We start from the raw sequence: 144,179 nt of genomic DNA, 5'->3' as shown, positions 1-144,179 counted from the left end.
GGCTTCGTAGCAAATCTTTCTTAGCGACTTCCTTTATTTAATATTACAGCTTAACATTCTATCTCATGCTATTTATATCGTTTTAATGTGGACACAGTTTGCATCAATAACATGAAAGAGGATGTTAACGTGCAATGTGCAGAATAAATCGAATGAAAAAATTAATTCGAAGTCTCGAAAAGCATTTCAAATACGGCCCTAAATATCTTGGACCCAGGTCAGGAAGGATGATGGAGGTTGCCCAACTCCCAGAACTTTAAACCTATTGTAGATAATTGTTTTAATGACTCTGCAGCTGACAGGCAAAAATCTATTTTAACTAACTTATATCTCATAACTTCACATCGACGGGCATAATGAAGATGGCTGCATGATGTGTAATGACTACTATCTGCACTGACATATTTTCAGTAATTATACATTATTGAACATGCTTGGGGTTTCATTTACTCGGGACTTATCTTGGAAAGATCATATTACATCTCTTGTAAAATCTGCTTCTAAGAGACTGGGTGTGCTAAGCCGACTCCATTCCTTCTTTACCCCTGCACAATCGTTGACTCTATACAGGGGTTTTATCCGCCCCTGCGTGGAGTACAACTCTCATGTGTGGGGAAACTCCCCACATACAGCTCTTCTCAATAGGGTGGGGTCAAAGGCTTTTCGCCTCATTAATTCTCCTCCTCTTACTGACTCCCTTCAACCTCCGTCTCTTCGCCGCACTGTTGCATCTTTATCTCTTTTCTATCGCTACTTCAATGGTCACTGCTCCTCTGAACTGTCTGCATGCATTCCTCCACCTGTACGATGGGCGCGTAGCACCCGTCTAGCAGCAAACTCTCATCCCTTTTCTGTCCAACTCTCTAATGCAAGAGTTAACCGTTACTCCCAGTCCTTCATTTATGCAACAGGTCAACTCCGGAACTGTCTCCCTCTGTCTGTATTTCCTGCTTCCTATGATCTCCAGTCTTTCAAACGCAGTGTGTCCAGGCATCTCGAAATGATCGAATCTTGAATTTGGCTGTCTCTTGCATTTTGTTTTTCTCTTGGAAGGAACAGTTTTGCGGGCTCGTTGCCTTTGGTTCCTTCTTCCTCGCATTAAAAAAAAAAAAAAATCCACAACGGTTTTATTCTTAACGAGTTTGGTCACAAGTGTTAATTCGTCATTTTTAGTGATGCTTAACTCAGTCGCCTAACTACAGTATATAACACTGCCAACCATCCTGACGATTAAGAAGCCCTAAGCATGACTCGCGCCCGTCGTTCAAGAGGAAGATCCGTTAATTCATCAATATTTACACAAACGCTATAGCACTGACACATTTTGCCACGACGTACAGCAACGTGTGCATAGACTTCCTGAGGCAACTGAATATGTACATTCGTTCATTCGTTCAAAGATTCCCTGCAACTATAATGCAGGCCGGGCCATACATTAGCCAGGTCAGTGGGGTATGGGCTGGTTAAAACACAGTAAGGGGGGAGGACAGGACCTGGGGATTGCCCAGCACACACGTCCTGTCTCCTGGCTGGCTCTGTGGTGTGTGTGAATATGTACAATCGGCTTCTCTCATAAGTACTACAGAGGGTGGTGTGGTATAGGTGACACCAGTGTATTTGTTTACGTCTCACGCCTATTATGGTCTGGCTACTATAACGAGGTTGCTCTAACATGGCAGACCTAAGATATAAATAAATAAATACGCCATGTCACATTATGGCCAACACGCCACCCCCTGCAGTACTTATAAATGGAAGGGACTGCAGAGTATATATGGCTATGTAATAATTGCTGCATATATATATATATATATATATATATATATATATATATATATATCCATCATCCAATCCTATGTCGCCCCATGAGGAGCGTATGAGCCCGGGGCTAGGCAGTTGGTCCCGACATTTAAGATGAAAGTGACCAGCCTCACTCATCCCTGAGTGGCATTACGTGAGCAATCAACCCCAACCATCCCTTGGATATAAACCTTCACCGGCTCAATCCGACTGGAGCGCAATAATTACCCACTAAACCACCAGACGCCAAAATTTGGTTGTATGGTTACCACCCAGCGTAGTAAATGGTTTCCTGGTGTTCAGGAAACCATTTGGCTTGTCACTCAGTGTAGTCACCCACAGGCAGAAGGAAGAGGAAAGAATGAAGGAAAGAAAGACAGAGGAGGGAGTGTAAAGTCACCCGTAGGCAGAAGGACAAGGAAAGAATGAAGGAAAGAAAGACAGAAGAGGATGGAAGGAAAGAAGGATGGAGGAGAGGAAAGGGCAGACACCCAACAGCAGCACTACATCGAGTGAGTGGATGGTGAGCGCCCCCACCCACCACTAATATATATATATATATATATATATATATATATATATATATATATATATATATATATATATATATATATATATATATATATATATGTGTGTGTGTGTGTGTGTGTGTGTGTGTGTGTGTGTGTGTGTGTGTATACACGAGTATATACCGAGAGGACTGATGGTGCTCCGAGGGAACACAGGAAGAAAGATACGGATGCAGACTGATACGTTACCTGGGAATACTGACAGACTGGGACGGAGCAGCTGTTGTGGGCTGACAGGTGTTTGCTTTTAGTAGAGACGATTTACATGAACTGAAAATAAAATGAAGAAAAGAAAGCTATAAATACTTTATGTTACTTGGACTGAAAGGCTCATTGTATCGTCATTATATTATGACGATGTCTTGCATACCATATTTCTGCTATGGACAGATTCTTATTTTTAGCTTTGGGGTCACCATCTTAAAATGGTTGAAATGACCTGCCGCAGTCCGTCAATCAGTTCCAACATCATATTCGTCCCATGCCATAATCTACATGCTGGAAAGTAGTCTAAAATAATAATAATAATAATAACAGTCGACCTCTAGTAGCCTCACAGTTCAGTCTCTTATCCCTGAGGTCACACTCTATGGCCTCGTCCCAAATCTTTTTCGGTCTACGTCTCGCTACTCTACCCTCAACCACAGCCTGACTAAACTGCTCGGGCCTAACCCTCAACGTTCACGTTTCACCCTGCGCACAGTTGTCATTCTCCATCCTCTCCACCTGCCCAGACCATCTTAATATACTTCGCTTCATCACAACATTAATACACTTAAGTCCCATCCTTCTTCTCAATTTTTCCCTCGCAATCCTAGCCCTCCCAGGACTATCATTATCTTTTTAAGCTTATATAACCAACTTACCTGCCTTCAGTCCGGTAACATACGTGTTTGATTTTTACTACTTTCATATGATCTTATTTAGGTTAAAAGGGACTCCTCAAACTCGAGGGGAGAGATACAGTAATTCTGTTCCTATGTTACCTTTACATATGAATTATACGATCTTGACAGTATCACTTAGTAACGATGTAATATTACAATCGAAAATATATATATATATATATATATATATATATATATATATATATATATATATATATATATATATATATATATACCATCCAGCCATTTTTTCCTATCTGGAGATGGAGCAAGGTAGGCTCCAGAAAGGAAGGACAAAAAATATAATAGTGGGAGACCTACAGAAATCATATGCATGCCCAATAAAATGGGCTACACACTCATCCATTCACTATTCAAGCCCCCACAGTCCTAGCTGCACCTCATGGGTTCACCTTTCTACTTAATCTTCATAACAGCCTATTAGACAAATTCAACTCGACGACTATCAAGTTGAAAAAAAGGATGGCAAACCCCTGATCTTGACTCCTCTGTACAAAATCCGTCCAACTAGTTTGACCCCTTGTCGGTTCCATTGTCTCGTTAGCCTCATATTTCTCCTACTCATATATTCATTTACCATAATATCCGCCTTCTTCATGGGCTGTCACACCTTCCCCCACCTTCAAACTTACTAACACATCCTTTTCACCACTCTATTTGCATCCATTCTCTCCCAATGATCATACTGTCCATACACTATCTCTTCAACTCTGTTTTCCACAGACTCCCTTACTCTACATCTGTCACAAATCACATGATTTCGTTCCTATGCACTCTCCGTGTGCAGGTCCACTTAGGCCTTACCTTTCTCTGACGACGCATACACTATTACACTTTTGGTGGAATTGTGTCCACGTCAAATTGGCTAAGAAAGGTTAGATTACAGTTTTGGGCATCATGTGCAATCGCATTTCGTCATTCTGCGTACACATTAAGGCTATGGAGATATCATAATAACACTTCCTTCATGATTTACTCTGCACGTTATCCCTCAATATCTTCTTTTATGTTACTGAAGCAAACTACGTCGATATTAAAATGATGTATAGTATAACACAGAAAAGATTCCGGATGTGTAGTATGTAATATAAACATCTAAGGAAGGGGTGCTACGAAGTCTCCTTTATGACTCAGAATACGAGCCTTAGTATGTTAAGACATGAACTTCATAATTTCACCGGATTTCCCACCCATAGGAGATACGTTGCTCTATCCACTTGGTATCAACTAAGCGTGAAACTAACCTTGACCGTGGCAGTGGTTCGCTGTGATGAAAGTAATCCATCCCTCGTATCTTGCATCACACCATCACCCCCACCCCCCGTGTTAGATACTCTGATACCTTTCATGGCCGATTTAATTGTACACCCAAAGACCAGCAACCGCACTGATTCACCGCCATACAAGATTAAACAAAGGACGAGGAATTCTCATAATCATTTACTGGTAATCTTGTTCTCCTTGCAAGATACTGCATGCAATATCGACTACACCTTTTCTTGCTCCGTAATGCATTTTATACCTATACTATTTCAATGATACGTATATTTAAGCTAATGTAATGTACGGAAACAGAGAAGATGAATGCATTCCTATTTTGTATAAAGATATTTGCGTCTTACCTTCTTATGTTTATGTCTAAATGTTTTATAATTAGAACTGCCAAACGGCCGCGCAGCTTCATATACTAACACCGTAACTGTGAAGTGTGATAATGGATGCCCGTGTCAATTGATTTTTGCAAGATTTGGTCTTACCAAAGCCCATGTAACGGGGTGACCTTTGCCGAGTCTCAAAGGAAGTGCTCAAAACGGTTCCATGTGCCCTATGCCTCGAAGAATGGTTTAGCTCTATAGCATGTGGAGAGGCCGATGAGTTATGTTTCGCCCATGTCTTTGGAACAACCTCATGGCATTAATACACATAGAGAACAACATACGTTTAGTTATATTCCTTATTATATTAATTAATCTCCATATACGATTTATTAAGCATTTAATATTCGTTACATAAATGTATCAAACAAAATTCACTGTCATGCATGCATAAAGGCTCATATTTCCAGGTTAGGTTGAGATGTAATGCTATAAACAGAAGAGCTGACATAATACAGTAAACCAAGCTCCGTCTCCCAGTCACACTTGCCATTTCTACCGAGACAACAGCAGGAATGGTTACTGAACTGTAGTCCATCGGCCCTAGGGAGGTTTACTTATTTATTGATTTATTTATTGTCAGGTGTACAGTCGGTAGCAAAAGTTCCGTTACCTCTCCTCTCGCTATGGACTTAGATCATTTGCCTCATGAATCCTCAGCAACAGAACTAATTACTCTTTGGGGATGTCATCTGTGTCATCTAGTTCGAGTTCACCACACTCAAAATCCATGGAGGAAAAACAAGAGAGGTGAAGGGATTTTCTATTGCCGAAAGTACAATTAACAGATTAGCATAGATGAAGGGGTAAAAAAAAAAAGTCAAGTTATATCGGACAAAAAAATAACCATTGCTTGACAACGTCAACTCACGTGGCAGTGGAGATGAGACCGTGTGTGTGTGTGTGTGTGTGTGTGTGTGTGTGTGTGTGTGTGTGTGTGTGTGTGTGTGTGTGTGTGTGTGTGTGTGTGTGTGTGTGTGTGTGTGTGTGTGTGTGTGTGTGTGTGTGTGTGTGTGTGTGTGTGTGTGTCATTCCTACTCCATAACTAAGCCCCATCAAATTATATGCAACATGTAAATAGGCCATCTTATAAACAACTTCTGACCAAGAAACTACTGAAGAGCCAGGTCACTCTTTCGGTTCTACACTTGTATTCTATGTGGCACTGTAGGCTTCTCAGCACCTTTTCCTGTGCGATTTATTATGCTTATTACACCTTTACATTCTCTTATATTTTTATTCATGCCTTATAAATACCGACACAATTTGCATCGATAATATACAAGAGGACGCTGAGGTGTAAAGTGCAGAATAAATCGCTAAGGAAGAGGTATTGAGAGCTCTCCAAAGCCACTAGAATACGGCTTTAGGTACGAACAGGCAGGAAAATGAATGACAGACAAAGTAACAATCAAAGCTTACCCACCCTTACGCGATAAGAGTACACTAACAGAACAATCGCTGAACGCGATAACAGAACAATAACTGAACCACAGTTACATAACATCTCGGTCAAATCTGTTACTGTTGCGTACGTGGCTTTGAAAATATTGTAACAACTCTCCTTTAGCGATTTATTCTGCAACTACACTTCGCTAACCGTTAGTTTGTTACTGAAGGAAATTATGACGCTATTCAAACGATGTAATATACAGGAGAATGTTAGAGTGTCACATGCTTAGGAAGAGGTGCTAAGAAGCCGTTTATGCCTAGTCAGCACAAGGAGACTTAACCACTTCACTTCTATGACGTATTTCTCTCTCTCTCTGCCCTCTGACGATTTTATTCGGCTCAGGATAGACTTTTCAGACAAGGAGAGAGAGATACATCCTTAATTGTGTCCAATCATATCTTTCTCCAGGTGAATTAAATTGTCTGGAGTTAGCAAGAATATATTATAGAAAAAAGTCACCGTACTGAACGGATTAGAGACTGCTATATTTATTTCTCCCTCACCCCCGTTCGAAAAATTTACTCTCTACCTCCCCCAAAAAAATTACATGACAATATTGGAAGGACACCTATACTCCTTTTCCCTTAACTTGGCCTTGATTTTCGTCCTTTATTTACATCACATATCGCAACAGACGACAGAGATAATAATATGGCTCTCCATCTTGTCCATAGCACTTCTTCCTGACCAGCACCATCATCTAGTGTTGATCTACTATCACAACTCAGCATTCAGGATGGCGGGATATCAATCTGAGGCCAAGATAGAGTGAAAAGAGTATAGGGTAGTTGTGAACGGGATCTATAAAATGAAAAATAAATCTATCCTATGCTGAATACTACCTGGAGACAGATAAAATAAAATATAAAATGCGTCATCGGATTAAATTGGTTACGAGATGGATGGAATTTTATCGTGTGTGTGTGTGTGTATGTGTGAATACGAGCACTGGAATTATTTGTTGGGAGTCCATATTTAGTCATCAGGTCATTGTAATTCTTTCCACCTCTTCCTCCCATGCAGTCACTACCGCCTCCTCCCTTTAACTTGTTCCCCTCCTTGCCTCCCAGTTTCTCTCCACTCTCTCCCTCCCTCCCACCTTCCTTCCCTACCTCTCTCCCTCCAACCTTCCTTCTCTCACTCTCTCCTATCCGTCTCTTCGGGTTCTTCTTTCCTTCTTCTCTCTTCCTCTCTCCACCCAGTCTCCCTTTAATTGATTCCCTCTCTTGCCTCCTATAGTTTCTCTCCATTCTCTCCTTCTCTCCCCTTCCCTCCTCTTCGTCTGCTTCATTCTGTTTCTTCTCTTTCTTTCCCACCTTATTGTCTTTCCTTTTTCCTCTTCCTCTCCCACTCTGTTCTCTCTTCCTCCACGGTTCTCTCTGCTCTTTCTTTCCCTCCCTTCCTCTCTCCTTCCTCTGTGTTTTGTTCCTCCCTTCCTTTTCCTCCCCCAGTCTACTCCCTCTCCCTCCATCTCTTCCCCTTCACTCCTCCTATAGTATCTCTCCCCTCTCTCCTCCTCTCCCTCTCACAGTTTCGCGCCGCTCTCTCCTTCCCTCCCTCCCATATTATTCTTCTCTCTTTTCATCCACCCCTTCCTTCCTCCCTATTCATCGACCGCTTCACTCCTCCCTACACGTAAGCAGTAAAAACGTAAAAAATAACTACTATAAAAAATATTCAGCATGATAATGTAAACCACGAACACGAAATACAACACTGTAAAATAAACTCAGACAACATCGGCCTCGTCTTGTATAACTATTTAGCACGTCCACACTTAGAGAAATTTGTCCAGTTATACTCGCATAATTAAACATGAAGAAAAAGAAAAGAGGCAAAACTTAAGAGTACTGCGAAGTGACAGAAACATCTACTGTAGCAGGTCAAATAAACTTATGAGGAACGCTTAGAACTGAATCTGTTTACCTTACCTGAGCGCAGACCACGAGGGTACTTAATCCATGTATACCCATCCTTTGAGAGGCTGCTTGACTTCTCTAGCTCGAAAAGTTACTCTAAAGATGAATATAACGGTGTGATGATAGCAAGAATAAAATGAAAAATACAGGCTGACCAGTATACATAACATTTCACCTTTCCACTCCGCCGCGCGATATCTCATGTGTTGTGGGTACGGCTGTAATTAGTATCTACCCTGCCGAATGAGCCGTTCCCGCAACACATACGATACTGCCATGATAGAGGGGCATTATTTACGGGTCCCACTGTATATTATAGGACTGAAGGAGTTAAAATTTGACTCACAGAAAGGACAGGTGTAGAGAATCTAAAATAAACAGCCTGGAAATGACACGTAAATATATTGCTGTTTGTCTTTCTCTTTTAAGTTACTCTCCTTCCCTCATCCTTTATTTTCATTCTCCCTTCTTCCGCTTCAGTCTACCTCCTCTCCTCTTCCTCATCACTGGCCCTTCCTCTACCACCCTTTCCTTCAATCAGTTTTCCTCAATTTTCCACGTCACCCTCCCTCCCTTTCCCACGACACTGTCTCCCTACTCCTTCCCTTTCCCACGTCACCCTCCTTCCTCCTTCCTCTCCCACGTCACTCCTCCTCCCTCCTCCATCACTCTCCCTCTCCCACATCACTTTTCCTTCCATTTATATCACTCTCCTTCCCTCTCCTTCGTTACTCTTCCTCCCTCTCCCACGTCACTCTGCCTCCTTTCCCCACGTCACTTTCCCTTCCTTTTTCAACACTCACCCTCCCCGCCGCACACCACTCTCCTTCCCTCTTCCATCACTCTCCCAGGTCATCCTGCCTTCCTCTTCATCTCACTCCCTTCTACATCACTCTCCTCTCCCCTCCCACGTCACTTTCCCTCTCTCCTCATCTCCCTCCCTCTCCTACGCTGCCGATTAAATGTCACTGGTTAATTAGACAGCAGACAGCGCCAAAATCACTTATCGTCTAGTTATTAAGTTCAAATGTGCTTCTCCCGCTTCTCTCTGGTCCCCTACCTCTCCCTCTCTTCGCCTCCCTCTCGCCTCTCTCCCCTTTCCTTCCTTCCTCTGCTTTTTTCCTCCTTGCTTCCCTTCCGTCTACAGAAATTCTGGATTCGGTAGTAACAGTATTTATAATTACTTTACAGCTCATGTTACTAATTCATTATTCCTGTGAGTATGTGTGGTCCTGATTCCTAAACATTTTGTAAAAACCTTTGCAGCTTCATTATTACCTTTGTACTCAAAGAATCATCTCTCATCGGGTAAGAAAGGTTCCCTGACACCTCCTCCTTAACGATTTATTTTCCAAACTACTCATTAATATCCCCTGATTTGCTTCTTACGTCTTTTCAATATCGACTTAGACTGCATGAATAACACACAAGAATATAGTAACGGAGCAGAATCGGAAATAAACTGGTAAAGATGGGGTGTAAAGTCAGCTTCCTAATCGTACTAGAATACCGCCATGAAACCAAATCACTTGACCTGTCTCATAACTCCCTGACCTCCTGGGAATTTTACTGTGACTAATTTATACAGTATATTAGGATAGGTTAAGTTAGGTTAGGTTAGGTTAGAGGATACGAAAACCATATCCTGGGACCTAGTATGACGAAATAAACATTGTGGACAATAGTACTCTTCCACAAAGAGTGTCCTTCATCAAAACAGCACTGCAAAGGCCCGAGCAACGCACAATATGGCAGGATGTGAAAGATATAATTTACCCAACAAAGTCTCTCTCTCTCTCTCTCTCTCTCTGATAACATTACCCTCTTAATTTGGACCATCCCCAATCTATTTATGGTTTGTTTATGTATCAAATTTTCTCACACACATCAACTGTTCTTTCCAGTATAATGATGTATCTCTAGCAGATACAACTCCAGACATGGGCAGAAATATGTAGAACCTCTTGTCTCTATGCACACTACTACGCAATGCCATCCTGGCACCCTTCATCGCCTGTCTCTTGTCTCGTTAACAGTCTTTCCATTGTATGCGTCCTATGATGGCAGTGATGACTCACAAAATATATCGGTATTAGCAAAATAATACTGACAGCACGATTCACACACGAGATCCGTTACAGTTACTACGTTTGAACATAACAGTAATGGTGCTGCATGTCTATCGAAGCTGTTATCTAGCCAGCCATACAAACTGACCAGAAGTAGGTACGGCAACAGGACCAAAAGGATCCGCCAGGTTTCATTTTACAGTGGGCATAGAGGATGATACTTGTGTTCGTTCTTGTCCAGTACCTAAAACAAGTATCTGTGCGGGAGGGAACTGATGTCCGAAATTTTCCGCGTGGCGTGAGATGTCACGGGAGGGTTGACGCGCATGGTCTCACTCGCCACCAATTAGTTTGCATCACAGGGGGTGTTGCCAAAGGAGATATTAGTTGTACAGCATACGTGAAACCCTTTGACAGTATGAGACATATTACTATTCCTATTACATGGGTTACATAGTAATGTAGCACACAAGGGCTTTGGATGGTGTGCATATAAATCGCTTTACACTTAACGCTTGTAATAATCGAGTACGAGACACGAGTTCGTTGTTCATGTGCATAGTTCAGGAAAATTCTCACTGCTGGTTATCAACCGTATCAGAACCAAAGTGTGGCGATTTAATGTTTCTCATGCCATTCGTCACGGAAACTAACACAGGATATCCGGGGAGCCATAGTTACTCTTTACATTGAGCGATATAGTATTTTGTGAAATTCCCCGGCAGGTTGGTGTTCACTGCAATACAGTTTCAGTATCAATTAGGCAAAAGTGCGAGGGTGGCACTACAATACGGCATGGTAATCGGTTGTTTGAAAATATGGGCCACTACCAAAAAGGAAACCCAAAGTTTCATAGGTTCTGTACAACAATAAACTTAGTATGCATACATTTGTTATTTAATTACAACCATAAAATATAACTGTGAATTATTGCATAATGCTATTTACAGTATTACTAACATGATTAATGAGTATAACAGAAATAATCGTTCGCTAATCAGTGCATGGCATCGGAATCCTACAGGGCTACCAACCTACAGCCTAATCAGTCCTCATACCCAAAAACTAATCTCATGTTCTCGTTGTACTTCCCTAGTAGTATGAGCGGATATTTGTTTGAGCTACTGTACTCTCTCTCTCTCTCTCTCTCTCTCTCTCTTTCTCTCTCTATCCCATTGGATCCCAGGGGTGCTGGGCGAGACATTGCACTGGGAGGGTACTAAGCATACCGCCCTCCGCTTATCGGCTCATAGTCGCGAAGCTCATAGGTCCCTACCCGGGGATTCCCTACTTTATAAAGACTTGCAAAATCTCCAATACTCGGGACACACACACACACACACACACACACACACACACACACACACACACACACACACACACACACATAAATATATATATATATGAATGTATAAAATGAAAGTGCACATATATGTATGTACAGTCAACCAAAAAAGTCGTGTCTTCGTTCCGAACCCCGTGAATATTCGAAGATAACTGGAAGCAGCAGGGACAGCTTCACAACTCTGGCAACTGTGTCAGAGCAGACGATGATGGGGGTGAGTGATTTTGAGATGGAGGTGGGGTAGTGGAGGTGTGTGCTCTAATTATTGCTGGCAGTTTAGCCTAGCAATACACAGCAGAGAAAAGATGCTAAATGTGATATTATACCTGATTTAATACCTTCCTTCTTCCTCTTCTTCCTTCGCTGTTTGTTTTTCCTTCTTTTTTTCTTGCTCAATGGCCTTCCTTTCTTCCTTCTTTCGGTTTGTTCACTACTCTCCTATTCCACCTACCCTTCTTCCTCTTTCTACTTTTCCTTCCTGTACAATCCTTCCTTCTTATTTTTCCCTTTCTGCTTCCGTCATTTTACTTTCCGTTATTTCCTTTCCTGCTTGTTCCCCCTTTTTGCTTCTCCAGCCCTTCCTTCCTTGCTTCATCTCCTAATCGCTCCCGTTTCCCTTCCTCTGTCTGTCTGTCTGTCTGTCTCTCTCTCTCTCTCTCCTAGATCCGTCCTTCCTCCTTTCCTTTTCTTTTCTCTCCTTCCTTCCTTCCACCCCTTCTCGTTCTTCCCTCTCTCTTTCTTGCTCTTCTTCCTTCTTTGCCCTACCCCGCCTTCTCCTCCTCCTTCTCCCACCCCTTCCTTTCTTCCCTCGCCCCTTATTTTTCTTTACTTCACTCCCGCTCCTTCTTTCCTTTCTTCCTCTTAGACCTTCCTCTCCTTCCTTCCGTATTATTTCTTCTTTTATTCTGTTCTCCCTCCTTTCTTCGTATCTCACTAAGCTTCCCCTTCTTCCTCTTCCTCTCCTTCTTCTTTTTCTTTAGCTTCTAGTTCCTCCTCCTCCTCTCTTTCTTTTTCATTTTGTTTTTCTAGCCAACTCCCCTTCGTGGCATTGCATAACTGAAAAATCTGCACTCACTTCATGGAAATTAAACCTACACAAGCCCGTTATTGTGACTAAGGTGGCCTAACTACTGTACCATCATCATCACCATCACCACCAACAACAGCCCAATGCAGGAAAAAGGCCTCTTCCAACATTATTCCACAGATTCACTGACATCCTATTCTATTCAGTCCCAGTGGATCTCCGAATCATCTCACCACCTTGTTCTCTGTCTGCCTCCTTCTCTCACTCATCTCTGGGTTCCGCTCCATTATCCTGGCTGTCAATCTGTTAACCGTTCTAAGAGGGACGTAACCTGCCCACATCCATTTATACTTCTGGAATGCAGTGACTATATCCCCTACCTGCGTCTGTTTTCTTTCTTTTTATCTCTCCATGTGATCCGTAACATAATTCTTTCCATTTCTCTTTGAACACTCCAAAGTTATGTTCCAAAGAATTTCTTATTATTATTATTATTTTTTTTTTAGACTTCGCGTTTCCGATCCATACGTTAAAATAGGAAGGACGCACATATTATATTTATCACTTACGTTTCATGTAGTTGCTTATACTCTGTTCACTTTACTTGGATATCGTGAAAGTGGAGCAGCAGTAAGAGATTAACACTAGAGTATGGTGGGAGTCAGTCACGAAGAAGTGCTGTGAAGGGTATGCAGGCCTGTAGTATTGTCTTATTCTGGCAATGAACTACGGGAATTAGGCTGCAAAAAAGGAGAAAATCTCCGCCATGTTAAAATGAATGGACTACAGTTTACCAAGAGTCGTCTAGCCCAATTTTATTACCTACGCCGACGAAGTTGGAGGAGGTTATAAATTCAACTAAGTTTATTTGTTTGTTTGTTTGTTTGTCCACACGATATCTCCAAAAGTTCTCTATGAATTTTCATGAAATTTTGTGGAAAGGTGGGCCATGGGCCAAGAAAGAATTGATTAAATTTGGGGGTGGATCCGGATCCAATGTATCCCGCACCAAATCTCCAAGTTCTCAATGAATTTCAATAAAATTTTGTGGGAGAATGGGCCATGGGTCAAGAATCATTTAAATTTGGGGACGGATCCAGATCCTATGTATTCCACACAATATCTCCACGGATCTGGATCCTTTTTAATGGCAAAGGCATTGGTGGAGGTATGCGTTCTCCGAGTGCTTTCTAGTTCTGTGTTTGATTTCACTGTTATGGGCTCAATATCCTTGAACTGGGTATATAAATATTTCCGTAACATATTCTAGTTTCCATCTCCTGTGTTTATTACAAGGGTCTAAAAATATATATCTATTAGCATGACCACTAGACAGCCGGACGTCAGAGAGAGAGAGAGAGAGAGAGAGAGAATGGGGGGGGGGGCGGTGGAAGTGGGGAAGATAAGAGACAAACGGCAGAAACTTTGAACAATAACCCAACAGATCTTGAAAGAAAATTTCTGAAAACTTTTAGATAACAAATTGAAAGGACACACTCTATAGCGATCGAACGATTTTAATTTCACTCCTTCAATCCGATGACATATATTTTGTTCTGTTCTTGTCTCTATACGATTTTCTTCATAGGTTTCCTTGTGTGTGTGTGTGTGTGTGTGTGTGTGTGTGTGTGTGTGTGTGTGTGTGTGTGTGTGTGTGTGTGTGTGTGTGTGTGTGTGTGTACAAAGAGAATCTGCTAGTAAATTTATTATAATGTGATTATTATGATCTGATATAGATTCCTATACCTTTTCAGCTCAGCTGACGGCCAGGTGCAGTCAGATTGGAGGGATTTGGCTGGTGGCAAAGGAGACTCATTCCTACACCATAATTGGGACTCATTCCTCTCTCATAACTGAGATTCCCACCCCATAACTGAGACCCATTCCTACACCATAACTGAGACTCAGTTCTATCTTATAACTGAGACTCATTCCTAACCCATAACTGAGACTCATTCCTACCCCATAACAGAGACACACTCCTATCGCACAACTGAGACTTATTCCTAGTCCATTACTGAAACTCATTAACAGTGTTCTAAATGGCGGGGGGTCTGAGGAGATTTGACCAACAAAATATACTTAAAACCCACTGAAACAGAACCCACCGAGGGTTCTAATAAGTTCCCTCATATAAAATGTGTTTATTTTTACTACAAAGGAAATATTTACAATGTGATCATTCTGAAAATAAATTAAAATATTTCTGTTTTTCAGTTAAACGATAATTACTCGGGAGACATCACAGTTCACTTGTAACTTATTAACGATGTGCATCACATTGTGAAGAAGAATTTTACGTTGCCAAATTTGTAATATTTTCCAAAATTTCTCACATGCTGATTTTTAGCCACCCTGGCGTCGTTCTTTGATGTGGTTTTAGCGTTATTGAAACCCCTGAAATATGGTGATTTTACTGATTATTTTTTTATTTACGAGAACTTAGATAATATGCTTTCCTATAACTCACTACTCAATGGGAACCTTGAAGGTGACACATTCTTGCTGTCAATATGTTACATGTAACGTGTTGATTATCTGTAAATATTAGGTGTTACAGATCCACTTCATCTTAAGGGTGGTTCCCAACTGCAGAGAAGGTTTTAGCAGATTACATTCTTGACAATTATATACAGCTTGAGGAATACAGAACTTGGCCAGGACGACGCAAGGGGACAGCCTGCCCCACTGGAAGTCTGTGGAGTCTGCCCTGGTGAACGGCGCGTGGGAACGGTGGGAACAGGTTGGACTTCCAACGCTGACGTTAGTAAAATTAGTAACCAAGTAATGTTAGTATAAAGGGGTTGCCTCGTATGATTAAACAATGTATGAACAGTTAATAAATGTACTGATGATTAAAAATGTATAATGTTTAAGCATGAATATTTATATGATAAATGGTATTTACATAGTGGGACCAGTATATTCTTATCATACATGCTTACTTTTAAAAAATAAATAAACAGAAGTCTTTGATATTAGGAAGACTCCATCCTGAAAGCAGGACATGCTCCTATATCTGTTAATATGTTCGTGGCCTAAAAGGGGGTCAGATTTAACACACTTTTCCTCCCGATGGCTACAACACCCAGTTACTTAGGCTCCCTCACGTCGCTTCCCTTCCCCCCACCCCCTCCCTCCAACGGACAAAGGGAGTCAGTGTTGAGTGTCATGCCCCTCCCTCCCGAATTACCTGTTTCAAATCACTAGATACAATGACCTATTTCAAACCACCTGACAGAGTGACCTATTTCAAACGACCAGATAGTGACCTATTTCAAACGAACATATACAGTGAAATATAGTTCGAACACTGCTCATCAGATATTATGCCACTACGATCAGGATGTGGGAGTGGCGCAGTTCCGACAGATGAAAACATATTACCTATAATGATAATGGACCCAAGGACAACAACAGTGTGTAGCGGAGGTATGGTACTTGGTTCACCTGGCAAACACGACGTATACAATTGTTTAATAGTAGTAGTATTAATAGCAGTAGTAGTTGTAGTAGTAATAGTGGGAGTGGTAGTAGTAGTAGTAGTAAGAGTAGTGGGAGTGATAGTTGTAGTAGTGGCAGTGGTAGCACTAATGATAGTAGTAGCAGCAGCAGCAGCAGTAGTAGTAGTAGTAGTAGTAGTAGTAGTAGTAGTAGTAGTAGTAGTAGTAGCAGTAGTAGTAGTAGTAGTAGTAGTAGCTGCAGTAGTAGTACGCCACCACTGCGATTATGTGGCTTATACATCACACTACTGTAGCTTCTTTTATGACGCTGCTCAATCTCTGAATAGGGAGGATGTCAGAGATCGGGCGGCGTGGAGAACCGCCATTAAGTAACCAAGGCCGACGCATGAAAGCATGATGAAGCCTTTATAAACGAAACGGTACAATAGGATATGAAGTCTATTATCTCTCTCTCTCTCTCTCTCTCTCTCTCTCTCTCTCTCTCACACACACACACACACACACACACACACACACACACACACAGAACAGACAGAGACAGAGAGACAGACAGACAGAGAGGTGGGGGGGGGGGAGCTGACGCAGGCAAGCGTGATGGAGCCTTAATAAACACTGTAGTGGTTGCAGGCTAGCATCGAGTATCTGGGCAATTTAGGGTCATATTACAAAAACAATATGATGGTTTGGTCAGGTTCCCTAATTTTTACGGCTATTTGTGGTAGGCCTATTTTTACAACACTGAATCAGCCTGCATCCCACCATACACAGTGCAGTTAATGACACTATAGGGAAGTCAGGCACGTTATGTCCTCGGCACGCAATCTCTGGTTTAACCCCTTCAGTTTGATGACATTTCTATTTTATTCATGCTACTCCCGGACGATTTTACTTGGTTTTGCACTGCAGAGATTTTTCGGGCTGAAAGGGTAAAATTTAGCCGTAGTAAACCCCGACAGTACGACAGACCAGTCTTAAGCTGAATAAAATTGTCATGGGGCAGTAAGAAAAAAAAAAGGGGGGGGGGGACGCGAGGCTGAAGGACTTTCATACTTTCTTAATACACAGGAATTAGTAGTTGGAGAGTTCACCCCCCCCCCTTTATTTACTATGCATCTGACACGACAAAGACAGATAAGGCCTCTCTAATTTAGCCAGTGTCAAACAAGACAAGAATATCACTGACAGCCGCAATAGCCGCTTTCACCTCAACTGTATCCACCACCACATCACATCTCAAAAGATGTCGTTTGTCTTTTAGACACACCCTTCTGAGACATCTCAGATGCATCCCAATTCCCAGCCACACCCCAGCCACACACACACACACACACACACACACACACCAATACCCTCCCCTCCACTCCTCAACATACACCGCATAAGCGTGACGATCAAAAAACTCCACAGCTGCAACTTCCCCAATTTTCATCCTTCAAAGACACAGTGAGTGAGTGATACAGGGACACACTGAATTTGGATGCCTCAGTGGGTGCGACCAAAAAATAAAATAAAAATTATATAGAAACTGAGGAGCGTCACAGTCTGAACATAAAATAATACCGTGCATTAAAACTGAGTATTATATGAACCTATTTCATTACTCACCACTTCCTCCCCTGCACATGTTTCACATTTAGTGTTGTCAGGTGTAACTGCGGACAGTAATATCCCTACACACCTGAACATAAAAAACAGGAAACTTACAAAGTACAGAGTGGTTCATTTATAACACTCCCATTCCTCTCCATCGGGAGAATGATTTTTCGTGTGTTGCAGGGACAGTTCAGTGTTGTCTATCCTGCGCCATTTTCTCCTACTCCCATTGCCACACTTACGCCCACACCAACAGGCTGAGCCGTCCACGCAACACATAAGATACCGCCAGTTGAGTTGCTGGTGGAATGCTATTTATGGAGCAACTTGTATTTTGAAAAATCTGGTAGGTTCCAAAATTTGCATCACTGGGTTTCAAAATCTGCATCACTGGGTTTCAAGAGTCACTGTTTCACAATATATCGTAATGAGATGAATCAGTATTTATGTTCGCAACTTTAAAGGATCAGTATTCATATCCGCAACTTTAAAGGATCAGTTTTCATGTCTACAATTTTAATGGATCAGTAGTTCAGTACTTATATCCCCAACTTTTAAGGGTCCGTTTTTATGTCGGCAACTTTAAAGGGAAATTACTCTTAGAAAATACCGATCCCACACAGTAATGGAAGGCAGTGGTTGAGAGTCATTGTTCACTGCCTCATTGTTTATCGCATAGCGAAGTGAACTGGTATTTATGTCCAAAACTCTACGGGGAAACTACACTTTTTCTAGCCATGGAATGTCTTTTCCGTGATGTTTTTCCCTTCTCCTCATCTTTTTTTTAAGCTCAGAATATACTTTTCGAGCTGGAAAGGTTAAATATAGGCTTTTAAAAAATCCGAATATGATAGGCCCTTCCACGTTGAATAGCATCGTCTGATTGCAACAAGAGTAAGCCAAAAAGTACGTTACCCGGAGTTAGAAGGTTAAGAATATAATAGTCCCACCCAATAATGAAAAAGAAAAGCTGAATTAAAAAAAAGAAAATGAAAATGAAGGTCGGGACACTGGGCAGTAAATTCAAAACTGAAAGTACAAACGTGTAAGAAACTCGCTAATTTTTTATGCTCATTTGAAGAATTACCTTAATTGTTAGATATAATCAGACTACCTATCTCTCTATCTGTCTATCTGCTAATCTATCTATCTATCCAGCTATATCTAACTACCCATCCCTCCAAGTATAACTATCAATCTATCTAAGGCCCGATGCCTTGATCCCGTAAGGGGTGGCCACAAAGTCTTCGTGTCGCCATGTCCTCTATCACTTGGCTGCTCTCCCTCTACATCCCCCACTTTCATGTCTCTCTATTCCATCCCTCTATCTAATCCTTGGTTTCCCCCTCCCCCTATCACCCTCCACCTCACTCACATACATTTTTCTAGTCAGTCTCTACCCGACATTACAAGCTTTATAGTCTGTTTGATTGACCTATGCAACTGAGATGTATGGGGTAAGTAGGGTGTGTTTGATTGATTCGCGACTGCTGATTGGCCGCCGATGATGTCACTGAAGTAAATGGAGGCATGTATTGTAGTGCAACAAGCGGACGTAGGTGCTCACCGTGGGTGAAGAGTATAGTGCAACATGCGGACGTCGGTGTACACCGTGGATGGATGCCGTGCAACATGCAGACGTGACTGTGCACCGAGGGTGGATAATTTACTTCACACGCCACTCATCGTTGTATAAAATTTATAATCAACTTTAATTTTCTTTAATAACAGAAAATATTTTAAGGTAATTCTGACCTCGTTAGCTTCGGAAATTATTCCATACTCCAACTGGCTGCTTATAATGCAGGCAATTTAAAAATATAAATATATATTTGTTAAAATAAGAAGGGCTGTAGATTTACATCACTGGCAGCCAATCAGCGGCCGCGAAACAAACACACCCTACTCACCTCACACATCTCAGCTGCACAGGTCAATCAAATACAGTGTTAGTCATCATCACATAGTTCAGAAACTATTGTCATATTTTGAGGGCTTGTCCGGACTTTCCCGTTTTCAATTTTAACTTAGGGATAGTCGTCTACAGATTTCAGTAAATTTTAAGTTGCAACCCATAACCAGGTACGATGTTTATTAATAATTTATTTATTATTTTTATTTATTTATTTCATTTATTTACTTATTTTCTTTTACACTGCTTGACCGGACTGCCTGACTGAATTCGGGCGCAAACACTCTGAAACATAAAACTGAAAAGAAAAAAATGCATACTTAAAATCTGACACGGAGAAACCTCCAAGAACAAAATAAATAGGCCTACCCAAATAAAAGACATTAATTTTCTGCCAATAAAAAAAAAATCCTCAAAAAAACAAGCTAAAGACAGAATAAAAACGAGTTAACGACAGGTATGAAGCGAGTTAAGGATAAGAATAATCCCAGTAAAAAGAAAGACCAAATAAATTAAAGACAAGAACAGAGATAAAAACAAGAATAAAGCTCGTAAAAGACGAGAATAAATAGTTAAAGATATGAATAAACCGAGTTAAAGATAAAACGAGTTAAAGATAAGAATAAAACTATAAAGATAAAAATACGAGTTAAAGATAAAAATAAAACGAGCTAAAGATAAGAAAAAAGCGAGTTAAAGATAAAAATTACACTTATTAAAGATAATAATACAACGGGCTAAAGATAACGAATTAAAGCTAAGTACAAAATTGGTTAAAGATGAGAACAAAAAGAGTTAAAGATAAGAACAAAACCAGTAAAAGATACGAACAAAACAAGTTAAAGATATGAATAAAACGAGTTAAAGATAAGAACAAAACAAGTTAAAGATAAGAACAAAACGAGTAAAGGAACAAAGAGTTAAAACTAAGAACAAAACGAGCTAAAGATAAGAATAAAACGAGTTCCTCTCAAAGAGTGACGCTGAGAAATTATTCGAAGGGGAGATGGGCAATAGGGTGGAGTCAAAGGCTTTTTGTCTCATTAACTCTCCTCCTCTTACTGACTCCCTTCAACCTCTGTCTCTTCGCCGCACTATTGCATCTTTATCTCTTTTCTATCGCTACTTCAATGGTCAATGCTCCTCTGAACTGTCTGCATGCATTCCTCCACCTGTACGATGGGCGCGTAGCACCCGTCTAGCAGCAAACTCTCATCCCTTTTCTGTCCAACTCTCTAATGCAAGAGTTAACCGTTACTCCCAGTCCTTCATTTATGCAACAGGTCAACTCTGGAACTGTCTCCCTCTGTCTGTATTTCCTGCTGCCTATGATCTCCAGTCTTTCAAACGCAGTGTGTCCAGGCATCTCGAAATGAATGGATCGTGAATTTGCCTCTCCCTTGTATTTTGTTTTTCTCTTGGAGGGAACTCTTACTGCGGGCTCATGGCCTTTGGTTCCTTCTTCCTCGCATAAAAAAAAATTACAGAATATGATTCTGTTTTATTTTGGGCATGACGAGTCACTCCTTCCCATGATTATGAACTAAATACTAGACCATTTATTTGTCACGTCAATAACAATAATAATAATAATAATGACGAATAATAATAATAATAATAATAATAATAATAATAATAATAATCTTTAGTATAATGATCCAATTTCTTAATGTTTGTTTGTTACCGTAACAAAGCAAAAACGGAGCCGTGTAGCGCAATTTTTGTTATAGCAAGGTATTGTTAAAATGCTCTAACCTGAAGAATAAAACAATTTCCAATCCAATCGGACGACCGGGTCCCGAGTTATGACTTATTCTGGTCTTTTGCTGCAAATTTGGTATTTGCTTTTAGTGGAGGGGATTGATTCGACCTTGGTCCAGCACTGAAGCATGACAGAGAAGAGAGAAGTGATGTGTTTGTTGTAATCACTCTCTCGCTTCTCCTTCCTCCCTCCTTATACTTCTCAAATTGCTTACTATAATGCTATATTATAATTTTGTAAAATAACAAACACTAGTATCTTCTCTCTCTCTCTCTCTCTCTCTCTCTCTTCTCAACGGGTGTCCCAGCATGATAAAAATAAGAGAAAATTCCTCGCTCCGTCTCGCTCACGGCATAATTCAAATTTCTGTTACCTTTCGACTGAAAATAGGAATTGACTTGACATCGAGCGGAGGCCGCCAAAGGCAGCATTTATGCGAGTAATAATAATAATAATAATAACAATAATAATAATAATAATAATAATGGTCTCGACAATCCCTCTCCCTTATTATGTACTAAATACTAAACAAATAATTTGCAACGCAATGTGGTAAAGACCCTCTAAGTCAGACAATAATAGTAATAATAATAATAAAAATAATAATAATAACAACAGTAAAACGAAACAACAAAAACAGCAATAATAAAACAAAATAACAATAACAATAAACCAAAATAGTAAATAATAATAATAATAATAATAATAATAATAATAATGATAATAATAATAAAAACTCGTATCGGATTATGTGTTGAAACTAAAAAAAAAAACACCCAGAATTCCAAACACGCAGACCACACCTGGGGACTGGAACGAAGGGCAGCACCACAAGACAAGGACCGGTGGCGGAGGGGGCGCGATCTGGCACGGGCTGTGGTCTTCCAGCTCTCACACTTCACACTGACTCGATAACCATACCGGCGCGTGGCTGTGTGTGTGTGTGTGTGTGTGTGTGTGTGTGTGTGTGTGTGTGTGTGTGTGTGTGTGTGTCCGGGGGAGAGGAGTTTAGGTGATCGTAGGGGATGGGGTTGTGCTGCTTAGTGGGGGGAGGAGGTAGGGAGGTTAATGAGCAACAGAATGGAACGTAAGGCTAAAGTGGAGGAAGAAGAAGTACCACATGTGGAGATGATAATACGTGTGGTTGTGCGTTGCTTGTATGCAGCTGCGTTTGTGAGTGTACGTTTGTAGCGGGGGAGGGGAGAGGCGAGGAGGTGAGTTGGGAGAAATAGAAGGAAGGGCGGCGAGGAAGTAAATTAACGTGAATACGAGGTGGATGAGGAAGAGAATGTGATGGGAGAAAAGATGTATATGATTAATGCATATCACCTACACGAGTCATTAACTACTGTAATTTCCCTCGAGCACACAAAAGGGTCTATAATTTATTTGCTTTCATCTGACGGAACTGGGCCACTCTCGGCCTTTGAAACCTAGATCATTGAGCCTTGGTTATGAGGGCGTGGGTATGGGTGTCCTTGGTTATTATACTCTTTTTGCTCTACCTTGGCCTAAAAACTGCCAGCTCACCATCCTGAATGCTAAACTGTAATAATAACGCAAAAATATGATACTAGTCACGAAGAGGTATTATGATGGAACCAGAGCCGTAGCATCGTCTTTTTCTGTCACTGAGCTTCGTGAAATAAGCTGCAAGAAGCCAAATTTTTTGCCAAATTAAGATAAAAGAACTATCACCAAATCAACCCTCCAATCTGACTATACTTGGCCATCAATTGAGCTGAAAGGAACTGGGTATCTTTGTCAAATGAAAACACACACACACACACACACACACACACACACACACACACACATTTTAGTACTAGCCGTAACCGTTCCAGGTGTACCGATAACAGAGAATTGGTGATTTTTTTTAGGCCTCTCACTACTTTGGTTCTTTCATCTCAACTTGCTCTAGATTTGCCTCAACAGTATAGTCAGCCGAAAAAGGTCGTGTCTTCGTTCCGAACACAGTAAACATTCGAACAGATAAGTGGAAGCAGCAGGGATAACATCAAAAGTCTGACAAGTGTGTTACCCCAGGCGGAGATGGGGGTGTGTGGTTTGGGGAACAAGGTGGGGTAGTGGAGGAGGTGCGTGCTGTCATATTTTATATACCATGTATTACTGTAGGGTAGAAACTGTTGGGAATAACATACTGGGTTATATGGTTATAGTCAATTTTTATCACTATTATGTCGCTAAATGTCTACAAGTGCATCATCATGAATTTACGTGTAATCAAAATATACTGCAGTTTCATATAAATGGGTTGTCATGTCCAATTCATCTTTGATATCTGAAATACTTCTGACGACGGAATAACGGTGGAATAAGTTAACGAATGTTGTATTTAATGAAAGGTCATGATTATGATAACATAAAACAGCGTTTATCAGTGATAACATGACTTTCCTCTCTATTTCCTGTCGCCCAATACAGATAACTGAGTGACTGTGAAGATATGACTATATGCTGGTGGGTGTATATCTTGGGTTCATCATCTTGCATAACACCCGTGGTTAGGTTTCCCTTACCCCTTTACCAAAACACAAACTACTTGCGGAAACAAATGCTTTTCTTGTTATTACTGTGAAGGCACCGAATGCCTCTGTGCCACACCACACATGGTATGTAATATATCCTGTCATGTTCAGAAGGTAAACATACAGTATAAACAGAGTTGTCTGTCCTTCATTACGATGTCATGTGGCTAGATAATACGCGGCAGAGGGGGTGTGGCAGGAACGTGGGGTGGGGACGGGGTTAGCACCTCGTCATTTCTGTTAATGCTTGTTTGGCTACACGTTCTAGGTATTATTTCAGGTTAACGATACATTTTACTATTTACAAGTATTAAATGAGGTGTAATATCACCTTTACCATCTTCTTCACCTTTACTCTGTGGTGTATTGCTAGACTACACTGCCAACGGTAATTAGAGCACGCACATCCTCCACTACCCCACCCCCACCACCGTCTGGTCCGACACAGTTGCCAGACTTTTGATACTATCCCGGCTGCTTCCACTTATCTGTTCGAATATTTACTGGGTTACGAACGAAAACAAGACTTTCTTTTTTTTTTTTTTTGCTGACTATACCATGTGTGCCGATAACAGAAAAATGCTGACTAGGGTGGTGTACCGATACCAGAGAAATGGTGATTCAAGACGGTGGTGTACTGATAACATAAATGGTGATTCGAGACAGTGCTGTACCGATAACAGAGAAGTGGTGATTCGAGGCAGTGGTGTATTGAAGACAGAGATATAATGATTCGAGACAAATGTGTACCGATGACAGAATGGAGATTCGAGACTGGTGCACCCATAACAAAAAAATAATTATTAGAGACAGTGGTGTGCAGATAACAGAGAAAAGGTGACCCGAAACAGTATTTGAAGCTTTAACTGCTATGGTTCTTTCAGCTTAGCAAGACTCAGAATTTCTTCCTTTTGCTGCTTATTTCATGTAGCTAAGTGACACAAAAAGACAATGCTACGGCTCTACATCCTTTCCATAGGACTTTATTGTGACTATTATCATATTCCAGTGTAAATCTATTTTTATAACTCAGCATTCAAGATGGAGAGATGGTAGTTTTAGACCAAGTTAGAGTAAAATGAACAAATTTCTCTCAATCGAACAAAACCGTCAGGTGATGGCCTGGATGAAATACCCAAGTGTAGGCTACATCTGGCTTCTCTTTCGTCCGTGATGTGGATTTGGAGACTTCGTAGCACCTGTCCCGGAGCGATTTATTCAACCCATTACCTTTCAATATCTTGTTACTGAAGAACGCTATTACATTAAAATAATACACGGAGAATACGGGAGAGTGATTAGGTGTAATATACGAAATAAACTGCCTAAGGGGAGGTGTTACGAAACTTCACGATGTTAAAACACGGACCAAGAAGACGTACGGCCGCTCCAAGCACCTCTTCCTGGGCTATTTATTTTCCATACTACACCGGAACATACCCTTATATGCTGATTATGTGATATTAATATCGACACGAAATGCATCAGTAACATTCAAACGGATATCGAGGTGTAATGTTCAGATTAAATCGCTGAGGAAGAGGTAATACGAAGCCTCATCTGCCACTTAGAATTCAAGAGCGTTTAGAGACAACTGACAGACTGTTTGCTTATTATGAGGTAGGGTCGTACTGCAAGTGGAGATTTCGCAACACCTCTTCCACGGCGAGTCATTCGGCACATTCCACCAAGACCTAGAGAACTACACCTCTTTATTCTTCTGTATGTTATTGATGATGTTAAAACGCTATGAGTAACACACCAGAGAATGTTTAGATGTAATATACAGAATAAATCGCTACGGAAGACGTGCTATGCCAACTATAAGACGGCCTTTTATCTCCGTGAATCTGGCCACATGGCTCAGTTGCGCCTCCCCCCCCCATATATATACATACATACACACACACACACACACACACATATATATATATATATATATATATATATATATATATATATATATATACCTGATTAATCTGGGCTTCTTTCGACACCTGACTACAGAGTTGGGTGATATTTGGTGACTCTCAGTTGCCAGGGAGGAATGAATCTCCTTGGTTACCGGTCAAATCGTTTTGAATACACATGGCTATAAACTGAGCTTAAAGGACTTAACGGATATTCAGGCTAGAACAAACGCACTATACCCTAATTCTGGTTCCCTGTCAAACTTTCTGTTTCTTTAAGAAGTTTCTGGGAATAAATCTAGGGCTAATGTTGAGTAGTAAATGCTATATTAACATGGCTCTAATTCTTAGTCACTACCGAGCTACAATTACTGATGATCTTCCGGGTTAATTATGAGGGAGACCATTTTTCGCCCATTAGGTCATCAGTAGTTGTAGCTCCAAAACAGATGAGAAATATACCCAAGTTGTTATAGTCTTCTTAGCTCAAAATTAGTCACGAGGGACACTACTTTCGTGCATAAACACAGCAATAACTAGCCTCGTAACGGCTGAGAATTGGACCCATCATGATAACAGCTTTTCAAAACTTAAAATTAGCCGCAGAATAATCTCTCTCTCTCTCTCTCTCTCTCTCCCCGCGGTCACAATGTAGCAAATTACATTCCTCAAGGTCAGGAAGCTCGATTTTTTTTTTTTTTTTTTTTTTACTGGTTAAGGACATGATTTTGTTCCGATAAGAGAACAGCGTAAGAGCCTGAGTATTTTTTTTTTCTACCAGTACCGTTAACGTTCTCTTGGTCGCGATAACTTTTGTATTCTATGCAAACTTAGCGTCAGACAATTTTATTCAGCTAAGAGTGAGACTGCGTGATGGTGTCTAAATCTATACTAGTAGAATATGCTCCTGTGTGTGTGTGTGTGTGTGTGTGTGTGTGTGGTCCTGGGGTATATGGATCCAAGTAGAAACAAGTCCAGCGGGTAAAAATATAGGTCCATGGGAGAAATAAATCCGTGAGAAAAAAAAAAAAAAATCCATGAGAGGAGTTGGTGCTTCCCCATGAGGAGAATGTAGGTTTATAAAGGAAAAAGGGTTCATGGGAAAAAAAGGTTCAAGGGGGAAAGTAGGTCCAGGGAGGGAAAACAGATACATAAGGAAATGGGTCCAGGGAAAAAAAAAAAAAAAAAAAAAAAAGTCCATGGGGGATACACGTCCATGGGAAAAATTGGTCCACGGAGGAGAAAAGGTTCAGGTGAAAAAAAAAAAAATATATCCACACGGAAAAAAATTTGTCCATAGAGAAAATATGCCCATGAAGAAAAAACAGGCTCATGTGGAGGTACGCGCAATATTCTTAGCAGTCTTGTGTTGGACAGCTACGAGAACACAGTAACGTGAGAAATGATCAACTGCCGCAAACCAATACTCTGCATCAGACTCCATGAGAGGCAAATTTATGGAGGTCAATGGAAACACTTTCCCATGGACATGATGGAAATGGATATTGCAGGGGTGGAACAGGTAATCCAGTTGACCCTTACATGTGACGATTATATGGAACACGTGAATCACTCTGAACACTGATATCCTTAAGCTTGGTACGCCAGTAAAATGAAAGACGTGCTTGTCTCAAACACCGATCCTTTCCCAGATGGGATGCATGAGGTGTGTTATGGATGATGCGGTGTATTGCATAAATTAAATCAGTGGGAACAACATGCTGACGTACCTCTGTTAGGTTAGGTATGTCCCGGTAAGGGATGTCTTCCGATACAAAATATCACTGTCTAACATGAGATCATCTACTAACACTGGCTGAGTAGGTAGGGCTGAAGCGTCTCCCGATTCTAGAAAATAAATAACCTTAGACCATAAATGGTCTGTGCGCTGACAATTATAAACAACATCTGAGGCTAGAGTGGTGTAGGGAGCTTCATTTGGTCAACATGGTGAGACCTAAGTCTATTAAGGGTGAGACTGCCGCGGTTACGTGACGTGAAAGAGCATCTGCAAGTACAATTTTGATTCACCAGGCACGTACTCAAAGGTTGGGTTGAAGTCCTGGATAATAACTGACCATTGTGCTAGACGTCCGGTAAGAGTTCTTCCTTTGAATAAATCACAAAAAGGGAGATGATCTGTTTGGATATGTAGGTTATGTCCCTGAAATGTTTAAGAGATCAAACAACTGCTGAAGCCTTCCAATCAGTAACACTGTAGTTAAGTTCAGCGGCTGGGACACGACTAACATACGCAATTACACGTTTCCTCTTTGCATGATCAATCTGCATCAATACCGCACCAGTTCCCACTCCAGATGCGTCTGTACAAAGAAAAAAAGGTTTCTTATAATCAGGGAATGCCAGGACTGGGGTATTAATACGTGCTGTCTTCAGTGTTCCAAAAACATGAGACTGATCACTAGTCCAAACAAAAGGTACATTTTTCTTAAGCAATTTAGTCAGAGAAGCGGTGATTTGTACATAACCATGAATACTCGAAAATCGCCGATAGTAGCCACTCAGTCGAAGGAATCTCCTTACTGTACATCATTGGTACAGGTAGGTTCTGGGAAGTTAGAGACTTCCTTAACTTTCTCGTCAACTCCTTCAGCGTCAAACACATGACCAAACATTTAATTCTAGAAAGTTAAGTTTGCTGAGCTTAACCTTTAGACCTGCCATTTGGAGGCGATCAAAAACTAGCTGTAGCTTGGCAAAATGTTCAGGGATTGACTTACTAAAATTATGTCATCTAGATAAGCAAAAGAGAATAACCGATCATACCACTGAATACAGAATAGAAAGCCTCATGAATACTGATGGAGCATTTCTAAGACAAAAAGGAAGCCTTTTAATATGACAGTGGCCAGAAGGGGTACTGAATGCATTTTTATGGGGCAATACAACTCTTCCATTTCTACTTGCCAGCAGCCATTGGGTAAGTCAAGTGAGGTGAAAACAACGTTCTTCTCGCCAAGTGATTCCAGTAACTCTGTTACAGTTGCCCAATTGGTAATAGGAATCGATCGGGTACAGTGACGAGTTTACTTTACGATAGTTAACTACGGGTCTAGATTCACCTCCTTTCTTGGGAACTACAAAAGGCGAACTATTCCACGGACTGACGGAGTGTTCAATGGTGTCCTGACTTGGCACATCCTGTAAAATCTTGTCAGTTCTTTTCGTATGCTGTGCGGTAACCTGTATGCCGGGACATAAGTTGGTTGAGTACCAGGAACCAATTTAATATCATGCTTAATTATACCAGCCTGACCCACAGTGAAGAGATTTTTTTAAAATAAAATAAACTAATATGTACAGTAACAGTTCACAAGGGAAGGGTTTTTATACATATAATATTTACAAACGAAATGTTCATATGGATGATAATAAAAAAATATAGAGTATGAACAATAATCTGGGATAAGTTGTTTTTAGTATAGTAATTTAATCGTGTATGAGAAGAGAGATATAACAGAAAAAAAAAATGAATTATGATAACTGGTCCGGAGATAATAGAAGGAATTATTTACTGAATGGGTCTTAATCCCACCTACTTAAATAACATCTAGTGCAGGCGTGGTGTGAGCTGCTGCTGATAGTTGGTGGGAAGTGAAGAGGGCAAGTTGTACTGGTCACCGGGTCAGTGGAGGTTTGAACATCAGCAGGATCCTGGCTCGGATGAAGGTTTGATGACAGACTTTGCGGCATACAGCAGGGATGGTGGCGACAGACAGTTTTGGTGGCTGGCAGGCTTATTGACGGGCTTGTCAGCAGGAAAACTTTTTGACAGGCTGATTTGGGCAGGCTTGGCTGGCGACAGACTGACTTGGCGACACGCTGGCTTATTGACATCAGACTTGGTTGGCGACAGATAGCAGACAGTTGGTATATAGGCTACAGGATTTGACAGTAGACAGCCTTGAAATATGGCGTGCTGACCTCGCTGCCACCAAAATGTCAGATGTGGGCCCGTAGATTTACCATCAGAGCTTCAGGTTGACCTTAAAGGCTTTGTATTACTCCGGATCCTTTACTGGGGGCTACGATGTTACACCTAAGGAGTGTAGTTGATCTCTAACTTTTCATAAACTCTTTCAGAGCACAGGCAGAGAGTTTCCTCTGTGTGTTGCCCAATGTCACCCCTACGCTGTTTACAGACAATCTCTCCAGCAGAATTTGCGAGAGGTTTGCTGTCCTCTTCCTGACTCACAGATGGGTCAGCGCGAAATGTACGGTTGCTTACTCTTACATACCGTACACTTGTCGAAATTAATCTTTATATCAACAGTAATTATGAATACAATAGTACATATATTTTTATATGTTTCATTTTTTCCAATATGAATAGAATCCATATATATATATATATATATATATATATATATATATATATATATATATATATATATATATATATATAAAGAGGTGATGGCGATGGGGGGGAGGGGGGAGGAGAGGATAAAAAAAAAAAAAAGTAAGCTTGGTCATGAACTTAACGTGAAGAAATGCGAAAATATTCTGATATAAAATGTGTACGGGGGGTCTCTGATGCCTTTATTTTCGCCCGCCTATAGAAGGTGGAGCAATGTTTTTGCCTACCTCTGTGTGTGTAATTCACCGGGTCGGTCAGGATCACTTGATGGTCGTGATCGTCAGCTTTTACCCTCCCGGAAGGGAGCTGAGAGCTCATACAGTCCGATCTAAGGGCAAGGCTGTGACCTTCACACACCCGTCCCCTTGCTCAAGAGGGACAGTAACCACCCACTTCGTCAGTGAAACTTTTCGCAACCTGAGCGAGGCGCGAACTCCCGTCTACCAGATGGCAAGCGAGAACGTTACCACTGCACCAGCGAGCGTGTGTGTGTGTGTGTGTGTGTGTGTGTGTTCCAATTAAATCTCACAACATAAAACCTTCAGGACATCAAGATATGGCCGAAATCTTGGCTGATTTCGAAAACGGGCACTCGGAGTCAAGGTCACCAAAATGGCTACCAAATGTCAACTAGTTTTTATCGCCCGCCTTTAACACCATTATATCTCATGAACGGCTTGAGTTATCAACATGAAACCTTCAGGGTACAAAGATATGGCCAAAATCTTGAACTTGGCCAACAGCATATTCTGGCGGGCGATTTGCTTTCGGCTCCCGAATGCTTTTCTTTCATTTAAATAACATTCTCTCTCTCTCTCTCTCTCTCTCTCTCTAATATTATGGTGCTAGTCGCGAAGAAGTGCTATGGAATGGATATAAGGCCGTAATATTTTCCTCTTCTGCCACTCAGCTAGGCGAAATAAACCTCAAAATGAGGAAATTCTCCACCAACTTCAGGTGGGAGAACTAAAGTCACGAAGAAGTGTTATGTAAAGGATGTACAGCCGTAGTACTGTCTATTCCACCATTAAGTTACGTAGAAATAAGCCGCAAAATGACAAAATTCTCAGCCAAGTTGAGAAGGACGAACCGTAGCCACGGAGATATGCAATGTAAAGGATGTAGAGGCGTAGTACGAGCATTATTCCGTCATTGGAGTAGGTGGAATAAGCTGCAAAAGGATGACAATTATGATGGGCGAACTATAGTCACGAAGATGTGCAATGGCAAGGATGCAAAGCCAGAGTATTGTCTTATTGGGCTACGTGGAAAATGCTGCAAAAGCTCGAAAATCGCCAAACCAAGGTGAACGAACTATAACCTACACTGCAGAAACCTCAAAAGTGCCACTAACCAGCTTTTTGCGGCCATAATGCAGTTACTCTCTGCTAGGGCTTCATCCCCTCCCCTCCCCTACACTCCCCTCCCTCCCTCAGTACAAGCCAGCCACTGTCCTCAAACTCTCTGACACGAATTCATGGATCGTATTTGTAGGTGGTGCTGGAGCATTCGTAACAGCTCTTCCTTCTCGATTTATTTTGCATATTACAACTTAACATTCTTCTGGGTATTAGTTATATAGTTAAATATCGACACAGTTTCTGTCAACAACATACTGTAGGTGGTATTGGATCATTCGTAACACCTCTTCCTGCGATTTATTTGTATATTACACTTCAGCATCCACTTGAACGTTAGTTTATATCGATTTAAAAACATCATTGTTTGCACCATTAACATGCAAGAGGATATTACAGTTAATCATTAAGTTAAAAGGTGCTACAAAGTTCTCCAAAGCACTTATAATATTATAATACGTTACCATAGTTTTAACAGTTCGGTGATATGGGTATCAGTAAACACTCGCATGAAGCGCATCAATAATGGTAAATATTTGATACGATAACCTTTTTCTTATATCATTCTTCCTTAAGAATGAAAAAAAAAAAAAAAAGCCCGTTGAAAGGGTTAAATACAGCCATAATTTATTTCTTCACTAACAGACGTGTCTTAAAATGAATGGAAATATCTAACGGAAGCAAGAAGTAAATATAAATATGCGTCAACGGACTGAATGGGTTAACCTTTCAGCCCGAGACCAATACTATTATTAACAGTCCCCGCCCGAGAGGAGCTCGGGGACGGGTATTGGTTTCACTCGGTTTGTCTGTCTGTTTGTTTGTCTGTCTTTCTGTTAACAACTTTACGCGAAAACTACTAGTGTGATTTTGACTAAAATTACAGGCATGATGGACTATGACCATCTGATCACCTGATTAAATTTTGGGCCAAATTGGGCCAAGATCCAGACTGTAGGCCCCCAAAACGTGCAAAAAAAAAAAAAAAAGTTTTTTTTTGCCGTAACTCCTTTCAAATTCGTTATATCGACATGAAACCAAAACCTTTAGGTGCATCTTTCAAATCTGCATCCTACAACATGCTTCATTACATCACGGGGGTCACCCCACAGTTAATGGTAGGGAGGTCAGTGTCAGGTGGGTCGGGCCTAAAATTTCAAATGGGCATAAAACTGCCAGTTTTCACCCGATTTACTCTAGGTATATGTAACATCTTTGACTAGATATCCTGTTGTGTTTATACGTCAGCATTAAAATGACTGCCGGGGTCAGGTTTGCTGTGCCTTGACATCGCTTGTTGTTGTTCTTGTTGTTGTTGTTGTTGTTGTTATTATTATTATTATTACATGATGATGATGATGATGATGATGATTACCAAACGAATATATTCAGCTCAGGAAAGCACTCTACTTGTGAACGTGTTTATGAAGGCCATACCTAACCTCTCCAATAAGAAATATCCCTCGTGAGCAAAATAAAATTATCAGAAAATAGCAACAGTAAGAAATGACGCTATCGACGTGAAGAGAGGGACATGAATTACATAAAACAGGAGATGATTCCACCGTAGGATGATTCTTAACGATAATTTAAGCTACGTGAGGAATTAATCGTAATATTTGTGAATAAGAGGGATAGTACAAAGTGAGAGAAGGAAAGGGGGTAATTAGGGAAATCAGTCTTTTCACTATGATGGAGTCTTTTTACATTTATTTTTATTTCCAGACGGGACTTCTTGAACTGGAAGGATTAAACATAGCCTTCATTAATCCCATCCCTAACTGGATGCTCCCCTCACTTCAAATCATCTGACAGCATCAAGAACAAATGAAAACTGATGTTCTGAAGCTGAGAGAGAGAGAGAAAGGAGCGTTAACCCTAGTATCTATCTAATATACTATAGCACTAGCCGTGTGTGTGTGTGTGTGTGTGTGTGTGTGTGTGTGTGTATTTTGGGCAGCCGAAACTACACTTTCAAATCGCACCAAAATTAATACAAAAATCGCAAAAAATTCGCTGATGTGAAAAAACTTGGCCCCATCACGATTGAAAACTTTTACTATATTTAATGAGCGATCACATTTTGACCAAAAAAACGCCGCTCCCGGCGCCCAGCATAGGATCTCCGTAGAATTTTTTGCCCGTAGCCATAACTAAAATATAGCAGCGCCAGAGTCCGCAGAAGCAAGTGTACTGTCTGTATGTCTGTACGTGTATTGATGCCAAAAATGGAAAAATGATCGCAACGAAACTTGGAAGGATGGTTGCAACTGGGCCACAGATGGGCCCATTTCAACTTCATGCCGATTCAGTTTTTCTAAATGGATGTTTTAGCCCTTAACAGCAGTCCCCATTGGCTTGACATTATGCAAAAATGCGTCGAAAGGGGTCCGTCCGGCGTCGAAGCAGCTCATCGGTTTCGAGTAGCGGAAGACGCGGTTGAAAGACGGCCCTCATTTGAATTGTCGAATATCGTACAAAATCATGTTTTCCTCAACAAAATGTTTATCATTGGAATCGTTATAAAATTCTGCGTGCAATGGTATAAAAACTACTGCAAGTGGATGCACAGTGAATCAGGTGTAACTGAAACAAATCCTGGTGGGTGGGGGAAAAATATAACTCACAGGAATTGGTCATCTTCAACGCACAATTACGACATTTAAACTTTAATTATAAGAATATAATTTGGCACTATTGGCACTGATGATGTTGCGCATTCGGTTATGTAAACAGATTCTACATGTATTCATCCATTCGGCTGCAACTGCGAGATGAATGACACTGAATCTTTGTAGCTTCAAACGATTGAGATTCGAGGGTGAAGCCCAAGAGCCCTCAGCAGGAGCAAGTGCGCTGAAGCTCGGGAGGGCCTCGAATCACTTGAGTCATCTACATTCTATTCTTGCCATCCCAAAACGATTTTATTTAGGTAATGGCCTTCATTATTTCGAATACCTAGTAACAATAAAGTAACACCAGAATATGGTGCTAGTCACAAAGTAGGCTACTATGGACAGGACGTAGAGCTGTAGTAGTCTTATTCTGCCCCTGAGCTACGTGAAACAAACTGCAAAGGGACCAAAATCTGCGCCACGTTAAGGTGAAGGAACTGTAGTTACGGCCTTCATTAAACCCTTCATTACCACGGTGTTCTCCACAGCTGACTAAAATCGTCTGGTTGTGGCTGTTCCTTTACGAATTTAAATGGCTTTCCAGAATGAATCACTCTCATCAGAATAAAATAGTCTGGCATTACCTGGAATAGAATACTAAAACTGTCCCAGTCATGAAAGGGTTAATGGAAATAGTATTAAAACCCTCGGCTCCTATGATTCACTCAGCAGACTAAAGCTGTCTGGCATTAGCTGGAATATAATACTAGTTTTGTCCAGAGCATGAGAGGGTTAACTGGCTCAATGATTACTACTTATCTGCAAGCAGTCTTAGAGCTCAAATGACAGGTGGCTGAGAAATTACATCTGGAAACTACTTTCAGGATTTTTTTGATGCCTTGGCCTTCTTCACCCGTGTACCCAATTGCTCACCACAACTCCCTACTGACCCTTGCTAAGCCTGACCTACTACATGTGCACTCTGGGACCAGTTGCAGAGAATACTGCACTCCCCTGCACACAAAAAATTAGTTAATCACTGTAGACCACGATCCTAAGCTGGTTACGGTCCAACAAGGGTCCTAATGGTTCTCAGCCCAACCTCAACCACAGTAAGTGCTGTCCATAAGTCTCATCCCTGAAATCCATATATGCCAGCACACCTTTACACTGCCAGAAAAGATATGGAACAACTAGGACACCACAACTAACATCTCACAGAGCAACTGCGAAGAAAAGGGTGGCAACAGAAAGAACCAGGTGACAGAGCCTCAGTGTACTGTATATAATGACTAAGTTAATGAAGATTTTTAAGTGAAGTTCCTTTTTTGTACCTACCCATCATACTAAAGATAACTTTAAATGCTGTGCTTAGAAGCAGTCATCATTCTTTTGCTTTGCCAGATCAAAAACCAAGACACACCCCATCACCTTTCAATCAGAACATAGAGCAAGGAGCAAGGGTACCATTCCATCGCCGCAGCCAAGAGGTAAACATGAGCAGCAGTGGTTCTAAAACCCTCATCCACACACTGCCAGATCTATGGCTTGGACACACCTCCATCACCTGCCATCTGTAACTCAGCTGGGTGGCAGGATGTACTTTCCACAGCCACAGCCAGGTTGCAGTGGTTGTGCCCATAAAACCAGAAAAAAAGATGACTCCTATGGCTGGTCAGACAATATCTCCCTCCTCTCCACCTCTTGGAGACTTCTCCCTCTTCTCTCCTCACCCTTTACCAACTAATCTTGTTGCCTTTGCGTCATCCTGTCCTGTACCCATCAGCCATCCTGGTCCCTTATTCACCTGCCTTATAAGCCTTATACCAACCTCTTTTTCCAATCCCATGCCTCTGCTGTCCACTGTGCTAGACCCATGGCCAACACTAACTTTCCTTAACCTCCTTTCCTGACTTCCAATGTTTGCTTAAAGACAGAATACAGAAAACGGCGAGTGTTCAGTTAAAACTATGGCAAGAAGCACCAGGTGGCTGCACCACAGGTATGGCACATAGGAATCCAATCACCTTCCTTATCCCCTGTCCTATCAACATGAGATACTCTGTCTCAACTCTCAAAGAGACCACCTCTGATAATGTGAAATAATGCCTGCTGGCAGAACCCTGACCACAGTGCCATTACCTCTACCTCACCATCAAGAATGATGAGGTCTGGAAGGTCTGGCGTGATGTACTCTTTCAATACAGAACCAAAGGTGATGACAGAGGCCCATCAACCATAGGCAAGCAACCCACCATGCAGGGCCATTCCATTCAGTGAACCAATGTTCCTTTGCAGTTGACTGTGGCTCACCACCGCAAAGCACAGGGAAAAGTGTGGAGGTCTGGTTCCTGGATGGAACCAACTGCATCTGCATCCTGGAATCTTTATACAGTAATCAATTCGATATGATATGATCCAGTTAGCGGGAGCACCATGACAGGCTCCACTTCACCTCATAATGTGATTATATGGTAACCACCCAGTGCTGTAAATGGTTTCCTTCATTACAGGAAACTATCAGGTTTGTTACTCAGTGAATAGCTACCTGACGTGGAAAGAACAGCAGCAAGAAGTGACAGGGAGAAAAAAGTAGGAAGACAGGAAGACAGACACAGAGAGAGAATGAGAAAGAGGAAGGAAGTAGTAGGCAGCACTACATCAACTAAGTGGAAGATGGTTCCCACCATCTACCACCTTAATAAAGCGTACAAACGGCAATCAGTTTTTCTATACCTGTTCACAAGGCATATTCGTTTTCGTTTCGTTTTCGTTTTTAAAGGCTCCAACATGCTTGCATGTGTCGGCCTTGGTCACCTAATGGCGGCTCTCCATGCTGCACGATCCATTGCAGCCTCCCTGTTCAGTCCCTTAACCCTAAGGTCACACTTAATGACCTCGTCCCATGTCTTTCTCGGTCTACCCCTCATAACCCCACCCCCAATATTAACACTTCTCACCTTCCTCACCCAACTATCATCCCCCATCCTCTCCACATGTCCAAACCACCTCAATCTACCTCTCCTCATCACAACACCAATACACTCCAGTCCCATCCTACCTCTCAACTCTTCCATTGTAAACCCAGCCCCTCCAGGCCTTGGACGCAGGGACGCACTGCACATCCACCTAATCATTGTCATTTCTGTACGTCTGAGCCGGCGAATGTCTTCCTCCTTCACTGCCCAGGTCTCACTGCCATACAGCATTACACTCCTAACACACGCTGCATACAAAGACCCCTTAGCACGTAGGAGAGCCCCCTCAATGTCAGGAGAGGCAAGAGCTCCCTGAACTTCTTCCAACCACTTCTCACCCTAGCCACAGAGCTAGCTCCAGCCCCACCTCCAGCACACAACATGTCTCCTAAATAACAAAACTCTTCCACACACTCAAGAGATTCACCAGCAAGTTCAATTCTTTCACGTCTGACGATCTCCACCTGCTCACCCCGGCACGCCGTACACATAAAATCAGCATTATCTCGCAGTCTACCTCTGATACCACTACATCTCTTATGCACCCATTTATCACACACACCGCACAAGATGGAATTACTTCCCACGCCCTTGTGGCAAACTGCACATGGCCACTCTCCCTCGTCTTTGACAGTACCGCCACCAACCCTAGATATCATCACTTTTGTTTTATCTGCATTTACCCTTAAACCCTTTTTGCCCCATACCATCTCTCCACTTCCTAAACCTTTCCTCCGCCTCCCTTTCATTCTCTGCAATCAACACCAAATCATCAGCATACAACAACTCCCACGGGAGTCCGTTTCTAAAGTCACGTGAAAGGGCTTCAAGTACCATGATAAACAACATGGGACTCAAGACTGACCCCTGATGCACACCAACATTCACGGAAAACTCATCACTCAAATCTCCATTCACTCTCACCTGGGTGTGAGCACCCACATACATGGCCATAACCACCCTAACCAGCCACTCCTCCAAGCCAAGCTTTCTCATTGCCCACTTCACCACCTCTCTAGGGACTCTGTCAAAGGCCTTTTCCAAATCAACAAAAACAAAATAAAGATCCCTTCTCCTACCAATATATTTTTCCTGAAGCTGTCGAACAATGAATATGGCATCAGTGGTCCCCCTACCTGGCATAAACCCAAACTGCATCTCATCAATATTCACTCTTTTCTCTAATCATACCTTCTAAAACTCTCTCCATTACCTTCATTATCTGATCTAAAAGCTTTATACCTCTATAATTCCCTCTTTCCAGGGCATCACCCTTCCCTTTATACACATTTACAATTACACTCTTCAGCCAATCATCTGGGACAACACACTCATAAATAATCCTATTTATCAGGTCAGTGACTAAACTCACCCCTATATCGCCTGAGGCCTTCAACATTTCGGCAGTCAACCCAGACACACCTGCTGCCTTCCCCACCCTCATCCTGCCTATTGCCTCACTCACAGTAGCAGTATCAATCAAAGGCCAAGGGCCAGACACTGGATCTGCTGGCTCCAAACCTTCCCTGTCCCAGTCAAACTCCTCATTCAACAACCGGTTATAATGCTCTCTCCATGCATCTTTAATATCCTCACTGTTCACCACTACCCTTCCTTCATCATTCTTCACACACTGCTCACCTATGATATCCCGATTATCCCTCTTCACCTGACCTGCCACCCTAAATATATTTTTCCTTTCCCCATGATTGAGGTTATCAAGTAATTGTCTCTGTGACTCAGACTTTGCCCTGTATACCTCTCTCCTAGCCCTACGCTTGGCAGACAAATATTCCTCTTTGCTACCACCCTTCTTCCATTCCCGGAAAAGCCTTCTTTTCTCCTTAATTGCAGCTTCTACACCCTCATCCCACCACCAAGTTACTTTATGTCTTGGTGGTCCTCTTGTCCAGCCGCATGTTACATTAGTAACTCTCAAGAAATTGTTCTTGAGGGCTCTGTACTGTTCATTAACGCCTCTGTCTACAGCTCCCTGTTCAGCCACCACTCTCCTCAACTCGCTATAGAAGGCATCCCTTACTACTTGGTTTTTCAGGTTCCATATTTTCCTCCTAGGTACATAAGTCCTCTTTTTCATCATTTGTTCTTTAAGCACCATATCACAAATCATATTATACAAGAAAATATGACTAAAGAGAAAAGAAAACTAGCCCTTTTTGAATGAACATTATATTAGTTGCAGCAGTTTTTGTTTGGTCAATAGAGGACAAATGTAATAAAGCCCAGACACTGGCAAAGAAAAAAAAAAATCATTTCTAACCTCCCTTACAGACACTCCCAACCTCCTTAAATTTGGAGGCATCCCCAACCTTACCTCTCTTAGAAATCACTCCGCTCTGACACACCCATATTCCTCACAATGACTTTAATCATCTCCATCCCTGATCCCATATCAATTCCTCCCTAGGTAACCATGCCAATCTCGCACACATGTACTGAATATGATATCTCATCCCATCACTTCACCACCTGAATGGATAAACTGGAAGGCCTGAAATCCAGTCTCCAGATCACATCAAATGCCCACAAAAACTCCAGTACTGCCTCGCCATGCTAAGGAGTGTGGCAGAGATTGTACAGCCAACCATTCACACTCTTGAAACATGGAAGACAATGCAACATCAAATAACGAAACCTAGCAGGAGTGGTCAAACCCAAGGATACAGAACACAAACTGGGCAGCCTAACATACAATGAGGACTGGTTGGAAGTCAGAAGAATGATTAATCACTGATCCCACTAGAAATTCCATGAGTTCTCCAGAGAGGGATAAGACACAGGATTCCCATTTCCTGTTGATACATGTCCCTCCTGTCCTCAATCACTTCATCATCAATGTCCACAAAACAATGGATGAAACCAGAAGTAATCAGAATGATGCTATGGACCATGCCTAATTCTCTCCACCTATACCAGCCCAACCAATCAGAAGACCCCCAAACTAGCACCTGCTCCTTACGTCCTCCTCCTCCACCAAGCTTCCCTGCCCTCTCCTTATCTGCTGTATCCCTCATTCCTCATCAACTTCAGTTCTTCTTCCCACATGTTCCATCATCTCACCTGACCCCCTACTAACAACCATTCCTCAACTACCCTCCCACAACTGCCTCCTCAAACTGTAAAAACAATCCCCTGTACCTCCCAAAAATGTCACAGTATTCAGTGTTTTTGCTGCAGTAGGTGGGGCCATGTTTTCTACACCTGCTCCATCTGAGAGGAATTTTACGACTGTCCCATACTGATGGGACCAGCCACCTCAGAATTAAGTAACATACAGATACATAACCTCTTTCTGTCGCCTTGAACACCAATGGGATTCTAGCCAGCAGCTTCCTTGACACAGCGGTGGCTCAATCGGTAGAGAAGTGGCCTGCAGTCCTAATGGACCCAGGTTCAAATCCCGCTGGGGCAGGAACAGTTTAAGGGTTTGAATTTCATAAAAGTCAGACTTTACTGATCTACCAGAAGACCTGCCAGCATGTCGTAAAAATACCCCCGCTAATACCAATACACACGTCCTATATGAGACAGCCCTATCATGTATTCAGTATGGACGGCGGGTGTTAGTGCCGAAGTGGTGACATGTAGAGATGTGCAGTACGTAGGAGGACTACTGGGCCTTGAATGCAGGCTGTGAAGCCTATGCCCAGAGTCGGACACATAAAAAAAGCCAAAACATGCCTCATACATTTTTCAGTTCTAACTCAAAGTCTCTCAGACCATTAAATTAAACCCAAACTGTCTTCTGCACTACTGGAGGGCTGCAGTAACCATCACCAATACTTCTTCTGACTAGACTTCAGTCACTTCTGGAGTTCTGTAAGGGTCAGTTCTTGGTTCACTTCCGTTCAACATTTATATTCATGATAAAGATGCCAGCTGGTTAGTATGATTTCAAAGTTTGCACATGGCATTAAACTTGGATCAAATGTGGGCAATCTTGAAGGGACTGAAAAACTCCAGGCCGATCTGTGTATGCTCGGGTAATGGTCTGAGACATGACAAATGCCATTTAGCTTGGACAAATGCAAGGTGATGCACACTGGCCATGTAAATCCTGAGTCACTATTCACTCTGGGGGAGAGCTCTGAGGATGACTGATTTGTTAAAGGTCTTGGGTATACTGATTAGCAGTGACATAAAATTTTCCAAACAGTGCACTGAAGTGGAGAAGAAGACCCAGAAATTTTGGGCTACATCTAGAGGCAACTTCATTACTAAAATAAAGAGACTGTTCTTTCACTCTATAACACCTTAATACAGCCGCTTCTGGAGTACACTGTGCAGTTCTGGTCACCAACACTTAGGAAAGGCAAACATCAACTTGAAAGAGAGACTGTTCTTTCACTCTAAAACTCCTTAATATAGCCCCTTCTGGAGTACACCGTGCAGTTCTGGTCACCAACGTTTAGGAAAAGCATAGATCAACTTAAAAGAGTTCAAGCTAGAGTTACAAAACTTACTCCATCCATCAGGAGACTGAGTTATCAGGAATGTCTAAGGGCCATGGTACTATTTCCATTACAAACTTGTAGCCTACAAGGTCAGCTCATTAAAGTGTTTTAAATACTGAGTGGGTCTGAGAATCTTGACCATAAAAAGTTAACATGAACTCAACAGTCAACCATGGTTGGAAGGTGGAAATGAAAAAATTTAACAGCACCACATGTGAAAACTTTTTCATGTACGAGATCTCCACCTCAAAACTGACTCCCAGTGGAGGTTGTTGATAGCACTACAGTAGAGCAGTTTAAAAGAAACCTTGATAGGATCTCACACTAGAATAAGTATGTAGTGGGTATGCATTCCCATACAATACGAAGTATCTCCTCGGTACAGACAGCAAGATCTTTGAGATACCTGGTACAAATTTTTCCCTGTAACTCCTTGTAAAACTCCCCCAGTACCCACAACCATCAACAACATTATCATCAAAACTTCATGGGAATGCTCATTCATCTCCAGCTGAACAGCTATTTCAGCCAGGGTATAGCCTGGAGCACTATGGCCCAGTTACTGACTGTTCCACTGGTGCACTGATGTGCACCCCACTGACCTCACTGGATACAGTTGACATAAATTAACTATCACTCACACACTTTCTGTCACACAGTATATATTACTTTTCCATATACTGCATTTCATGCTCATGTAATTCAAGTCTAATCATCAGCACATTTTTTTTTCTTAATTCCAGTTTATATACATATACATACATATAAATATATATAAATATATATAAATATAAATATATATATATATATATATATATATATATATATATATATATATATATATATATATGTTTCATTCATTCATTGCCAGACGCCATGTATCCCACACGGGGTGGCCAAGGGCTTAGAGTTAATTGTTTTACAGGAAGGGGCACTAACCCTCCACCAACCCCACGTATATATATATCTATCTATCTATCTATATATATAGATAGATAGATAGATAGATAGATAGATAGATATACATACAATCCTCGTAAATCGCGTGTTTATAAATCACGGATTCGTAAATCACAGCTAAGTGACTGTCAGATTGCCGGCACCCTTAACCCCTTAACCGCGGGTATTGTTTTGGTCTGACTGTCCTCTCCCGCGGGGGTTTCAGCCAAATGTAAACAAACCTTTAAACCTTAATAACTCTGCACAGAATAAAGCTAGAGAAAAAAATAAGGTACCATTAGAAAGTACAAACCTTCAGCTTTCCATTGATGTAGGTTTCATGACTTCGTTGACTTTCACAGGACGGGGAGAGCTGTTAGAAGTGAGGGGTGTGAAATAGCTATTTTACGCCCCACACACCAGTACCAAATGCCAACCACTCTCTCATAATAGTAATATAAACATATATGAACACTGTACATACGATAAACACCCACTCTGTGTTCACTGAGGTAGGTAAAAGGCACTTCCCTGCGGCTGCGCCCGCTCTTCACTGCGGCTGCGCCTCACTTCACTGCGGCGGCACCCGCTCACTGACGTTTCCTGCGATCTTTTCATTCTTTCTAACTTCTAATATTATTTTACATATAATATGGGCAATGTACATTATATTTACAATGCACTTATTACTATATTGCGTCACTGGCGCATCACAGAATTACGTAAGTGCCGCAGAATTCCACAAGTGCCGCAGATTCTCTTATTACAATATCACTTATTATACTGGCCAATATTTCCTTTATTTTCTAGGCAAAATATCCCTTATTACTACATTATCCATTATACAATTATTGGCAAAGCACGTCACTGTCGCATCACTATATATCACTGTCACTTTCAGTATTTACTCAGAGAGTGGTACTCGGCAAAGCACGGAGTTACACATAGAGCGACTTGGCATTCAAGGCACTGGTGTGTGCTCATTTTTCTCGTCGTAGGCCTTCGTATGGTGGTTGAACATACTCTGCAGCGGCCCTGTGACAACCTGCCGCCTGCTTTAGGAGGCAATTTCACAAGCTGGTGCCGGCTCATGTAATTGCGGCACTCAAGACGGTCAGGTTGTGTGTCAGAGTGTCGCCTCGGGATCAATGCCGTCACCTGACCAAATCGTTCAAGTAGCTGCTGAACGACAGTCTTGGAAAACTGTCTCAGTGATGGTTGCCTTATGCCCCCGACTTGTGTCTTGTAAAGAATGAAGGCATTGAGCATGCACATATCGAGCATGTGCAGGCAAGCCTTCCTGTACCATCGGGTGTTTCTCCTGAGACAGTCTATTTCGCCAATCATCATATCAGACTTATCAACGAGTCTCATATTTACATTATAATCAATGACGGCATCAGGCTTCATGATTGGCTCTCCCGTCCTGTAGCTGACCTTCCCAGTTCTCTTCATTTCCCCCTTGTGGATGGTGCTGATCATATTGACAACCTTCTTGTCATGCCACCTGATCGCAAGAAGCTTTTCTGACTTCTTCAGGTGAACATCTCCCCTGGATGATGATGATGCTTCGGGGAAACTAGGCCACTCTTTCCTATAGCTCCGTACAGTGCCAACAGTGCCAATGCCGTGTTCAGCAAGGTATTTGGAGAGTTTCGGTGCTGTGTAATAATTGTCTGTGTACAGCACATGATTACCACCAAAATACCTCTCCATCAGCACTTTTACAACGGAGCCAGAGAAGCCAAGGGGGTCTTTCCTGTTCACATCCATTGTGCTAGCCGAGTAAATGACAAAATCCATTATATACCCCGTCTCACAGTCACACAGCACAAAGAACTTTATCCCAAAGCGGTGGCGTTTGCTGGGGATGTACTGCCTGAATTTGAGACGTCCTCTGAACAATACCAGGGACTCGTCTATGACGACTTTCTGCATAGGCCTGAAAAATCGCATAAATCGATCCCTAATCTTGTTGAGGAAATCCCTCACTTTCCACAAAGGGTCAGTTTGGGACGGGTTGTCATTATCAGCGAAGTGCAGGTACCCAAGCAGCTGTCGGAACCGATCCCGTGACATATACTTCCCGAATATGGGGATAGTAGTTATGTCATCCACGAGCCAGTACTCCTCCAACTCATGTCTCTTTATATGGGGCATCAAAAACATGAGTGCAAAAAAAACATACAGCTCTCTGATCCCGACAGGCAACCACGACACTTGCTTTGGCGAGCCAATAGGTCCCAGCCCTTGTGCTGCACACTGAGTTGCATACCTATTGGTCTCATCGCTGACATGCTGCACAATTTCATCATCAAGGAAGGCCAGGAAGTAATCAACAAACTCATCACCTGCGTTGCATGGGAAGGCAGGCTGTATTCCAGCATTTGTCATATCAAACGGTGGATTGTGTGGCTGGAAATCTCCACCGTCAGTCCAAACAAATGCATCAACTTGCCCTGTGCGTGGTTCAGTGGCAGGGGCAGGTTGCATTTCACTCGTTTCCCGTGAGAAGGAGCTGATGTAGAGGCCATGGGTGTGGCAGGAGGTGGGGCAGGTGGCAAGCGGGAGGTGGGTGAGGCAGGAGGCAACGGGGAGGGGGTGAGTGCGGGGGTGGTGAGTGGGGGGTGGCGCGGGTGAGGGAACTGAGCGGGGGGCAGGCGGGGGGTTTCTGACCTGGTGCGTGGTGAAACTTGACCCTTTCTACCCCGCTTATCACCTCGCTTATCGCCTCGCTTATCGCCCAGCTTTGCCCTCCAACTGCCACGCATCCCCTTTGTTCTAGGCCTGCCTGCACGGCCTGCACGGCCTGCCTTCCCTCGCTTTGCAGGCTTTGGTAATTCGTACTCCTCAGATGATGTAGACTGAGGAGAGGGCACGACAGATGATGATGATGATGATGTGAGGGCAATTGGGCTAGGGGAACGGGAAATTGATGGGAAATGCGTACTAGGGCCTGGTGTGGGAGAGGTGAGCCTGCGCTTCACTCCCTTCCCACACGCAATACCAGATTTGCCCATAGGAGCCTTTCCTTTCCCAGAGTAAGTTGGGGGTGGTGGGGGGGAATCAACACGATCACTTTCATCACTGTCACTATCAATGGAAAATGGTTCACCACCAATCACTGCCAAATCATCACTGCTTGCTGTGAGTGTGTCACTTTCACTGCCACAATCAAGAGTAGTACTTACTGTTTTGTCCAGCTCTGTTCTAATTTCAGGAGTGCTCAACCCCTTCTGCCTTGCCGTCGGCAGTTCCTTTACCGGTGTAGAGGTAGAGGGAACACTAGCACTAAACACTGTAGAGGAGGAAGCGAGCGACGATGAGTCGGGACGGAGCGCCATTATCACGCACAGAGCTGGACAGATACTGACTGACGCGGGTCAGGGCAGGGGTGGGGGGGGTCCCCTCGGGGTTGGAGGAGGGAGGTGTGGGATGGCTGGCGTGAAAGAACTCGACAGCTACTCTTGCGTGAGAATATTTGCGCGCCGGGAAAACGCGCGGTGTTCAAAATATTCACGATCATTCCAGAATGCCACCCGCGGTTTGGTCCAGTTTTGTCGCCGTCATTCTGGAATGACACCCACGGTTAAGGGGTTAAATCGCTGTTAAGTCACGAAAATTGCAGACCTAGGCACCGAAGTGGGCCTTTTCCGAGAAGAATCGTAAACCGCGGCATTCAATTTGAAAATCGCAACCCAACAACCAATCACCACCCGTCCCTGGTGGCAAGTGTGCATATTAATGCCGCCACGTTGTTGTTGTTCTTCCTGCCAGTCCGCACACTACAGACCATCGCCGTGGAGTACGAGAGCTACCTGCCTTTTTTTTGTGCACCTTCCCCCCTGCCTCCTACCTTCCATGGCCCCTCCCGAACCCCCGATGAAGCGCTCTATGCATTTTGACATCAAGAAGCAGCCACCGTTGTCGTACGGTCAACGTTTGGAGCTCATTTGTCGTGTTGAGAAGGGAGAGAAGTTTTCAAAGCTGGCGAAAGAGTTTGGGAAAAACATGTGGTGAGAGGTTCTAAGTTCTTCCCAACACCACCCCACTTCATTCACTTAAGCAATATTGTCATAGGATTAAGGTGAGATCCCTTAACATTGCTTATTTCTATTAAATACATGCAATGAATATTCCTAAATTTGTATGTTTGTGTTTGATGGTGCCCAGATACAGTAGGTATAGGTAGGGTGCTGCAGGGGGTGTTTGGCCAAAGGCCAGACCCAAATTCATTTTTCACTTAAGAGTTATTATTTATAAACCACTGCATTTGTAAATCGCGGCAGTGGTCCAGACCCAAATTGCCACGATTTACGAGGATTGTGTATATATTTATATATATATATATATATACACACTCAACCCTTGGCTATCACTCCCAATTGGTCCCACTATGGCTGCGCTATAGCCGAAACCGTGATAGCCGAATTGAAGAACTTATCGTAATAATTCTAAGTGGTGCCATGACAATACAGTAATTCTAATTGATGCCATGACCTCAATATTTACCCCTAAGATACCTTTTTTGTACCACATATTAATATATAATAGTCTAAAAATGAGCATGTTTTATGATGTGATCACTATCTATCTATCTATTGCCAGACGCCTCAATCCCGTTTGGGGTGGCCACAAACAAATCGCCTCCAAGTCGCCCTGTCCCCCGCCATTTCACTGCCCTGCTCCCAACTCACACCCCCCTCTCTCATATACCTCTCCACCCCATCCCTCCATCTCATCCTCGGCCTCCCCCTCCCTCTTCCCCCCTCCACCTCACTCACATACACTCTCTTCGTCAGTCTTTCACCCTCCATCCTCTCCACATGGCCAAACCACCTCAGTGTGTTCCTCATAACGCTTCCTATCACATCCACATCCACACCACAACGCTCCTTTATATCCTCATTCGTCAGCCTGTCTCTCCACGTGACTCCACAGGCTCCTCTTAAATAACTCATTTCCACTGCTCTCACTCTTGACTTGTGTCCTTCCAACAATGTCCAAGCTTCACGTGATGTGATCACGATTCTTATAAATACTCCTCACAGTTGATTCATTGATGTTATGTTTCTTCCCCACACTTCGCTTGGTCTCACCATTCTCTATAAGTTTCACATTTCCAGTTTATCTGCATAGCTTAGGTTCTTCCTCTTCTTTATTTCCCTGCCAGGTGCCGCAGCATTATGTTGGGTGATGGTAGGGGGACGGGGAGGGGGTACGTTGGCCATGGTCCTATCATAAAAAAAGTTATTGTTCTCGCTATCACTGTTCACGGTCTGAGGGCACGCACTTGAATGGTTTGGCGAGCAGGAGACTCGGTCGGGCGGCCAATCAGCACTCGGCTGGCGCTGACATCACACGACCAATCACAGAGTGAAGCTTTTGTTGGCTGGGCGGAGCACTGGAGCCTGGCCTTTTTGAAATTTTAGAACATTTGCGATGTGCAATAGCGGGCATTTAGTGCATGATAAAGGTATGTGGGTAGTTTTTTATATAGGCGTGATAGCGAGATACGCTATAGCGGAACCCGTGATAGCCAAGGGTTGAGTGTATATATAAAACTGCATATCTATCTATCTATCTATTGCCAGACGCCTCAATCCCGTTTGGGGTGGCCACAAACAAATCGCCTCCAAGTCGCCCTGTCCCCCGCCATTTCACTGCCCTGCTCCCAACTCACACCCCCCTCTCTCATATACCTCTCCACCCCATCCCTCCATCTCATCCTCAGCCTCCCCCTCCCTCTTCCCCCCTCCACCTCACTCACATACACTCTCTTCGTCAGTCTTTCACCCTCCATCCTCTCCACATGGCCAAACCACCTCAGTGTGTTCCTCATAACGCTTCCTATCACATCCACATCCACACCACAACGCTCCTTTATATCCTCATTCGTCAGCCTGTCTCTCCACGTGACTCCACAGGCTCCTCATAAATAACTCATTTCCACTGCTCTCACTCTTGACTTGTGTCCTTCCAACAATGTCCAAGCTTCACTTCCGTATGTTAGAGTTGGTATCACAATACTGTCATGTAGTAACTTTTTCACTTCCATGCTCACTTCCCTGTTTCTTATCACTGCTTTCAAGGAACCAGCAACCTTTCTTCCCTGCTGTACCCTTTCAAGCACTTCACCCTCCAAACCTCCATCCTTACTCATCACACTACCCAAATACTTAAACATATTCACATTTTCCAATTCCTCACCATCTAACCTCGCTGTACATTCACTAACTTCACCTCTCTCAAAGACCATCACTTTACTGCATATCATCCTCATGTAATTCAAGCCTAACCATCAGCACATTTTTTTAAAATTCCAGTGTATATATATATATATATATATATATATATATATACAGTACTGTGGTACAGTGGTACAGTGTGCGTTTTTGTACACTGAAGGACAAGGGTTCACGCCCCGCCAGGGTAATAAACTTTGGGAGTGTTCTTCTGGCCATGTACTGCATTGGCAGACACAAGGGGTGCTGTGGTTGAACCAGTGTTGCATACTCTAAAGTATACTTGCACCCAGTCGGCTTGCCAGGTCGATTACACTTGGTTCACAGACTACACACACATCCAAAGCCACTCCAACACTACAATTACACTTACAAGCACTTCTCACCCCACATACAATCTCTACTAGACAGCCTAAGCCACTTGGTAGAGATACGTTGGCTGTATCGTCCCCACTTCGGCTGGGATAGGCCGGTCCTGCAGTGGACACTCAAACGGCTGATGAGATGAAATGAGATAGATAGATATATAATATATAATAATTTGGCTTTACACCAGGTATCCCAGAAGGGCTAAGGTGTTGCCCCTGGGTAGAGCACTTTGGACTGGAGTGTGTAGCATTTTATGACTGGATGCTCTTCCTGATGTCTACCAATGACCCTTGGGTGGATGGATTCGATCCTCCTACCCTTCGGTCAGAGCGGAGCGCTCTAACCCACTGAGCCACGGCTGCTATAATATATATATATATATATATATATATATATATATATATATATATATATATTGTGTGTGTGTGTGTGTGTGTGTGTGCTGGAGGAGGATGCCTTCACCTAGTAGCACCCATATAACCAGGCTGTTCTGCTACTACTAATACTACTACTATTACTACTACTGCTGCTGCTGCTATTAGTTACACAAGCATACAGATAGCTAACTCTGATTATACCACCGGTCTTGCACAAACATCCCTCAACTCCCTCCCTATCCCCCAAAAGAAAGATGGTGGACTGCAGAAGGGCAACTTTAGCCTGCAGTCCACTGGGTTCACACTTACTAGCCAGCAAAAACATACTGTATATTCTGATAATGAAAACTACAGCACATATACCAATGCTATAAATTTATAATGTAACTAGGTACTTATTGTAAACTGCATGTCCATATGAAGTTCACTGCTCATCCAGATGTTCTTTCCAAAGGGCGAACGGTAGCAAGAATCAACCCTTCCCCATGCTGATAAAGTAAGGAAAAGCAAGATGTTCTGTAGTTAGATTAAGAAGTGCTGAAATGGTTAAGTCAATGTCTTGAGAGTATGCACATGCTATCAATATGAAGATGTGGGGTGCTAACCCATGTTAGCATAAGTAACACTCACTTTTAATATCCTCCCCTGCTTGGGTTTCACACCCTAGACATCGGTTTGATGCAGAACAAAGAACACACTACTGTGGCACCACCATGGGTCCAATAACAATCAATATAGTTTAAATATTTATTCTAAAATTCAATATACTGTATATCCCAACCACAGAGACCACATGTACAATACAGGCAATATGCCTATGTCAAATTCTTAAAGAATTTAACAAAAAGAAGTTAACAAAATAAATACAAAAGCCTTGGGATGAAATACGCAGAAATGTTTCACCTATCTTCTGAAATATAGCACCATAGGGAGATGATAGCAAGCATTTCACTAAAATCTGCAGAACAGCCTTACTTATCCTGATTTTTCATCACCTGGATACAAAGTCATAACCTGAAAACCAAAAATTTGACTCAGTGCATATAAAGTAAGTCAAGAGTCTTCATTTATTCAGCAAAAAGAAGGAATGGTATAAAATACAACATGCAGTTCTTCTTCTTGTCACTTAAGTTGTTGTATTTAAAAAAGGAAAAAAAGTTTCAAGAATAAACAAACTTTAACAACACACATCTCCAGGTAAATATTGTGCTGTATTCTTCATACACCATCACTTCCGCTTAATAAAACTCAACCTCGAGACAGTCTAAATAATAATATAGTCACAGTATTACCCTATTCCTACCGTAAAAATTTCCAGCAGCTGGATATATACATATGCAGGTAATGGAATGAAAGCAGAATAACACAACGAGGCCATATTCCTAGATTAGTCCAGTACCTTACTATTTTGGTCTTGGTACCTCCAAAGCTATAACTAAGGAACTACGTTAGGAGCACTGTATGTTAATAGTTGAATTAAAATTGGGCTTTGTGTTGTAAAGCTCTGATTGTCTGAATTTCTGAGCTATCTAGTTACTGTTCATTTTTTTCAAGGACACAGCAGCTGTTAGAATGAAGGACAAAGGATACATCTGTGTGTTGTCATATGAGGGACAACTTAAAAGAGTGAAGTTGACATGGGCTATGTATGAGCTGAATGTTGTGCTGGTAGTGATGTAAAAGAAGGACCACATCAGAATCGTGCAAGGTGACTTCTTGTCTTCCTGAAGAGGGAAGATTGTATCTGGCAGATTTACAGATGGCATTTTTGTATATAGAACAGTTACAAAGATGTGGTGGGTTTTGTGCCGAAATAATGAACTGCACGTCTTTTTGTGTCTTGTTCAAATGACGAATTATACCCATATATGGATATGTTTTTTTGAGAGGAAAAATGGCTTTGGTCTGGCATATGTTCTTTTATGTTCCAATGGTTCTTGACAGGGAGAATATCTGTTTCCCAGCTAAGGTGATTCACATACTGTAAATGGTTTCTTTATTTTCTGACCTCTTTCTGAGGGCTTTATTTTGTATTTTTGGATTTTACATGTTTGTGTTTAATTGACCAGGAGCCCAACTTGGCCATGCATATTTCATGATTTATGGATGAACTCTTTCCTCTTCAATCAAGAAAATTACTGTAGGGTCAGTGCAACTCCCACAGAGTTGTGTATTATTGTGAGAAATATTTGCTTCCAATGGATTTACTAAATTTTAATTTTATGCCTAATGTTCCAGTGTATGAAATGAATTGCGTCCCATAGTCAGAAAGTGGGAACCATCAGTGTACGTAAATTATTAATACTAGTGTACACAGAAATTTTAATTAACAAAAAATCAAGAAATAAGTGAACATAACCCAAGACTCGTAGACAGTTCCATACATACAGTAAAACTTTGATATAACGGACTTCAATAGACCAGAATTCACTTTTATCGGAGTCGAGGTGCTGCCGAACTAAATTCTTATATATCGGAAAAAGTCTGATAAAGCCAGAAGTAATCTGGACTGCCTGATCACTTCAGCTATGTTCACCACAATAGGGTAAATAAAAGACATGTTCATCAATGTACAGTACAGTATTATTACTGTATATATATTATACTATTTGATTATTGTGGTGAATGTATAATTTAGTACAGTTCTGCAATGGTAGTGAAAACAGTTTAAAAACTGTTGGTGCAATCCGGAATAATGTCTGGTATATCGGAAAAGGCCCGGGTTAGCAAGGAGAAGTCTGGAAGTCGCTCTTATCAGGATTTTTTGGAATGGCTTGGGCCCCAACTAGTCCGTTACAGCTGTTGGCATTATGGGCACAAGTATATATCACATATCACAATGTGCAGTATGTAGTGTCTGCTGGAGACATACACAGCTTCTCACTAAGAATGTCAATTCACATGATGTATATCCACAATCCTGTTGTCCCAGACCATCAAGAATGTCTTAACACATGATGTATCTCAAACAATCTCTTTGTAGTCCAGACAATACAAGAATTTCATGATACACGCAGGTTAACCAGACTGAGCCAATTACCTGATGTCATGGGAACTAACCATGGAAATCTACCAGACACTACATCCTGACAGAGCCGTATATATTCTCAGAGTCTGGAGAGCATAGACAGAGAGCCCGAAAGTATGACAGAGGGCAGAAGGAAGGAGATAGGGTCAGCTAGGTCTGCTGTCATGCTACTTTACACTGTCAATCACATTTCAATATAGCTGTGTACAATAAACTCCATAACCCATGAGTGCTCTGTAACTCACCTCGCTTATGATACACACAGGGGGAAAGTGAGAAAGAGAGAAACCTACCTATTCAATCTACTCGATGACGCACAATTTTACTAGCAGCAGACCACATTACACTCCACTGGCGATAGAGGAGAAACCTAATCTACCATACGCCTACAATCTCTCCATCTAATCAAACCCCTCGGCTATGTTCATCCATATTGGTGACAGAGGTGAACAACGGTAAACTACAATAAGCTACGTTCATTGATATTGGTGGCAGAGGTGAACGACGGTAAACTACGATAAAACTATATTCATCCATATTGGTGCCAGCAGCAAGTACGAGCCATAAGACGCCTCACGAGTTTAGACTGGCAGTGCTTTGACGATCTACAATAACAACCAACCTCCCTATCTCCCAACATCTACCTACGGATACATCACTGAGACTGAGTAAATATTGTAAATATTGTATATACAGTATATATAAATATTTTATATAAAATAACTAAATATGGGTTACATGTACAGGTAAACCCCCATTTAACAATGTAATTGGTTAAGTAAAACCCCATTGTTAGGCGAGGCATCGTATATCGGGGTACTTTTAACATGTATTTCAATGTGGACCGTTTACCAGCCTTGGGTTTCCCCCCAAACCATGTCCAAAACCCACCCAAATGAGACCAAAAACAAGTTTAAAGCCAATCTAAATGGCCTAACAGCTGTAAGGGAAGCTAACCTAAGCCTAACACCTGCAATAACTCACTGTAACCAACAAATAAAGTCTGAAAATCATCAAAGATAAGTCTGGAAAAAATCAAGCTTAGTAAACACATATACCCCAAAATGACAATGTTCACCCCACCTACGGCTAAAACACATTAGTTTACAAATCAACCTAAATAGTTTAAAAATATCATCAAAATCATAAAAAAAAATAAAAACCCATCTTTAAACTGGGGTCTGGCCATCGTTAGGCGGGGTATGGTGGTAATTCTACCCCCATCGCTAAGCCAGGGTATTGCAGCTAGGGGTATCATATAATGGGGTATTACTGTACCACAGACATACTTTAATTACGCAATCATATCTCACTTATACTGTATATGAATATATACATATCAAGTCCTTCTCATACATATAACGGACTACTGTAGACTTGCCACTGTATTATTATGATATTGCTATTGTACAAATATTTACATATACTGTATATATATATATATATATATATATATATATACACACACACACACTCAACCCTCCACTTCCCGGATTAAAAGGGGGGGGGGGGAGACCAGTCCAGGAACCCCAAAAGTCCGGGAATCGGAAAAGTCCAGCCCTACATACTATTCCCTGGACTTTTACCATACTCTGTCCGAATTCTCTAATACTGTCTGGCAATTATTCCGATATTCTAGAGCATTCTGGAATGTAGGCTACCTATATCAACATAACTAACATACGACACAATAACATAAATATAAATGCAGTACATACTGAAATAACATAAATAGAAACATAAATACAGTAAGATTGAAAAGTATAAATACTTACTAAAATGCTGTAGGTGAAACTACACTATGTATGCCGTGATCATATAGTGGGACCCCAGAATATAGCAACTTGTTATTCAGAGTAGGAGTCACCAATGACCTCTCTGTGTGACTGGGTGACACCATTGGGGCCAGGTTGAGGTGACTCGGGTGCAGGTTGTGGTGACTTAGGTGCAGGATTGGGGTGAGCAGCATTTGGGTGAGACGACCGTGGTCTGACAACCCGCTGTGCAAAGAAGCTCAAGATCTTTGTCTGGGAGCCCACCTGGTTGTTGTTCTTTTATTATTACACCACACAGTAATATTGATAATACTGCCTGGCCTCAGCCCATGTTCATGAAATCCGAAATCCGGGAATTCGGGGTACAGGAAATGGAGGGTTGAGTTAATAGATACATATATATATATATATATATATACAGTATACAGTATATATATATATATATATATATATATATATATATATATATATATATATATATATATATATACATATACAGTAAAACCTCATTATAATGGACTAATTGGGGCCCATGTCATTCCAAAAAAGCAAAATTGCAATAAAAGCGATATCCAGACTTCCTCCTGCTACCCTGGCCTTTTTGCGATACTGTACATCAGACGTTAGACTGGATCACACCAACGGTTTTTAAACTGTTTTCACCACCACTGCAGTATTGTACTACTGTATTATACATTCACTACAATAATCAAATGATATAGTATATATAATAATACTGTACTGTACACTGATAAAAATGTCTTTTATTTACCTTATTGTGGTGAACATAGATGAAGTGGTCAGGCAGCCTGGACTGCTTCTGGCTTTACCGGGCTTTTTCCAATATATAAGAAATTATTCTGGTAGCTCCTCAACTCCGATAAAAGAGAATTCAAGTCTACTGAAGTCCATTATATCGAGGTTGTACTGTACACAGACACAGACACACAGACACACACACACATATATGTATGTATGTATGTATGTATGTGTGTGTGTGAGTGTGTGTGTGTGTGTGTGTGTGTGTGTGTAATACATGTACAATTTTATTGTTACAATTATATTGCTACAATGACTACACTTATGATCCCTGCAATTATGTTACAATTGCTACAATTATGTAACTACAAACACTAGCATTACTGCAATTATGTTACAACTGCTACATTTCTCTAACTACTATGTTAGGGACAACTGTGTCACAGTTGCATTAACATGATGTAACTACAATGTAACCACAATTTTGTTATAACCATGCTTGTGTAAAAGTTGCACTAACACAATGTAACTACAATTATATTACAATATTACTACAATTGTGTTACATCCACGCATGTGTATCAGTTGCATTAACATGATGTAACTACAATTTGTTACAACCACACTTTTGTGACAGTTGCATTAACACATTGTAACTACAGTTTTATTACAACCACAACTGTGTAACAGTTGCATGAAAGAAATGTTATGTTACAGCCATGCTTCCATAATTGTTGCATTTACTCAGTGTAACTACAATTGCATTAACTCAATATAACTGCAATTATGATACAGGATTCATACAATTTTGTTATTTTTACAATATTATCACAATTATGTTATGTTTACAATATTATGTATTTCACTTAATTAGCTTACAAGCTGACTGTGATGTGTTTATAATATGGATTAATGTTATGACAATATGTACTGTTGTTGGTACGACAGCTTTGGATGACCGAGCAATTTGTTGGCATTATAGGCACTAATATATATTTCATATCACAATGTGCAATATGCAGTGTCTGCTGGACACATACACAGCTTCTCACTAAGAATGTCAATCCACATGATGTATATCCACAATCCTGACAATCCTGTTGTCCCAGACCATCAAGAATGTCTTAGCACATGATGTATCTCATACAAACTCTTTGTAGTACAGAAGATAAAAGGATTTCATGATACGAGCAGGTTAACCAGACTGCGCCAGTTACCTGACGTCATGGAAACTAACCATGGAAATCTACCAGACACTACATTCCCACTGGGCTGTATATATTCTAAGATTTCTGAGACCATAGACAGACAGACCGAGAGTACGATCGAGGGCAGAAGGCAGGAGATAAGGTCACCTAGGAGGTTTGTCATCGCGCTACATTCCACTGTCACTCATATTTCAATATAACTGCGTACAATAAACTTCGCAACCCAAGAGCGCTCTGTAACTCACCTCACTTACAACACACACAGGGGGGAGGTGAGAAAGAGAGAGACCTACTTATTCATTCCACTCGACAATGCACAGTTTTACTAGCAGCGGCCCAAGTTACACTCCACTGGCGATAGAGAGGGAGCCTAATCTACAATACACCTACAATCTCCCCATCTAACCAAACCCCTTGGCTACATTCATCCATATAGTGAGGTTTTACCGTAATTAACTGTGGAAGACTCTGGTCCATTTCATTGGCTTTGCCTTCCCCTGTTTCTGGATCCTACCTCACCCCATTCTTACATGGGAAAAAAGGTCACAACAAAGATATTGATGATGATGATGATTTCATAAATCCATGCTTACACTTATATTTAGAGATCAATGACCATGATAGCTCGCACAAAGTTATCACCTCATATATCTCTTGTAGTAACCTTTCTCAGCCCTATGGATCAGCTTCCGTTCTGAAGTTCAGTGCCTCTGAAGCCTGGTGTAATCATGAACTATAAAGCTACCCACCCATGTCATGTGTACATGAGCTGGCCACTTCAATGCATGAATACTGTATATGCATACACTACAACCTAAAGGCAATAATAATAATAATCTGTAATTTCTGAACACACAATTTTCTGTCTACCAGACAGCTGCCTGACAAGTGACAAACATGTTGATGAAGTGACCTGGTATTTCCCCAGCCTTGCTATTCCTAATCACAAAATTCAGTTCTTTCTTACAAATAATGGAATTATATACTGTTTAAATAGATATGTCTGAAAAATGCGTAGACTGTAGCTCCCAATACACTAAAGCTTCAAGCTTCTCAAACAAAAGCTGTAAACTGCCAGTTCTATATCACTGCTGTTTTCTCTTAATAAAGATTTGTGATTGTATACAATATGGAATTTTACATTACCAGAGGTTTACTATACACTACTATGCATACTGTACCATATTAAACACCAGTTTTATGAACAAATAAATGCATGCACCAGTATTATGACCCATTACATACTGACGTGAGAGCTGTGTAATAATGGAGGGCTCATCAAAATACTCTTACTGTATAACAAACATCTCTCAACAAGATCCTTCCATTACAAAATAAACAATTCCAAGCACCTCCTTAAGCCTTGAGGTTGTCCTTAACATGTTGCGGTATTTTGTTCAGGAAGGTTTCATGGCTTTGGCCTGCAGCTGATGCCAGCACACCAGTTGAGTTCCTGACAAATGAGATAAAAGTGAGATGACTCAACCAACCTGACATGGAGAAAGGGATAGGATGGTATGAAAAATGGAATGGGAGATAAAGCATGCAGTACATCATTTTTACTGATACTGATGTACCAGCATAAGGTTTCTTGGAGAAGAGTGGAGAGGAAAGATGAGGCTTGAATGTATGTGTTATGATGAGAAGTAGCAGACTGAAATGGTTTGGGAATATTGTGGGGACAGAGGATGTCAAACGGGTGCGGATGGCAAGAGGTGTGAATGTTGAGGCTAGGACTGCAAGTGAAAGACCAAAAATAAACCTGGGACATGATCATAGCATGTGACCTCAGTGATATGGGCTGAAATGGGAGGCTGCCAGAAACTGAACACTGTGGAGAAATGCCACCAAGCGACCAAGGCCGACACATGCAACCATGTTTGAGCCTTTACAAATGAAATGAGCAAAACGATCAGTGTCATCAGTGCCATTTGCTACGAATTCAACAGATTGTTTTTCACAGTTCAGGGAGGTAACACGACATCTGTTGCCACTAGTACAGTGTCTCCTTTTTCTAGTTCTGAAAAAATGCTTTCTTCAGTTGGCCTTCTGGATGAAATCCCAGTGTTACAAGCAATATTTGTGAGTTTTCATTTTACTTTACAAGTAGGATAAAATTAACCCCTTGAATCCAATGATGCTTTTATTTTATTTTTTTATTCTTCCTACTCTCTGACAATTTGCTCAGCTTATGAGAGACTTTTGAACTGAAGGGGTCAGCTTTTGCACTCAGCAACCCCTTCACGACTCAAGGGCTCTCTTTAGCAGCCGTGGCTCAGTTGATTAAAGCGCTCCGCTCTGACCGAAGGGTCGGAGGATCGAATCCACACAAGAGTCATTGGTAGACATCAGGAAGGGCATCTGGTCATAAAATGCTACACGCTCCAAACCAAAGTCCTCTACCCAGGGGCAACGCCTTAGCCCTTATCCAAAAAAGGACTTGGTGTAAAACTCAAAAAAAATAAAAATAAAAATAAAATCATCAAGTGGTAGAAAGACCATATATACTACAAAAAACATCACTGTATTGACAGGGCTTAGGTTTGGTTTGCTTAGATTATGCTACATTGTTGTATTATTTTTGGTTAAGCTATGCTATGTTATCCTAAGCTAAACTACAGTAAGTTAGACTAGGCTAAGATGGAGCTTTTGCTTAGATTATGTTATATTAAGTTCCATTATAATATTTTTAGTTAACCTATGGCAGGTTATCCTATGCTAAGCTAAGTCAGACTAGGCTAAGTTGGAGTAGGTTTGGTGTGGCAGGTTTTCGTTAGGTTAGGTTATGATGTTACGTCAAATAAATGGGTTAGGTTAGGCTAGGTCTGGTTATATTAGGTTAGGTGAGGTAATGATATTATGTAAGATAAATGAAAAGGTTAGACTAGGCTATGTATGTTATTATAGAAAAATCTTAAGACAAAATAAATTACCTATGTGGAGCAGATACATGATAAGGTATAGGGATGCCCTTGATGTCAGTCAGTGTGCCTCCTGCTGCCTCCAGAATGGCCTGAGGTGCACATGTGTCCCATTTCTTGCAGCCGGGACTTGCAAAGATATACACGTGTGCACGGCCTTCAAGCAGCAGCATCACCTAAAGCATGTTGCATCATTAGCATCATCATTATTGTCATCACTTTTCCCAACTATGGCTGGGATTAAATATGATCCATAAATAAGGAAAAATGAAGCACAACAGTGGGAGAGCTATCATAAGGTGGTCCAGTAAAATGGGCCAGATATTCATTCACTCATCATTCAGGCCCTTAGATTCCTGGCTCTATCTCACAGAGAGGGTGGGGAAAAGAAAAGAAAAAAAAATCATAAAAACCTAAAACCATGTTTTCTTTTTTAAATAAACTTTTTTTGGGGGGTTGTAAAGGCTTATATGGCTTTAATGTTTTTCTGTATTAATCATGCTGACTGTGTATGTAATATATATCTATCTATCTATCTATATATATATATATATATATATATATAGTTGGGGGCACTCACCATCCACTCACTCGATGTAGTGCTGCTCTCGGGTGTCTGCCCTTTCCTCTCCATCCTTCTTTCCTTCCATTCTCTTCTGTCTTTCTTTCCTTCATTCTTTCCTTGTCCTTCTGCCTATGGGTGACTTTACACTCCCTCTTCTGTCTTTCTTTCCTTCATTCTTTCCACTTCCTTCAGCCTGAGGGTGACTCTACACTAAGTGACAAGCCAAATGGTTTCCTGTGCACCAGGAAACCATTTACTACGCTGGGTGGTAACCATTTAACCAAATTTTGGTGCCTGGTGGTTTAGTGGGTAATTATTGCGCTCCAATCGAATTGAGGCGGTGAAGGTTTATATCCAAAGGGTGGTTGGGGTTGATTGCTTATGTAATGCTACTCAGGGATGAGTGAGGCTGGTCACTCTCATCTTAAATGTCAGGACCAACTGCCTAGCCCCGGGCTCCTGCGCTCCTCGTGGGGCGGTGTGGGATTGGGTGATGGATGATGGATATATATATACATACAGTACATTCTGAAAGTGTGATTAACCTATATTATCGAGAACACTGAAGTAAAGTGATTGAGTTAATTTTTTCTGGCAAGGAATACTATTTTTTTTCTTAATTTTTGTGTACATTTTTTCTATGGAGGCAGATTCATATCGGTATATGATTTTTGGTATTTTCAATTAAGTTTGTAAGGTAATAACCTGCACCAGTTTCAAAACTATATGTAGCTATACTGTATTGCTTATGTGCAAATAATGGGCATAAGTAGTCTTTTTTAAAGCTGCTTTTCCCAAATTTTGAAATACGTCTTTTTTCCATGATTACATTATAAGGTGGTTTGGCCATGTGGAGAGGATGGAGGGTGAAAGACTGACGAAGAGAATGTATGTGAGTGAGGTGGAGGGGGGAAGAGGGAGGGGGAGGCCGAGGATGAGATGGAGGGATGGGGTGGAGAGGTATATGAGAGAAGGGGTGTGAGTTGGGAGCAGGGCAGTGAAATGGCGGGGGACAGGGCGACTTGGAGGCGATTTGTTTGTGGCCACCCCAAACGGGATTGAGGCGTCTGGCAATAGATAGATAGGAGACATTATGAAGTATGTACTGGGTATCAACAGCTACTGGTAAATCTGAAATTAATAGCCCTACATCTTTCATAGGAACAGATGCTGGATAAGATGCAATATTTAGCATTACCTGTAGCCTCTTTTAATAATTCAGTATCTCTAATAATAAAATACAATTTACAGTACTTATAAGAATATCAGTCATCCCTTCGCTAAAATGTTAATAAAACTTTTCCTTTGTCTAACAATTCTTGCAGAATTTCATACAATAAATATTACTGTATGTAACAGTAAATATAATGTTATAATACCCTGAAATTCCCTGAATCGTATTCAAAGTTTAAAAGTTTAAAAATTAAGGACACACACACACACACACACACACATATATATATATATATATATATATATATATATATATATATATATATATGATATATATATATACTGTATATATAAAAGGGTAAAAAAAAAAATGGTTTAAACCACTAGTTTAAACCAATCCACAGGCCTAACAATATGCACATCTTTTTTTTGATATTTTTCTTTCTACATGCATTCCACATTACCAACCATGTGACAAGTCAATCTGTAAGAATACTGAATGGGAATGTTGGGAAAATGAATGTGACAAAATATTATTCCTAAAGGATTTTACTCCGAAGAAGTTCATTGGCGAGATTAGTCAGAAATAAATTTTGGTTCCTAACTTGTGTTTCACTACATCATCATTCTATAACTGTCCATATTCCAGTATGTAGAGCAATGAGCTTGTATTATGCTCAACATGATACACTACACTTTTCATTATTACATACATTCTAATAAAATGTATTTTCTTGATTCTAACACTATATAATACTGCTTAGTTGGGACAAAACTAGCAGACAGGTAAAAAAACTAACAAGATTAATTTGTTCAGTCTTACTGTTATGAATGCATTAAGGTATACATACAGCATTTTATTCAGGCTATCAGTCAATGATATTGCTGCTCTCAATATAATCCCAGCAGTCAGTGAGTTAAACATCATCATCATAATCAATATCCTGACTTTTTTTTCTACCTAAGAATGTGGTGAGGTATGGTCCCAAAAACAATTAATGGAAAAGTATGAAGGAACTATCACCAGCATACCCAGACAAATGACCCAAACACTTATTAACCCATCATTACAATGATACCCAGTGAAATGACCCACACACTTATTAACCCATCATTACAATGAGGTCTTAGCTTCATCTCACAGGTATATCTCTTATACATGCACTTCATATAAGCCTGCCAGACAATAAAGTTTATCACGGGATGACAAACCCTAGTCATGTGCTCTTCCAAACAGAATTCATCCAACAAACTCAATTCCCTGTCACTGCCATACCCTCATCAACTTCCATATCTCACTTTCTTACACACTCTCCTTCATTTACTACATTTACCCACCTTCTTCTGGCTTTACCATACATACTCCCACCTTAAAACTCATTTACATATACTCCTGTCTACATCTTATCTGCATCCATTTTTTTCCTTACGACAATATTATCCTAGCACACTCTCTTCTATGCTATTATAAACATACTGTATTACTTTACTCCACATCTTTTGTGAGTGACATAAAAATCATCATCATACATTACTAGGCAGAGTACTTCCTAACCTTGTGTCCTGCTCCCCCAACTCTGAGAACCTCTGTGGGTGAAACAGAGGTAATGGCATCATTGACTGTTGAAGAAGAGTGAGAGCGGGTTGTGGTGACGATAAGCTTCCCCTCTGGAGGGGACACCATGGGCATCCCACCCACTTCCCCACCCACCACACCCCAGACGGTTCGACCCAGTTCACTCCTATGCCAAGGGTGGGTAAAACAAGTGATTAGGGAGAGAATGGAAGAGAAAGTAAACAAAAATAAGTTATTCTTTCATACTATACTGTCACATTCATTCACTATCATAAAAGTACACAAAATCATATGCAGTACTGTAAATTAAAGTGCTTTTCTGAGACAAAGTGAGAGTAACTCAATACTTTGGCCGGCCGGCTGGAGTTCTAATCACTTCCAGTTCTGTAGTGTAGCCAAAGGCTATGAGTTGATTCCCTTCAACCCAATGAAATATTTGATATCCTTTTCTTAGTACAGGTATCTTATTATCTCCAGATGGTCTTTTTCAGCTTGAGGAGAGACTTTTCAAACTGGAAGAGTAAGATGCAACCTTCATCAATCTGCTCAGCACTAGAATGCTCTCTTATCCATCCATCCATCATCCAATCCTATGTTGCCCCATGAGAAGCGTAGGAGCCCGGGGCTAGGCAAGTTGGTCCTGGCATTTAAGAAGAGAGTGACCAGCCTCACTCATCCCTGAGCAGCATTACGTGAGCAATAAACCCCAACCACCCCTTGGATGTAAGCCTTCACCGGCTCAATCCAATTGGAGCATCGTTATTACCCACTAAACCACCAGGCGCAAAAATTTGGTTATATGGTTACCACCCAGTGTAGTAAATGGTTTCAAGGTGTACAGGAAACCATTTGGCTTGTCACTCAATGTACAGTCACCCACAGGCAGAAGGAACAGGAAAGAATGAAGAAAAGAAAGACACAAGAGAGAGTGTAAAGTCACCTGTAGGCAGAAGAAAGAGGAAAGAATAATGCTCTCTTAAACTTATTAAAATAATCCAGAAGTAGTAAGAACAAAACAGATGTATAATATATGTCACTGGAATGAAAAGGTTTAGCTGCTCTTCCTTAAATGCACAAAGAAACTAACAACATGCTACTGTACAGGAGGGGAAATAACAAGTTTGTAAATGCAAAATCCTCATTTTTTCTCCGAAAGATGGATACATTGTATACAAGTCACTGTAAAAAAAAAAAAAGCCCACAGCCTATATAAGCAGAGAATGCAGTCAGTTTCAGGTTCAGTCAGGAAATCAAATGAAGCATACTGCTAACACCATATGTTTCATCCTATGGATGAACAACAGAATGTTTATGATCACTGTGGCAACTAATTATTGAAAAATAAGAGAAAAAGGACTTTGGCCAAGTGGCCAGTTGCATGCAGGCTTCATAAAGATATTTCAATTACTGATGTGGCTTTAGTTAACAAGGTTGCTTATCATAATTATATGGCAGCCAAATCAACAGTGGCCCCTCTGTAGTATGCATCCACTCATCAGTTCTCTGGATGGTTCCTCCTTGTCACCAACTCTAATGCCTGCACAATGTTGGAGATGGCCTGATACCATGTTCTTAGATCTCTCCAAAAGGAGAGAGCAGAAGGTGAAAAGGTTATTTTTATTACAGTTACTCATTGTTGCAAGCTAAAAAGCCTGTTATTAATCATGGAAGATAATGGCCAATAATTTGACTTACTTATGTCAATATCTTGTCTTAAAAAATAAAAATCCAACAATCATCATAAGCTGACGTAATTCTACACAACATAGGGTATGATGGCAAAAACTATGCTGTAGTCTATGGATTGAGTTTAAAAAAAAAAAAAAAAAAAAAAAAAAAGGAAAAAAGATGTTACATAAAATACAGGCTTTTACTCATTAGCAGTACCTGCAACCATTTTTTCTTCTGTAATTCAAGTACCATAAAATAATCACTACTGTTATGAAAGCTACTAATGGATGTATAGTACACAAACCAACCTGTTCCATTAAATGATGAGAAAAATACCTCACCCTGGGTTTTGGTAGTTGTAGTAGGGCTGGTGTATAACTCCAGCAACAGCCTTTCCCCCTGTTGCAATGCCAATGAGCACTGTCACATGATCTAGCAAACCTGTGGATTGAAGGGTCAGAGTAAAAGAGAAGCCACACAAACTCACTTCATTAACGTCTTGACTCATAAGACAGTTCTTACTAGATTCCTGCTGCTGTATTTTCAAAGGCTTTTATTAAGCTTAAAAGAGATTTTTTTTAACTTGACCTAAAATTCTTTTCATATGTTGTATAGCCAAATATGAACACACATTGGTCACCACATACCTTATGATGTTGGTAAAAATAATGATTAGCCTTGGGAAAAAACAGAATTTATGGAAAGATCACACTGTAATCATCATCATACTATGATTAAATATATAAATGGTAAAAGTTACAATAATGACACTGGAAGGTCACTCCAAAGCTATATAAAATCATTTGGTGACTCAAGGGGTTAAATCTGATTTCTTGAAAGCAAAAGTAACATAACCATCATGCAAAAGTCAGTGTGAAAGCATTCAATACAGTTATCTCTAGCAGTAAAACATATTCTGAAAGAGACGTGTTCATTGCTCAGTTAAATCATATCTTTCAACAAACACAAAATTATCATACCTGGCACTTTGAACTTTGTACAGTATACCATTGGAATCTGCAAGGGTTAGGTTCCCCCAAACCCCACAAGAATCAAGAAAAGAGAACATATTTCAGAGACCTAAATTGACTTCACAGTTTGCTCATAATCATATACCGTATAAGCCATCCATAGTAATTACTGTATACATACTAGTAATATATACTGTATAACATTATAAACAGATGTTACAAATATGTATAAACTACACAATTAATGCTGCAGCAGGCTAATATGAAATTTGTGTACAGTCTAATAAAAACAAATGGTGCCTGTGTACTCGCTATTCCAAACATGTATAAACATGTACCGGTACAATATTAGAAAAAAAAAAAAAAAAAAAAAAAAAAAAAATTCTTCCTAATCTGAATTTCAGTTTTGGATGCAAAAAAATACTGCAAGCCCACAAATGGTAAAAACCATGAACTTATGAGCAGGCAATATTTAAGGGTACTGGTATGCTGCACTGGAAACACACATAATGGGTGTCATGCAAGGATGCAACAAGAATTAACCCCTTCAGTCCAAAGACATTTTTTTTTTTTGCTACTTCAAATCAATTTTTTTAATAAGCAGAAAGACTTCTGAACTGGAAGATTTGCATATAGCCTTCCGTACTCCTTATAAAATGAAAGACCACTCCTACGTTAAACATAATAATCTGGTGGTAGCAAGAATAAAACTAATAATAAATCATCTTAGTGAAGGGGTTAATTATTTTAAAGGCAAAAATATCAATAGGTGTCAAAAACATCATTGCCACAAAAAGTTCCGTCAGTACTTACAGACACTAATTACTGGGGAAAAAAAAAAAATACAGTAAAACATATGACTGCATATATCTAATGGAAAAGGATAACAAAACTGGCAAAATGTGAGCAAACACATCCTAACTAACTTTCACACGGTATTCCTAGAGCCTTACAAACCCCAAGGTGGCCACTCTTACTGCATTCGTAAGCTTGTAAAAGAGAATTAAATGTTAAGACATTTATGTAAAGGACATTAATTTACATAAAGTATTGTTAAAGTTGAATATAACAACAATTACATGAAGTACACTGAAAGGGCAGTGCAAGTACAGTAAACTGTACTGCAGTACAGATGTACTGCAAAAGGCAACACCATATGCCACATTTTTCATTAAATTCTGTGTTTTACCTTGAGGATCTTTCCACAATACTGCTGCTTACACTATCTCGCTAGCTGCTAAAGTACTGTACACCAAATATAACTGGTATTGTACTTAGAAGTAGTCAATGCATTTAGTCACAGAAGTTATCTAAGAGAAAGATGGAAGGATTCCTTGATGTAGAAAAATCAGGCAAACTGGCTGATACTACAGTACAATGCGGTAATTTATAAACAGTACTGCCACATATCAATCATCCTGCATACTCAGGAAAATGGACTTCTCAGATTTAATTTTTTACACAGAGTAACCTGGTGGTGGGATGAGGGTGTAGAAGATGCAGTTAAGGAGAAAAGAAGGCTATTCCTAACAAACAGGAATACTGTATTTACCTGCCAAGTGTTGGGCTAGAAGAGCAGTTTACAGGGCGAAGTCTGAGTTATAGAGACTTTTACTTGATAACCTAAACAGTGTGGAATGGAAGAATATGACATTTAAGGTGGCAAATCAGATACAGAGGGAGAATAGGAATATCACAGGTGAGCAGTGTGTGAAGAACAATGAGGGAAGGTAGTGGTGAACAGTGGGGATATTAAAGATGCCTGGAGAGAGCACTACAACCGGTTGTTGAATGAGAAGACTGACTGGGACAGGGAAGGTTTGGAGCCAGCAGATCCAGTGTCTGGCCCTTGGCCTTTGATTGATGCTGCTACTGTGAGCAGGGCAATAGGCAGGATGCAGATGGGGAAAGCAGCAGGTGTGTCTGGGTTGACTGCTGAAATGTTGAATGGCTCAAGAGATATAGGAGTGGGGTTAGTCACTCATTAGATAAATATGATTATATATCAGAGTGCTGTCCCAGATGATTGGCTGAAGGGTGTAATTATAGATGTGCACAAGGGGAAGGGTGATGTCCAGGAAAGAGGAAATTATAGAGGCATAAAGCTTTTAGACCAGATAATGAAGGTAATGGAGAGAGTTCTAGAAAGTATGATTAGAGAAAGAGTGAATATTGATGAGATGCAGTTTGGATTTATGCCAGGAAAGGGACCACTGATACCACATTCACTGTTCAACAGCTTCAGGAAAAATATACAGGAAAGAAAAGGGAACTGTACTCTGTTTTTGTTGATTTGGAGAAGCCTTCGACAGAGTTCCTAGAAAGGTGGTGGAGTGGGCAATGAGAAAGCTTGGGATTGAGAAATGGCTGGTTATGGCCATGTATGTGGGTGCTAGCACCCAGGTATGGGTGAATGGATATTTGAGTGAGGAGCTTTCCAAGAATGTTGGTGTGCATCTGGGGTCAGTCTTGAGCCTGTTGTTGTTTAAGATGGTACTTGAAGCCCTCTCACAAGACTTTAGAAACGGACTTCTGTGGGAGATGTAGTAAGCTGATGATTTGGTACTGACTGCAGAGAATGAAAGGGAGGCAGTGGAATGATTTAGGAAGTGGAAAGACAGTATGGGGCACAAGGGCTTAAGAGTAAATGCAGATAAAAGAAAAGTGATGGTATCTAGTGCTGGGGGCAATACTGTCAAAGAAGAGGAAGAGTGGCCATATGCGATCTGCCACAGGGGCGTGCAGTATTTGTGATAAGTTTTTGCATAAGAAATGTAGTGGTATTAAAGGTAGACTGCGAGATAATGCTGATTTCAAGTGTGCAGCATGTCGGGGAAAGCATGTGGAGATTGCCAGGTGTGAAAGGATTGAACTTACTGGTGAGTCTCCTGAACTTACTGGTGAGTTTCTTGAGTGTGTGGAAGAGTTTTTTTATTTGGGAGACATGTTATGTACTGAATATGGGGCTGGAGCTAGCTCTGTGGCTGGAGTATGGAGTGGTTGGAAGAAGCTCAGTGACCTGTTGCCTCTCCTGACATTGTGAGGGCTCTTCCTCTATGCTTAGGGATCTTTGTATGAGGCATGTGTTAGGAATATAATGCTGTATGGTAGTGAAACCTGGGCAGTAAAGGAAGAGGATATTTGCAGGCTTAAAGGTACAGAAATGGCAATGATTAGGTGGATGTGCAGTGCGTCCTGAATGCAAGGCCTGGGGAGGCAAGGTCTACGATGGAAGAGTTGATAGGAAGGATGGGACTGGAGTGTATTGGTATTGTGATGAGGAGAGGTAGACTGAGATGTTCTGGGCATGCGTTGAGGATGGGGGATGATAACTGGGTGCAGAAAGTGAGAAGTGTTGAGGTTGGGGGCAGGGTAGCGAGAGGCAGACCAAAAAAGACCTGGGACGAGATCATTGACTCTGACCTCTGGGATAGGGGACTTAATAAGGAAGCTGCCAGAGATCAAGCAGCATGGACAGCCGCCATTAGGTGACTAAGGCCGACGTATGAAAGCACGTTAGAGCCTTCAAAAACGAAACGAAATGGACTGGCAAAATTTATTCTTACAAAAATCTTAATCACACGCACATAAATGAATGGAAGTGACAAGGCAGTTGACATGTGCAGACCATCATGAGATATAAGAAAAATATCAGATGACTGGAAAAAGGCAATAATAGTTCTTTGCCAGTAACCAATTTATAACCACTGATCGCTTTTGAGTATTGGGTACCATCTCATCCTCTCATGCTATCAAGACTCCCATCTTTAAACTCATTTAAATACACTAAACATTACCATTTTCACTACTCTAGTTATATGAGGAACAAGTCTGCATATTGCTTCATTTTTAAATTTGATTCTGACACACAGCTGCACTTTACCTTGGGTGTATTCTGCTGTGCCATCCAGGGGATCTACCCATACCACCACCTGAAAAGCATGAAAGGGTAACTGTCATCACTAAAATCAACCACATTCTACAGGTACTCATAATTTACAACATGCCACTGTACTGTACTTCACCCCTTGAATTCAGTGATCCAGTGATGTATGGTATTATTTTTATAAATTCCTGCTACCTCAAGACAACTTTGTGACACACTCTGACTGAATTACTCACTAGTATGGCACGGTATTAACATTATGCTACAGTATTGCAGTTGAAGAAAGTGTAATAACTGCCAAGGTACAGTAAGTTCTCACTTCATTCAAAGTAAACTGCAGCAAGTATGCCTATTACAACTCCACTGAAATTTTCAAAGATGATTTACCAGTTTCAGTTGATTTACATTACCAACAAGAGATGGTTCCAGTACAATATTTCTGAACACATCCATGACTTTCAATCAAGACAAAATGCATACACAGAAATGTCCATCCATCCATCCATCCATCATCCAATCCTACACTGTCCCCCGAGGAGCGTAGAAGCCCGGGGCTGGGCAAGTTGGTCCTGACATTTAAGATAAGAGTGACCAGCCTCACTCATCCCTGAGTGGTATTACGTAAGCAATAACCCCAAACACCCCTTGGATATAAGGTAAACCTTCATCAGCTCAATCTGACTGGAGCGCCACAACTACCCACTAAACCACCAGGCGCCATAATTTGGTTATATGGTCACCACCCAGCATAGTAAATGGTTTCCTGGTGTACAGGAAACCATTCGGCTTGTCACTCAGTGTAGAGTCACCCACAGGCAGATGGAACACGAAAGAATGAAGGAAAGAAAGATAAAAAGGGAGTGTAATGTCACCCGCAGCCAGAAAGACGAGGAAAGAATAAAGTAAAGAAAGACAGAAGAAGAAAGAAGGAAAGGAGGGTGGAGAGGAAAGGGCAGACACCCGAGAGCAGCACTACATTGAGTAGGTGGATGGTGAGCTCCCCCACCTACCACAACACAGAAATGTCAAGGCCAAAATAAATTCTACAGACCTCTTCTTCAGGCACGGATGCAAGGTGTGATGGGCAGGTGATGTGTAATGAACTGGCAGTTGATGGATCAAACACATGGCCTGAGGTGTCCTTGCATTCATCTTCTCCCTCTTCACCTGTCCAGGGAGGGGTTAAATTAACCATATCATCTCAATGCTGCATGGGAAGTAAGGTTGTCTCCTATTACTTAAATGATCTTTGCTTCACAATTTGAGGCTTGGATTTCTGCATGCCTCCAAAAATGGAGGTACCTAAAGAACTGGCTATTTTTATTTCTTTTACCTCTTAAGTCCGAATGGTACTATGTACACTACATAAACTCATCCGACAGTACCAAACTAATAAGCTGTCACCATTCTAAGGAGGGTAAGGGATATTAAAGTACAGTACTTTCAAACTCATGTCTGGACCGTCCCTCAAAAAATAATAAAAATCATCCAGTAACAGCCAGAATAAAGTAAAGTCATCATTACCCTGAACAGCCTGAGCTGAACTGGTTTCCAATCAGAAAAAGAATACAAAGAAGAGCTTCAGTGACATCATAACCTTAAAAGATGATATGAAGGCAATGTACTTATATTCCAAAGAAATTCCTTAAATTTTGGTGGCACCTTGGTCCCATAAGGGAACTTCTTAGCTTGGGACAAACTTGAATAAATAATCTTATGCATGCATTTAAATCATCTGCTCTCTGACTTATCACTCTTTCTTAAACTAAATGATTTGTTACTTCACAGATCTTATAAATATACTGCATATATATATATATATATATATATATATATATATATATATATATATACTGTATATATATATATCTATATAAATACTTTATTGTTACAACTTCATTATAAACACCTTTCAAACAGTGTACTGTACACTTTATACACCTTATTATTTACGATCTTACAAATTAAAGATGTTCACTTTGTCTGCATACTGTATTTTACCTATCACTCGTCACCTTCAGACAATCCTGATATACTGTATAACAATATAGTCCGGTCGATTTCTCGATTCTGGTAAAAGCGAATTCCGGTATACTGAAGTCCGTTATATCGAGGCTTTACTGTAATGCCACTCTGGGGAATGTGAATAGTCACCCTTGCCTTATATGTCAAAAATAAATACAGTACCGTACTCTAGTCTTGGGCTCTTACAATTTTGCTTGATGCAATTTACTTTCACAAAATGGGCAAAAGCTTCTACATTATATAAATCAAGTAAAATATATTGGGGAAAATCCAGTTGAAGTCGCAGGATTTCTGCAGCCCAATAAGTTTATGTACAAAACTGCCATTGAGCAAACATAACTATACTTATAAGCATGGTCAACAGTCTCTAGAAGTAAATGTAAATGGGTTTACCACCCAACTAAGCCTGAGGTAATAACTGACGACACAGCCAGTTCCTAAAACAGTGAAACCAATAAGGCTTAGTACCACCCACATGTCATGGTACTGTACTAAGGAAGACTCACCAATTATGGTAGCCTTGGGGAACTGCTTACTGAGTGAAGTGACAATACACCTCTGAGCTGCTCTGTCTGCCTCTGTCTGCAGGTCCTTTGCATGCTGGAAAAAAAGTTTTACATATATATATATATATATATATATATATATATACTGTGTATATATATATATATATATATATATATACTGTGTATATATATATATATATATATATATACGTATATATATATATATATATATATATATATATATATATATATATATATATATTATCTATATATACCTAGGCTGCTTCCCCCAAGGAAAGGGAGGTAGCCGAGACAGGATGACATACTCCCCATTTACTCATCCATTCAAACACACTCATTCGCATCTTAGCCCCAAAGGGGTGAACGGACAGATCCTCACCGCACCACACCACACAAGGGTGTGTCCACACATGGAAGGTACAGGCTGAAAGTGCGGCACTTGGCTGTAGAAGGCTGGCTGCTGGCAGGACAGTCGCAAGATGGCTACCGACAACAGAACATCACCTTGCACATGGCTTGTTGTTGTTGGCGCCTACTCCCATCCGGGAGCTCTTGTCCTTGACCCTTTAACTGCGGGCTTGATTTGCTTTTTCTTGTGGCACCCGCGGGCATATTTGCGCTCCGACAGACTCTCTAAAAATATTTGCCAAAAATCAGTTATTAGTCCTAGAATATTAAAATCACATATGCTTATGGCACATACCTTCAGCTTTCTCCTGGGGTGTTTGTTGAGCCTTTGTCAAGTACCGTAGAACTTGAAGAGACCTCTGAAGTTGGGTAACGAAGTCTCCACTTTACACTTCCCAACAACCCATAATATGATTACCACAGCCTGATATTATCACTAGAAACATCATTCTATGATTCTCAAATAGTTTGGAATCCATATTCAAAAAAAAAAAAAAACACTGTGAAAGCAATGAAAATTACGAGGGGGTATGACCTTCCCACTTGTGCTAGTTGGCCGCTGGTGTTGTCATTTATTATTCATAAAAACACTCACAGTTTATATTTCTATTACTATATAACACTTACATATATCTACAGCCTTTATCCATAAGTGTCCTTCAGTAATAGTAGTTTATTGTCACTGTAGGCATTCTATTTCTTTCAGTAAAATACGTAGCATTCACTTTCTCGTCCTGTATACTAGCACTGAGAGTGAATGTCACTTTCACCTTCACTCTCATAACTCATAGTATTCATACATGCTACAGTGAAACTTTCATTTTCATTACTCCAAGTATATATACTCGTATTCTTATAATACTACTCATTTACATTTCTATTTAGGTACGTTCTCTATTTTATTTACATTATTTACATTTCTATTTTATTTACACTGTGTTATGCACTGTCACCTGAAGTAACTTATAAAACTATTTTCCACTGTTCACTTATATTTATATTCATTGCTTTCACTTGCTGTTTACACATTATTTACAATTCCACTTGCACTGTTTTACTCAACAGAAAGATCGTAGTCACTCTCTTTCAATTGTCAGCCCTTTACCTCTTTCCACACGAGGTTTAGTAGGGGGTAAAGGTCACAGGGCCCTTTGCATGGGGCTAAAAAGCAGGGGGAAGTTAGCAAGAGCAAACAGACGTACCTTCACCTTCAAAGGTGACAGTGAACTGATAGGGGTGGGCCGGGGTGGCCTACCTAGGGAAATGCATTACTGCCAACATCAGCCTCTTGACAGCTGCTAATATATACCAGTGAAATGATTGGCTGGAAATCTAGATAATACATTATAAATTAGGTAGTTCCAGGTGAATGTAAATATCACTTAGGCTTCTCCCTTCCCTCCTTATATATATTTTTAGTACGAGAATAGATCATACGGCACATTTCAAGGGGAAATAAATAGCGAAAATTAGCGAACGAGCGCACGTGAGGTGTTGTCAGGTGATAATTAGCCAATTCCAGGTGTATGGCACTCTCACTTACCTTATTTCTTTTTGGTATATATTATTTGGTATAAGAATAGGGCATAGAGCTAATTTTAATGGATGAAATCAGTGGAAAATTCCAGGAAAGATTTACTTAGCGTAGCATGGCCGGGCAGGCGAGACAAGAGGGTAATGGAGGGAAGGTAGGGAGGGGAGTCAAGAACGGGGAGAAATGGCTAAATTGTCAACAATGGATGGGAGTATAGATGAGATTAGGAGTGCTGACTAGTGTTGGACATTGGCAGTACTGATAGATGATACAAGCTACCACTTGAAAGACCTGGGGAATTCAAAATAACACAGAATCGCAAAAGTGACGCCCCACGGTATGATCCCTTGTTCCCAAGCGTCACGAAAGTGACGCCCTGCGGTTAAGGGGTTAAACAACATGACTTTTTTTTTTCTCTCTCAGTATCTATTGTTCATTTCTATGTTGCTCCCTATATTCATAATTACTGTACTTCTCTTCGTTTCAGTATTCTGCCTACTGTATTTGCTATCACCTGTAATTCATTTTGTTTTAGTATTTCTATTATTGATTCTTTTCCCTTAATTTCTCTTGTTATATCTTTGAGTTATTAAAGTACTGTATTGATTAGTTAATAATACTGCAAGTATATTTATAAAATGATGGGGAATAGTCCAGGGTGCGTATTGTCCTGACGGGAAATCGTCAGTGTTTTGACGGGGAATTGACTTGACGGGGAATTGTCTCAGAACCTTATCATCTTGTGCTCCATATATGAATAAATGATGTTGATTTTCATTCTCTTCTTGACACGTCACATACGACATTAGGTTAGGCTCATACTATTTCATATAATTTTCCTTCACTTCTAGCATTTTGGTTCGCATCAAAAATATTATCTTTGTTTGTTCTGGTTGGAGTCTGGCCCTGAGAGCATCAAAATGCACGACTTTGCATCGAAACGTGAGGTAGGCAGACCACTCCAAAATGCATTGAAATTTGATTCATCGAATTCTAAACTGTCAAAATTCGAGAAACCACTGTATATATACAGTATATATATATATATTCTATCTATCTATCTATTCTATAGCCCGACGCCCTAATCCCGCAAAGGGTGGCCGCAGACAAAACGCCTCCAAGTCACTCTGTCACCCACCATTTGACTCCCCTCCCCCCAACTCACCCCCCCTCCCTCATATACCTCTCAATTCCATCCCTCCACCTCATCCTCGGTCTACCCCTCCCTCTCCCTCCCTCCACCTCACCTACATACACCCTCTTAGTCAGTCTTTCATTCTCCATCCTCTCCACATGTCCAAACCACCTCAGTGTATTTCTCCTAATCTTTTCAACCACATCCACATCTACCCCACAACGTTCCTTCACTTCTTCATTCGTCAACCTGTCCCTCCACGTCACTCCACATGCTCCTCTCAAGTAACTCATTTCCATCATACAATCCTATGCCGTCCCAAGAGTAGCACAGGAGCGCGAGGCTAGACAAGTTGGTCCTGACATTTAAGGTGAGAATGACCAGCCTAACTCTTCCCTGAGTGGCATTACCTGAGCAATAAACCCTAACCACTCCTTGGATATAAACTTATACAGGCTCAATCTGATTGGAGTGCCTTCATTTTCCACTAAACCACCAGACACCATAATTTGGTTACCGGTATATGGTTACCACCCAGCGTAGTAAATGGTTTCCTGATGTACAGGAAACCATTTTGCTGGTCACACAGTGTAGAGTCATCCATAAGCAGAAGGAAGAGGAAAGAGTGAAGGAAAGAAAGAAATGTGAGTGTAAAGTCACCTGTGGGCAGAAGGAGGAGAAAAGAATGCAGAAAAGAAAGACAGAAGAGAAAGTGAGGAAAAGAGGAAAGGGCAGACACCCACAGCAGCACTACATCAAGTGAGTGGATGATGAGTGCCCCCAGAGATATGTATAATTTATATACATATATATATATATATATATTTATATAATATATATATAGAGAGAGAGAGAGAGAGAGAGATATCTGTACCGGTACCGTACTGTAAGTAATTATTCGGATGTTCTGTACTTCACTCTACTAATATCATTTTATGTTTCCCAATGTTATTTTGGTCCAGTGATCAAGGAAAAAATATAATTTGATTGTGGAATATATGTTCATGTTTGATATTTATACTGAATTCTAGGTTAGTTAAGTTAGGTTCGGGTGACCTGAATATTGTACATACAAATAACCTAACGAAACCTTGAAAGCCACCAATTCCTCTTATAAATAATAGGTACTGTGAAATACGTAGAAAATAAAGAACGGAAATTGTTGTACAGTACTATTTATTATTCAGTACAGCTTGGGTCTGCTCAGCTCTGTGCCTACCACCACGCAAATTTTGGCAAGAAATAGAGCTCAGTTTAAATATCAACCAAAAATATAAACTGCACAACCAAATTAGATTTCTTCTTGATCACTTGACCATGATAACACTGGGAAAAATACAACAAAATCAGTAGAGTGAAGTACAGGACAACCGAACAATATTCCAAAGCTATACTATTGTACTGTACGCTATTATACAATGCTTAAATACCTCTTTTTCAACAATTCCCAATTCTCCGTGCCTCATGATTTCTCGAATTATTTTACCAGCTTGGTTGGCAATGGATACAGAGCAGGAAAGCATTCTTGATATTAATGGAGTACTCTGTGATGCAACAGACATTTTGTTGGTTGTCCTTTCACTCACTGCCTGTAAAAACAAATGCACTGTTATTCTGTTGCCTGTACTAAACAAACTTTTTTGGCAATGATGCAATCTATTACTACCGGTATATAAATGTTAGTGTGCAATAGGTGAATACTGTGGTGAAGACACTGCAGCTTCCATACTTAACCCACAAAGGAAATTTTGGTAAAATTACAGTTTCAGCCAAAAACAAATTACAAGATTTTGATTTTTTTTTTTTTTTTTTGACAATTCTACGATCTATGGCACTTTCGCTGCAAACTGTGATTTTACTCGTGAAGATAAACTAACCTAACCTAACCTTCAAGAGTAAAATAAAAATAATTTGCAAATAAAATGCCATAGAAGTGTCTCAGAACTGTCTACACTACCAAAAAAATAGATAAAACTCCTGTAACTGTGTTTTTTTGGCTGAAACTATAATAATAATGGTACTGTATTTCCTTTATTGCCGTTTCCTATTTTTGGTGTTTTTTTTGTTCCACTTCATAGTTTTTTAGTTCAATTGAGTGTTTTGTGGCCTCATTTGTTGTGCAATGAATAACAACCATAATATGACTACGACAATCTGATCGGAAATATTAGCAATGGTGGATAGGACTGGCCTAATCTATGTGTTTAACTAAACCTAACCTAACCTAGCTTAACTGTACCTAATAATTTAATCTACCCTACCCTACCCTACCCTACCCTAACCTAACTTAACCCAACCCAACCTAACCTAACCTAACCTAACCCAGCATCCAGTTGGGAAGTTGGGAAACGAAATCCATCTTTCAGTACACTGAGCAAGATTCGGTAATATTCATTTGCACACACACACACAGGCATACACTATATGATAGCACAAATCCACTGGGTATGGTAATATGATAGCACAAACCACTGAGTATTGTAAGACTGCCCGCTAGAGAAACGGCAATAAAGGAATAAAAACCATTTTAATTTGTCGGTTAACTAAACAATAGCGTACTACATTTCTTACGGAAAACAGGCGACGCCTGATTATGATCTACACAGGAAACTTCGGGGTATAGTCTAAATTCTAATGATAGCTCTTGATAACAAAATCTCTATCACCGTGACTCTTCAAAGTTTCTCCTGTCTAATAAGTTCGTATATCATTTGCAAACATGCAGAATACATAAACATGCTATGCATAAGCATATAATACAGCGAATAAGCAATGATTAATTACATTTTCACGAATGCATCATATATAAAAGTTGACATGACAATGGACATTATAATTACGGCAGCTTCAACTCAGGTTCAACCATTGGTCACGGTGCTTGAATATTCAATGCAAACTAGGATGTTAATAGTTTTAAACACCAGCATATTTCGTAGGCAGTTTATATTATTGATCCTTTTTTTTTTTTTTTTTTTTTTACAAAACAGCTGATCCCTCGAAAGCTACGCCCACTCAGTTTTCAGCCAATAGCAAGCGAGCAATTTCTTAATGTGTTATTGTGTTGCCACTTCAGTACAGGAAGTCAACAACAGCAGCTGAACACTGTGCTGGTGGACGGTACCGACCTAAAGTCTCCTATCATTTTTTAGGGTAGGGAGTAAAATCATTTGCATCGTGGATGCCCTTAGCATGCCTTCATTGCAGCAAGAAAATGCGCCCCGTCAGCACTTGGGCAAGTTAGAAACTAAGGAACTGGTCCTGTTGTAAATTTACTTTTGCAGCTGACTACGAAATGTTATCAGACGAATTGGTTGTGAAGATAAAACAGGGTGACCAAGTAACCAGGAGCAGTTGAATGACAACGCAAGTAAGAGGCCTGATGCAAGACATGACGAAAATTATAATTGTCCACTTGTTGCTGTACGGTTCCATTCTTGTCAGTTCGTCACCAGAACATCCTTTAGGTACAGGTAAGTGACTTCGAGTTAACACTACTACTAGCCCCCAGTGAAATACAGTACTGTATATGAAACATTTTTTTATTTTTTTTTATTTTTTTTTTGGGGGGGGAATCAGCTTTTAATAATGATAGAAAGGGAAGAGGATTAATTATATACAAACCAAGTAAAGTAGAAATACTGCAGAAACCAATAAAACATCCTGATTTATTACAGGTAGAGGCAACCTTGAGAGGATTTAAATTTATCACTGACTTAGTTTATATGTATGTTAATGACAATGAAAGGAATATGGAAACAGAGAAAGAGGTAGTAATAACAAGTAGAATAAGACAAGAGTTACACCCTTTCTACCACACTATTTAATCTGATCACATATGCTATGTGGTACTTACTAAATAACAGCAAATTAGGATTTAGAGATGACAATTTTCATGTACAGTACACTCTACCTTGCTGACGATGGCCTGTGTTTAGCTCAGTCAGTAGAAGAGGCAGAAAGGGGAATTCAAGTTTTGGAAAGTGTGGTTAGAAAGTATGGATTAGAAATACCAGTAAGAGCAGTGTAATAATTTTTAACATGAAAAATAAACCTGAAGAGGTAGCAGGAATATCAGTTACAGATAAATTACAATACTTAGGAGTAACATAATAAAGATTGCTTTAAATTACATAAAACCAACATGATAAACAAAGCTAGGAACTTAGCAGATCAAATGTCATCAGTTATTGCAGTGCTGTAATAGATTATTAATAGGTGACACCATCATCCACTCACTTGATGTAGTGCTGCCTACTTCGTCCTTAGCCTTTATCATTTTTTTTTTTTTTTTTCTGTGCCTGTCCTCCTCTCTTCCTATTTCTCCCATCTTTCCTGTCACTTCTTATTGCTTTTCTTTCCTTTACAGGTGGCTTTACATTGAGTGACAAACCTAATGGTTTCCTGTAAGCCAAGAAACCATTTACAGTGCTGGTTGGTAACCATATAACCAAACCATACGTGTTCCCTACGTGTCAGCAAGTGGGTTGGTGGAGGGTTAGTGCCCCTCCCCGTAAAACAAATAGGCTAACTCAAAGACAAATGGCCACCCCTTATGGGATTATGGTGTCTGGCAATAGATAGATAGATAGACTTACTGGAAAATTGTAGCAATGCCCTCTATTCTGCATGGAACGGATGTAATAGACTTTAACAAAACTGAAACAAACTCTTTACAAAGAATAGAGAATAAAGTATATAGACTGATTCTGAGAGCCCCCAACCACGCACCAGTATGTGTCCTGAGAGAAGTAGGAGCGACAGCAATGGAGGCAAAACTCAAGAAAACCAAGATGACTTTCATCAACTACCTGCTGAACAAAGAAGCTACACTAGTTGGGAGAGTCTTTCAAGAATTAAAACAAAATTTCAAGGAAGATAAGTGGATAGCAGAAATTAAGAAGACAACAGAAGAGACAGGATTGAATAAATGTAATATGAAGACAATGAACAGAGACAGTATAAAGAAAGTAGTGCGTGACTGGAACAGTAAAAATTGGTGGACTGAACCACAAAGTAAAAGCAGTGTAGTGCAGTACAAAGAAAATAAGAGAGAGATTAGGGAAGAAAAATTTTATGACAATCATCCTGCATCAGTGGCTTTCTTCAGATGTCACAGTACCGTACCGGTAATATAATGGCCGTAACCATTTACAACGCTGGGTGGTAACCATATAACCAAACCATACATGCTCCCTACATGTCAACAAGTGGGTTGGTGAAGGGTTGGTGCCCCTCCCAGTAAAACAATTAACTCAAAGACAAATGGCCACCCTTTACGGGATTATGGCATCTGGCAATAGATAGATAGGTAGAAATGATAGAAATAGATTCAATAATGGTGACATAAAATGCTCAGAATGCGATAATGAAATAGAAAATCTAGAACATTTTATATTATTCTGCCCTGCTTACAGTGAAATAAAAAACAGGAATTAAATATTTGCCCATCCATGTGAAGAAAATATATTGAGTGACTTACAACTGTGTATGGAAATGAAGACAAAAGAGAACACACAAAGTTGATAATATATGATATGTATAAAAAGAGAGAAAAACTGAAAAATGAAAGAGAGAAAAGAGCTGTCACAAAGAAAATTAAAGACACAATAAAGGAGGGGCTGTAGCTAAGGTATTCCCTCCGAATAAGCACCGAACCAAACTGGCAATATTACCTAGGTCACTGCTCCTCTGGACTGTCTGCGTGCATCCCACCACCACTATGGCGGGCGCATAGCACACCCATCTAGCAACAAATTCTCACTTCTTTTCTGTCCATCTTTCTAATTCAAGAGTTAACCGTTACTCTCAGTCCTTCATGCATGCAACAGGCCAACATTGGAACTGTTGCCCTCTGTATTTCCAACTGCCTTTGATCTCCAGTTATGGAAACACATCGTGTCCAGACATCTCAAAATGAACGAATCTTGAATTTGGCTCTCTGCTATCTTGTTTTGGGAAACAATCTTGTGGGCTCCTGACTTTTGGTTCCCTTCTTGTATTAAAAAAAAAAAAAATAGTATCATACCCCTGTAACATGGTTGTAGTTCCTTCAAGGATTTGCCCACATTTAAAGTTGATTGATGGATGTTTTACCACACTGGTGCAGGTCTTCCAAATTTCCTTATGGAATGGACCCTTCACAGGATATTTGTTACCGTAACGGTATGTTTCATAGATTTTTTTTTCTGTGCAAAGAAGAAGGAACCAAAGACCAGAAGCGTGCAAGATTGTTCCCTCCAGGAAAAAATGAAACCAAAATAACAGAGAGTCAGATTCAAGATACCACTGTATGTTCATTTTGAGATGCATGACACACTGCAGTTAAGCCCACCAAACTTTTGTCATCTATAACAAACGTTGTCTATATAGTGGGGCACAATGAGTTGCAGTATAGTACATGTGTTTCATACCCATTTTTCTCCAGCCTGGCCTGAAATTCCCCTTTCCCCATCATGATGGCCAACATGTAATAACAGTCTATAGTAATACCGGTACTGTACCATTACTATTCATGAAGTGCCACGACAAAGATGTGAAGTAAGCTGCAAAATGGCGAAATTATGGGCCAAGTTAGAGTAAAATGGGTATACAGTAGTTTACATCAAGGCTATTCAACTGGCAGCCCGTGGGCCAAATCCGACCCTTGAGTCATTTTTGTTTGGCCCTTTGACCGACACAGAAGAATTAAAATAAATACACAAGCTTAAAACAGAAAGTTCTGCATTTTTCTTTTTATTCATGTACAATATAAACCCGGTAGCGTAAAATGTAAATGCAAATCTATCTATCTATCTATCTATTGCCAGATGCCATAATCCCGTACGGGGTGGCCATTTGACTATTGAGTTATTTGTTTTACAGGGAGGGCACTAACCTTCCACCAACCCACTTGACACGTAGGGAGCACATATGGTTTGGTTATATGGTTACCACCCAGTGCTGTAAATAATTTCTTGGTTTACAGGAAACCATTTGGCTTATCACTCAATGTAAAGCCACCTATAACAGAAAGAAAAGCAATAAGTAGTGACAGGAAAGCTGGGAGAAATAGGAAGAGAGGAGGGCAGGCACAGAAAAAGAATGATAAAGGCTAAGGAAGAAGTAGGCTGCACTACATCAAGTGAGTGAATGATGGTCGCCACCACCTACCAAATTACTCATTTCTTTCTGTGTATAAGTGTTTAGATAGAGGGAAAAAAGGCAGGTCAAATAGCTAATGTGTGGCCCTTTTGTTAATCTGAGTTTCATAATGTGGCCTTACTCCCAGAGTAGCTGAACAACCTTGGTTTACATTTTTATTACTCATTTATTTTCAAACATGCATGAAATCCCACCCTGGGGGGAGGTGGGGAATCTTCGGATATGATGGACTGTCAACCTTCATGGACCTGGCATTCCCCCAATTAGTCCATTGTATCAACAATCTACGGTATTGTATTTTGTCATATCAGAGGAAAATTATTCTGTAGTAATTCAGCTGGAAATGTTTACTGGTAGCTATGTCAAATGTTAGTCACTAGTAAGAATATAATGGGAAACCATTGACAGAAAGAATTCCCTCTTCCCCCCACTGGATGTCATATCCAGAGTAGCATATATATACCCAAACAACATCCAGGATAGGATATTGAAGCATTAACTTAACTTTACCCCACATTATCTAACATAAGTCTTAAGCAGTCCATACCACACCTCACCAAAACGAAACCAATATTATTACCTACCAGTTTACTATGAAGATCTGGCAGGAGGTTGATGTTTGCCCTGTTCATGGTGAGACTGAACTGAAATGAAAAAACACAGTATTGAATTGGGATGGAGAAGTGCTGGTATATAGCTACATGAGGGATGGCTTAAGTTTGGAAGAGGTCAGCCTGATGGCGAAGGACAAGGTGGCATGGAAACAGTTTGTTTATAGCCATCCCTTCGAATATTATGGCATCTTGTTATAGATAGATAGACAGATAGGCTGACAGAATTAAACTATTAACATTGTATCCTCCTGTCTGACCCTCTAGGAACTTTTTGGCAGATAACTGACATTCACTGGGATCAACAGTACAGCGTAGATGGCGACCCAGCCCATATGTGTCACAAGAAATACACCCTCACTCACCAAAACAGTGAGTTTGGCAACTATGCGTGTGACTCCCCATGGCCACTGGTCAAGAGTGCCATACAGACAATGGTCAAGATAAATAACAGACCAGATTTTATTTTATGGACAGGGTGAGTAAAGTAGGAATGGGTACTGTAAGGCTTTCCACATTAGCTACAAGTAAGAGATGTGTTGCAGTATTTCACTGCTTATTCCATACAGCTGGCACATTACTGTAAATTGGAGGAAAGTGGCAAATTATCTTTACAGATAGCACTGGGACTTTATTAACCCATTAACTGCTCATGGTGGTTTTTAGGAGGTATCTGTGGTGCGCAGACATAGGGGTAAAAGTAAAATTTCCCAAAGGCCAAATTTTGTCTTAGGAATTGAGAGAACACATGCCAAAGTATATAGTAACAAAATATTAGCTCAGTGTTTACCTTGTTAAAGCCATGGATGAACATTGAATTGTCTGATTCCCTATTGGAATGTATGGTTTTCGTTTTCTTTTTCGGTTTCGGTTTCAGTTCTGAAGGCTCAGACATGCTTGTATGGGTCGGCCTTGTTCTCCATGGCACTATATTCAAAATTCACCTGCGCAGCCAGGTTGTATTGAGCAGTCGCACTCGGAACAGCCCAGGCTGTATAGAGCAGTTAACGGGTTAAGCAGTTTTTCTCTGATTTACTGTGCACTGAAAAAAATAAAAATTGGCCACAGCATTAATGATGATGAATAGCTGCACAGTACAGTATAGCTGTTGTGTACAGGGGTGCACCCAGGGGGGGGCCCAGAGCCTCCCCCTTAGGTCTCTGGGTCCTTAAAAAATTTATATATATTTATTTCGATAGCAGCAGTACATGAAAAATTGGCAAGTACAAACAAAGAGTAACACATGATCCAGCAGCTACCTGACTCTAAACCTGCATGTGACCTCCCCATGATTATCTGATTACCTGACCTCACCTTACTACGGGTCCCCCCTTAGAAAATTTCTGGGTGCGCCCCTGGTTGTGTACAGTAGTGCAGGTATGACATTGCAGTATTTAAGTAAAGTACAAGATTCTAATAATGAACTGGTGTAGGAAGGAACAAATACTATGCATACCGGTAAATAATTTAGTATATACAGTATATCGGTACACAGTATACCGCATATCAGTTCAGTGTTTACCACCTGATGAGACACGAACATCAAATCTGACAGGGCATGCAGAGTCAACGTTGTGCACTCAGATAACACTGACACTACTCTGTAACATTTGGAATATTTTGTTGCCATTCATTAATCAAAGATTAAGTTACAGATCCAAACTGCAATAACTATTAATAAAAAAAAAGTACCATTACATAAATATGTACGTTTATTTACCAGCCACACTGTGCTGTACATGGTAGCTTATACTGTATTGTACTAGTCAAATTGGTGATTTTTGTGCAGTCTGTTAGGTAGCCTAGTGGGAAAAATATATATATATATATATATATATTTTGAGTTCAGCATTCCAGTTCTTATAGGTATAATTTGTCTATTACAGCGATAATGTCCCACATACCGATGACCCTGAGCCAGATTTCTCAGTAATATTCTCCACGATTACCAATATCACAGGGGAGTTGAGAACTGCATTCGTAGAAACTGTCCCCATACTGCCTGTCTTAGGCAACCATGATGCTTATCCTAAGGTGAGTTTTGTAACTGTGAGTACAGTGTGTGGTATTACAATGCCTTTTTTTTTTAACACAGATAAGTCTGTGCAAATTACATGTCAAAATTATCTACTTACCACACTTTCTGCCTTGAAATTTGGTTGTATACTTCATTTAATTCCAGACACCAAGTGCAGTTCCATCTGCTCCTATACTTCTCCATCAGTTACCTAAGTGCAGGGATCCAGATTGCTCACTGTGTATCACAGCTTCCACCATCAGCCTCTTTTCTAGAATCCATTCACAGATCTTCATGTCTTAAGGTTGAGGAGTTAGCTAAAGAAGTAATAAGAGATCATTCAGTTTGGAGAGCTGTCAAAAGGTGAACCACAGCCTACATGTGCAAGCATGGTTGATGTTTATTTTAGATTTCTGTGTTCATTTGTTATCTGAATTGTTCTGAAGTTAATTTTGATAGGGATGTTGTGTTCTTAACAAGCTATGTTATATTTCAGGACTTTTACCCTGTAGCAGGAGAAGAGTTTTATGGTCAGTACTTAACTAAGGGAAGCTGGTCCACTGTGTTGTCAGAAAGTGCTCAAGAGGAGTTTAAAGTAGGAGGATACTATGGATATGACCTCCCATCTAACATTACTGTGAGTGTAATAATTTCTGTAAGCTAGCATTTCTCTTGACTGTGTAATATCTGTATACTGTACATGGGCATAAATGTTGTAATTATGAAGCTTTATCTTTTACAGTTTCCAATTTTCCACATTTATCTGTTTTTCTTGCGCATCTCTCCAGACCAGCAGATACATTGGTCCCTCCTTGGAACTTTCTCTAAGTGGGATGGCTTAACATGAGTCTCCATGCTGCTTTTTCAGAACACATTAGTATTCTTTCAACCAATCTTCTTTCATGCTGACTCTCAGATGTATGAATTGTTCAGCTTTCTTTCTCCGCTCTCTCAATATGGAGGCACCATTGGAAATGGCTTCAAGTTGTTTACACCAGACAGACATTAGAAGTGGTGAAAGGGAGATATCATCCTAGATTCGGAGAGATAAGGAGTGGCTGCATTGACAGGGTGGATAGACAAGGATTGTGGAAGGTATTAGGAATATATGGAGTAAATGGGAAGTTGTCGAATGCCGTGAAGAGTATCTCCTAAGGCTGCAGTGCATGTGGACAATGAACTGAGTGAATTTTTCTATTTGAAGGTTGAATTGAAACAGGGATGTGCCATGTCTCCATGGTTGTTCAGTCTGTATATGGATGGGGTTACAAAAGAGGTACAAGGTAGAGCAGTGGATGTTGGAGCAGCCCTAATGAGAGAGGACAGTGGGTGGAAACTCCCTGTACAGTTGTTTGCAGGTGATACTGTGTTGTTAAGACGAAGGGGAGCTGCAAGGCTTGGTGAATGAGTTTGGGAGATTATGTAAGAAATGGAATCTAAAGATGAATACAGGGAAGAGTAAAGTTATGCATGGTAGGTGGGGGAGCTCACCATCCACTCACCCAATGTAGTGCTGCACTTGGGTGTCTGCCCATTCCTCTCCTCCATCCTTCTTTCCTTCCATCCTCTTCTGTCTTTCTTTCCTTCATTCTTTCCTCATCCTTCTGCCTCCAGGTGACTCTACACTCCCTCTTTTGTCTTTCTTTCCTTCATTTTTTTCTCTTCCTTCTGCCTCTGGGTGACTTTACACTGAGTGACTAGCCAAATGGTTTTCCTGTACACCAGGAAACCATTTAATGTGCTGGGTGGTAACCATATAACCAAAATTTGGCACCTGGTGGTTTAGTGGGTAATTGCAGAGCGCCAATCGGATTGAGCCAGTGAAAGTTTATATCCAAGGGATGGTTGGGGTTTATCGCTCACGTAATGCGACTTGAGGTTGAGTGAGGCTGGTCACTCTCATTTTAAATGTCAGGACCAACTTGCCTAGTCCCGGGCTCCTACACTTGGCATGGGGCAACATAGGACTGGATGATGAAGGAATGAATGTAAAGTTATGGTCTTCGGGAGAAATGAAGTTGTTGAATGTACAGTGAGGTTGGATGAGGAGGAAATGGAAAATGTGTGTGCATTTAAGTAGGCTACTTGGGTAGTGTGATGAGTAAGGATGGAAGTTTAGAGGGTGAAGTGATTTAAAAAATACAACAAGGAAGAAAGGTTGCTGGTTCTTTGACAGCAGTGATAAGAAATAGGGAAGTGAGCATGGAAGTGAAAAAGTTACTGCATGACAGTATTGTGATACCAACTCTAACGTATGGAAGTGAAACGTGGACCTTGTTGGAGGGACGCAAGTCAAGAGTGAGAGCAGTGGCAATGAATTGAGAGGAGCTTGTGGCATCACATGGAGAGACAGATTGACAAATGAGGAAGTGAAGGAGTGTTGTGGGGTGAATGGGATGTGATAGGAAGCATTAGGAGAAACACATTGAGGTGGTTTGGCCATGTGGAGAGGATGGAGAGCAAGAGGCTGACAAGGAGAGTGTATATGAGTGAGGTGGAGGGGAGGCCAAGGATGAGATGGAGGGATGGAGTGGAAAGGTATATGAGAGAGGAGGGTGTGAGCTGGGAGCAGGGCAGTGAAATGGTGGAGTACAGGGTGCCATGGAGGTGATTTGTTTGTGGTCACCCCATATGGGATTAAGGCAACTGGCAATAGATAGATAGATTAATTATGTAGGACAGTGATGCAGTATTTCCAAATTTCCAGTTGGAATGAAATGATGACAGGATCCATTATCATTTATTATAGATTAGCATATATAGTGGACTTTCTTTAAATGTTGTTTTTTAAAAATGTTCGTAAACAGGAGGCTCCATTTTTGTATGTGATAACTGTGCATATCTTATATGGTACTGAATATGAAGTTATATTAAATTTAATTGCTGAGCACCATTTTACTAACGTGTATCATATTTTAATGGATGTCTCTTGTATGATGCATATAAAGATTTCTTTATGATCACACCTACCTTCGTCATGGCATGGTTTTGTGACGATTGCGCCATGATTAACAAACGCTTTTAATGCACAATACTGTTTTGGCGTGAGTTTAATGCAGTGCACATTTTATCTTGCATGCTATTAGGTAGGTTATAATCATTGGACCTGGGGGCAAAGTCCCCCAGTTAGGTTTCTACTGCTAATTGGGGGGGGCAGGGGGCAAAGCCCCCCTAGTTAGGTGACACGCTTTTCTAGATAGGTATCCACCTAAATGTCAATCAGTCAATCAATCATTTCCTGTGGCACCCCATGGGATGCATAGGGTCTCAATGAACTCTCTCCACCAATATTTGTCTCTTGCCATCTCCTTCAGGTCCCACCAACACTCCTCTCCTGCTACTTTTTTCATTGTCCTCAACCAGGTTTCCCTCGGCCTACCTTGACCTCTTCTTCCTCTAGCAATCCACTCTGGCACATCCTGTATTAAACAACCTTCTTTTCTGTATATGTGCCCCAGCCACTTCCGGCGAGACAGTCTCACATATTCATTAACTGGTTCCACTCTCTTAATATCCCTTACTCTTTCATTTGTAACTCTGTCTTGCCACTTTACCCCAAGAATCCTTCTCAGTATTTTATTCTCAAATCCTAATACTTTCTGATCTGTTGCAATTGTACTGTACCATGACTCATGCCCGTAAATTAAAATGGGTCTAACCATGGACTTGTAAATTTTCACTTTAGTATGTACCGAAAGCATATTATTATTCCAAACAGATTTCAACATTCCAACAGCACGCCAAGCCTGTCTGATCCTCTCCTCAGTTTCATTGTTTAATGATCCATTAGATGATACAATCGTTCCCAGGTATTTAAAGTTTTCTACATTCTTCACCACATTATTCCCAATTACACAATCGATTTGGTTCTCCACGTTCATATTAATAATTTCAGTCTTTCCACAATTTATTACCAATCCCACTTTTTCTCCTTCCTCCACCAGACAATCGAGCACCCTCTGCATCTCGTAAATGTATGGTAATTAAATTGTGTACATACCGTATGAGTATGTTTGACGCACTGGCATGTTCAGTCAGCGGGATCAGCAGTAAACACACTGTTGAGGGTGTTGTTCAGGTGGCTTTATTTAACATTGCGGAGTAGTTATATTGGTATTTTGCCTGTTCCTTTTATTTCTTTGGTCGATTTAACGAACACCAATTAAGCAGAAGCCTGAGATAACATAATTATTTTTTTCTTGCATTTTTGCCCTATTAAAGGGAAAATGTGTTAAATTGGGCATAATTCTGTTAAGGATATTCCATACACAATAGTGTAACGCATTTCTGGGGGTATTAATTATGGGTTCAGACTGCTATGTGTAGCATTGAGAATGAGCATAGTTTGCCAGATTTGGGTTGCCTTCAAGGATTTAACAGAAAATAGCCCAAAATACCAGAAAAATTTCCTTTATATTCAGCCATGGTTACGGAACTTGATTTAGCGGAAAATTCCAGATAACGGAATGGGGATTGACTGAATTAAATTGACCATCCATTTCATCCTTCCATTGTCCAATCCTATGTCACTCCATAAGGAGCATAGGAACCTAGGCTACGCAAGTTGGTCCTAACATTTAGGGTGAGAGTAACCAGCCTCACTCATCCCTGAGTGGCATTATGTGAGCAATAAACCCCAACCACCACTTGGATATAAACCTACACAGGCCTAATCTGATTGGAACACCTTAATTACCTGCTAAACCACCAGCATAGTAATCATTTCCTAGTGTACAGGAAACCATTTGGCTTGTCACTCAGTGTAGAGTTGCCCTTAGGCAGAAGGAAGAAGAAAGAATGAAAGAAAGAAAGACAGAAGAGGAAATGTAAAGTCACCCATAGGCAGAAGAAAGAGGAGCAAATGAAGGAAAGAAGAACAGAAGAGGAAGGCTGGAAGAGAGGAAAAGGCAGACACTCAAAGCAGCACTACATCGAATGAGTGGATGATGAGTGCCTCCACCTACCACTACTAAAATTACTTTGGTTAAGAACGTTGGTTTTAAGAAAACAGCTTGAATACCTGCATCACCATCATTCATATTTACCCTTCTTGTCGCCAGTATAATGCCTTGTGAAACAGCCTGAGCTTTCCTTGGTCTTTAATATCACTTGTCTTGTTTTGAAAAAGAGTGCCTTGGGTTATCAGGCTAGTCTGTTTCCATGCATTGCCAGAATCTTTTGTGGTGTATATTGTATTTATGTGTATCGGCTTTTTCTTCTCTCTGTACTTTTTTATTTCTATGTTTGTCTGTGCCCCTGTTCCACCATAGGACTGTGCAACTTTGGTGAAGTGCCCCGTTCATTTCCAGGTGCTAGTGGTCAACACCAACTTGTACTACGCTTTCAATAAACTTGGAATAGGAGCAGCTGATCCCTGTGGGCAGTTTGCATGGCTAAAGAAGAAGCTGCAGCAGGCAAGAGACAGGCAGTCCAAGGTGAGCCAAAGCTAGTTGATATAGTTCATCATACAGTATTGTGCCATCATTTGCTATGAAGTAGAAGCACAGTTTTCTAAGTCTTGAATTAGTTATATAACACTTAGAAATTATCATTTGTAGATTGTGTACAGCACCAAAGCTTTAGTATTTCAAACATATACTTTTTGCTAAAGAAATGGCTGTTTCATTGTTGTCTTACACACAGTTTAATACAAGCTTAGTATGGTAATGGACTGGTAGATTAGCTCTTTTAAGTATAGGGCATCTTTCTGCTCAGACATGTTGAAGGTTGCAAGAGTAGATTCCAAGTACTGTCAGCTTACCTACAGTGCACTGTTCCACAGTGCTGAGTGCCTATAATGCAGTAGGCACTTTAGTCCTAAAATTATCACAGCATGGTTGTTTACCACAGTGTGGGATGTGGGCCAACATGGTCAAATATGGCATTATCTGTTACAGCCAGGGTGGATTGGTTTAAACTTATTTTTTTTTTTTTTTTCCAAATATAATAAACTCTGTGGTTTTGGGAGGCTCTGTTTTTTTTAATATCTGTCAGATTTTTTAACTTTGAATATGATTCAGGAAATTTCAGGATAATATAACATTATATTTATTGTTCATAATCATCATCATCCAGACCTCCTTTCCCACCCTAGGACAGGGTGAGGAGTAGCATTGTCCAGACAGGCAAAGTTTGCCCACTCCAATGGGCCACGCTTTCATTCACTCATCATTCAAGCCCTCGGAATCCTAGCTCTATCTGATATTCCACAAACTTTCACATTATGTAACTTCACATAAATGTATCCGATAGGGTCAATCCGAACATTATCATGTTAAAAAATAGTGCTAAATCCCTGATCATGCACTTCTCACAACATTTGTCCAGCTGTCCCGATCTCTTGTTAGTCCCCTAGCCTCACCGACTTCCATACCTCTCATCCCCACGCACTCGTTCACCAAATCTCTCCACCTTCTCCTTGGCCTACCTCGCCTCCTCCCTCTTTCAGATTTGCATAGATATACCTTTTTCACCACTCTATGGTTAGCCATTCCCTCCGCATGACCATACCATCTCAGTACACTCGTCTCGGTTCTGGTGTCCACAGACTTCCTCGCTCCGCATCTTTCAGGAATCACATTATTCCATATCCTATCCACTCTCTGTACCTCACATACATTCCTCAGCAGTTCCATCTCCACTGCTGTCACTCTTGACTTTTTGCTTTCATGCCACACCGTAGTCTCGCATCCATATGTTAAAATTTAACACTAACACTCCTTCATGTAAGCCTCGTGCAGCTGCAACACTCAAGCCTCAGTTTCATATGAAAGTCTTCATAGCACCAGCTACCTTCCTTCCTTGTGTCACTCTACTTTCCACTTCTTTTACACATTTTCTTTTGTTTTCTATCACTGTACCCAGGTATTTGAACTGTCCCACCATTTCCAGTCTCTCTCGATTCTCTGTAACTTCACACTGGGAGTCATCTTCTTCTCGATTACCACACTGTACTCTTTTCTGCATTTACTTTCAAGGCAGTACACTCACAGACATCAGCAAAACTCTACACTAGTCTACCAAGCTCTTGTCCGGTATTTGCAAATAGCATTGCATCATCAGCATACAACAAATTTGAGATATTCCATCCATCACCATTCATTACCATCGCCATCCCTCTCTCCATTACTCATGTTTTTACTTTTCTCATCACCCCATCTACTCGTATTTATATATATTGAACAACCATGGGGACATCACACAACCTTGTCACATGCGCACATTGATTGTGAACCCATTAACTTGGATGCCCATTTACCCTTACACATGCCTCACTACCATCCTTAAAACTCTTGACAGCAGCCATCTATACTGTACATGCATAGAACCTTCCACAATCATTCTTCCCCTACTTTGTCGTATGCTTTTTCCAGACCCATAAATGCCATAAACACCTTATAGTCCTTTTCACAAGCTGTCTCCGCAATGTCTCGCTGCAAATATTTAATCCACACATCCTCTGCCACTCCTAAAGCCACCCTGTTCATCACTCACTAGGACCTCTGATATATATCTTACTTTTTCTATAATGCTTCTTCCATATACAGTACCTTCCCTACAACACTCATTAAACTTTACAATAATTCATGCACTCACTTCGCTTACCTTTATTTTTGTACAGGGGCACAATCACAGCCTTTTTCCACTCTGCTGGCACAATTTCACTCATCCATGCCTTCTTACATATCTCCAAGAAGCACTTCATTCCACTTTCTTCACAACACTAATCATCTCTACATACACCTCATCAACCCCAGCTGTTTTCCCATTTTTCAGCTGCTTCATGGCATTCTTCACCTGTGCAAGTGATACGTTTCCTGGCACCCCATTCCTTCTCTGCACACCGCCAGAACCAATCATGTTTACAGCCACTGTGCTTTCTCTAGTCTCATTCATCAAGCTTTCAAAATATTCTTTCCAATTGGTCCTTATTCCATCCCCATTTCACGTTTCTTTCCACTGTCACTTCTACATTTCCGCACCTCATTCCAGAATATCTTTCTATTTCCAGAGTAGTTGGCATTCATTTTTCTTCCTAGATCATCATTTACCTCCTTTTTCCTCTTCACTAGTCTTTTACATGCTTCTTGCTCTCAGTATATTCAGTTCTTATATTAGTTGAACCCCCGTTCTGTAACTGTTCAAGCCACTTCTTCCTCTTTTCCTCCTCTGCAAGAATTTTTAGACAAAGGAAGGTTTTGTTAACATTTTAGGAAAGGGATGACTGATATTCTTATAACCATATTGTATTTTATTATTACAGATATTAAATGATCAAAACTGGGTACTGGTAATGGAAAATATTGCATTTTATCCAGCATCTATTTCTGAAAATGATGTAGCGCTATTAATTTCAGATTTACCAGTAGCTGTTGATACCCACTACTGTACTTCATGATCTAATTATGGAAAAAAGACATTTCTCAAAATTGGGGAAACACAACAAACTTTAAAACAAGACTATGTATGCCCATTATTTGCGCATGAATAATACAGTACGGTACTGTTTAGCTACGTATAGTTGATGAACTGGTGCAAGTCTTACAAACTTAATTGAAAATGCCAGAAATCATATACCAGTATTAATCTGTCTCCACAGAAAAAAATATACACAAAAATTAAGGAAAAAAATAGTATTCCTTGCCAAAAATAAGTAACTCAATCACTTTACTTCAGTATTCTCGATAATCTAAGTTAATCACAGTTTTTTTTTATATATCTGCACTGAGTGACAAGCCGAATGGTATCCTGTACACCAAGAAACCATTTACTACTCTGAGTAGTAACTATATAACCAAATTATGGTGCCTGGTGGTTTAGTGGGTAATTGCAGTGCTCCAGTTGGATTGAGCTGGTGAAGGTTTATATCCAAGGGGTGGTTGGGGTTACTGCTCACGCAGTGCCACTCAGGGATGAGTGAGACTGGTTACACGCATCTTAAATATCAGGACCAACTTGCCTAAGTCCATGCTCCTACATTCCTCGTGGTGCAACGTAGGATTGGATGATGGATGAATGTATATATATATATAAATATATATACAGTATATATACATATATATATATATATATATATATACAGTATATATGGTGGAGCCTCTGTGGTACAGTGGTAGTGTGTGCGTTTCGTACATGGGTGAACCAGGGTTCGCGCCCCGCCAGGGTAATAAACTTTGGGAGTGTTCACCCGGCCACGTACTGCATTGGCGGACACAAGGGGTGCTGTGGTTGAACCAGTGTCGCTTACTATAAAGTATGCTTGCACCCAGTTGGCTTGCGCGGGCTGATTACACTTGGTTCACAGACTACACACACATCCAAAGCCACTACAACACAACAATTACACTTACAAGCACTTCTCACCCTACATACAATCTCTACTAGACAGCCTAAGCCACTTGGTAGAGATACATTGGCTGTATCGTCCCCACTTCGGTAGGGATAGGCCGGTCCTGCAGTGGACACTCAAACGGCTGATGAGATGAGATGAGATGAGATATATATGGTGGCATCCATCATCCACTCACTTGATGTAGAGCTGCCTACTTCTTCGTTAGCCTTTATCATTCTTTTTCTGTGCCTGCCCTCCTCTCTTCCTACTTCTCCCACCTTTCCTGTCACTTCTTATTGCTTTTCTTTCCTTTACCGGTGGCATTACATTGAGTGACAAGCCAAATGGTTTCCTGTAAGCCAAGAAACCATTTACAATGCTGGGTGGTAACCATATAACCAAACCATATGTGCTCCCTATGTGTCAACAAGTGGGTTGGTGGAGGGTTAGTGCCCCTCCCCGTAAAACAAATAATTCAAAGTCAAGTGGCCACCCCTTACGGGATTATGGCATCTGGCAATAGATAAATATATATATATATATATATACAGTATACTGTATATACATACATACAGTAAAAGTCTATTAATCCGAATGGCAGTGGACCGAGAATCATTTGGATTATCAGATTTTTCTGATTTTGGGGTGGGACCCCTAAGACACTTAATTTCATGTTTAAACTGAAATTTTACTGAATGGATCACTTTTCATTGATTCATAATACAATGTGGCACATATTAACATTACATATTACACAAATTTTTTACTTTTTTTTTTAAATGCAAGAAAGAAGGAACCAAAGGCTTGGAGCCCACAAACCATTCCTTCAGAGAAAAAACAAAACCAATACAAAAGAAAGCCAAATTCAATATCCGTTCATTTCGAGATGCCTGGACACACTGCGTTTGAAAGACTGGAAATCATAGGAAGTAGGAAATACAGACAGACGGAGACAGTTCCAGTGTTGACCTGTTGTATAAATGAAGGACTGGGAGTAATGGTTAACTCATGCTTTAGAGAGCTGGACAGAAAAGGGATGAGAGTTTCTTGCTAGACGGCCGTCATAGAGGTGGAGGGATGCAAGCAGACAGTTCAGAGGAGTAGTGACCATGGAAGTAACAATAGGAAAGAGATAAAGATGCAACAGTGCGGCGAGGAGACAGAGGTTGAAGGGAGCCAGTAAGAGGAGGAGAGTTAATGAGACGAAAAGCCTTTGACTTAATAATGTATTACTGAAGACACGAACTGTAATTGGTAAATAGAGAGATGTTATGGGTTGTTTAACTCACCAGTAATGCGTAGTGTTGAAAACAGCAGCTGTAGGCAGGTAAATCCAGTTAGAGAGGAAGTCCAGGGTTAACAGTAATATGCAAGTATTGTAAAAGCACAGAAACTTAATATGTATTACCGTGGAAAATTCCTTAAACCTACGGTACAGTATATTTCACTTTGTCACTTTCACTCATCGTCCTCAAGCATCAGCTCAGGTCTACCTGCTTCTTCAAGGGTTCCTTGAGGTGCCTTCTTTGGAGTGTGTGTAGCTGGTCTTGGGTCGTCGTCAGTGGATTTACCTGCCTGGTTGCTCATGCACTTCAGCCAGTCACGGATATCAGCCTGCCTGACAGCCTGCGCACGTTTCTTGTAGAACTTGTTTCGCAAGATATGGAAATTGATCACCTCAGCCCCTTTGTAATGATTATTTTGTTCAATGAAATGCACCAGTTTGTCAGAGTATACAGAAGCTTCCTTCCATGAAACTTTGACTGCCTCTTTTACTTCTTCCTCCTCCTTGTCTTTTTCATCCTTTGGCTTGTCTGGGTTAATGACACTTTTCATTATGTCATCATCACTCAGCTCCTCTTTTCAGATCCAAAAGTGGTCAGTTGTTTACAAGGAGTTGCCAGTCCATGCATTACCTGATCCATGACCACACCACTCGGCGTTTAGGCGCATTTGGCGACCAGTTTGAATTTTTTAATTTTGATTTTTTTTTTACTTTTGGAGTTTTTGTCAGCCTTCGCCAAAAATTCGGATTATTGGGATTTTCGGATTATCCGTGTTCAGATTAATGAACTTTTACTGTGTATATATATACATATATATATATATATATATATATATATATCTATCTGTCTACATATACATATGTATGTATACTGTATATGTATTGTATTTATACCATGTACAATCAAACACGATTAGTACAGAGAAAAACATTAAACCGAAGAAACCATTAAAACCAAAAAAGTTTTCTTGGGTTTATTTAAAAAACATGGTTTTTTATTTTTATGAAAAAAACAAAACAGAGAAGGAGTGCTAAGAGATGTGACACTCACACAGGTGAAGAGCGCAGTGAAACGGCTGAAAAATGGGAAAGCAGCTGGGGTTGATGAGGTGTTTGCAGAGGTGCTTAGGTGTAGTGGAGAGAGTGGAATGATGTGCTTGTTGGAGATATGTAAGAAGGCATGGATGAGTGAAACTGTGCCTGCAGAGTGGAGAAAGGCTGTGATTGTACCCTTATACAAAAAAAAAGGTGAGTAAAGTGAGTGCAAGAATTATCGTGGCATAAGTTTATTGAGTGTGGTCGGGAAGGCATTTGGAAGAATTTTTATACAGAAAGTAAGCAAGATATCAGAAGTCCTAGTGAGTGATGAACAGGGTGGCTTTAGGAGTGGCAGAGGATGTGTGGATCAAGTATTTGCAGTGAGACAGATAGCAGATAAAGTTTGTGAGAAGAACCATAAGGTGTTTATGGCATTTATGGACCTGGAGAAAGCATACGACAAAGTAGACAGAGAGGGATTGTGGAAAGTTTTGCACATGTATGGTGTAGATGGTAAGCTGCTAGGTGCTGTCAAGAGTTTTTATGATGGTAGGGAAGCATGTGTAAGGGTTAATGGGCATCTATGTGAATGGTTCACGATCCGCGTGGGCGTACGACAAGGTTGTGTGATGTCCCCATGGTTGTTCAATATATATATGGATGGGGTGATGAGAGAAGTAAAAACTTGAGTAAAAACATGAGTAAAGAGGGATGGCATTGGTAATGAATGGTGATAGATGGAATATCTCAAATTTGTTGTATGGTGATGATGCAGTACTGCTTGCAAGTACCGGACAAGAACTTAGTAGGCTAGTGCAGAGTTTTGCTGATGTCTGTGAGCGTCGTGCCTTGAGAATAAATGTAGAGAAGAGTAAAGTGATGGTTATTGAGAGAGAAAGTGACTCCCAGTGTGACATCACAGTGAATGGAGAGAGACAGGAATTGGTGAGAGAGTTCAAATACTTGGGTACAGTTGATAGAAAAGAGAGGAAAATGTGCAAAAGAAGTAGAAAGTAGCGTGACACAAGGAAGAAAAGTAGCTGGTGCAATGAAGGCCTTGATAAGAAACAGAGGCTTGAGCGTTGCAGCTGTACGAGGCTTACATGAGGGAATGTTAGTGCCAGCTTTAACATATGGGTGTGAGACTGTGGTGTGGCATGAAAGTGAAAAGTCAAGAGCAGTGGAGATGGGACTGCTGAGGAATGTATGTGGAGTACAGAGGGTGGATAGGATACAAAATAATGTGATTCGTGAAAGGTGTGGAGTGAGGAAGTCGGTGGACACCAGAATCGAAGTGTCCTGAGATGGTATGGTCATGTGGAAAGAATGGATAACAACAGAGTGGTGAAAAAGGTTTACCTGAGCGAATTTGAAGGAGGGAGGAGGTGAGGTAGGCCAAGGAGAAGGTGGAAAGATGTGGTGGATGAGTGTTTGAGGAAGAGAGATTTGGAAGTCGGTGAGGCTAGGGAACTGACAAGAGATGGACCTGGCTGGATGAATGTTGTGAGGAGAAGTGCATGATCAGGGATTTTGGCACCCCTCGTGAGCATGGCAGCGTCCAGATTGACTCAGTCAGATATGTTTGGGTGAAACTGCAGAATGTGGTGAATGTTTTTGGCGGATCCGGTAGAGCCAGGATTCCAGGGGCTTGAATGATGAATGAATGGAAGTGTGGCCTATTTGGATTGGGCAAGTTTGTGCTATCTGGACATTGCTACTCCTCACCCTGCCCTTGGGTGGGAAAGGAGGTCCGGATGATTTCTACCCTGGTTACAGCATGGGCCATGTGACTACTTAAAGACTTGCTGGTGTTGAGTGATGGTATTGTGTGGTGTGGTCTGGGCAATAGTATGGAGTGATGGTGTGGTCTGGGTAATGTGGGGTGATGGTATGGTCTACTACCACACTATTGGTTTATTACAGTACAGTTTGTTTATCATATTTAAGTCTATCTGAGATGTTTAAGACAGGCTAGGGGTATTATTAGGAGTGACTCTGGGGACGATGTCAACCATAAGCCATTTTTCACCACAGGCTCAGTATCTCCCATAACATGGTTTTTGTAGCACTGTTCCTGATGTCAACTAAGAAGCTCCATCAGAGACAAACTGACTGCATCTTATCTGTCACCAGGTTGAAATAATGAAAGATTGCAACTCCGTTGGCTTGGTACCTCAGCTGAAAAATTGTTAGCCAGAATAAAAATTGTTTCCCAACTGTCCATTAGGGGTTAGGTTGAAGTCCATTGCTTATGTACAGTGATGTAGATACAGTACAATGCTTTTGCAACATCTGCATTTACTCATACTTCAGTTGGTTTGAATGGATGAGTAAATGGAGAGTGAGTCGTCCTGTCTCGGCTACCTCCCTTTCCTTGGGGGAAGCAGCCTAGGTATATAGATAGATAGATAGACATATTTTAAAAATCATATACTGGTATATGTACGTATTGAGCAGTGCATATTATTTCTCTTATGTATATTTCGCAGTAAGAGCATTATTTTTTTTTTCCCCCCCCAGGTGATTATTGCTGCTCATGCCCCTCCTGGCTACTTTGAGAGGTTTGCAGCTATTCCCTTCTTCAATGCCACATATAATGCTGCTTATGTAGATCTGATCTTTGAATATGGAGATGTTGTCATGGCCCAGATATATGGACATGAACACACTGACAGCTTCAGGCTTTTCTCATCATCTGTCGGTAAGTCTAGGAGAAGACTAGCTATGAAGTTAGGTGCGAGATATCTGATCATGAAGCTGATGTCAGAATTATAATCAGTCATCATCAGCATTTTGCTCAATCCACAGGTTAATTGCCTTTTATGACATGCTTGGAATACAAAAGGACTAGTTTTCTTTCCCTCCTGTTCCCAGGTAATGGTTTAATTTATTGTAATATCTAATAATACCTGGATATATATAAATTTAGAACAGTTTGGGTTTCATCTATATAATGCAATACAGTACATAAAAATAAAGTTACATTTTCTTTTTTTCCAGCCGGGCAACAAAGTGTTGGCTTCTTAGCCCCTTCTGTCACTCCATGGTTCCCCTCTACTGTTGCTGGTGGAACAGCCATCAACCCTTCCCTCCGTCATTATCTCTACAACCAGTCGACACTTCTTGACTATAATCAGTACCATCTGAATCTTAGTAAGGTGAATAGCACCCTGCATGATGATGATAATGGAATGAATCAAAATACTAAAATCAGTAAAAATTCTGGTACAACCACTAATATAAGTATCACTCCATGGGAGCTTTACTACCAGGCAAGGCAAGCATATGGTCTGACATCTCTTGACTTTAACAACATGGCAGAGTTACATAAGAAAATGGAAGAGAATGATACACTATTTCAGACTTATTATATTAGAAACTCGGCAGGATATGATGATGGCACGTGTGATTCTAAATGCAAGAGAACCCAGCTCTGTGCCATCACCAGCCTACACATAAAAGATATGGAGCTTTGTCTGAAATCTAAGTCAAATGAAGAATTAAAGGAGCACAACAGTCCATTAGAAGGAGGAACTTTCCATCTCCCCTCTACTAGATATTCCAACATGATCATTGCCATAGTTGCCATTAGCATGACTTTGATGATGTCACTGGCTGTAACTGTGGCTGTCATGCTGGTACTGCTGGTGCTAAGGAACCACAGGGCACCAGGGGATGGACACTTGCCCATCTGTGATTTTACCTGGCGTAGACAGAGGCAGCGATATAACCAGCTTGCTTAGGTATTGCTATGCCTTTAATATTTTAAAATTGCATTTATTATTAATTTATAAATTTTAATGTAAATATGAACATAAATAATTTTTAGTCACTGACCTGCCATAGACAGAGGCAGAGGTATAACCAGCTTGCTTAGGTATCACTGTACCTTTATTATTTTAATAATTTAAAATGGGCATTAATTATTATTATATAAATTTTAATGTAAATATGAACATTAATAATTTTTAGTTACTGACCTGCCATGGCAGAGTTTTTCTCACATTAGGGAGAACATAAGATACAGTACCAACAAGAAATTGCTAACATGCTCTTAGGTTATCACAGCTGTCTCAGTAGTAGCTACTCTGGAATAAACTCATTCACTCATTACTGCTGTAACAGACTGCTGAACACACCTTATACATCTGCACTAACACACACACAAATATTTGACTCTGTACTCACCCACCTGCTTAGTATTGGAATACTGTTGTGCTGTAATTACCTCTGTGTTGTAAACCACTTGTGTATTCAATAATAAGGGAACTAAGAAAATGACTGAGTTTGATGTTGTCCTCATGCAATATAAAGAAGTTCTGCTCTTTAGTTAAGAAATAGCTACATTTAGAATACACTTAAAAGAAGAACAGCATCACACTGCTGAATAATTTAACCCAATAAGAAGGAGTCCATGTATCAAGTTTTTCCAGTTGACATGGCTGAGAACATTATTCCCCAAAATGCAAATGTAGGGAACATCATTACACTGATTAAATAGGGTATGGAAGGAAGAACTGAGAGATCACAGAGATAGCCTTCAACCTTGATTGCTCAATCTCATCTACTCATGGTTTTTGTCGGAGGTCTGCCAAATGGATGTTAATGGTAGTAGCTTGGAAAGTTGTACATGAATACCAATATCAGTGAATGAGTTAAATCTGCTACTTAGAATAATTATTCCACATTTTACATGGACCTTTCTTGGCATGGCTTAAAATTCTTATGGTCAATTACTACAGGAAGGACCCGGATTACATCAGAGTTCTGTTCCTGAGACATGTCGTGTCGATTTTGTACGTAACTCAAGTTTCTTACTAAAACAAACATTTATACCTTACATCAATGCATAAGTGGACTTTTCAACCATACATCATATAATACTCTTATGATAACTCTTATGTTAACAAATACCTTCTGACAATATCAGCTTGACTGGGACGGTGTTCGGGAAGACACTGCATCAGGGGAGTCCGGGGATGAACCTGAGGTTCGCTCTGGGGGTGAAGCTGGTATTCTTAGCCACAATTGTCTGACTCATCCCCAATGCATGCCCAATCACTGATGCCTTTTCTCCCTTAGTGGCTGATGTCCACTTGTTTTGTATAACATGATGGTTTTTCATTTATTGGAATCATTATTGTCACTAGAAAGCTTTCTCTTAGGCATCACTGAATCGGGACTGCAAAAAAACACAATAATCATGGTAACTGCGTCTTAGATGGCTGTTGTGGTGAGACTGAGACCGACTGGTGGCAGTCAAGCGTGAGGCGGGAAAACACCAGAGACATCTCACAGCAGACAGCAATACTTTATTCTAAAACCCACACTTTATGTTTACTTCTTAATTTTTTAAATTTCTATGTAGTGGACTCGTAACCTCAAATTGTCGTAGGTCGCGTCTGTCGTACCCTGGGACCTAACTGTACTATATATGGTTCTAATAAAAAAAAAAAACTAAGATTAATTGAAAAATGAACATGTGACAATAATATAAGCTCATATTTTAGCAAGGATTTTATGCTGTGAAGCAGATGATGCCATTTTGTTCTTATTAGGACAGCCTGCTGGTAATGATAGGGTTAATGAAGGCCGTTTCTAACTCCACATCGAAAGGTATATCTTGAGCTGTACAGGGTCTCCTACTTACGAATGGGCGACGAACGATTTTTTTACTTTACGAATGCAGAAATTGCACTGTACTTTAAAATTTGAATTATGATCTTTTCTGGGGCAAGCAATATGCTGTATGATGAAGTGGCAGTGAGCCGAGTCCCAGTCTGCCCAGGCAATCATTAGCATAAACGGTCAGTGCTCTGATGCTCTACAGCAGGGCTATTCAACTGGTGGTCCCCCAGTCCTTATGTCGTTTTCATTGGCCCTTTGACAGACTTGGAAGAATGCAAATAAAGAATCTGACATAAAATAGAAACTTATGATTTTTTTTGCTTTGTTACTTATGTGCTTAGCAGAAAATGTATAAGCACATTCAAAAAAGTTTCGTTTCGTTCTATGTATGTGTTTAGATAGAGGACAAAATGTATGGCCATTCTTTCAATCTGAGTTACATAATCCGGCCCTACTCCTGGAGCACTTGAACAGCCCTGCTCTACAGTGTTCTGTGATGCTAGTTTTTTTTTTTTTTAATAATCTGTATCAGCATTGTGTTTTGTGCATCCATATGTCTTCGAAATGCCCATCTGTCTCCTGTTACTGGTGAAAACAAGAGGAAGGCAATTACTCTGGAGATGAAACTCAGTTGCCCAACATGAAAGCAGCAAGCCTGTATGCCCAACATGAAGGCGGCAAGCCTGTATGCCCAACATGAAGGCGGCAAGCCTGTATGCCCAACATGAAGGCGGCAAGCCTGTATGCCCAACATGAAGGTGGCAAGCCTGTATGCCCAACATGAAGGCGGCAAGCCTGTATGCCCAACATGAAGGCGGCAAGCCTGTATGCCCAACATGAAGGCGGCAAGCCTGTATGCCCAACATGAAGGCGGCAAGCCAGTAGGTTCAGGGACAATTCCCTGTCATGAAGATTCCCCATCATTTACTGTATTTGCATACCAGTTTACTAAACATGTATACTGTACTAGTTTTTTAGTTATATGAGTTATAAAAGTGATGATGGTTTACTGCTTGTGTTATATATGTAAAATGTGGCATCAAATGGTCAGTATTAATGGAAAAAATATAATATTGAAATGCGAATCAGGCAATGTGCGATAACTTTCACTTCATTGTTTAACATTAGGCTACATATGAGACATTAGCATTTATTTAACTGTCTGACAACTTTAAGTGTACAATCAATATACAGTACATTAAAATTATACGAATAGCCTACACGTGACGTGTATATAAACATACAAGTCTGAGAATCTCAGCCTTCTAATGGGGAATTGTCTTGGTGAGGAATTGTTCTGGGCCAGAACCTCCTACTCTGCCTCGTGCTTGCCAGAGTAAGTGACCTATTCTACAGTGTTCTGTGTTACCAGTGTTTTTATTTTTTATACCTCCCTGTACCTATGTTGTGTTTTGTGATCTATCATGTCTATGAAATGCCCATCTGTCTCTCCTGTTATGGTGATAGAAAGAAGAGGAAGGCAATTACTCTTGAGATGAAATGCAATATAACTGCTGAGCATGAAGGTGGAAAGCCAGTAATGGCCATCGCATGTGAACTTGGACTTTCGCAATCAACGATCTCAGTACTGCGTTCAATAACTTGAGATATTCAACACTTTATTATAAAATAGGCTTTGTTAATGATTTTACCCAGCTGTAGCCTAAAGTAAGTGTTCTAAGTACATTTAAGGTAGGCTTGGCCAGGCTGTGATTTCTGAAAGGGCGGTCACCCAAGAGCGGCACTACATCGAATGAGTGGATATAGTGTTGCTCTTAAATGACTGCCCTTTCCTCTTTTCCTTCCTTCCTCTTCTGTCTTTCTTTCCTCTTCCTTCTGTGTACAGGTGACTCTACACTGAGTGACAAAGCCAAATGGTTTCCCCTACACCAGCTAACCATTTACTGTGCTGGGTGGTAACCATATAACCAAATTATGGCACCTGGTGGTTTAGTGAGTAATTAAGGCGCTCGTCAGATTAAGCTGGTGCAGGTTTATATCCATGGGGTGGTTAGGGTTTATTACTCATGTAATGCCTCTCAGGTATGATTGAGGCTGGTCACTCTCATCTTAACCCATGGATTGCAAGCCACAGCTCGGGCTGGGTAGCGTCGCATTGCGAGCCTCAGCTCAGGCTATGCTGGCCATGCATCACTGTAAACAACTCAACCCCCATGCAAACTTACACATGGCGCTATGTGAAGAAGGAGAGAGAGATTTTTTTCTTTTCACCAGATGATGCCCTTGATGTTTATCTTCAAGTCTATAATAAACAAAACAAAACTTTTTTTTTTTTTTTTTCACTACTCCCCTACGTAAACATAAGCATGGCCCTATGCAAAGGCGGAGAGAAAGAGAGATTTTTATTTTTTTCACCAGATGATGCCCTGGATGTTTATCTCCAAGTTTATAATAAACAAAAACTAAAAAAAAAGAACAAAAATTCCTTCCTTCCTTTGCACACCATGGTGTGGGATAAAAAAAAATGTAATTGCGCAATCCATGGGTTAAATGTCAGGACCAACTTGCCTGGCCCCGGGCTCCTATGCTTCTCATGGGGGAACACTGGGTTAGATGATGGATGAATGAAGTGCTCAAGATATACCTTTTGTAGTGGAGGAGTTAGCTGTATAAATTTGTAAAATACCAAAAATAAAATAAAAATGATGGACTGAAGAGACATAATTTTCAGACTTTGAAAAATGCAGTAATTGACCTTTGACCAATGGGATGGACCTTTGACTTTGCTTTCCCTTTGCTTTTATTTTTTTGCCATGTTTTTTTCTCCCCAGGTTTCTGCTTCTTTGCCAAACTATCAGAAACATTTGAAATATCAGAGAGAAGTGACCTCTTGCTGTTCTTCTTTATATTTTCTCCATCTCCTTCGTTTCTTCCAAGTAATGCTTTGTCTTCCACTGGTGAAAAGGCTACTTTCGTCATACCAGGAACATCAACCTGTGAATAAAGAAGAATGCAGCATCAGCATACAGCTACATATTTCTTACATTCAGTGCTACATACTATAACAGTCCTGTACATAATGACATGGAGAAGTAAGTTTGGTTCCTGAGTGGATGCTGCATTTGCATCTCTCCACCCACTTAACAGGGGCACCAGAGTAGGCTCCACTTAACACATTATTTGGTTATATAGTTACCACAATCCATACATCCATCCATCATCCAATCCTATATTGCCCCATGAGGAGCATACGAGTCCGGGGCTAGGCAAGTTGGTCCTGACGTTTAAGATGAGAGTGACCAGCCTCACTCATCCCTAAGTGGCATTACGTGAGCAATAAATGCCAATCACCCCTTGGATATAAACCTTCACCACCTCAGTCTAATTGGAGCACCATAATTACCCACTAAACCACCAGGTGTCATAATTTGGTTATGTGGTTACCACCCAGTTTAGTAAATGGTTTCCTGGTGTATAGGAAACCATTTGGCTTGTCACTCAGTGTAGAGTCACCCACAGGCAGAAGGAAGAGGAAAGAATGAAGGAAAAACAAAAGAGGGAGTGTAAAGTCGCCCATAGGCAGAAGGACGAGGAAAGAATGAAGTAAAGAATGACAGAAGAGGATGGAAGGAATGGAGGGAGGAGAGGAAAGGGCAGACACCCAACAGTAGCACTACATCAAGTGAGTGGATAGTGAGCAACCCCACCTACCATCACACAATATTGTAAATGGTTTCATGGATTACAGGAAACCCTAAGGTTTATCACTCAAAGTACAATCACCTGAAGTGGAAAGAAAAACAATAAAAAGTGACAGGATAGGAAAAACAGGAAGAAAGGAGGGTGCACACAGAAAAAAACAAAGGTGAAGGAAGAAGTAGGCAGCACTATATCAACTGCGTGGAAGGTGGTCTGAGTACCATAGTGTACTGAAACAAGGAGACCACCAATAAGGAGAAGGACAGATGATTCCAAAGCAGAAGGATAAAATGGGTGCATGGAACAGACTAACATTTGCATGGTGGGTATATGTAGAGCACAGCTTGGTATCGTCAAAAATCCCTTAGAGTTCTTTGTTATTATCATCATCATCATCTAATCCTGTGTTGTCCCATGAGAAGCGTAGGAGTCCAGGGCTAGGCAAGTTGTTCTTGACATTTAAGAAGAGAATGACCAGCCTCACTCATCCCTGAGTGGCATTACGTGGACAATAAACCCCAACCATCCCTTGGATATAAATCCACAAAGGCTCAACCGACTGGAGCGCCTTAATAACCCACTAAACCACTGGGTGCCATAATTTGGTTATATGGTTAGCACCCAGCATAGGTAAATGGTTTCCTGGTGTACAGGAAATCATTTGGCTTGTCACTCAGTGTAAAGTCACCTGCAGACAGATGGAAGAGGAAAGAATTAAGGAAAGAAAGACAGAAGAGGTAGGAAGGAAGGAAGAGAAGAAAGGGCAGTCACCCAAGAGCAGCACTACAGTGAATGGATGGTGAGCGTCCCCACCTACCACTAAGCAGTTCTTTAGTTAAAATGTATATTTCCAGATCCATTATGACTATACTTTAGGTCTCTAGGTATGTATTATGTCTGCAAGAGATGGATGAATATAAGAGAGTATGTTTCAGTTGGGTCAAGGAGTATGTGGGTAAGACTGAAAGTGGAAATACAAACGTGGGCAACTGTGTGTGTGTGTGCCAATGCAAGATCGTACAAGCAGAGTGAAAGATGAGTTCTGGGCAAATATGGAAATGTGCATGGAAGTGTTTGAGAGAAATAAGAGAATGTTTTTTATTGGAGATATGAACAGAAAAGTTGGGAATGTGAAAGTGGATGAAGTAGTTGGTGAGTGGGGTGTGCCTACAGTAGTGGATGAGAATGGCTATGCTTTAGTGGACATTTGTGCAGGGAGGGGGTTGATGATAGCCAATACCCTCTACAGGTACAAAATGATCTAGAGGTATACGTGGTGAGTGATGAGAAGGGTGGGTGGCAAACTGAATGAACAGAAGGCAATGACTGATCATGTTATGTGTGGATGAGAGAATTATAGGGGAAGTAATGGATGCAAGAGCATACAGAGGTCAGGGAGTGGACTTTCTGACCACCACTTGGTGGTGATAAAAGTAAGGTACAAATTCAATGGACGAACAGAAGGAGGGAAGGACAGGAGGAAGCTGTCCATACAAGGAGGATAGAAAGGTTGCAAGAAGATGAAAAGGCAGAATATAGGAGAGAAGTGGAGAAGCGATTGAGTAAATATGACTTACAGGTGATGGGGGAGATGGAAGGTGTGTGCAAGATATTCACAGAAGGAATCTGTGCAGCATGTGAAGTGGTGTGTGGGGTGAAGAGAAGATGAAAGGGGGTGCAAGGAACACCATGATGGAATGAACAGGTACGACAAACCGTGGTGCAAAAGAAGAAAGCATATAGTCAGTGGATGGGAAGAAGAGGCATGGAGGAAGTTGAGAGACAGATGAGAGTTACAGTTTATGTAGAGAGGGAGAGGTGAAAAGATTAGTAAGAGAGAGTACAAAGAGAGTGGATGAGGAATTTGGAAGGAATTTGAGTGTAAAATGAGGGGAATGTAATAAAATGTTCTGAAAGGAGATAAAGAGAGTTAGACAGGGTGATAATGAAGTTAGTAAGGGAGCAAATGATAAAAATGGTACCTAATTTGATACTGGAGAAGGGAAAAAAAAATGAGCTGATGGTGAGAACACTTAAAAAGAACTATTAAACATAGAGAATGAAAGTAATGCGAGCATAAGTGGCTGGGGAATGCCTGGGAGAAGGGGGGAGGTGAGAAGGGAGGAAGAGACCAGCAGGATGGATGCAGTGGAAGCAATGAAGAAAGTCAGAATGGGGAAAGCCCCAGGAAACGATGGAGTGTGTGGTGAAATGATGAAGCATGGGGAGATAGTAGTAGAATGGATATGGAAAATGTGCAGATTGGCCTGGGAGGAAGGTAGAGTCCCGGAGGATTGGAAGTCGGGTATAATTATTCCCCTGAACAAAGGAAAAGCGGAAAAAGAAGTGTGTGGTAATCACAGGGGCATTTGTCTTCTTTGTGTAATGGGGAAAGTATATGGTAGGATACTCACTGACAGAGTTAGGGAAATAACAGAGGAATTAGTTGAAGAACAGGGAGGTTGTGGGAGGGGAAGAGGTTGTGTAGATCAGATATTCATCCTTAGGTCTTTAGTGGAAAAGTTTCCAGAGAAGGGAAAGAAGTTGTATGTGGCCTTTGTGGATTTGGAGGAAGCATACAACAGTGTGAACTGACAAGGAATGCGGAAAATATTATGAATATGTGGAGTAAATGGGAAGCTGTTGAATGCCATGAAGATTATGTATGAGGGTGCTAAGGCTGCAATGCATGTTGATTGTGGACTGAGTCAATTTTTCTGTCTGAATGTTGGATTGTCATGTTTCCATGGCTGTTCAGTCTGTATATGGATGGGGTTATAAAAAAGATACAAGGCAAGGCAGTGGATGTTGGAGCGACCCTAATGAGACAAGGCAGCATTTGGAAACTTCCTGTACTGTTTGCATGATACTGTACTGTTAAGTGAAGATGAAGCGGAACTGCAAGGCTTAGTGATTGAGTCTGGGAGGGTGTGTACAAAACAAAATCTAAAGGTGAATGAAGGGACGAGTAAAATTATGGTCTTTGAGAGAAATGAGGTCGCTGAATGTACAGTGAGGCTGGATGATGAAGAAATGGAAAATGTGAGCACTTTTAATTATTTGGGTAGTGTGATGGGTAAGGACGGAAGCTTGGAGGATGAAGTGCTTGAAAAGGTACAACAAGGAAGAAAGAATGCTGGTTCTTTGAAAGCAGTGAGAAGAAATAAGGAAGTAAGCATGGAAGTAAAAAGGTTGTTGCATGACAGTACTATGATACCAACTCTATTGTATGGAAGTGAAGCTTGGACCTTGTTGGAATGACACAAGTTAAGAGTGACTGCAGTGGAAATGAGTTATTTGAGAAGAGCATGTGGTGTTACATGGAGAGACAGACTGACAAATGAGGAAATGAAGAAGCATTGCAGTGTGGATGTGGATGTGATATAAAGCGTTAGGAGAAATACAGAGGTGGTTTGGCCATGTGGAAAGGATGGACAGTGAGAGACTAACAAGGAGAGTGTATGTGAGTGAAGTGGAGGCAGGGAAGGCCGAGGATGAGATGAAGGGATGGTATATAAGAGAGAGGGATATGAGCTAAGGGGAGGGCAGTGAAATGGCGGTGGATGGGGCAACATGGAGGCAGTTTGTTTGTGGCCACTGCTTACAGGATTAAGGTGCTGGCAATAGACAGATAGACTGACCTTTTCTCAATTAATAAGTTAGGCAGTTATCCAGAACAAATCAATTTCCTGCCAATATGAGCTCAAAAAGTCATCTAAAAAAATCTACTGTCATTTTCATCTAAATGGTATCTGTGGATCCTTAGCCACTCACTGTTAACCAGTCAAAACAAAATCAGGCAGTGCCATGTTTCTTCACCCCCTAAAGACAGGTGTCCGCATGTTGTGACAGACGCTGAGGACAGGCATAATCGGCCAAATGTAAACAAACTTTTAAAACTTTGTAAAACATAATGAGTAATGCTAGAGTAAAAAATTAGGTACCATTGGAAAGCACATACCAGCAGGTCTTCCACGAGGTAGCGTTGCAGACTATGTGAACTTTCACTGGACAGGCAGTGATTTTAGAAGGAGGAGTACTAAAATAATTTTTTTCACATGACCGCTACCATGAGCTTACCACACTCTGACTTTCACATTATAATAACTATTCAACATCGCGCATACTATAAACATTTACCGTGTGATCACTGCAGTAGCTATATATCATTATACTGGCACTCCAATACTCGTACCACACACTTGCAGTGAAATACATTTTCAAAACCATTTTATAACACTATTTTCCAATAAACTGGGCACTCCATATTATAATAATAATGATGATAATATCATAAGTCACATCACTGTTGCCACAATATATTTATTACATAGAGGCACTTTGGAGAATAATATGTTTCCAATATACTGTGTATCTATGTACATATAAAAATATAATGGTGGTGGGATGTTGGGGAGGGTTTGTTATTGTCATCCTACTCCTCCATAAAGCAAGGGAAGCTGCCTCAATGCCCGTGTTACTTTGAAAAATGGTGGGACTGCATATGTGGACACCCGTCCTTTAAGGGTTAAGGAATCTCCATTTGAGGTTGGTCATGATACAGCTGTTTTTAATGAACCGTAAGCTAAGCCAAATGCCATAACTGGCTAATTACTTCCCAACACTTCATGGAAACTGTTAGGAAAAAAGACATTTCATGGATTACAAGACATGTAACAATGACAGAGTTTACATCTGACTCTATTTACTTGAGCTAAGTTTCCTGTGGTTAGTTACCAAGCTTACAGTCACACAATAACTCCTTGTAGTACCTCCCAGGGTCAATGATAATCAACCATCTATTAGCTTTTACCAGTGAAAATATTCAAATAATAATTCGCTCAGTCACAACTCTTACATTTTCCTGCCCCACCGATTTTATTATTTCCCTCCAGTTTCTGCCTGCAGCTCTACCCATGGCCTTGAGAGAGGGGCCAATGATTGGAGAAGATGGGGATGTGACCATTTCATTTCTGTTAATGGGTGAAAGGTCAGGTGGAGCCCATGCACACCCAGATTGGTACCTGCAACAAAAATAGCCATATTACAATACACAAGTGGTGAATGGTTACACTATTGCTATGCACAATCAAATGTAAATACTGTAATCTAAAGAATTATAATCCAAGTAAAGTCTTGCGAAAGCTATAAAATATGAACTATATTATATAATGAAGGTATGCTTGCTGGCCTACTGTAAACATATACAGTGGCTTCTTAATTTATGCAAGAATGATTGTTTTTTAATAATGCCCTGTAAAACGTCAACATTCCTGTTTTAAATACAGGAATTCTCAAAATAATGCAAAAACTTCAGTGGATTTCCAACCTAAGGCACTGTTACACTGGTTTAAAAATGTCCATTGTTGTGAGTTGTTGGAAAAATGACTGACAATCAGGGGGATTCACTTGGAAAGGGAAAACAAGATGAACTTTTGGTCTGTTACTACAATTAGTACTCAAATGAACTTAATATCATTTTTGTAACTGAATAAAATATTCTGTTAGAGCACAATGAATTAATTGTTCAAAGTACTGTTGAAATAATGTTTGAATCCTGTGCTTTTTAATAGCTCTGAAACTTATCTGGTATCATAAAATCATTATTCAAGCTCTCTGATGACTAGCCACAGATAACACCTGTAAACACACTTTCCAATGGCCTGTTTCTCATTTACTAAACATAGTAAATTTATAATTCAGATGTTAGAAGCACACCACATTTCCAGAACTACAAGACAGTCTGTAACAGCTTCTCTCATTGTTGGATCCATGACGATCTCCATCTACAATTGTTGTTTGGCAGCATGGGATAAATGCCACTACCCAATGTGACAATTACTTAACTATACTAGCCACTTCAGCTGGTAGAGGTGACTAATGTGTTGGCCAAAAATGTCTTGGTTTAAGATTATAAATACTCTAAACATCATAAAGTAAGAGGTGACTATATATATACAGTGGTAAATAAATGTTATGTAGAGTAATAATCAAAATGTTTTATCCATCCATCCATCATCCAATCCTATGTTGCCCCATGAGGAGCGTAGAAGCCCGGGGCTTGGCAAGTTGGTCCTGACATTTAAGATGAGAGTGAAAAATGTTTTAAATTACACAATATTCACACTGAACAACTTTTTGAAGGACACAACCCTCAGGTAAAATGAGAGGTCATTGTACTGTAGCATTAAAGTACAATGGTCCAAAGAAATAGCTGTGGTGATGGTCAGGTGTTTATCAGTGTCAGTTCCACTGGTGACTGGCTGGAAATTTGTCCATTAATTATATAAAAGCTGCCAAAGACACAGGCCTCCCTCCTTCCCATCACAACCCAGTTTTAAGATGCATACACACAACAGATCCCTGATAACTATTGCTAACTACCTCTTCAAGTCTTTTGTTGCCCATTGATATTCTACAGCTCATCCTACAGTCTCACTCTTCTATATTATGTGCTAAAATGTGCTGTAGCTAATCATACTCTTTACACTCAAACATCACAGTGGAAGAATTATACCCGCATACTGACTCTATTTATTGCTTACTTCCCTAAATGAGAAGTTCAAAATGGTAAAACTGCAAATAAACAGCTAAAAGGTTCGCTGGGAAGTGAATGCACTTGTGATATAAAGTGTTGGAGGAAATGGCAGCTATTCTGGTAAGGAGAGAGAATGGAGGATGGAAAGATCTAGGAGCAAAAGTATGTAAGTTAAAACAAGAGGAAGACTTGGAACAGTCTTACAAGATTACTTCAGGGTTTGGGGACTGAAAGATTAAGGACAGCCTCGGAAAATTATTTCAGGGTTTGGGGACTGGAAGAATAATGACAGCCTCAGAAAATTATTTCAGGGTTCGGAGACTGAACTGATGTGCTACCAGAGACTGTGTTTGGAAAATTGTTTCAGGGTTCAAAAACTGAACAGATATGCTTCCAGAGACTGTACTTGGGAAACAGTTGTACATGCAAGCACATGTAAAACTTTTCAAATCAAAACAAAACAAAAATTATTTACTGAATTACACCCAGCTGAAGTACCTTTGAATACACAAACCCTCACAAATGGTCACTCCTCATACACTACTTTCTCGTACTTAAATAACTCTCATACCTATGTCCATGTGTGTGCAGCACTACTTCAAGGCACAATAATTCTCCAGGAACAGAAAGTGGGATTTTCTGACCCTACAGATCACCTGTCCTTTACGTCACATATCACACATGACAGATTAAAAACATTAGTAGGATAATGCAGCTGTGTCCAGTAATATGCAAAACTGCTACAAATTCCTATATTCACCAAAGCTCAAGATGACCAAACTCTAGTTCACCAATGAAAACCAAAATGAAGTGAAGAGAACCTCTTGGGAAGCAATGAACGTTTTCCCTTAATTCCTGATATCCTCGTGGCTCTACTTCGAAGGTCTTCCTCCACACTGTTGTTTGTGCTCTCTGCTTCAACTGGAGATCTGCAGCAATAAGTAATAACATTATTATCTGTTGCTCTTTTCACCCATGACAATTGCACTGGACAACAGAAAAACAGCCACTTCAGCCCCATGCACCTAAAAATCTGCTGTCATGCTGAAGGTTTGTTTGTGCTGTGAGTGAAATGCAAGAGGTAAGTACAGTATAGTATGAGGAGATACATTTCATATGGTGAGGGCATAAAGCACTGGCTGTGTTGTAGGCTATATTATGTTGGTACTGAAGCAGAGAAAGGTACTGGCAACATCATAATCTAGCCAGGTAAACTCATGTTTCTGTGTGATAAATATCAGGTGAAGGTTCATGGAGGATGCTGTCTGGTTGAAGGCTTTGGTAAGCATTAATCTCCAGCCACTCATTAGATGTAAATGCACATCCATTTGGAGTGCCTTAACCCACATACCACCAGGGGTCTATTTGGTCATAAGATTATCACCCAATGTAGTATACAGTTATTCAGTGTAGTCACCTGAAGGTAGCACTATACCAAGTGAGTCAATGGTGAGTGCTCCCACCTACATATGACTTTTAATAATTTTGATGCAAATTCAATGCTACAATTTATAATGGAAAATGATGAAGAAAACACTTACTGGAAAAGTGAAAGAATGGTAGGGATCCTAACTGGTGTTGAAAGGAGCTTCTTGGAGCTGCTGTACTGTGTGAGGAAGTTCTCTCCCAAAGCATCAACAATTCCACCAGCCCATGTATGTCCGCTGGCCTCGTCACACAGGTCCAACAAGTACTATCAACAGGATATTCCAGTTCTTGTCATTATTCCCATTACTGTACTCTAATATGATTAAGTTACCTCATTCTAAATTCCCTAGAACATGAGATGGAATAGTCTAACCTATCAGATTTAGAAATAAAATGTACATCAACATCATCTTAAATCTATATCCCACAAATACCTGAAGGGGTATGATCCAAAATGGCAACTGCAAATCATACATCTAGCAGAACTATCAATAAAGTAGCAAGAAAAGAGACAAATATCGAACTATTTCTCATCCCTGGAAGAATTGGTTCCACTTCACAGAAAAATCGTCTGCATAATGACATAATGACATGATATATGAGGAAAGAGAAAAATACAGACTAACTTTCCCGGCCCATGAGTTAAATTTCTATTTTAATTTTAAAATATATGATACTTAAAAACACACTAGACTCTGACAATGCTCAGTTTGCCCAACCTGTCTTCTAACTAAGATCTGATACTTTTGTCTTTTAAAAAGGACAAGAACCTTACCTGTAAACTCATTGGTAAGGATGCTGATGCTGATGATGATGGTTTCTGAATCTGCGCTGTGATTCCAGTATTTCCTTTTGCATTTATTAAAGACCCAAGAGCACAGCTGAGGCGATTCCACACCCTCTCGATGATGGTTCGCTTGATGACACAGCCTTTCATCCTTGTGAGGTTGTTTTTGATGGACAGTAAGATTTTTTCTGCACATTTCCTGTACAAAGTAAAAGAAGCTATAACTTCTCATCATCCTCACCCTTTTACCCACTAACAAATGATGCAAAAAAGATCTCAGAACAGAAAACTAAGAGCTCACAGTAGGAAAACTGTCAACAGAATACCCAGTGAAATGGTCCACAGTGCCATTCATTCATCACTTAAGCCTCTGAAATATTCTTAACCTAACAGGTAAAAGCCAATAACATACAGGGGTTCATTTGATTAAGGTAAAAAAGGGGTGCAATCCATTTCAAGTGCATCTCCATAGAGTACATACTTTATCCAATTGTTTTCATTTATTGATTTATCTGCCTCCTCAAGATCCATACCTCACTTTTCAAGCATTCACTTACCATATCTAACCATCTTAATGGTAGATAGGTAATGGGAAGGGTGAGGGGAAGTCCCAGAACCTTGAAACTCAATAGGCTTGTCTTTTACCACATGCATATTATGTTTAGAAAGTAGCAAGAGGGTGGCCTGGCTACTAAGATGTGCTGTCCAAAAGTTGTACTGCACAATGGTGGAGCTGGCACATGTGACACTACTAAGATCACAGCACACCTATGTTTGTCAAATAATAACATCCGTCCATCAACTAAACCTGCATTGCCCCATGAGGAGAGTAGAAGCTCAGGGCTAGGCAAGTTGTCCTGACATTAAAGATGAGATTGACCAGCCTCACTCATCCCTGAGTGGCATTACATGAGCAATAAACCCCAACCACCCCTTGGATATAAACCTGCACAGGCTCAATCCTATTGGAATGCCTTAATTACCCACTAAACAACCAGGTGCCATAATTTGGTTATATGGTTACCACCCAGCATAGTAGGCTAAATGGTTTCTCGGGTTACAGGAAACCATTTGGTTTGTCACTCAGTGTAGAGACCATAAGGTAGCACTGCAATAAGTAAGTGGATAATGGGTGCCCCAATCTGCCACAATTAAGTTTATTTCACAGAAAGTACCTCCACATAACTTTTTTTCTTGAAATGTCATTCAGTCACTGTCCATCACAATTTTCTCAGGTACAGGTAACTTCAAATGATCTATTACTCTACATGATGTACAGGACTCATACCAACTTTTCCACTTAGATCTCCCATCACAAATACTATAAATACTTTGAATTGTGCCATCATTCTGTCTATGTGGTCTTAACTCTTTCTCTTCCATGCCTCATCACAATGTCCATATTCCATGTCTCATCACAATGTCTACATCAAGAGTTATATTTATCATCTCAGACTTGACTCCGACAAACATGCACTTCATAATCATTTGTCCTCTCTGCCATTCATCATTTATCAACAAACCAAGTCCCTCCATATTCTGCTCATGAGTAATGACAATCCACTATACTTTATTGTTGTCCAGACTATACATGTATCTACCGCACTTTATTTTTTGTTTGTAGAGGTACTACATTTTTCTCTAAACCACCTTACTGCTGTTGGTAAGTAAAAACTTCCAACACAGTTGTAATGTATACCTGTATACAGATACACTACCTTGCCTCAGTCTGTTCCTCCACTATGTCTTGCATTTTCATGATAGCATCAACAAACTCCCCAAGAGGCTTGACATGGAGCAGAACTGGATGGCTGGGATCTGGCTGGTAGCCCTTTCCTCCCAGACGATGACGCAGGATAAAAGAAAGTATAGTCTGAAAGACATCATGATTTTAAGTGACATACAAGCATAGTACAACACAATGTCCTCATCACTACACTCATCCTATATCGTTCATATAATTTATAAAGGCTCAATGTCTGCCAGCCTTCCTATCCAGTTCCATATCCCTGAGGCCACACTCTATGACCTCATCTCACGTCTTTTTTGGTCTGCCTCTCGCAGCTCTACCCTTGACATTCACAGCCCTCACCTTCTGCACAGTCATCCTCCATCCTTTCAACATGCCCAGACCATCTCAATCTGCCCCTCCTCACCACAACACCAATACATTCAAGTTCCATATTTCCTCTCAACTCTTCAATTGCAATACTAGCTTCCCCAGGCTTTGCATCCTGACCTTTTTTTTTTTTTTTCACCAAACAATGGGGTAAGGTAAAATCCAGTGACATGAAAGACAATGTATGAAACAGCAGGACTGGCATAATGAACCAGCCACTCATTTACACATTCAATCCCCCTATATCCTAGCTTTATCCTACAAGCCTAGCCATTTACACTTTCTTTCCCCCCTTGTATTTTTCTTCACTGATGCACTTGACATAATGGTATATCTGCCATACAGACTCATTCTCCTGATTATCAAGCTTAAAAAGGGGTGCCAACCAAATCCATCCCCAATCAATTCAATATCTGTATCAACTTTGATACAGTACCTTGATTTTTCACACACTCATATACCATAACTATCCATTTTCTTCATGGCCTGTCAAACTTTGTCTTACCATAAAACTTATTCAGAAATATCCTTTTCATGACTTTATCTACATCCACTCTCTATATATAACCATGCTATCTCTGTTAGCCTCTTATCAACAGACACACTCTCTTCTTATTATCAACAAATTTCCTTTGATTCATACTGCTTTTTATTCAGTCTACTCAATGCACTCCACATACAATCTTCAACTGTCTCTTTTCATTCGTTTCATTTTTAAAGGCTCCAACATGCTTGCATGCGCTGGCCTTGATCACCTAATGGCAGCTTTCCACGCTACACGATCCATTGCAGCCTCACTGTTCAGTCCCTTAACCTTGAGGTCACACTTAATGACCTTGTCCAATGTCTTTCTCGGTCTACCCCTCTAAACCCCATCCCCAATATTAACACTTCTCACCTTCCTCACCCAATTATCATCCCCCATCCTCTCCACATGTCCAAACCATCTCAATCTACCTCTCCTCATCACAACACCAATACACTCCAGTCCCATCCTACCTCTCAACTCTTCCATCGTAAACCCAGCCCCCCCGGACCTTGCACGCAGGGACGCACTACACATCCACCTAATCATTGTCATTTCTGTACGTCTGAGCCGGCGAATATCCTCCTCCTTTACTGCCCAGGTCTCACTACAATACAGCATTACACTCCTAACATGCTGCATACAAAGACCCCTTGACACGTAGGGAGAGCCCTCTCAATGTCAGAAGAGGCAAGAGCTCCCTGAACTTCTTCCAACCACTTCTCACCCTAGCCACAGAGCTAGCTCCAGCCCCACCTCCAGCACACAACATGTCTCCCAAATAACAAAACTCTTCCACATTAATTTTACTCCTGACTTTTTGGACTCATATCACAGTCTCTCACCCATACATTTATGTGGACACTATTACACCTTCACTCTGTTCTTTTACAGCCTCCATTCTCAGACCTCTCTTATGTGTCAAAACCTTCATAGCTCCTGCCACCTTTCTTCCTGTGCCATTCTACTTCCACTTCTTTGCATTTCTAATGTTCTTTTCCACTGCTGCACTGAGGTACTTCAACTCCTTCGATCATTCAGAGGACATTACAGTGAGTATTGCCTTCTTTCCCAACAACCATCACTGCTATTACCTATGGTACATCTGCCCTAAAAACACATCACTCACAGACATTCACAAAACTCTGAGCTGGTTTGCAAAGATACTCATCACTAATAGGAATCAACACTTCCAACTTCTCATCTCATTACAGCACTGATACTGATTCAACAGATTTCCATCAAATTATATATATATATATATATATATATATATATATATATATATATATATATATATATATATATCCATTCATCATCCAATCCTGCATTGCCCCATGAGGAGCATAGGAGCCCGGGGCTAGGCAGTTGGTCCCGACATTTAAGATGAGAGTGAGCAGCCTCACTCATCCCTGAGTGGTGAGCAATCAACCCCAACCATTCCTTGGATATAAACCTTCACCGGCTCATTCCGATTGGAGCATAATAATTACCCACTAAACCGCCAGGCACCAAAATTTGGTTATATGGTTACCACCCAGTGTAGTAAATGGTTTCCTGGTGCACAGGAAACCATTTGGCTTGTCAGTCAGTGTAGAGTCACCCACAGGCTGAAGGAAGTGGAAAGAATGAAGGAAAGAAAGACAGAAGAGGGAGTGTAAAGTCACCCATAGGCAGGACGACAAGGAGAGAATGAAGGAATGAAAGACAGAAGAGAATGGAAGGAAAGAAAGATGAAGAGGAAAGGGCAGACACCTGATAGCAGCACTACATCGAGTGAGTGGATGGTGAGCACCCCCAACTACCACCATCTATCTATCTATCTATCTATATATATAGGCATACCCCAGTTTAATTATCAAAATGGTTAGGTAAAACCCCATCGTTAGGCGGGGTATCATATACTGGGGTACTGTACTTTCAATATGTATTTCAATGTGGACCGTTTACCAGCCTCGGGTTTCCCCCCAAACCAAGTCCAAAACCCTCCCAGATGAACCCAAAAACAGGTTTAAAGGCAATCTAAATGGCCTAACAGCTGTAAAGGAAGCTAATCTAAGCCTAACACCTGTAAATAACTCACTAAAACCAACAAATCAAATCTGAATATCGTCATATATATGTCTGGAAAAAATCAAGCTTAGCCAACTGTACCCCAAAATGACAAGGTTCACCCCACCCATGGCTAAAACACATTAATCAAAGTCTAAAAACAGTTTATAAATCAACCTAAACACACAAGTACAGTCTAAAATATCATCACAATCAGTAAGAAAAAATAAAAACCCATCGTTAGGTGGGATATGGTGCAATTTCTACCACCATCGTTAAGCCGGGTTATCATATCTAGGGGTATCGTACATCGAGGTATTACTGTATCTATCTATCTATCTATCTATCTATATATATATATTCATCCATCCATCCATTCATCCATCCATCCATCATCCAATCCTGTGGTGCCCCATGAAGAGTATATATATCAATCAATCAATCAATCATTTCCTGTGGCACCCTCGGGGATGCATAGGGCCTCGATGAACTCACACCACCACATCCTATCTTGTGCTAACTCCTCAAGATCTCCCCAACACTCATCTCCAGCTTCCCGTCTCATTGTCCTCACCCACGTCTCTTTTGGCCTTCCTCTACCTCTCCTACCAGGTGCCACCCACCCTGGTGTACCTCGTACTATTCCCTGTCTCCTATACACATGTCCTAGCCACTTCCATCGTGAGAATCTAACATATTCATCGATCGGCTGCACTCCCGTTATTTCTCTAATTCTACTATTTGGTATCCTTTCCCACCACTTAACTCCTAATATTCTTCTAAGTGCTTTATTTTCAAACACCAAGAATTTATTTTCCATAGTCACTGTGCTGTACCAAGACTCGTGTCCATAAATTAAGATACTCCTAACCATTACCTTATAAAGTTTGATTTTTGTATGTACAGAGAAATTGTTATTATTCCAAATATTTTTAAGCATTCCCATTGCCTGATTAGCCTTCTTTAACCTTTCCTCGAATTCAAAGTTCAAAGAACCATCCTTGGCTAAATAAGTACTGTACCTAAATATTTAAACCTATCAACTTGCTTTACAACCATACCTCCAATTACACATTCCTGCGCATTTTCCATATTCATATTGATTATTTCAGTTTTTCCACAATTAATAACCAAACCCACCTTGCGACCTTCACTCACCAAACAGTCCAACACTCTCTGCATCTCTTCTGGCCCATCACAAATCAAAACTATATCATCTGCATAATCTAAATCCAAAAGTTTCCTGTTCTCTCCCCAAAGTATCCCTGCACCGGTTTCTGTTCCAACACGTTTCATAATGTAATCAATGACCAATATAAATAGTAAAGGCGATAGAACACCACCTTGAATTACTCCGGACTTGACTTCAAATGAATCACTCAGACAACCATCAACCATCACTTTACAAAATGTGTCCTCATGCATGTTCATAATGACCCTCACAAACTCCTCTGGTATTCCATAATGTCTCATGATCTTCCCCACTGACTCTCTCGAAACACTATCAAAAGCCTTTTCAAAATCAACAAAACAAAGACTTAACGGTACTCTCATTTCATTCACTTGCTGCATCAAATGCCTAACTATAAAGATCTGATCATTGCAACCACGTCCCTTTCTAAAACCAGCCTGTTCATCCCTCAGAATACCCTCAACCACCGGCTCCAACCTATTTAACAACACTCTACTGAAAACTTTCAAAGCTATCGGTGACAAAGAGATTCCCCTCCAATTACCACATTCATTCAGGTCTCCTTTCTTCGGAACTTTAACAATTACACCATTCTTCCAAACTGATGGTAGTAACCCCGTCACCCATATCTTATTGAATAGCTTGGTCAAGATCATTATTAATCTATCCCCCTCCACTTTAAACATTTCCGGAAATAAACCATCCTCCCCTGGTGCCTTATTATTCTTTAACTGTTTTACTGCTTTCTCCACTTCTGCAAGCCTCAACTCTCCTGTTTCTATATTTAAATCTTCCTGAGCAGACGGTATATCCTCTTCTGGTGGTATTGGTCTATTAAGAACTGTCTCAAAATGCTCTTTCCATCTATTTTTAATATCTCCATCTTTGGTCAATAAATTTCCTTCCCTGTCTCTAATTGGTATTTCCTTGCGTTTACCTGCATTACCACTCAGTTCTCTAATCAATTCATATGCTATTCTTTGACTCTGTCCATCATTTTTGTTTATTAGGATTTCAGTCTCTGCAACCTTTTCATCCACACATCTTCTTTTATCTCTCCTATATATATATATACTGTACTATACTGTACATATAATCATTCAGTAATCACCTTGTCATATGCTTTTTCCAGATTCATATTGCTGTTGTGGTCCCAGGCTCCTCGGGACATAACCCAATATGCTGCTGGCTGAAGTGACATTTTCAGCAATCCACTATTCACCCTTCAAGGAACAGAGAGGGTGTTTGTATAACCAGGTAGCAAAACCATCTAGCTGTTATCAGTATCACCAAGGGAAACATCCCTCTCAAGCATCTCCAAATCCACAAATTCCCATTACCATGATGTACTCCTCGCCTTCTCTATAATTATCAGTTCAGTCAATTAAATAATGCCATGCTTCCTCTTAAAGGAATTTTCTTACTTAGGTTAGCCATGGTACAACTAAAGTTTTCTATGTACTGGAAGCCATACCAAGTGCTACAACTAGCTAATTACTTCCTAACAGTTGCTGAAAACTGTTAGGAAGTATCTGAGATGTGTACCAGTAATACCATCTGTAACTATAGTGGGGGCACCACTCACTCAATGTAGTGCTGCCCTTGGTTGTCTGCCCTTTCCTCTTCTCCATCTTTCTTTCCTTCCATCCTCTTCTGTCTTTCCTTGTCTGTCTGTCTATGGGTGACTTTACATTCCCTCTTCTGTCCTTCTTTCCTTCAATCCTTCCTCTTCCTTCTGCCTGTGTGTGACTCTACACTGACATGCCAAATGAAATCCTGTACACCAGGAAACCATTTACTATGCTGGGTGATAACCACATAACCAAATTTTGGCGCCTGGTGGTTTTATAGGTAATTACAGCTCTCAAATCGGATTGGGCTGGTGAAGGTATATATCCATGGGATGGCTGGAGTTTATTGCTCATGTAATGCCACTCAGGGATGAGTGAGACTGGTCACTCTCATCTTAAATGTCAGGACCAACTTGCCTAGCCCCGGGCTCCTTTGCTTCTCATAGGGCAATGTAGGATTGGATGATGAATGAACCTTTCTAACAAGCCTCAGCAGAGGTATCCCATTACATAACACACTGTACATATATGTATACAGGTATTATTAGCTCTTACAATGCATCTTACCTGATACATGGGCATATTCTTCTTCTGGGCCTCAATGCGAATGTCCGAAAAGCCCTGCTGTGTGATCTCCCGTCCTGGCATGCTGCAGGCTAGTGTCAAAGCCAACTCATCTCTCGAATTGATTAGGAGCCGAAGATGAGCTAAGAATAATCTCTCCACATATATTTCAGACTCACTTCCACAATTAGTTTTACAGTGACTTTTAGGTATGTTATTTATGTAATCAGACAGAGAATCACTAATACCTTCCACTGTCACCAGTTCATCTGCATCATGTTCAGTACAGGTCCTTGATGGATCACTGCCATTCTTGAGTAACAAGTCTTCTGTTGGGCCTGTCTCTGGCTGCTTCTCTGAGACTCCTATGCTCTCATTATTAATACTCAAAGATGATAAGTTCAGATTATTTTCATTTATACCAGACATATTAAATTCTGACACAGGAGTAGTACCACCAAGCAAATTAAATTCAGATGATATCTTGTATATCTGTGAGTCCTTGAAAATCAACTTAACTACTTCTTTCTCCATTGTTGGCATTTCCTCTATGCCTTCTATGATAAAAACCTGAAAACAAGTGTGATTTGCGATTTACTGTATAGTATTTAACAGATCTCTAAGAGAATGACTCAAGGATTTCACATGGTATCATATTTTGATATTGTACACCTGTGCTCAACCAAGGGTACTGTCAATACTGAGTGGCACTTACCTGAGAAAAAATACTTTTTGAAAACTCCTGGTTATTGAGCAAGGTCTCCTTTAGGCATTTATAAATGATAAAATGGTCCACACAGTTAGAAGAAGTTAGAAACTCTTGGTAATTTTGGATTATATCCTTCATTTCTTGGCAAGATGGATCCTGGCTGAAAAGTAATTTGAGCAGCAGTTACTTCATGCACTGACAAGTTAATTTAAACTAGTAGTAGCAGTAGTTTGTGAAGTTACCAGTAAGGTCATTATATAGAGACCTGGTTCTGTAGTATACTTCATATCTATTAAGGGACTGCGAGTCACATCACAATAATCATACAACAAAGTAATTGTTTACATGGACCTGATCAGGATGAATTATTAGCTATGGTACATGGTATGATACCACAAGAAACTTAAGCAAATGATGAGCATAGTAACTGTACCATGCAGTACAGTTTCTGATTAGCAAAATGCAACAAATCTAGAAGGAAATCATCAATGTCCTTGCACCATGAGGCAATAATTTCGATGATTTGTCTCTTACACACTACTGGAAGCCCAGCAACTCCCCATTATCTTAACAAAGGAATATCACCAGCAAACAAGACAACAGGCAATTTCTGCATATGCACACTCCCCTCTCTCACTAGGGACACTCTAACATCTACTGTCTTCAGGGTTGGCACCAAAGTGGGTAACTCGGTTTAACCCACCCGGGTTTTTTCAGTAAAACCCACTATTTTACCAAGTTTACTGGATTTTTAAAAAATAATGTATTAAATAATAAATTCAGTTTTATTTGATTCAACGATTAAATTCTTGCACACAATATCAGAAGTAAATAATAGCTATCTATCTATCTATAGCCCGACGCCCTAATCCCGCAAAGGGTGGCCGCAGACAAAACGCCTCCAAGTCGCTCTGTCACCCACCATTTGACTACTTAATAATAGCTACTTAATCATATTCTATATTACTGGTTAAAAAAACACAACATCGCCAAGTATTTATAATACAGTATAATATCTTGGAAGCATAATCTTACTGATTTAAAAAAAAAGCTTATTACATTTCTCAACACCAACATAAGTAAAACATGCTTTTTGCAAATATGAATGTTGTTCTTTGATTTTTTTCAAAACTATTATAATATTTCTATTTTTCTAATAGCTTTTTTAACTGTTATCCTTTTCTTTTGAAATGATAATATTTTTGTGTCAGTAAATTATGGTTCTTGTCATGTTACCCAACCAATTTAACAAAAGAAATTTATTTTTTAAATAAGAATGCAATTCTCTGCCTCAATGATAAAATAAAAATGACATTTCACTTCTAAATGACTTATCAACATGAAATAATAATATTTCCTGAAAAAAAAAACATTATTCCTTACTGCAATTTCAAAAAATAAGGTCAAAGTTTTCTTCATTTTAAGAATATTTATATTCAGCAGATTCAGTTTTTATACGTCTACATGTAATGTGGTCGTATTATGCAGTCGACCCTGTGTAATTCACCGGGTCGGTCAGGATCACTTGATGGTCGTGATCGTCAGCTTTTACCCTCCCGGAAGGGAGCTGAGAGCTCATATAGTCCGATCTAAGGGCAAGGCTGTGACCTTCACACACGCACACACCCGTCCCCTTGCTCAAGGGGGACAGTAACCACCCACTTCGTCAGTGAAAATTTTTGCAACCTGAGCGAGGCGCGAACTCCCATCCACCAGTTGGCAAGCGAGAGAGTTACCACTGCACCAGCGAGTGTGTGTGTGTGTGTGTGTGTGTGTGTCATGTTGAAGCATGTTTCGCTGTGTAGCAGGCAGCCCAAGGAAAACAACCAAACAGGTCAAAACATGATTGTGTTCATTTCTCTCATTCAAATAACTGCATGAAAAATAAGATTTTATTGGCTATTTATAATTATGTATAGCAGAAACATTATTTTATTTATACTTAATGTAAACTCTGAAAAAATACACTTTTGCCTGGGTTTGGGGGGCATTTTGTGAAAAAACCCGAAATAACCCAGGTGGGTTAGGCTATTTAAAAAAAAAAAAAAAAAAAAAAAAAAAAAATTGCCAACCCTGACTGTCTTATCTTTTTTTTTTTTCTTTAGAGCAGCCTCTCTCTCTCTCTCTCTCTCTCTCTCACACGCATGCGTGCATGTATGTATGCATGCATGACACACATCCTCTCTACCTATAGCCAGATGCCATAATCCCATAAGAGGTGGTCAATTGTCTCTGAGTCAGTTGTTTTATGGGGAGGGGCACTAACCCTCTGCCAACCCACTTGTTGACACATAGGAAACAAGTGATTTGGTTATAGTTACCATCCAGGAAATGGTTTCCTGACTTACAAGAAACCATCAGACTTGTCACTGAATGTAAAGCCACCTGAAATGGAAAGAGTAATAAAAAATGACAGGAAAGATGGGAGAAATAGGAGGACAGGAGGGCAGAGACAGAAAAAGAATTATAAAGGTGAAGGAAGAAGTAGGCAGCACTACATCAAATGAGTGGATGATGGTCAACACCACTTACCATAATATATACAGGATATATATATATATATATATATATATATATATATATATTGTAGGTCAAGGTGCTCACCATCCACTCATTGTAGTGCTGCTCTCGGGTGACTGCCCTTTCCTCTCTTCCCTTCTTCTTTCCTTCCATCCTCTTCTGTCTTTCCTTCATTTTTTTCATCTTTCTTATGCCTATAGGTGACTCTACACTCCCTCTTCTGTCTTTTTTTCCTTCATTCTTTCCTCTTCCTTCTGCCTATGGGTGACTCTACACTGAGTGACATGCTAAATGGTTTCCTGTACACCAGGAAACCATTTATAATGCTGGATGCTAACCATATAACCAAATTATGGCACCTGGGTGTATGGATGGTGGTGTCCCTGTGATGATACCAAATTAAACTTGCAACATTGCTGGTCATTTTCAGTAATCTTATGGCAGACAATAAACAACACATAATACCTCTTTATTATGGGATTCAAGGAGGCCAAATTTTCATATTCTGGAACAGGTTCATCATTTGCAGTTAGGGTAAGTCGGCACATTTCGTTCCACACATCTAAAACATCACTTGCTGCTGCCACGAATTCTCCATGTTTCTGAGGTGATAGGTTTTATAATGCACATGATCAAATATCTGAAGCAGTAAATTTCAAAATGCACATGTTTACATACAGTAATGAAACAGTAAATCATAATGCAAGTCTGAGCTGTTGTTGCTATTTCTTTACTTCAGTCTGTCTGGCTGAGCAGACCCACTAATCACAATTAAGTAACAGTTTCCATGGGGCTGTCCTACAGGTAAAATACAGTACATACACCATGTATGGAACCAACAACCTCTTGTGGTAAACAGCACCTCACCAGGGAACTTCCCAACAGGGTGCAAAAGAATATGAGGTTTGGCTCCTGAGGGATGCCACAGCTGCTTCATTCCACTCAGGGTGCACAGTGCAGCTATATGTAGGTTCCTCATCAGTGCCACATCTTTAAGTACAATACTGATGCAATAAGTTTCACAATGCTTATGTTTACATACTGACCTGAAGCAGTATGTTTCATACTCCACATGCATGTGAACAATGATGAAACAGTAAATTTCATAATGCACATGTCTAAGTACCATACTGTAAACTATATATGGTAACACAGAACTGGTAAAAATATGGGTACTGATATCTTAAGATTAAGGCTGAGGTGATGCAAAACAAAACAGAAATGAAATGTTAAATAAACAGCAGCCCATTACATATCACCCCCTTCAGAGTGCAGAAGCCCAATGTTAGGATATCGTGGCCCAGAATGTTTACGGGATGGACACCAATCTATTCCCTGGTAGTACTGTATATTCTGGAAAAACCTCTGGCCACACCCTGGACAAGAATATACTGCACAAAACTACTACCATCTCCATCCCAAAAAACTTTAGTACCAAACCACTAGCAATCATATAGTTAACCATTCCACTTCAGTGATGCACTTTTCTTGTTATTTAAGATATAGGAAGAGAATTATTCTAAAATATTGAACACCAAATCACAGACCATACTTTTCTGAGTAAAATGATGTCTATAAAAAATATATATATATATATATATATATATATATATATATTTGAGCTGTCAAAAACTGTGATGTCGGAGCTCCTCCAAAGAGTAATCAGAGCGGCCAGAGGCTGCTGCGGTAACGGAAACATCTCATATCGCACTAGGACAATAAAATAGTGCTCCCGTGATGGTAACACCTCAGTAGCTATTGTCACTTCCTGATATGTGAACCATTATTGGGTCCCCAGTACTGGTGCACAAATATAAAAAGTCCATAACACATACCATATATGTATGTGCCACTTGATGACTACAGACATTTTTTTAGTGGCATGTACACATGCCACACGATGTGAAAAGGTTAAGGCTATATCTAACACCACCTGTTAAAAATCTTTCCAAAGGTAAACAAAATCATCTGGGCATACCGAGAGTATCAAAAGCAAATCACTGGACTGAAGGGATAAAATTATTGATCGTAAATTAAAATACAGGGTATATCTCACCTGACATTGACCTAGTTAATCCAAACCAAAAGAAAAAAATATGTTGCCAGATATAAAGGGTTAAATTACTGTATATATATATATATATATATATATATATATATATATATATATATATATACAGTATATATATATATATATATATATATATATATGAAAATATATCTTTTCAAACACTGACCTTCTTGTTGTTTCGAGCCAGACAGAGTTGGATGGCCTGGTACTGGTCATGGTAGGAGAGTAGACTGGAGCGGGGTGAAGGTAAGAGGTGATGGTGTCGGAGGGCAGACATGACAAGGTGCATCAAGCTTGAAGCAACACCCACATGTTCCCATCCAGCCTGGGTCATGTACACTACATTCCTGCCTTCACACTCTGCCTCTGTTTAGTAAAAATTATTAGCTATACAGTCAGCAGAAGTGATGTGGTGTGTCAGGCATTAAGCAGCACTCACATACTCCCATCTAGCTCAGCTCAAACACACTACTATTCAGTCCATTTCACCTGATGGAACTGGGACATTCCCACAAACTGAATACGAAGTTATGGCTATAAGAAATTTGATGGGCCCTAGCTGTCAATAAGTCTCCTCAGCTACTAGTTAAATCAACACTCCAATCAGACTACACCCAGCCATCTACAGGGCTGAAATGTGTTAGGGATCTTCATCAGATTAGAGTAAATGCAATTGCCTTGCCTTCACACTACCTCCATTTGGTAATAAGTATTATACTGTAAGTAAAATCAAATTTCATTCAATTTCATTTAACCCACTGACTGCTGGGGTTTCTCATAAATGAAAAAAACTACCTGGTGTTAATTTAAACAAATTTTCTTGATGTATTACCGTAGTAACAAAATAGGGGTGTCTCATGATTAATTTTGAAGCTTCTGACAAAAGGTTTTCTCTCAGTTGAACAAGATCTGGTTTTAGCCTGAATAAATAACCAGGAACACCAACTGCCCAAAAAGGCATTGTTTCATTATAAGGTTAACACTTTTTTCTTCACTAGGAGTTGCTTGATATACCATACAGATGTCTTGAAGTCAGAAAAGAGTAAATTCTGTGCTTGTAGGCCCTTAATCTTGAAACACAAGCATGTCTCACATAAAGTTGCATTGCGTGAAGCTGCACTTTGCCTGCACATTTCCTAGACAAAGTCAGGACTGCCTGTATGGCCTGTCTTATTTAATCATACATACTGTACTAAATTACTGCAACTACAGTTTCACCTATCTTCATGCTGAAGTGAAGAAAAGTATCTAATGAAGACTAGTTACCCAGTACTGTGATAAAGTAACTACTCTCCACTATTCACTGACGATGAAAAGTTCTCTAAACTGCAACAAAAAATTGTCTGGAGGTGGCAAATCTGGCAAAAATATGATATGCCGACATCACAGGGCATGGATTAATGAAGGTTGTTTCTAGCCATTCTATTATGACAGCTGATATGTGGCAGGAAACATAACTAAAAAATAGTTTCCAATCCCTTCAGTTTGACAGCTTATTGTGTTGAATAAAATCATCTGGTAGTCCCACGAATAAACTAAAATGTACCATCATACTAACAGGGTTAAAGAATCACAACTATACAAAATGCATAGCTACTACTGTATCACGAACTTGTGCGAGCGTATTTGTAGGTTTGTAACATTTTGCTCAGTGTGAAAACTGTGAATTCTAGTGGAATTTCCACAGACTATCACTCAGTTTAACCGTCCTAGCATTCACTCAATTGGGACGGTTTTCAGAACATTTTTCACTATTTCATAAGTGATTATCCTTGCGTGCAACATTAGCGCCTTTGCCGAGTGATTTATTGTGGGCGTGTATCGCTCACTTTCTTTCCGTTGACCGTTGAACCAAGCACGGCCATCCCTCGCCCCCTTTCATAATTCGAAGTCAGTCAGGCTTGCATCGTCGTGAGAGAAGGTTTGTGCACAGCGAGTTTCTGAAATCTCCAACTAGACGGTGAATCGGCGAAGAAGGTTTAGCGTGTTTGCAGCGTCCGTCCTACACACTGACGCCCAGTCATTCCGCTTAGCCCCATCTACTGACCAGTATTTCCTTTCGTTTTTCCTAGGTTTAAGTTTAGCTTTTGAGTGAGCAAGTGAGTGTATTCTCCTTGTTATTTTGAATTCATTTTGAGACATGTAACGTAAATTTATTTCATTGTAATTATTAAATTTTACTGTTCTTTTCCTTTGAGCTTAATGTATAGTTAAACTCGTGTTTTATTTCTCCACATTAAGCTTATTCTAGTTGCCGCTCCTAGTTTGCATAAACACTTTGCATTATTCATAACTGGTACTTAGGCCAGTCCTTTTGTATTAAGCTTAAATCCGTTGTGCCAACCAGGAGTTAATGCACTGGCAAGAACCTGTATCATTATTAGCATTAGTTATTGATTGTCAGGGGTGGAGTCACTTTCTCACGAGGCTAACGGTACTACAAACAGCACTCGTGAGTAAAGTCTCTGCTGTGTACTGTTGAGAAAGTTTATAAATTCTCATCCTTAGAGAATCGGCGAAGTAAGCCACATAAAGTAAAACTTACTGCTTGATTTCACAAGTCAATTCATTGTCTCTATTTTCAAGCAACACATATAACCTTTATTTGATTTTTAAATTCTCAAAACCCCGTGACATACTGTACACTCTTTTTACTGTAATTAGGCCTAAAATTGCCATCTCTTCATCTTGAATGATCAGTTATAACAATAAAGTAATTTAACACTAGATGATGGTATTAGTCATGAAGAAGTGCTGTGGAAAATATGCAGAATGTTGACATTATTGTATTACTGAGTACCAGTATGTGAAGAAAGACACAAAAGGATGAAAATCAAGGCCAAGTTAAAAAGAAAAAAAGCATCAAAACAGGACAAAGTTTATGCTGTCTGTTCAAGACCAATCATTACTTGTGATAGTTATAAACAATATACCGGTAGGTACCTGATGAAATGAACTGCTGAACTTTATGAAGTACAGGTTTCCTCTGCACCTCACTGTCCAAGACACTAGTGAGGAAGAGCTTAACTGTCATGTTGTCAGGATCTGGCTCAGGAGGTTATCTGTGCTGATAATGCTCTTTCCTTTTTGAAGACAGAGTACTGTACAGAAGAAAATATCATCAGAATCATCATCATACTTTCTGTTCCTCTTATTTCATTGCTAATAACCCCCAAGTTACATTTTCTCTGAGCTTCACAGACCTCCTCTCACCTGAAAGGTGGGCTTCCCAACCTTGAATGTCAATTACTATAACATCAACAATTAATAACCACTCTCTGAAAAGGGGAAAAAAAAAAATGGTTAACAAAATTAAGAATAATCTCCAATGGGACAACCCACCACATTTGAAAAAACACATCCTTCAGTACTATTTATAACATTCTTAACCCATAGCCAGGGTAAGGCATTTTATGGCCCATACCATGGCATTCTTCTTCAGTCATAACATAAGCAATGGTCACATCCAGATTCATTTCCCCTCACCAAATTCACATGATTATTATCTACATAAGGAAGTCCTTTATAAATTTTCAGTTCATTTCAAGCACCCACAACTAGGATCTTCCTCCCTCACTAGTAAGTCAGTCTCTTTCATATGTTGTATGCCATATTACGGATGATTATTCGTTGTCTGGGCAGTCATGTATGTATCGAGTGTAACGGCAGCGATACAATACCTTGAAGCCAGGATTGTTATTTGCGGTACTGTACTATACTTTCTGAAAAATAATAAGCTGTTACCTGCTTTGTTGGCAACTGACCATAGACACCCTTGTGTGGGTGAAACACGAGAAATATCAGTTGCAAGCAACACAGTTTACTGGTATAAACTAAGTTACTTCAGTGATATCTGAATGCTTTGGCAATCTCAACTGCAGTATGATGAAACTACCTAGTCAAGGACTTTTCAACATCTGCAAGAAGGTGCTATGGTAGATTTTAATCGATAATTTTGCTTGCACTCAACAGTTAAATTTGTCAATCGTATCGGGTACCTGTACAGAATTTCAAAAGCAAAGGCCAGTGGACAGTCCAGGCTGAATACTGTCCCTCGTCTATAAGCATCTTAACTTTCCATCCTGCATTCATGCTGTTACCCAACATAAAATTTCCCTTACCATACTACCAGGACCTATCTAATTAGCAAGAGCTGTGCAGAGCGTTGAACTGAAGAAGATTTAAATGTCGTGAACAAATGTCAAAAACCTCAAATGATATATCAGGCTCACGCTAACGACAACTTAATAAACAAATGTATCAAATTTTAACAAAATTTGACTATCATTATGCGTAATTATCCTAATCATATATATATATGTTTACAAATTTACTTAAAGTAGTAGACGATATATTAAGTTTCGTAAAAATCATTAATACAAGCTAGTTGGCTAAGCACACTGGTGTTATTAAACGTTTTGGTGGTATTACAGATATACTACCAAACAACACAAAATCGTGAACAGAGAAACAAATGGAAACGGTGGTAGTGTTCACTGTAGCTTTCAGTATCCTTTGCTATCTTTATAAGATTATCTTCACATTGGTTTATTTACCGTTATTAGGAATTTACGGAAAAATGCTTTTCAGATACTTCCTGAAAAATAATTATTAGCTTTTTTTACGAGTATTCATGATGATATTACACTGGTTTTGAATCACAGTTATCCACATCAACGCATATTTGAGTGTATTTCATGATAATTCTTACGTCTGGCAAGTTGTGGCAAAAGTTTTAAAAAGGCGCTGTTGAAAACAAACATACCATCTTTTCGTTTCACTGTGGTGCTTTACGGTACATATCAGAATATTTCTGTTTGAAGTATATGAATATATGTACGAATTTACTCAGCACATAAAAGGTCAACCGTAATGAAAATTCGCCGATATAAAGCGAAAATTAATTAATATAGTTAACTAATTAATGATGAAACTTTTACTACTGCCTCTACCCATAGTGTCTATTTAACTTCACCCACTATACGGGTTTACTTTTAAATCAGTTCATTCTTGAACTTTGACGTCATTCATAGGTCTTTTAAAGTCACTGATCCGCTTATCACTCTTTGGAGTAGCAGTATCCCAGTACTGTACATTCTCATGTGAGTTGACTCCCATTGTGTTCGTAAAAGTTTTGGTTGGCTAGGCTTCAGTTTTAAAAGACTACTTTCATCTCTACTATCCACCTATATATATATATATATATATATATATATATATATATATATATATATATATATATATTAAAATACCCGCCGCCGCCGAACCACTCACCCCGCCACCCCCAACCCCACCACCGAGCCACCACCACACCACCACCCCAGGAGGACACCACGGAGGGTTAGTGACCCAGGACAAGAGGGTCACCAGGACACCTATCTCCAGAGCCCCTCTTCCCCGCAATTGTCACAACACCAGGTGACTGGCAAGAGACAACGACCCTGCAGGCAGGCCAACCCTCAGCAGGTTCGGAGTGGGGCTGATCCAGAGTCAGTTCCAGGCAACACTGCGATACGGCCACCGTACGTACCGGGGAAGGAGCGGTCACTGTAAGCCCTTCAGTTGTTTACCCCTGTGACACCGCCATCACGGCCACCGTACGTGAAGGGGGAGGGAGTGGCCACCGTACGCCCCTCAGTCACAGCCACTTCTGGGGACGGCCTCGGGGCGTTAGTTATTGAACGCGCCCCGACTGGCAGAGAGAGGAATAGTGGAACCGCAATCATGGCCACTGTACGTGACGGGGAGGAGTGGCCACCATACGCCCCTCATCCACTTTTACCACCTACTGCGGGAGTAACGCCTCAGTTACTTCCCGAAGGGCAGGCAGGCCCACGGCTACGGTCTTAGTGCGAGCAAGGGTAAGTAGACCCTCGGCTACGGCCTCAGCACGCACCGGAGAGGGCGCTGCCCCTGTGCACCCCTCTCCTGCCTTTTCCTCCTTCGGGAGCAGCACCGCATTCACGGCCACTGTACGTGACGGGGAAGGAGTGGCCACCATATGCCCTTCAGCTGCGAGCCCTAGGAGTCACGAAACCACGTTCACGGCCACCGTACGTGACGGGGAGAGAGTGGCCACCATACGCCCCTCATTTGTGACTCTGAAGGCTCTCCCGGAGCAGGAGGTCCCTTGCGCGGCCGATCCCTTTCTTCCCGGCTGCGTGGGACGTCCTTTGTCTCCCCACAGGAGCAGTTTCCCGGAGGTGCTGTCGGAGTGGTGGCGTGACCCAGTCCAAGCCCTACCACTTACCCCTGGGAGGTCCCTGTCTCTGACGGACACCCGACGGAGGTGGCACCGCAGTTCACCCCTGACGGCGCTTCTTCCTGTAGGCGGCCGCAGTCCCCGGACTCCCAGGTCTGGCCAGCAGTCCCCAGGCCCAGACAACCCAGGCTCTCTCTCTCCTCGGAGCCAGAGGCGCCAGGCCCGCCTCCTGCAGCTGTTCGGCCCCAGTCTCAAGGGCCACCTCACAGGTTGAGGCCCCCAGACCGGAGGGCCTCCCTGCACCCCATCAGTGTGGCCCCAGTGTGAGGGCCACCCAATGACGACTACCACCCGGACAGTGACGCCCCTACGGACAGTGCGCTGCCCCCTTCAGGAGGGCTCCCCATAGGGCCTCTCTCTCACACCCAGGACGCGCAGCAGGTGATACCCAAAGAAAATACGGGTACGTAGTGATGTTAATAAGGTTAACACAGTGAACAATCAACATAGTAGTGTACAGTGATAATTAACAGAATAAGGCCAGAATGATATATAAATGACCATAGTCACACTCAGTGCGCAGTGACCCGATACCTGGCAGAACAGAAGATCACATACAGGAGGATGTATAGAAAATGTGGGTTAGAGCAGAGGCATGTGGGGTTCATCAGAAACTTGACTTTTTTTTTTTTCCTGGCCTATCAACCATTGGGGCTGAAGCCCCTGGTTATTAACCCGTCCCATCCCGACGTTTTCTGGGCAGTGGTACGCCCCAGTCCTGACATTTTTGGACCTTTTTTTGGGGGGGCTCAAACATCCGCTTTTGGTGAGAAACATCGAAAATTCATAGAGAAATCGCTCACCTGAGGTTTAAAATACTCGATTTAGGTACGAGTACTTCTTTACCTGACTGGGTTTTCTAACAGGCTGGCACCAAAGAAAACGAGTTCTATGGGAGGGTAACTATTTCATCCACTCATAAACAGTATTTACTTATTTACTTGGTACGAATTTATGTGTACAGTAGTTCCAGAGTATTGGTTTTCAAACAGTAATATAGGCATTATAAGCATTGTTTCACTCACTAACTCATCACCATTCATGACCTTTTTTTTTCTCACATTACTTGATCATCATTTCTGACTGTTTCTTCCTCTTAATGCTATGTAAACTTTGTCCTCCACATTGTCATGGATTGGGGAATCACTTTGGCCCTGAATGTCTTTATTGGCCAGGTCACTGGTAACAGGTGAATTGCCGAGACAATGGCGTGCAGGGAGGGGGAGAGAGCTTATGCAGTGTAAGGCATTGTCCCTGCTTGGCATCTTGTAGAGGAAAAGAGGAAGGTGTCCCGTGTATACGTGCCAAAAATCACTCGCGAAATCACTCGCGAAAATTGAAAATTGTGCAAATTAGGGACCTTGCAATGTTGCTGCGTTAATTCACGTCTTCGGGACATGAGTGCACATCATGTGCGGACGTTAATTCACGTCGCCGGGATGACACGGGTTAAGGCTGGATATATATATGTATATACATTTAAACATATATACATATATATACAAACATATATATACACACACACACACACACACACACACACACACACACACTTCCATGCATACATACTGACACACTTTCATGCAAACGTACATATATATATATAATAATTTTGATTTTATTTTTTTGTATTTTTATTATTTTAAATTTTTTCTTGGTTTTATATTTTTTATACCTTATATTATAAAGACAAACTAATCTAAAGACCCTAAAACTAATCCCCTAACAGACAAATCGCTAACCTATACTAAATCCTACAGAGACAAATAGCTAGACTTACACTAATGGTAAAATTACCTCGACTAACAGGACAGCATCGACTGCAGATATGTAATGCCTTTCTACATGACATACCTGCACTCATCACCTGGTGACCGTCAGTCGACGCACAACCTAATATAGGGGACATCAATATATGAAAGGGAACCAGACGAGTCAGGAACATTTCTATATGCGTCAGCTGTCGGCCCTAATTAGAATAACTTAAGCAAGATAGTATACTGTATTTACATAATTTGTACAAAAAGTGAAGAACCTCGGCCAACAGACCACCATCGACTGCAAGTGCCCAATACCTTTCTATATTGAACACTTACACTCATCAGCTGGTGACTCTTCGTCGAGGAACGGGGATTAATGTAGGGGACATCAATATTAGAAATAGATCAGTGGGTGGAGGAACTATTTCAAATATGTCAACTGTCAACCCTAATTAACAGTACTATATATACATATTTACAGGTGATACAAAATATAACCATACAGTAAAAAAGTCACATCACTCTGATCAGTCCGGTCTCTCTCAGGAAAGCCATCAATTTATTAGTCATAACAATGTCCCCATCACCCAGGATGGTGGAAAGGGTGAAGGGGACGTCTGCTGCACCGCAGTAATTTATAAGTGAAGCACATTCACGAATAAATCGCCGACAGCGCAGGATGATATGACTGATAGATAACACCGCATTACAGATGTCACAGTGCGGTGGGAAGCGTCTTTCCATATATGGTTTCATGTGAGTTAAAATGGTGGCATTAAGCCGCAGCCGCGCTAATACTTTTTCCTCAAGGCGACTAGGGCAGTTGGCGGTGTCCCAGTCGCCTTGGTGCGTCTTACAAGTTGGAATATTTAGTCTGGTCCACTGACCTTGCCACAGAAGATTTATTGATTTCTTTCCGAGAGATAGACTCGACCGTAGATCACGAGGAACGTCCCAAGTCTCCTCGAGCTCTACAGCCGACTTTGCAAGTACCGTAAGTCAGCCTGCTCATTGCCGTAGATACGACAATGACCAGGCACCCAGATCAGCGTGAATGACTTGTTGCATGAATGTAACTTATTAACATTGCGGCCCGGATCTCGTGAGAGTCCGTAGTACAAGATGCAATTGCCTGAACGGCTGATTTTGAATCTGAAAATATGACAAATGAGTCATGTCTAGAATTGAGAGCATAGTCTATAGCTTTGTCAATAACAAAAAGTTCGGAGGTAAACACAGATGTATGAGTCAGCAACCAATACCTAAGTGCACATTCAGTCGACCAAACACTTGCACCCACATTTTCACTCGACTTGGATCCGTCGGTGTACAATTGATGGGACCCCAAGTGATGAACAATGATGTTACGAAACAAGTGGTGGACCTCCGCCTCCGGCGCCTTGGCCTTTGGTGCTGGGAGCCATGAGACATCCACTGTAAAGCCGGGTGGCTCCCAAGGCGCTATATTTTTAAACACCAACTTGTCACAGTCACTGGGGTCCACACCAAGCTCCTGAGTCAGTAAGTGGAGGCGAACGGCAAGTGGCCGACGCACCCCCCACAGAAGGTGGTGGTATTGACGCAATGGGGTACAGGCCACATTGCCGATATTACTTTTCCTTAATGTTCGTAACCCGTACGATAATGCCAGGTGGCCACGGCGAATACGGAGGGGAGGCACATTCGCCTCCACTTCCATACGAGCTACACGGCTACACTGGACGGCTCCAAGACACATTCTCAAGCATTTATTCTGCAACACATCCAATCCTTTCAGCGTGGCATCAGATGCCGAGTCATACACCTGTGCGCAATAGTCTAGCTTCGATCGAATAAGGGACTTATACACCATTAATAAAGATTTTCTGTCGGCACCCTATGTAGTTCCCGCTAGGTACTTAAGGACATTTAATGATTTATCACAACGAGCAAGCAAAGTATTAACGTGAAGTTTAAAATTCATTCTTCGATCAAAATGTATTCCTAAAAATTTTACAGAATTTTGAAAAGGTACCGCCTGATTATTGAAAGTTAAGCACAAATTAGGTACGTTACGATTAGTGAAGACTTCAGCGGCACACTTACGGACGGAAAACTTAAATCCCCGCTGCAAGGCCCATAAATGGACGGAGTCAAGGGCTGCTTGAATCCGCCCAGCCGAAAATTGTGCATTACGGGAGGAGTGCCATATTGTACAATCGTCAGCATAGAGCGAGTATTTAAGATTCCTGGAGATGGGAGCTGATGACAGAATATCATTGATCATAATACTAAATAAAGTAGGACTAAGCACACTTCACTGCGGCATCCCGTTTTCATGGATAAATATATCCGATGTTACGTTACGGGGCAATTTGACAGAGAAAGTCCTGTCCCTTAAGAAATTTGAAATAAAAATTGGCAGATTTCCTCTTAAACCATAAGCATAGAGCTTCATTAGTATACCGTGTCGCTATGTCATGTCATAGGCTTTATGGATGTCCAAGAACACCCCTATCATGAATTCTTTATTGGCAAATGCCTCTGCAATACAATGCTCCAAATTCATTAAATGATCTAGTGAACTTCTGTATTTATGGAAGCCTCATTGTTGATCATTTAACAAATTCTTCGACTCTAAAACAAAAAGAAGCCTATTGTTTACCATTCATTCCATGACCTTACATAGAAAAGAAGTCAACACAATAAGACGAAATGAAGTGGAATTCATAAGATGACCAGCCTCTTTGGGTATCGGTATGACGAGCGCAAAGTGCCATGAGTTTGGGAACGTTCGAGACGCCGAAATCTCATTGTACAATGCTAACATCTTAATCAGGTTGTCCTGATTAAGATGCTGGATCATACCGTACGTGATGGTGTCTGGTCCAGGGCGGTGTCTTTACAGGATTTAAGGGCAAGGAGCAGTTCATCTAGCTTAAACCCTTGGTTGTACGGGGAGTCTACGTCTTCTGTGGCAAAGTCTAATATCTGTAGCTCAGCCGTGCGTTTATGATGCTGAAAACGCGGATCATAATTGGCTGAGCTACTTACATGAGAAAAACTCCTGGCGAGGATGTTAGCAACGTCCACGGGCTCGTCATAGATGTTATTATTAACCTTCAAGGTGGTGATAGGTATGTATGGGCCTTTATTATTTAATATTCTTATAGTGGACCAGACTTTACGTAATGGTGTAGTACGAGTCACCGTGGACACAAAGGACCGCCAGGAGTCACGTTTGGCCCTTCTTATTATTCTCCTTGCCTCAGCCCGTGCCTGTTTGTATGCAATAAAATTTATCTCGGTGGGCTGACTATCAAAAATCCTGTATCTCCTATTGCGTTTTCTTGATGCTTGTCGACAATCCGGCGTCCACCAATGTGCTCTATGCTTCGCATGAACCGTAGAAGTCTTGGGAATAGCAGCCTCAGCTGCGTGTAATATGGATTGGGTTATATTTTCGACCTTAACATCTATGGTCTCCCCAGATATATCTAAATTGGCGATCCTTGAGAAGGATCCCCAATCTGCTTTCTTATAGTTAAATTTTGGAGGTGGAGGGTCCGAAATGATGTCGCGTGTATAAGAAAGACAGATGGGTAAATGATCACTTCCCTAGGAGTCGTCGTAAGGGTCCCATGAGAAATTCTGGATGTATACCAGGGGAGGCCAAAGATAAGTCAATGGCCGAAAAGTTACCAGTACGATCATCTACACGAGTCGCTCTACCATCGTTCAGAAGACAGAGGTTGGATTGTAGTATTAGGTCGGCTACTTGCTCCCCACGACCATCGATCCTCAAGCTACCCCATTGATAGTGATGGGCGTTAAAGTCGCCCAACACTAACTTATTCCCAGGTAGATATTCAACTAGTGAATTTAAAGCATCACTATCAATGAGGCCGTGTGGAGGACAGTACAGAGAGCAAATAGACAGATACGTGTTATTCAATTTTACTCTGCACGCGACAGCTTCCAGAGTAGAATTTAGAATCACTTCCGTTTGTGGGTGTGATTTGTGTGTGTATATGGCAACTCCGTGACCTTCATATCTTCTATACGAGTGATAGTGTTTGAACTGTGGTGGATCAGGATGATCCTCCAAGCGCGTCTCCTGTAAACAAACAACGTCTGGCCTGTGTATTGACAGCAAGATTGCTATATTGTGTAACTTATTCCCGACACCTCTACAATTCCACTGTAATACAGTGAATGCGGCGGTTTAAGATTTACGAGGGTGGCCAGTATGCTTAGTTTTTTTTTATGCCCCCCACATCCAGGCGAGTGGCTACCGGGGGACCTTTCCCGGTTCTTGTTCATGGAGACTTCCATATTTTCATCAATGATAAGGCTCCCAGACTCCACCGAGGAAGAGCTATTCATTCTCTTCCTCGCTGGACCAGGAGCGGGAAGGACATGAAGACGTGACTACTTAGTGAGGGTGGTCAAATTAATTTTGTCAGACTTGTCAGGCTTCTGTTTTGGCCGCACTGACTGCGAAGGAGCAGCGGCAGCCTGAGAGTATGATGTAGCAACAGGGATGTCCATAAGAGAGTTGGAACGTACAGGAGGCTTAGACTGAGAGGTAGGGCGTGGGGCATGAGGAGCGAATGTTAGGTCAGTCTGTGTCTCAACGGTGCACATCACGGGACAGGACACAACCGCCGATGCATAGGAGATATTAGGCTTGGGAGTTGCATGCAACTCCTTCACCTTCTTCCTTGCATCGTAAAAGGAAATGCCCTCAGTCGCTTTCACAGTGCAGACCTCTTTCTCCCCCTTCCACTTGGGACAAACCCTCGAGGAAGTGGAGTGAGCATCCTTACAGTGAAAGCAGCACTCAGTCTCGGATGTACAGTTGTCAGCAGAGTGACCTACAGCCGCACACTTGCCAAACACGATGTTGGAAGCCCGGCAAGCCTTTTCATGATGTCCACAGAGCTGACATTTTGAACAACGAAGGGGATTGGGGATGTACGGTCTTACATTTACAATTTCATATCCTACTTTGACATTTGTAGGTAGAGAAACTTTGCCAAAAGTGAGGACAACAGTGGCTGTCTTCGTCCTTACGCCTTCCTGAAAACGAGTGATGAATCTGGCATCAATTACATCCTGCTGAGCAAGTTCCTGTATGATCTCTTCCTCACTCATCACCATGAGATCCCTGCAAGTGATAACACCCTTGCAGGAATTCATGGATGTTGGGATCTTGGCTTCGATATCATGGCAGTGAAACTTGTGCAGCTTTAGCAAGTCTTTAACCTGAGCAGAGTTGAATGTCTTTACTAGGAGGTCCCCATTTCCAAGTTTTTTTACTTGTTCCACCTCTCCCGCACAGTGGTCAATCACCTTCTTGACAATTAAGGGATTGAGTCTGGACAGGGGAGTGGAACCTAGTGCATGAAGCGTTACGAAGGTCGCGTTATTTACAGGTATGCCGAGCGGGGAACGAGTCTGGCGTCCGTCACTCTGGGGCCGGTCAGTCACGGTAGGGATGTCGTCAGGACTACCTCTCCCCGTGAAGGGGGGGGAGGCAGTAGGGGCGTCCGTCATAGTTACCACTTCCCCTGGTGAAGGGGAAGTGGGAAGAGAGAGAAAAACGACCAAGGGGCAAAGTACCTGGGGAAGACCCACCTAGGCTGAGATTACCCTCTCAAACCATTATCGGGAGGACGCGCCTGTGTGTGACTCACACCCCAGAGCGATCAGTGGGGGGTACACTCCAGAGGTGAGTAAGCAAAGGCAATCTCAGTAATTAGATATAGACACCTACTATATCTACTAAGGCCAGGGAGGAAAATGAGGTCTAGCTAACCTAACTTTATTGAAAAACGCCCTAGTGGCGAACAAAAGAAAAAGCTAACGCCGGTGAGGCAACCCTGCAGCTAGAGGAGAGCTCAGAAACACGTCTTCCTTCTCCACGACCATTCATCAAAGTCCCAAGTCACTCCCAACTTGTGACCTAGTGCTACTGTGACTAAGTAACTCTCGCGAGTTACGCGACCCGCATCCTACCCACTTATGGTAATGTTCATTCCCCCCACTCTTGGTCACGTCCTCCCCTAGTGAAACGAACTCAGTAAATAAAACGCCATCTCTGCCAAAGAATATTATTCGGGTAGTGTAATATTAGTATCAAATATTCCTGTACAAGTGAAGAGTGACCTATTGTGTGTGAAATTCTACCCATTGTATTAAAGGCTAATTCTGTGTTTCCTGTCTCTACACATATCCAATATATCTTTGTGTATATTGTCACGGTGTCAGAATTAAGGTAATAGATGTGTTAAGGTGTACTGCCTGGTTTTTATGTCCTGTTCCTTTGTGGGTGCTTTACTTCCGGTCCTGAAAGAGGACCCCGCTCAGTAGCTGGTGTTCTTAGGACGAGAGGTCGGACTAAAAACTTGCAGCATAACATATATATACTGTATATATATATATATATATATATATATATATATATATATATATATATATATATATATATATATATATATATATATATATATATATATTGCCAGAAGCCTTAATCCCTTATACTGGGTGGCCACAAACAAATCGCCTCCACGTCACCCTTTCCCCAACCATTTCACTGCCCACCTTTCTCATATACCTCTCCACTCCATCCCTCCATCTCATCCTTGGCCTTCCTCTCCTTCTCTCCCCCTTCACCTCACTCACATACACTCTCCTTGTCAGTCTCTCTCTCTATCCTCTCCACATGGCCAAACCAAGTCAATGTGTTTCTCCTAATGCTTCCTATCACATCCATACCACAACGCTCCTTCATATCCTCATTTGTCAGTCTGCCTCTCGGCGTGACTCTACAGGCTCCTCTCAAATAACTCATTTCTACTGCTCTCGCTCTTGACTTGTTTCCCTCCAGCGACATCCAAGCTTCACTTCCATACGTCAGAGTTGGTATCACAATACTGTCATGTAATAACTTTTTCACTTCAATGCTCACTTACCTGTATCTTATCACTGCCTTCAAGCAACCAGCAACCTTTCTTCCTTGTAGTACCCTTTCAAGCACTTCACCCTCCAAACTTCCATCCTTACTCATAACACTACCCAAGTACTTAAATGTACTCACATTTTCCATTTCCTCTTCATCCAACCTCACTGTACATTCACTGACTTCACCTCTCTCGAAGACCATAACTTTACTCTTCCCTACATTCACATTTAAATTCCGCTTCTTACACACTCTCCCAAACTCATTTACCAAGCCTTGCAGCTCCCCTTCGTCTTCACTTATCAACACAGTATCATCTGCAAACAACAATACAGAGAGTTTCCAAACACTGCCCTCTCTCATTAGGGCCACTCCAACATCCACTGCCCTACCTTGTATCTCTTTTATAACCCCATCCATTTACACATTGAACAACCATGGAGACATGACACATCCCTGTTTCAGCCCAACCTTTAAACAGAAAAATTCGGTTCACTAACCACACGCACTGCAGCCTTAGCACCCTCATACATAATCTTCACAGCATTCAACAACTTCCAATCTACTCCATATAGTCTTAATACTTTCCACAATCCTTGTCTATCCACCCTGACATATGCTTTCTCCAAATCCATGAAGGCCACATACAACTTCTGTCCCTTCTCTGGACACTTTTCCACTAAAGATCTAAGAATGATTATCTGATCTACACAACCTCTTCCCTTCTTGAAGCCTACCTATTCTTCTCCAACTAATTTCTCTGTTATTTCACTAACTCTGTCAATAAGTATCCTGCCGTATACTTTTCCTATTACACTAAGAAGAAAAATGCCCCTATGTTTACCACACACTTTTTTTCCCCCTTTCCCTTTGCACAAGGGAATAATTTTATCGGACTTCCAATCATCCGGGACTTTACCTTCCTCCCAGGCCAATCTGCACATCTTCCACATCCATTCAACTACTATCTTTTCCCCCGTTCTTCAGCATTTCACCATACACTCCATCAATTCCTGGGGCTTTCCCCATTTTGACTTTCTTCATTGCTTCCACAGCTTCCATCCTACCGATTTCTTCCTGTCTTCTTACCTCCTTCCTTCTCCCAGCCATTCCCCAGCCACTTATACTCGCATTACTTCCATTCTCTATGTTCAACAATTCATTAAAGTGTTCTCTCCATCTGCTCACTTTTTCTCCCTTCTCTAATAATCTACCATTTTTATCTTTCACTCCTCTACTAACTTCATTGCCACCTTGTCTGACTTTCTTTACCTCTTTCCAGAACATTTTCTTACATTCTCTTCACTTTACACTCAAATTCCTTCCAAATTCCTCATCCACTCTCTTCTTACTCTCTCTTACTCATCTTTTCACCTCTCTCTTCCTTTCTACATATAACTCTCTCATCTGTCTCTCAACTTCTTCCACGCCCCTATTTCTCATCCACTTATTATATGCTTTCTGTTTCTGTGCCACAGCCTGTCTCACCTGTTCATTCCACCATGCTGTTCCTTGCACCCCCTTTCGACTTCTCTTCACCCCACCTACCACCTCACATGCTGCACATATTTCCTCTGTGAATATCTTCCACACACC

At 40.8% G+C, this 144,179-nt stretch overlaps 4 protein-coding genes across 4 annotated transcripts in view; 1 reads left to right on the top strand and 3 right to left on the bottom strand.

Annotated features, from left to right (window-relative positions):
• t (C45 family peptidase tan) overlaps positions 1-22,314 on the bottom strand; it is a 36,898-nt gene extending 14,584 nt beyond the window's left edge. The window contains exon 1 of the mRNA XM_080278569.1: positions 22,280-22,314. The gene's annotated coding sequence lies outside the window, so the exon portion shown is untranslated. The remainder of the gene's footprint in view (positions 1-22,279) is intronic.
• A 35,124-nt stretch (positions 22,315-57,438) lies between these two features.
• Positions 57,439-77,506, bottom strand: LOC145407705 (3'(2'),5'-bisphosphate nucleotidase 1). Its single transcript, XM_080278570.1, has 9 exons — positions 77,403-77,506; positions 76,262-76,420; positions 71,734-71,827; positions 70,254-70,369; positions 69,200-69,248; positions 64,687-64,786; positions 62,654-62,840; positions 59,373-59,536; positions 57,439-57,892 (listed from the first exon to the last, which is right to left on the bottom strand). The coding sequence occupies exons 2-9, from the start codon at positions 76,391-76,393 to the stop codon at positions 57,796-57,798; spliced, it is 939 nt and encodes a 312-aa protein (XP_080134696.1). The 5' UTR covers positions 76,394-76,420; positions 77,403-77,506; the 3' UTR covers positions 57,439-57,795.
• A 502-nt stretch (positions 77,507-78,008) lies between these two features.
• Positions 78,009-100,902, top strand: LOC145407703 (acid sphingomyelinase-like phosphodiesterase 3b). The gene is made up of 7 exons (XM_080278568.1): positions 78,009-78,301; positions 82,850-83,060; positions 84,469-84,616; positions 85,096-85,236; positions 89,909-90,034; positions 98,774-98,954; positions 99,254-100,902. Exons 1-7 carry the CDS (start codon positions 78,187-78,189, stop codon positions 99,994-99,996), a joined length of 1,665 nt encoding a protein of 554 aa, XP_080134694.1. The 5' UTR covers positions 78,009-78,186; the 3' UTR covers positions 99,997-100,902.
• Positions 100,903-101,414: 512 nt separating this feature from the next.
• LOC145407647 (PCNA-interacting partner-like) lies at positions 101,415-130,652 on the bottom strand. The gene is made up of 12 exons (XM_080278519.1): positions 130,562-130,652; positions 127,785-127,984; positions 126,013-126,149; positions 123,034-123,187; positions 122,322-122,888; positions 116,013-116,167; positions 114,283-114,493; positions 113,621-113,772; positions 112,901-113,008; positions 110,400-110,565; positions 104,618-104,836; positions 101,415-101,435 (listed from the first exon to the last, which is right to left on the bottom strand). Exons 1-12 carry the CDS (start codon positions 130,650-130,652, stop codon positions 101,415-101,417), a joined length of 2,181 nt encoding a protein of 726 aa, XP_080134645.1.
• Between the last annotated feature and the right edge of the window lie 13,527 nt (positions 130,653-144,179).

Source organism: Coenobita brevimanus, chromosome 74 (assembly GCF_032717465.1).
Source record: "Coenobita brevimanus isolate Jiangsu-jjx chromosome 74, ASM3271746v2, whole genome shotgun sequence".
NCBI lineage: Eukaryota > Metazoa > Arthropoda > Malacostraca > Decapoda > Coenobitidae > Coenobita > Coenobita brevimanus.
The sequence above is the reverse complement of the archived record's forward strand: the minus strand, read 5'-3'. Positions and strand labels throughout refer to the sequence as shown.

Excerpts from the sequence above, each read along its gene's own strand:
- LOC145407703 (XM_080278568.1), top strand. The coding sequence starts at position 78,187 with ATGACAACGCAAGTAAGAGGCCTGATGCAAGACATGACGAAAATTATA. Across the intron at positions 83,061-84,468 it reads GATTTTATTTTATGGACAGG|CGATAATGTCCCACATACCG; the intron begins GTGAGTAAAGTA and ends TGTCTATTACAG. Across the intron at positions 90,035-98,773 it reads CAAGAGACAGGCAGTCCAAG|GTGATTATTGCTGCTCATGC; the intron begins GTGAGCCAAAGC and ends TTCCCCCCCCAG.
- LOC145407705 (XM_080278570.1), bottom strand. The coding sequence starts at position 76,393 with ATGTCTGTTGCATCACAGAGTACTCCATTAATATCAAGAATGCTTTCC. Across the intron at positions 62,841-64,686 it reads TACAACTACCAAAACCCAGG|GAGTGAACTGGGTCGAACCG; the intron begins GTGAGGTATTTT and ends CCCTTGGCATAG. Across the intron at positions 59,537-62,653 it reads TTGGGGGAGCAGGACACAAG|GTGATGCTGCTGCTTGAAGG; the intron begins GTTAGGAAGTAC and ends AACATGCTTTAG.
- LOC145407647 (XM_080278519.1), bottom strand. The coding sequence starts at position 130,652 with ATGACAGTTAAGCTCTTCCTCACTAGTGTCTTGGACAGTGAGGTGCAG. Across the intron at positions 122,889-123,033 it reads CAAAAAGTATTTTTTCTCAG|GTTTTTATCATAGAAGGCAT; the intron begins GTAAGTGCCACT and ends ACTTGTTTTCAG. Across the intron at positions 113,773-114,282 it reads CCTTACCAATGAGTTTACAG|TACTTGTTGGACCTGTGTGA; the intron begins GTAAGGTTCTTG and ends TCCTGTTGATAG.